Genomic DNA, 144179 nt, shown 5'->3' with positions numbered 1-144179 from the left:
AGGAACTGAGCAAGGGACAAAGGGAATGTCCCACCCTCGAGGGTCTGAGGCAACAGGCTAAAGCCCAGGCAGCAGGTAACGAGTCTGGGAACTATCGTGTTTACTGGGAGGATGGTCTCCTCTACAGTGAACCCAGGGCGCCAGTGCACGGATTGTCACGGGCCCTGGTAGTCCCACAGTGTTACCAAGCCTTCCTATTAGAGTTGGCTCATGAGATTCCCTTGGCAGGACACTTGGGTCAGGACAAGACCTTTGCCCGGCTTGTCCCCCACTTTTATTGGCCTCAAATGAGGGTGGCGTCCGACACATACTGTCGGTCGTGCGTGTCATGCCAAGCCAGTGGGAAAACAGGGACGAAGCTGAAGGCTCCCCTGGAACCACTTCCCGTCGTTGGCACCCCCTGTGAAAGGGTGGGCATCGACATTGCTGGGCCCCTAGATCCACCTACATCATCCGGTCACAGGTTTATCCTGGTCCTGGTGGATCACGCCACAAGGTATCCAGAGGCAATTCCTCTGAGAACCATTACTGCACCAGTAGTGGCCAAGGCCCTGATGGGGATCTTTACCCGAGTCGGATTCCCCAAGGAAGTTGTGTCTGACAGGGGGACCAACTTCCTGTCAGCATATATGCGGGCCATGTGGAAGGAGTGTGGAGTGACTTACAGGTTCACCACTCCTTATCACCCACAGACCAATGGTCTTGTGGAAAGGTTCAACCAAACCTTGAAGGGTATGATCAGAAGTCTACCCGAAAGCCTGCGGAGGAAATGGGACGTCCTCCTACCCTGTTTGCTCTTTTCCTACAGGAAAGTGCCGCAAAAGGGAGTGGGCTTCAGCCCCTTCGAGCTTTTGTACGGGCACCCTGTACGTGGACCTCTCAGCCTGGTGAGGGACTCCTGGGAAAAGTCTCACCGGAAAGTTCCCCAGGATGTGGTGAGCTACATGCTGGCCTTCCGAAGCCAAATGGCTAAGTTGTGGAAGCAAGCTTCTGACAACTTGGAAGCCAGTCAGGCAGTTATGAAAGCGTGGTATGACCACAACGCTCACCCAGTGGAGTTGGAGCCTGGCCAGAAGGTGTGGGTGATGGAGCCTGGAGAGCTGATTGCCCTCCAGGATCGTTGGACAGGCCCCTACGAGGTATTGGAGAAGAAGGGCAAGTCTACCTATCTGGGGGACGTAAAGACCCCTCGGCATCCGCATTGGGTGTTACATGCCAATCGCCTCAAGCCCCACTACGAGAGGCCCGAAGTCATGTTGGTTATGGTGACTGACGGATCGGAGGAAGAGGAAACGGAGCCTCTCCCCGACCTTTTTGCGTCTCAAGAAAAAGATGGGTCAGTGGACGGAGTGAAACTCTCGCCAACCCTGACTCCTGAGCAGCAGGAGGAATGTCGCCAGGTCTTGGGGTCATTCGCTCCTCTGTTCTCCCTTGTCCCAGGTAAGACCCACTTGTGTACCCATGACGTGGACACAGGGGACAGCCCACCTGTGAAGTCAAAGTCTTACCGGCTGTCTGACAAGGTGAAGGCCAGTATCCAAAGCGAAGTAGCTAAGATGCTGGAGCTAGGAGTCATCAAACCTTCAAGTAGCCCTTGGTCTAGCCCAGTGGTGTTAGTTCCTAAAGCTGCCCCACCTGGCACCACACCAGAATTGAGATTCTGTGTGGACTACCGAGGACTAAATTCGGTAACCAAAACGGATGCTCATCCGATACCTCGGGCGGATGAATTGATTGACCGGTTGGGAGCTGCCCAATATCTCAGTACCATTGACCTCACTGCAGGGTACTGGCAGATTCCCATGTCTAATGGAGCCAAGGAAAGGTCAGCCTTCTCCACACCTGATGGACACTACCAGTTTTGCGTCATGCCCTTTGGGCTCAAGAACGCTCCTGCCACTTTTCAGCGGCTGGTGAACACGATCCTCACCGGGATGGAGTCATTCTCTGCTGCTTACTTGGATGACATAGCTGTCTTCAGTAGCAGCTGGAAGGATCACTTGCAGCACTTGCAAGCCGTTCTCCAGACCCTGGAACGGGCTGGCTTGACGATCAAGGCCAGCAAATGTCAGATTGGACAGGGGTCGGTAGTGTACTTAGGACACTTGGTGGGCCGGGGAACGGTGCAGCCCCTTCAGGCGAAGATTGAGGCAATCATGGCCTGGAAACCCCCCAAGACCCAGACTGAGGTCCGAGCCTTCCTGGGCCTCACAGGTTACTACAGACGATTCGTGAAGGGGTATGGCACTATCGTGGCACCCCTTACAGAACTCACGGCCAAAAAGCAACCCAGGAGAGTCATTTGGACGGAGGCTTGCCAGCGAGCCTTCGACACTCTGAAACAAGCATTGTGTAAAGCTCCAGTCCTGAAGGCTCCAGATTTTTCAAAAGAGTTCATTGTCCAGACAGATGCATCCGACATTGGCATTGGAGCGGTGCTATCGCAACTCAATGAAGAGGGTCTGGATCAGCCCGTGGTCTTTCTGTCATGAAGACTGCTTCCCCGGGAACAGAGGTGGAGTACCATCGAGCGGGAAGCCTTTGCGGTGGTCTGGGCACTGAAGAAGCTGCAACCATATTTGTTTGGTTCACACTTCCTTGTTCAGACAGACCACCGACCCCTTCGTTGGCTCATGCAAATGAAGGGGGAAAATCCCAAACTGTTGAGGTGGTCTATCTCCCTACAGGGAATGGACTTTCGGGTGGAACACCGGCCCGGAGTTGACCACGCCAATGCAGACGGTCTCTCCAGGTATTTCCGCCTTAGTGTTGAGGACTCCCAAGGGGTTGGGTAGCTCTCCCCACTTTCAGCTGGGGGGGGACGCGTGTTAGACCCGTCTGCTTCTGAGAGTCCCCTCACCACTATGATTTCTTTTGTTCCCCTGTACCTCCAAAAATTTGTCGCTTTTTATTTGTCTACCAGGACTTTTTATGTGTTGTCTCATGGGGTTAGATGTTCCTTGACGCCCAGTTGCTCACAAGGTTTGTGGCACCTATTTACAAGGCGCCTGGCCCAAACCTGTGGCATTACAAACTGGGGTTGTCAACCTGTATAAATGAACTTAAAATGGTGGACACCCTTTTTCCTCATGTGAAGTGACTCCCCTTGGAGCCTTCATGAACCCTGGCCTTTTGAGGTTTTGGCGCCCTTTGTTTGGCGCGCATTTCTGACATGAATTCCTTTATTTTCCTCAGGTACACAAAATGGCTGCTCTAGAACCCCAGTACGGTGGCTGTGAGTGTCCTAAATACCCCTCAAGAGAGCCATGTCATTGTCACAGCCAGAGAAGGTTCTAGAACCTTCTGGCTCGTGCCAGTACCCAAGGGCACTGGCTATATAAGGCCCAGTCCCTGGCGGCCATTTTAGATTAGACTAGAGAAGAGGAGATTAAGAGATTCCAGACTTGACACCAGATTGACACCTGGCCTGTTGACCCCTGAGGTGGCTGGTAGCGCAGGCAGTAGAGCAGCAAAGGGTTGCTGGCGTTGTGTCTGACTGGCGTTCCAGTCAGCTACGTGAGAAGTGATCTAGCGCCTACAGCGCCTGCCCAGCGAGTGCCTCATTGACCCCAAAGACTGTGGCCAGATTCGTGTGCCTCTCCGTCCCCCCCCGGTGGTGAACTGTGGTCGATTTATCGAGTCGCAAGGCGATAGCAAGTTCGCCGCGACCGGGATCGTCAGCTGTGCCCCCTTCGCGACAGGTGCCTCTAGAGGGGAGCTCGGATGTCTCCGAGCCCCACCAGCGTAGAGCGCTTCCTGCGCAGATTGAAGGTGAGGTGGTGCGCCGGGGCGGGGAAAGGCCGGCCTTCCTTGGGCGGGACTAGCGTCTTTGCCACTCCCCAGTGACCCGGGAGCTGTAGCTGTGGGCGGGAACCACCCTGAATGCGGAAGTCGGAGGGAGGTCCGTGGAGCCCCTGAGAGCCCTGTCGCTAATGAGAGGAGTGCTGTGCCCGACTGAATCGTGTCTTGATTGCAGCCGATGTGAGGTGGGCCCGTTTCCTCATAGTGAATGCAGCGTTGTGAAGGAACTGTGAACCGGCATTTACTTGACTGTGCGCGAAGGTTGTGTGACCTCTCCGGCAGCCCGTTCGTCAGCCTAATGACTTTGAACTAGTGCCGCCTGTGCTCAAGTGGTGCTAAAGCCCGTAGGCGCGCATAGACTTCATCGGCCAAGCAGAGATCCTATCCCGGTGACCGCCGAGTGCAAATGATGTATTCACTGTGTTTCCTTGCCTTCTAGATATACGCGCATACGCCTTGAGTGATTATTAAAGAGTCCCAAACCTTATTTTGTGCTCAGAGAAGCCGTATACCTGGTCATTGAAAACAGCATAAACTGTAAGAGTTATCCTTCCCATTTGAAACGTATTGCAGATGTAATGATTCTAAAGTATTTAATTGGTGGCAGCGATACCAGAAGAAACTTGTGGTTGTTTATTTAAATGAACCAATATTTATTCTGATATTTATTCTGATATTTATTCTGATATTTAATGTGATATTTATTGTGATACTCATTCCTGAAGTTATTCTATTTATTAATACTATTTATTACCAGAACTGTATGACCAAAAGAAATGTATATGTGCTTTCCCAGTCAACCCTATTTACAACAAAGAACTTTTATATAAAGGAATCGTATTTTTCTACAGCAGTGGTGTGGTGTCCTTCTTCTTGGTGTGGATGTACAAGGAGTTATTATTGGGTCAGAGCCGGCTTAACACTACAGCCTTCACTTGCCTTCTCACTTGAGCCAAGCTACCCCCCTTGTGCTGGGCTTGCCCATCGCAGGTCCAACAGGGAGGCTATCCAAAAATAAATCAAAACCATGTTACAAGCAGGCGTTGTAAAACCATCCCTGATTAATTGGTCCTTTCCCATCATACTCGTCCCTAAAACAAATGGGTCGCTTAGATTCTGTATTGGACTTGAGGGCTGTAAATGCAGATTTGAAGTTTGATGCATACCCTTTACTCTGAATAGATAAGCTGATTGAAAAACTCGAGGAAGCCATCAGCAAGGGATACTGGCAAGTGCCCCTTCCGAAAGAGGACAAGGAAAAACAGCAGTATCAAATCCTGGTGGACTGTATGAGTTTACAGTCTTACCATTCGGGCTTCATGGAGCCCTACACACAATTCAAAGATTGATGAATAGGGTATCACAAAAACATCAAAAATATTCATCAGCTACCTTGATGACATAGTCATCTTTAGCACCACCTGGGAAGAACATCTAACCCATTTTCACACCATTTTACAAGAATTGAAGGAAGCTAACTTACATATCAACACCAAGAAGTCCAAGGTATGATACAACCAAGCCCGGTATCTGGGATATGTCCTAGGGAATGGGATGATAGAACCCCATGAAGATAAAGTAAGAGCCATACTAGATACTCCCTTACCAAGAACCAAAAGATTGGTACAATGTTCTTGGGCATTCTGGGGTACTACAGAGGCTTCATTCCTCAATATTCTGAGATAGCAGGACCTCTAACAGACCCACTAAAAAAAGGGAATAAGTAAGAAAGACATAGAGAACCTCACACCCCGAGTTAATGAGGCATTTCAGCTCCTTAGGACAGTGCTTACAACAAACTCAATATTAGCCTCGACAGATTTCTGTGAAACCCTCCATATTACAAATGGATGCCTCTGATATAAGCATAGGGGCCGTTCTCTCCCAGATCAAATAAAGGGTTAGAAGTTCCCACCCTGTTTATTGTTCCCATGCTTCTTTCTCACAAACAGAAGTATCCTGTGCTTGAGAAGTAATGTCTTGCCATTAAAGGCATTGGAAGAACTGAGATACTATCTGGAAGGAAACGCCTTTATTTTTTATACTGACCACACACCATTGACATGGATGAGTCGCAATAAGGGTAACAATCACAGGGTCTTGCGTTGGTTCCAGTCATTGAAGCCTTTTAGTTTTGAGGTAGGACATAACAAGGGAGTCGACGACTGCAATGCGAAATCCTGTCTTGGTTTCCTCTTTTCTTCAAAGCGGAAAAATCATACGGGAGTAATGTGCCAGACATACGAGTCTGAAAATCAAGGGGGGAGGAGGACTCCAATGTTGTTCCCTGGTGTTCGAAGGCGGAGAACACTGAACCCAGTCTTCTACTTTTGCAGCCACTCACCGGAAGACAGGCAAGAGGAGACAGGACGGATAACCTGCTTATGCATCCTGAGTATGTAAGCCGGATGTACGATGTTACAACGCGATCAAAATGATCGTGGTACATAACAACGCATCTTTTACAACGCAAGTCATTACCACGACTTGCGCTGTAGGGTGCTGTACTTAGGAATAGTAAGATTTACTATTCCAACTCCAGCCTACGTACAGTAGGGAAGGTGTTGGAATAGTAAATCTACAATTCCTTAGTCTAGAGCGCCCTCCAGCGCAAGTCGTGGTAACAACTTGCGTTGTAAAAGACGCGTCGTAATGGTACCGCGGTGTTTTGACCGCGGTGTAAAGGTTGTAGACCCATGTAAGCCTATTGGGAGGAACTGTCTCAAACTACATGGAGGAGCCCAGCCCAGTGAAATCAACCTGCCTGATGTCCAAAGGGTCTTCAAACCCGGGAAGGAGGAAGGAGAGAGAGAGCGAGGTGAGAGACAAGCGAGGAGAAGTCACAACAAGGAGCGGACACAATACCGAGTTGGATCCTTACAGTACAGGAGAAGTCCTGATCACATGTAGAAGAATACGAGAGAAAGCCAGCAGGCCATCATCCCCATGAGCCCCTCCGCCACGTTTCTGGAGGAACGTGGCAAGCCCAGGTACATACTCGTTGGCTGGGGAGGCAGGAGGCTGGTGGATGCGAGGACGCTGGGGTTGTGGACATAGAGGGCCCCCAGGTGTTAAATGCAGATACTAGCTAGGAGCTATCACTATAGATTATATTATAAAAACGACATTTGAGTAATTCCCAAATGCTGACCTACTTTTTATACATTTCTATCTCTTGGCACTCCTCACAGACCCTGACTAGACCCCTGACCTAGTGCTGCTATCTAGGAAGGAACTTGAAGGCTTTTGAAGAGTCATGGGTATACCTGGTAGTGGACTAATTGGGTATCTTCCCTAACGACCCCTTTCCCCATCCATATTATTGAATCAATAAATGTGGACACTTATCTGTGGTTTTTCATCTTCATCCAAGGGACATACTTCCCCGATGGTCCCGGCTTTCCAGACCCTGATAAAGATATCACCACCTACGTTTTTCTGACCAAATAATATAAATAAACAACCTATCAGTATAAAGACAACAGTCTCAAGTGTATTATCTCCCGCAAAATATTACAGTTTGCTTGGCACTATGTGCCAATTGTACCCAAAATGCATCTGTATTAGACTTCCTGTCCTCCCAAAGTTGTTTTTTGTACTGTTTTCTTAATGTTTTTAGCCTTTCCCATGGAAAAGATTGACACTTTGTCTTCCTGAGGAGTCTGATGGTCTTTCTTAACTCAATTTTTAAGGCTTTACATTTGAAGAAAAGTCTTGCTTGCCTTTTTTGTGCTGACTGTATACTGCTTTTAACTGGGTAGGCAAGTGTTAACATGTTTGTGGGAAAATTCCTCCATGCTGCAATTTGATTGCATTGCTTGCTTGTGTTAATGCTCATCTTCAGTTGTTCTTTAGCTAAAAGAGTAAGACTAGTTATTGTGCTATTGCTCAATCTCAGACGATTTAGGTTGGTTGTGTTCATTGAGGCAATATCTGCCGGAGCTGGTATATGCATTAGAGGGCTTATTCTGATTGTTAGGATCTGAGAGGAACGATCACTGTGTGTAGTGTATTTAATCATGAATTTGCTGTAGAAATGGAATTAGTGATAATTAAGTCTATGATGGATCAGGCGTTTTGTTCGACCTGACATCATTGGCACTGATCTCCCAGATCTAACATTGATGGTCAGCGGTGAGGATTTGGACTTTGCATTTGTGTTTCACATACAGTGATTGGTGTACACTACTAGTGAGTGCAGACCAAACGCGACCACATATTTTTTAATTTAGAATCCTTTTTCCTTGGACTGTTAGTTTTTCCTGAAGACTCTCAATTTTTACTACCATGAGTAAACGAGCATCTTTTGCATCTATGGATCTTGATTTTGAGGAAGAGAGGTTGGAAACCTACACTGTGAAACAGCTCAAGTATCTCTGCAGGAAATTGAAAGTTGCTACACCAGGCATTTATAAAACGGAAGACTACCAAAAGGCGCTGAGGGCCTGGGTAGAAGCAAGAAATGCCCCTGATCTTGTGGTGGAGCCTGTTGGGAATGCAAATGGGCAAATTGATGGGCAAGAATTTCTAGCCAGGGGAGGCGTGCCGTCCCCACCTGGCAGCAGCATCTCTTCCAAAGACCTGTCCCAAGGCAGCTGGAAGACAGGGAGGGAAATAGGGCACTCAAGCTGGAGTTGGCTAAGCTTAAGATGGAGGGTCAGAGAGAAACAGAGAATAACAGGTTATCTTTGGAAAGAGAGAGAATGAGAATGGAGCATGAGAGAATGTTGCGGGAGTTAGAGATCAAGGCCAGGGCTTAGAAATCAATCCCTCCGGTGGAAGCACACCATCTGTGCCTTCAGAAGGCAGGGTACATATCCCCAAGGATGTCATCAAAGATTTTCACAAAGGTGAATATATTGGGCAGTGGTTTGCAGCCTATGGGAAAGCAATGTTGGCCCACTGGGACCCTGAGAAGGATTGGGTAGCCGGGTTGTGGGGCCGCTTTTTAACTGAGGGTAGGGATACTTTGTTAGACTTGCCCAGTTCTCATAGAATGTCTTTTGCCCACATGAAGGAAGCACTGATGACAAGGTATGGGTTTACTCCAGAGCTCTAGACAGAGGTTCAGAAATTCTAATTAACTGGAGGGAACCACTTGGGTAGAATATGTGTCTTTCTTTTGCAGAGCTATGGATGTTTGGGTGAGGGGTAGCAATGTGATAATTTTCAAGCGCTCTATGATTTGTTTGCTAGGGAGCACTTGTCTGCTAATTGTTTTCCAGAGCTATGCCAGCACCTTATTGATTGCAAGTTGACTAATCCTAGAAAGCTTGCCGAAGAGGCGGACCACTGGGTCAGTACCAGGGTCCACAAGGGTCTTGTGGGAGACTCCGCCAAAGGTGGGCAGGGTCCCCAGCAGAAGAGTGGGAGGGACAAGGGTAAACAGTGGGAGTTCCAAAAAGGTCCCCAAAGTAATTCCCAAGGGAACCAAGGTAAGGGTTCCCAGCCTCCCCCTGAAAAGAAGTCAGGACCCCCGACAGGTAAAACTGTTCATAGGGGGCCTGTTACCTGCTTTCAGTGTAAGCAGGTGGGACACCCTTGGTATGCTTCCCAGTGTCCTCAGAAAGGACAGTATGTGCCACCCGTGCACCACCCCGTCAGATGGCCAGTGTAGCCCTTGGTGGGGTGGAGATGGGTGCCCAAGGTGGGTGGGGTCCCACAGAAATGTCCCTTGTCTCATTAGGAGACTTTGAGATGGTCCCTAAAACTCAGCTGCCTGAGAACACTAACAAATACAGGCAGAGGGTGACCATCAATGGCCATAGAGTGGAGGCTCTCAGAGACACAGGAGCAAGTGTGACAGCTGTCAAGTGTCACTTGGTCTCTGAAGAGCAGGTAGTCCCCAATGCATTCTTCCCAGTTGTCGCCGCTGACAACACAGAGAGCCATTGCAAGGTGGCTCAAGTTCCCTTTGAGTGGGGGGTCTCTGGTACTCTTCAAGTGGCTGGGAGGCCACCCATGCCTGTTGATTGTCTGTTAGGCAATGATTTAGAAAACTCCCCTTTGATGAAGGTGGAGTGGAAGGTGCATTTAGAGATGTTGGATCTGCCTGAGTGGGCATGTGTTACCACTCAGTCTATGGCATCTAAGGGTGTTCAAGAGACCCTGGAGCCTGAAACAATGGCCCAGAGACATGCCTTAAAGAGAAGAGGTAAGGGGCGTGAGAAACCAGCCTCTATTGTTCCCACGGTCCAGGAGGAGGCGGACCCTGAGGGGGAGGCCCTGGAACCCACTGGTGAGCAAGTTTCTGAACTGGGGAACATACCTGAGCTGACCATTGGCAGCAAGATGGGGGTCCCTCCAGGCCACAAACCAGGCAGCAGGTGATCAGTCTGGATCACATTGGATCTACTGGGAGAATGGTCTCCTGTATAGCGAGCCTAAGGTTGCTGAGCCTGGGTCAGCCTGTGTGCTGGTGGTACCACAGCGCTTCAGAGCCTTCCTACTGGGTTTAGCTCATGTTGTTCCTTTAGCTGGTCATCTAGGGCAGAACAAGACCTTTGAAAGGCTTGTCTCCCACTTTTATTGGCCCTAGATGCGGAAGAGTTCAGATACTCGTTGTAGGACTTGTCAAACTTGCCAGGCAAGTGGGGAAAGTGGAAGGAGGCACAAGGCCCCTCTCCAACCTTTCCCTGTAGTCAGTACCCTTTTTGAACGGGTGGGCATTGACATTGTGGGGCCACTGGACCCCAAGACAGTCATGGGCAACAGGTTTATCCTGGTCTTGGTGGACCATGCTACCCGGTACCCGGAAGCCATTCCACTCAGGACAGTGACGGCCCCCGTGGTGGGACGTGCACTGATGGGGATCTTTTCTGTGTGGGGTTCCCCAGAGAGGTTGTGTCTTCATTTCTAATTATATGCAGTCTCCGTGGAAGGAGTGTGGTGTTACCTACAAGTTCACCACTCCTTACCACCCACAAGGTAATGGGCTGGTTGAAAGATTTAACCGGACCCTTAAGGGCATGATCATGGGTCTTGAAGAACCAATGAGGCGTAAGTGGGACGTCCACTTGCCATGCCTTCTGTTTGCCTACCGAGAGGTGCCACAAAATTCTCTAGGATTCAGCCCCTTTGAGCTTTTGTATGGTCACCCGGTGAGAGGACCTTTAAGTCTGGTCAAGGAAGGCTCGGAGCAATCTCCCAGGAAACCTCCCCAGGATGTATATAGCTACATGCTGGCCTTCAGGAACCAGATCCGGCGTTTCAGGGATCTCGCTCAGGCGAATCTGGAAGCCAGCCAGGAGGAAATGAAGCGGTGGTACGATCAGAATGCCACTCTGATTGAGCTTCAGCCTGGACTGAAAGTTTGGGTCATGGCCCACGAGGAGCCTTGTGCACTCCAGGACAGGTTGACCAGTCCATACGAGGTGGTGGAGCGCAAGAGTGATGTCACCTATCTGGTGAACTTGCGGTCTCCAAGGAACCCTTTGAGGGTCCTTCTTGTTAACCGCCTGAATCCCCACTTGGAAAGGTCCGAAGTGGGCATGCTCCTCACAACAGATGATGGAATGAAGGAGGAAACCGAGCCTCTTCCTGATCTCCTGTCTGCAGCAGAGCAAGAAGGGTCAGTGGATGGTGTCAGCCTCTCTGCCACCCTAACCCCTGATCAGCAGCAAGATTGTCGCTAACTGTTGGGGCAGTTCTCTGATCTATTTTCCTTGGTTCCTGGTGTCACAGCGTGGTGCGTTCATGATGTGGACACTGGTGATAGTCCTCCTGTGAAGCACAAGGCTTACAGAGTGACTGACAAGGTTAGGGCTTACATTAAGGAGTAAATCTCCAAGATGTTTTCTTTAGGGGTCATAGAGTCCTTGGGCCAGTGGTCTTGGTCCCAAAGGCTGCCTCGCCGGGTACCACACCTGAACTCCGGTTCTTTGTGGACTACAGAGGGCTCAATTCAGTCTCCAGAACTGATGCACACCCCATCTCCAGAGATGATGAGCTCATTCATCGGTTAGGGGCTGCACTGTACCTCAGCACGTTTGATTAGACGTCTGGGTACTGGCAGATCGCCTTGACTGATGGGGCTAAGGAGAGGTCAGCATTCTCCACACCAGATGGGCACTACCAATTCTGGGTTATGCCCTTTGGGATGAAGAATGCACCTGACACCTTTCAGAGGTTGCTCAACCAGGTGTTGGCTTGGCTGGAGGATTTCAGTGCCGCCTACCTGGATGACATTGCAGTGTTCAGCGCCAGTTGGGAAGAGCATTGGCAGCACCTCTGGGAAGTGTTGCGCAAGGCAGGCCTGACGATCAAGGCAAGTAAGTGTCAGATCGGGCAGGGCTCCGTTGTGTACTTGGGTCACCAGGTAGGAAGCGGCCAGGTGGTGCCACTACAACCCAAGATTGATACCATCCTGGCATGGGAACCCCCAAAGACTCAGACAAAGGTGAGAGCCTTTTTAGGACTCACGGGGTACTACAGGAGGTTTGTCAACGGGTATGGCAACATTGTTGCACCCTTGACTGGGCTGACTTCCAGGAAGCAGCCCAAGAAAGTGAACTGGACTGACACCTGTCAGAAGGCTTTTGATGCCCTGAAGACTGCCATGTGCACAGCACCCGTGCTTTCAGGCGCCCAACTTCTCAAAAGAATTCATTGTACAGACAGACGCTTCAGAGCATGGTGTGGGGTCTGTTCTATCACAGATTACTGAAGAGGGCTTTGACCAACCTGTAGCCTTGATCAGTAGGAGATTACTTCCACGGGAACAGAGGTGGAGTGCAATTGAGCGTGAGGCATTTGCTGTGGTCTGGGCACTGAGGAAGTTGAGACCATACTTGTTTGGGACTCACTTCCGGGTTCAGACCGACCACAGACCCCTCAGATGGCTGATGCAGATGAGGGGTGAGAACCCAAAGTTGTTGAGGTGGTCCATCTCCCTACAGGGTATGGACTTTACAGTGGAACACCGCCCTGGTACAGAACACGCCAACACTGATGGTCTGTCCAGATTTCTCCGCCTTAGTGAAGAGAACTCCCAAGGGGAAGGGTAGTTCTCCCCACATTTCAGCTGGAGGGGACACGTGTTAGACCTGACATCATTGGTGTGAGTCTCCCTTCCATTTTTGACGGATTGCCTCCTCTGTTTTGATTTGTTTTTGCTGGATTTATGCTTTGGGCACTGTGTCACTGCTAATCAGTGCCACAGTGCAAGTGCTCCCTATGTTAAATTGATGTACTGATTGGTTATTCCACAATTGGGTTATTTGATTTACTATCAGCCCCTAGTAAAGTGCACCATGTGTGCCAAGGGCTTGCAGCACTGGTTGTGCCACCCACAGAAGCAGCCTGTAAAGTGTGTCTCAGGCCTGCCATTGGAAGGCCTGTGTGCAGTCTAGCACTGCCATGTCGACTCGGCCAAGTACACCCACTTGCCAGTCCCTAAACCTTCCCTTTGCTTCATATTAGACACCCCTATGGTAGGCCCAAGGGCAGGGTGCATTGTAAGTATAAGGTAGGACATGCTCTGATGTATGTAGCATGTTCTAATAGTGAATTACAGCCATTTTCATTTTTCATTATTGAAGGCTACCTGTTCTTATAGGCCAGAATGGGCAGTGAAGATTATTACATTCTTATAATCCTAACTGACTCAGGGAACATGGTAGAAATTCGAATTTAGTATGCCTGAACTCAGAATAATAAAATACATCTTTTAGTAAAGTTTATTTTAATATTCTTTGTTTGCAAACACCACTTTTAGAAAGTAGGTATTTGCTTGCCTAATAATTTGAGCCCACCTCTGCTGAGTTGGGTATTCCTTGTCTGGGTTTGTGTGTGACAGGGCTCGGGAAATTCCAGGAGACAGTCTGGGACAGCCCAGTAGTGAATAGGGAGATTTACATCCAGACGGGAGGGGGAGAGTGCACCTGGGACCTGAATAGGGCTGGGCCTTCCCTCTACAATGCTGGCTCCACCCCCTGTGGCTTGTCTGATGTCTCTGCCCTGTACAGTGAAAGGAGAAGAGGAATCCTGTCAACAGAGTGCTCCAGAGCTGTATCTTCCCTCCCCTGTGCTGGCCTCACCTCCTGTGGGGCGGCTGATGTCTCTGCCCTGCACAGTGAAAGGAAGAGGAGAGTCATGTCAACAAAGTGCTCAGGAACTGGTTTGAACTAGGCAGAGGCCTCTCTGCCATCAGAGAACAAAGGATTTTGGGGTATAAATATTGGGACCCAGTCCCACAGACTTTAGATCACTTCTGGAACAAGAAACCTTTCTGCCAAGGAGAAGAAGCAAGGAAGCTGCAGGAGTTTGGACTGCCCCTCTGCCAGTGTGCTGTTTGCTGGGTTGGCCTGCAGTGGTTGCTTTATTGCCAAGGGAAAGGAGAAGGAACTTTGTAAGGACTTTCAACTACAGAATATTCTCCAAGGGCTTGAACTGTGCTTGCCTCCTGCTGAAGTCTCAGGGCCAAAAGACTTCACCCCCAGCTCCCTCCTGAATTTCCTTGCTGGGAATTCTGACTCCAGTCACTTGCGTGCCGCTGAAAGCATCAAGGGTGCCATCTTCTCGCATCGCAACTGGATCATCGCATCGTCATCACATCGCATCAAGGTGCCATCTTGCGCACCGCAACAGGCCGAGGATCTACGCATCACCTCCGCACCGGTAAGGCTCACAACGAGTCCCCTACTCTGCGCAAGCATTGAGGAAGGACGCAACCGTTCCCCCGGGTCACGGAACCGACGCATCTCCCCTTCTGCGAGTCCTTTTGTTTACTTTGCTTTACGCATCCAGATCCTTTGTTGAGAACTTTGTCGCATCTAACATCAACTTGAACTAAGAAACTTTAATCATCTTTTAAGTAACCTTAAGTGTAGTATTGTGGATTTTTGTCGTTTGTGGTCTTGTGTTTAAGTCTATATAAAGAATACTTATTTTTATAAAACCTGGGTTGTGTCCATCTGTAGTGTTATCACTGTATTACTGTGTATATTCACAAATGCTTAACACACTGCCTCAGATATAAGCCTGTCTGCTCATGCCAAGCTATCAAGGGGGTGAGCAGGGGTTATTAAGGAGTGTAATCCCCTTATCCTGACTTAGAAGTAAGGGTCCCTATTTGGAGAAAGATGAATACCATTGCCAACTAGAGACCCCCAGATCCAACACGCTTGAACCATGGTTGGGATGTTTCAATGGATTATCATCTAAAAATCTTCCATTTAACACCCTCATACCAAGGAATCCCAGGGCAATCATGAGCTTTTCTCCTTTAATGTCGCAACGTTTTACTGTTGAATATGATTGCGATTGTACATTCTGATGTACATTCTCAGCTGCCAGCAAGTTGTCTTCTTCTGGGATATGAATCCAGTTTGTGTTAAAATCCCTTCTCAAGATTATATCACAAAGTGGGACTGTTTGTATAAAATCAGTTATTTTGAGAGATTATAATTTCATAAAGCGCTTATTTTTTTAACGGATTCAGATGCGCATAAACAACTATTGTGCGTGTTCCTTTTACTGAATTTAACTACCTGTAGATCGGGATCCACAGATGGTCGTTGCTCAGAGATGATATCTTGGGTATGCAAAACGTAAATTGTGAGCCCCCCTTTCGGTCTCCTATAACGCTGTATAACGCTGTGTTTTTGTGGCCATCACTTGGTATGAGACCTTTAAGAAAGATCTGTTGATCATGTCACTTCTCTGTGTAATGCATTGTTTTAGGTCACTCTTTTGTATAACGTACTGTTTTAGATTACTTTTATGGTTTTATGCAAAAAAATTGAATAAAGTGAAATTGATTGATTGATTGATTGACTTGGTAGGGCGTGTAGCCTTCCAATGACAGAGATGCCATTGACCAAATTTTTTCCAGTTCTTTGGTGGGGTTCCGTCTTGCAACATTGTTTTAGCACCTGCAATGTTCCATGAGGGGAGGTATAGTGCCGCGTCCTGGGACTCAGCTGTTTGCAAATGAGAAATTCACGTTTTGGTAGGTCAGTTTAATGCATATGCAAACCAGTTCCATCGATGCAGCCTGGAATTGTTGATGGGCTTTGGTTTGAATAGCACTGTATGCCCGCTGGGCAAGTCTCAACGAGGACACCACAAGATAGAATAGACTGGTGCTTTTTATGGGGCAGCTTTATATCTTGTTTTCCATAGCAAGGGGAAAGAATACTGAGGCGCTCTGTCTTTCATAAGTGTTACACCCCGCTTTTTAAATGTGCTAGCATATTTCACGATCGATGTTGTAATGTCCTCTGTGCTCCATGTCATCAAGGTTTGTTCAGGCTGTCTAGGACCATCATTTGAAATAAAATTGAACGGGTAATTGATCCGATGTAGTTATTTGCTTCAGGCCACGAATCTCTGCTTGAAGGTACATGATGTTTCCTCTATTGTGGATATGCTGTGGTCCTTGTGTGGCGTATTCTAGTTTTAAAAGAAGTTGATAGTGTTCTCTCTCGTGATGCATGGGAGCATTCCTATTAGGATGGGGATTTGAGGGGCTATCTTTACAAGAAGCCGTAGGTAAACTTAATGCCCAATCTACACCTGTTGATTGGGGAGAGGTCCTGTGTCCGTTAATATTTACTGGTATTTTTTCTAGATTCATGTGGTCTTCAGAAGATACTGCCTGCTTGCCCCTGGATGGAACTATTGTTAACCTTCGAGCTTGGTTACTGCCTACTAACTTGACCTTCCGATCATAGTCGATGTTAGAAGATATAGTTTGAAATTCTGTTTTTTTCTGGGAACTTTGTTCTCATGTCCGTTTTGTTGATTGTGAAACTTGGATGTAATGGTCATTTACTTTATTCGAGTTTTGAGTGGGGGCCCTTGTTCAGTACTAATTTCGCAACTCGGAGTTGTACTTTTTGCATTTTGTTGCTTTACCATGCCCAGCTGGGTAATTGAGCACTTTCGTGAGGCGCACTCATCCTTTGTTTTGGGCTTCTGTTGGTGGACTCTGACAGTATGCGTTGGTTGTTTTTTTTCCTCAATACTTACAGCATTATTTATGAGGTCTTTAGGAGTTAATGTTGTGTCCACTAAGTCGTCAGTTGTTTGGTCCTTGTATGATCCGTTGTTCTTATCAGTCTCTATTGAAGTGTTCATAATGCTGTAATCATCTCTACCTTGTTTTGAACCAAATATCAGGTACATTCTAATATTCTTGCCAAGTTTGGAGTGGTGGAGTTTATTTCTGGCATCCTTCCCTTGCCTTTTTGGTTGCTTAGGGGCTACAGCCCTGTGTGTACTTTTATTACTCGATTATGACAATTGCAAGGCCTGCCATTTTACTTCCATTAGTTATTGATAACTTGAAGTTATTGTGATGTCATTGTAAGGCATATTTATCTGTGCTATAATAGGTAGTTCAACTATTGGCTTTTGTTCCTGCTTATTTGCCTTGCTTGGCTCTTTTCTTTGAGGGTAATAGGGTAGGGAAAGTTCGCCAAGACATATAAATAACAGGGGAGACACAGCATCTTGAAAAGTGCAATAAGCCCCATGGGATTAAAGGGTAAGTCCATCCATCAGCACAGAAGTTTTGTTGTATAGGGATATCTGGACACCAGCATCACCTCCCAAAAGTCCCACACACCTCCACCAAGATGGCTTGGAGGAAGAAGGCCTCTCGCTAGAGGTGGATAATCTCCAGGCATTGAGGTCTCGAGGCCCAGGGATCACTAAAGAACAGGAGAGGGCATATTATCAAGAATGGACTTAAAATTATCGCCGGTTTAGTGGCAGAAAACTGCCGCTAAAGCGGCGATAATGGGCTTGATAATATGCCCTGGAGAATTCCAATCGAAGCCCATGTTCACACCTGAAAATGGACTTCTATTGGAATTCTCTAGGGCATATTATCAAGCGCCCATTATCGCCGCTTTAGCAGCAGTTTTCTGCCGCTAAACCGACGATAATTGTTAACGGCATTCTTGATAATATGCCCCAGGAGTATGTTATCTATGCCTAGGTTTGCTGAATTTTAGGTAGTTTTTCAAGGAGGCACGTCTCATATGGCAGGAACCACCCTGGTGGATATATCACGGGTCACCAGCCAGTATAGCATTTTCCGGACTGATTACCCGATTCGTAAACCCACTAGTAGATGCCGTACAGCATGTTTGGCCTCTTCCAGGGAGACCTGTCCCAGCTCAGTGGCGTGCTATAGTCAGGAGGCGATGAGTCTCCTCTGTATCGGAGTGTCAAGAGCCGGTTCCCAATTGGAGTATCTGGCTTTATAGGGCTGTCACATTTGTCTGCCAGTGAGATTCACAGCAACGCACAAAGCCTTTCAAAACGCCCCTCAGAAAGTGCTTGCCTGATTTCCAGAATGTCGCTACGGAGGGTACCGAGCCCTGATTGAGTCATAAAAAAGGCTAGCAGCTCCTCTTCATGAACAAGGTGCATGATCCCTCAAGTTCCATGCACTGAATTACCAGATGGGGCGTAGGGGCTGGGGACAATCACCTGTTTCGTTCAATAAGGGAGTGTGATCAGAGACGCCCCATGGAAAGACTCAAATGGACTGCAGCGAGAGGAGGTCTGCAGCTGGTAACCATATCAGGTCAATCAGCGATTCTGGTCAGGAACCGCTTTAAAGCTTCCACCCACCACAGTAGATCATAAAAGGGTTTCAATGCTTTTGCATTTGACTCATGAGGGACATCTAGTAACGACTAGTGGAACGGCAGCTTGATGTAAGAATAATTTCAATGCTTTTGCATTTGACTCATGAGGGACATCTAGTAACGACTAGTTCAACTGCAGTTCTTTGTAGACTTATTTTGATATTGAATACTATAATATTCACTTCCGACTGCTAATCTCGTCGCATAATGCTTTGCAGGGCCTTTGGTTGGGATTGCTTTTTTGCCAATAACTGTGCTTGGGGTGGTCCTAAGAGGATGAGACCACCACCGAATCGTTCAACAAGATGTGCTTTTTGTTTATGATCTTTGTGTTCAAGGCATCTGCTTGGTCCTCCCCCTAGGTTAGGGGGGAACCCCAAAATCATTACCTCTCTCATTGCCTAAAATGTTCGCTCAAAAAGTTCACTTTTGTGAATTGGTTCTATGCTTTTTAGCATGTAAAATTGCTTTATCAAAGCATCTGTGGATGTTGTTGATTTAGCTGCTATGCTACGCAATTAAGCACAGTTTTTGTACTGTGCTACGTGCAATTTACGGAGTGCAAATTAGTACAAACTACGTATGCTCCGTTAGCGTAGTATAGTACCATGCCCAGGGTTAATCCATTATTGGCCTTTTTCTCGTAATGTCAGATGACATAGGAACCCTTAGACTCCTGTGTCCCACAATTGGGTTTCCCGACCCAAGGTTAAGTAGAGCAGCCCCTGCACATTCATGTGTTTTAGTCCCTCTGTGTGGCCTCTCCCATCAGTATTTATCACACTATTTATTGGTGAATCGACAACCTTACTTCCTTTGTGAGTGTTTTGACCAATACCTTAAACTGTTTTCAGCCTTCAGATCAGTTATTATTCTAACTAAGTCATTGATTGCTATGGTGACTGTGTTAGTGCATCTTTCTCTTTTCACATGCCCATTCTCGCTTAGCTCAGCACATGATTTATTAAGAGCTAACATGGAAAACATATTGCTACACAATACGCTTGGTACTAAAGGTCATAGGGGCTTGTGATGCAGGATTATGTCCATCATTTGCACCACCCCCCCGCTGGTGAACTGTTTATCATTGATGGTACAAGGCAGTGAGTTTTAACGTTAGTTGCTGCTTTTTTAAAAATAATATTCAGGTTTTAAGGTCTTGCAAACAGGTTTTGTGGTAGAAGTTTTCTCCGATCCAAAATACATTTCTACCTCCTAAATCAAAATGCCTATTTCTCCCAAGCTGCAGTTATCTCATCACTGTTTGGTGGTGTTTTTTAGTCTAGCTGTGCCATGAGAGATATCAACTGCCTTCCTACTACCCATTCTTTCTGACTTTTGAAACTAAATTCGAGGGAGGGATCCCTGGGGCTTTGCCCAATCGGAACATCCCACCACTTCAATGCTTAGCTGGCACACCCAACAAAGCAATTATATGCTCAGCCTAAAAAGTGATTTGTTCTATAACATATATGCCCAAGAATCTTGTAAGGTAGCAAAAATCGCACCAATTCCAAAATAAGGCTGCAAACAATGGTGCTGTGGAGGGGGGGGCAGTCTCCTCCAGGCTCTAACAGGTGCTGACAGCCTAAACAATGGGACCCTTGATGGCACTTTATAGCACTAGCTGGGCCCACCTCCTGCCCTCGCAGTGTGTGGTCATAGCGCGACAGATAGAGGGACCTGTAGTCCTTAGCCACAGTCCAGTGTATCCGGAGCAGCAGGACTCTTATTCGGGATGTATTGCACTTGTTGGAGCCCACCTCCTCCTCCTCCCCCCTGCAGAGTGTCGTCCTAGCGTTAAGGTAGTGGCACTTGCAGTTCACAGCCACAACCCAGTGTACTTCCAGTGTATTCTTTCATTTCTTAATGTGTGCCTAGTTGCACAGCATGAACATTGTTGGTTTTTGTGTGTCTATTTGATAGCATAAAGATAGACATTAATATCATGTCTTTGTTTCAACTGATTAGCCTTGAGGTATGGCTACATGTCTGTGAGACTGGGTGGTAAAGATTACACATTAGAGTTATCACATCATGAATATTCCAGATAAAGAGGCCTATTCAAAAACTGTACTTTTAGTACATAAAGTACTACTGCAGGAGTACTACTCACATACTACAAAATGCTATTCATAAATCTACAGCAGAAGATCTCCGCCTCACCTATCTTTTGTGTGCTGAGGTCTCCACCACGATGTGCTGGAGTCTCTGCCACAATGCCGGAGACCTCATAACATGTAGGTATACCATTTAGTAGTAAATGTTAGAAGGACAATGGGAAGTGTCTAGAAAAAATAGGGAACATTAATTACTAAATAGTAGGAATTCTGGGAAAGTTAAGGAAGGGTTTTGGTAAGGACATGCTAATACAAACGTACACCCTCTAATAAGTAAGATCCTCCCTATTCAGAAGCTACACCTCTAAATTTACTACAGCCCTAGAGATGACAAAGCAGGCCCAGATTGATCTGGTATTTAAAAAATCTTAAACAATGATTAGACCTGTAAGAAGTTTATTTGATAATGACTTCTAGAATGTGGCTGTCATGCACCATTTTGTTTAATCAAATGTACTCCAGCCCAGCCTTGGAGTAAAAGAAGCAATACACATGGCCTTCCATTAGTAATACAAGACAGTCACTTGGAACACAGTGGAGGGAGCAGGGAAATATAAAATAACAACTGTTAGACCTGGCATCATTGGTGTGGGTTTCCCTGTATTTGTTGCCTTTGCCTCCTATGTTTTTGCTGTGTGTTGGACTTTGTTTTGCTGGTCTAGATGCTTTGGACACTTTTCCACTGCTGTTCAGTGCCAAAGTGCAAGTTCTCCCTTTGTAATTTGTTGTTATGGAGTGGTGTTTCTATAATTGGCTTATTTGATTTACTAGTCAGTCCCTAGTACAGTGCACTGAGTGTGCCCAGGGCCTGTCAACCAAATGCTGCGAGTGGGACTGCAGCACTGGTTGTGCCACCACATAAGCAGCCTGTAAATGTAACTAAGGCATGCCCTTGCAGTGCCTGTGTACAGTCTAGTACTGTCATATCGACTTGGCAAGTGCACCTACTTGCCAGGCCCTAACCTTCCCTTTTCTTACAAGTTAGTCACCCCTAAGGGAGCCCCAAGTTACCCCTTTTGACAGGGTGCAGTGTATGTGAAAGGTAGGACATGCCCTGATGCGTGTGGCATGCTCTGATAGTGAATTACTGCCAATTTCGTGTTTTCACTATTGCAAGGCTATCTTTTCCCTTGGGATAGAATGGGGAGTTTGCTTATAACATCTTATAAGCAATAACTACCCCTAGGAACAAAATGCATCTTTTAGCGTGGGTGAGTTTTACATTCTGTGTTTGAAAATATCACTTTTAGAAAGTAGGTATTTTCTTGCTTTGCCATCCAGTGTGCCTCTGCTAGGATGGTAATTGACTGTCTGGCTTTGAAGTGGCAGGGGCTGGGGAGGTGCAGTGGCTCCAAAGAGTCTGAATGAGTCAGGGATGGGCTGAATAGACCTGAGCTGCATTAAGAGTAGGGGACGAGATTTACTTGAACCTGGATGGGCCTGGGCTGCCTTCCACAATGCTGTCTCCACCTTCTGCCAGGAAGCAGCACCAGAGAGGACAAAATTAGTTTTGACTGAGCACAGGGCTTCTCTGCCACCAGAGAACAACATATTTTGCTGTATAAAAAGAGGTGCCCAGACCCCAGACTTTTAGATCACTTCTAGGAATCAAGGGGAACCTTTACCAAGGAGAAGAGCCAGAGAAGCTGAGGAGGAATACTGCTCTGTGCGGTTTGCTGTCTGGGGTTGGCCTGCAGAGGCTACTAGCTGCATAGAAAAGGAGAAAGGACTTTTGCTGCTTGCTGTGTTCCCTGATTGAGGAAGATCCCCAAGGGCTTGAATTGAGCTTGCTTCCTGTTCTGAAGTCTCTGGGACAGAAAGACTTAACCCCCAGCCCCCGTGAGCTCCTCTGATGTGAGTTCTGACCCGCTGAGAGGTGCCTGCCAGTGTTCTCGGCCTCTAGAGGTTGTTTTGGGACTGGAAACCGCAAGAACTGTGAGAATTGAGGCATCACCTGTTTCCAATGGATCACAGCAGTGCGAGAGAACATTTCTGCTGCATCACCACCGCCGAAGAATCGAAGCAGCGCCTGTTTGCAGCTGAAGTCCCGCTGTGGGATGAATCCTGTGCACTGATCTCCAATGTCCAAGATCACTGCACCAATCCTGATGCAGGCACAGTTGGAGAAGAACCAACGTATCGCACCAGATCATCACACATCGCATCGAAGTGCCAAGTCTGCGGCATCGTGGGGGGATGCAGTAAGAAACCGATGCATCACCTCCCCACGCAGTAAGAAACTGATGCATCACCTCCTCTCCGGTAAGGAACCAACGCATAACTCCCCTGCACAGCAGTAAGGAACCATTGCATCACCTCCCCCAGAGCAAGGAACTGACGCATCACCTTCCCTGAGTGTAAGGAACCAATGCATTACCTTCCCTGTGACCCTTTTTACTTTCATTTTTCAATGCATCCAAGGTACTTTGCTGTAGATAAAGATGACTTATTTTTCTAAACGGTGCGGTGTCCATTTGTGGTGTTTTCACTGTATTACCGTATGTGTTCACAAATGCTTTACACACTGCCTCTGAGATAAGCCTATTATCTGCTCATGCCAAGCTACCAAGGGGGTGAGCAGGGTATCCTACAGGCCCACTAGAAGCATTTGATTTACAGACCCTGGGCACACACAGTGCACTGTACTAGGCACTGACTAGTCAATCAAATAAGCAAATTATGGACAAGCCAATCCATAACAACAATTTACAAAGGGAGCACTTGCACTTTGGTACTGAACAGCAGTGGCAAAGTCCCCAAAGCATCTAGACCAGCAAAACAAAGTCCAACACACAGCAAGAACACAGGAGGCAAAGGCAACAAATACAGGGGAAACCCATGCCAATGATGCCAGGTCTAACATATGTCTCCTCCAGGTGAAATGTGGGGAGAACTACCCACCCTCTTGGCACTTCTCTTCACTAAGGCGGAAATCCACCCCCTGTAGGGAAATGGATCACCTCAACAGCTTTGGATTCTCACCCCTCATCTGCATCAACAATCTGTAGGGCCTGTGGTCGGTCTGAACACAGAAGCAAGTCCCAAACAAGCACGGCCTCACCTTCTTCAGTGCCCAGACCGCAGCAAAAGCCTCATGCTCAAACGCACTCCACCTCTATTCCCGTGGAAGTAACCTCCTACTAATGAAGGCTACAGGTTGGTCTCCTCATTTAGCTGTGAGAGCACAGCCCCCACACCATGCTCTGAAGCATCTGTCACAATGTCACTCACAGGGATCTTTTCCGGTTGTTTCCTTCTTGGTGCAGAGCTTTCCAAACTCCTCTCAGAATCAATCAAACCAACAAGATAGTGAAAAAATCCTGTTAATCTAAATGACTCCCGGGGGAAAGGGGAAGTGGAATGAGAAAAACAAGACAAAACACTGGACTCTCTATTTTTTGAGGAAGTCGTGTAGTGATTTCATCAGCTGGAAGTGACTCTGAGCTCTCTTTCTAATGATTTACAAAACAGGAACAGATTTAAGATATCAAAAAGACAGTGTTTGTTATTAATTTGCTATAGATCCAAACCAATAATACTAATGGCTGCCTATCTATTTGTAGACACTTCAAAGATAATATCTTAACATCCTCATGAGATAAACTCTAGGTGCATAGAGAGAATAATGAGAACAACATCAGTATATCCACTTCTGACCTCTCCAAGTGGGGCTTAAAGCGGTTCACATGCAGGACCCGCAGAGGGTTCCTTGGAGACTGCAAGTCCAACAGGTAAGTGACTTTACTCTTTCACTCCACCACCTCAAATGGCCCAGTCCACTTAACTTGGAGCACGCAAGGCTCCACTGGGGGCATGACCTATACTTTCTGGCAAGGGTGAAACTCAATCAGAGTGGCATTCTGATCATACAGCCGTTTTATTTCCTCCTGGCTGGCTTCCAGATTCACCTGAGTGAGTTGCCTGAAGCACTTAGTCGTGTTCCTGAAGGCCAACATTTATCTATATACATCCTGGCCAGGTTTACTAGGAGCTTTCTCCCAGCCTTCTTTGACCAGACTTAGAGGTCCTCTTACAGGATGCCCATATATGAGCTCCAGGGGACTGAACCCTAAGGACTTCTGCGGTATCTCCTTGTAAGCAAACAAAAGGCATGGTAATAGGACGTCCCACTTATGCCTCATGGGCTCACCAAGACCCATAATCATGCCCTTCAGGTGTAGTGTAGTTCCTATATTCCAAATAGGCTCTGCGCATTGGAATAATATATCCTATAGAATTGACGTAGGACTTATGTAGACGAGGTCTCTATTGAATATATTAGACTTAATTGTGAGTGCCAGCTAGCTCAGAGGTCACTAGAAAATTTCTCGAATAAACAAGAAGGCATTAGTTTCTAACAACCGCATAAACATAACAACTTTGTTTCCTCAAGATAAAACTGATCTTCAAAGTCGTGGAAACAATAGATAGGTATTTTACTCAGTCAATCGTGCGTGCTTCGTTTAATCAGAGGTGCAGAGAAATAGAGAGACGGGCGTTTTCAATAAAAGTATTTAATGAACAGTCTTCTTTCTCATGCAAAAGAAATGAACTGCTACAATCATAATACTGTCTGTAAAGTATAATGCGTACAGCAAGAAGAGTATTATAAAATAATACTGTAAAAGCATGGTACGGTTTCTAAGCCATAAAATACATACATAAATAACAAAGACTAAAAGTACTCAACTAGTGCTTCTAAAATACACCTACCCAAATATACCTAACCTAAGTCTAGTACGAGGGAAGAAGTAAGTGAGGTGTAGTAAAGGTTTAGTATTCTTTGCCAAGAATCTATCCAAGATTTATCTTAGGGTCTAATCAGCTCCGTACCTTGGTTTAGACTGAAGGAGGTCTGGTATCTCTGTCTCGGGACTCGATTTCCCAACACCCCGCAACAGGTGCTTGGAAACACTGGAGCTGGATTCTCAGCGAGAGAAAGGCAGCCTCTCTGTCAGTGCGTCTGCTGGAGGGTCGGCTTCCTTCGGCACTTGCTGTAGCGAGCTGCGTCAGGCAAGTAGATAGTTGAACTGCTCCAAACCACTGTGTATTTGCTAGGGCAAGTGCAGGCATATTTATACCTTGAAGGTGCCTGGATTGCCATACGGTCGGACATAATAACGTCACTAAAGAACGGAAGTTCTTTGAAAACGCCATGATTTCTAGGATAAATCAATATTCAAGAAAGGCGATGTCCCTGACTGCTGAAGCTGAGTTTTCCAAGAAATCGTTGGGGTTTTTTGGAACTAGTGGAAGTAGTCATGCCTGTATTTGGACTGGATGGGTTATGTCTAAATATGGTTATGATTTCTATGCCTATATAAGGGTAATGTGAATTGAACCTATGTAAGGGCATGAATCGGGAAAATTACACTAGGGTCCTAAAACGCTATACAACACCCACTCTACTTTATTATGTTTGACATTACTAAATACTAAGAAAAAACATATCTAAAGCATGTGTTTACAATCCCACCCAAAAATACATAAAATGCATTTGAAATGGTTGTACAAGAAAATGAATATTTGTGCTGCACGTATTTAAAGAACATTATTTTCATTCAAAGCATGTAGTGTGACATTGGAAAAATGCTTATCAGAATGAGTCATGAAACAACATTTATGAAATGGCTCTTAACTGTATGCGCGCTAGCGGTTTTTTCGCTGCGCGCTGCGTTTTTTAAAAATTGCAAAAAACACAGTTGATGGACAGAATGTAGAACAATGTCATACATTCACCCCAGTACAAGGATCTGGGCCTAAATCCATCGTTTTTTTGCACTCCACACCACCCTGGGTTAGACACTGGCTATATGCAAATCAGCTCTGACCCTGTGCCTCATGGGAACAGTCCAGTCCAAACTACCAAGCCATGTCTTTCCCAGACCGGAATCAAGCATCCAAGGACCGGTTTCTGGCTATCAGCCTTCATCAGCCTGGATAGCTTGACTCCAGTGGTGTGGAGAGCCTGGGATTCACGTCTGAGCATCCCCAGCCCACTCTGGGTGAAATTGCAAAAAACACAGTTGATGGACAGAATGTAGAACAATGTCATACATTCACCCCAGTACAAGGATCTGGGCCTAAATCCATCGGTTTTTTGCACTCCACACCACCCTGGGTTAGACACTGGCTATATGCAAATCAGCTCTGACCCTGTGCCTCATGGGAACCGTCCAGTACGAACTACCAAGCCATGTCTTTCCCAGACCGGAATCAAGCATCCAAGGACCGGTTTCTGGCTATCAGCCTTCATCAGCCTGGATAGCTTGACTCCAGTGGTGTGGAGAGCCTGGGACTCACGTCTGAGCATCCCCAGCCCACTCGGGGTGAAATTGCAAAAAACACCGTTGATGGACAGAATGCAGAACAATGTCATACATTCACCCCAGTACAAGGATCTGGGCCTTAAATCCATCGTTTTTTTGCACTCCACACCACCCTGGGTTAGACACTGGCTTGGTAGTTCGGACTGGACTGTTCCCATGAGGCACAGGTTCAGAGCTGATTTGCATATAGCCAGTGTCTAACCCAGGGTGGTGTGGAGTGCAAAAAAACTATGGATTTAGGCCCAGATCCTTGTACTGGGGTGAATGTATGACATTGTTCTACATTCTGTCCATCAACTGTGTTTTTTGCAATTTTCACCCCGAGTGGGCTGGGTATGCTCAGACGTGAGTCCCAGGCTCTCCACACCACTGGAGTCAAGCTATCCAGGCTGATGAAGGCTGATAGCCAGAAACCGGTCCTTGGATGCTTGATTCCGGTCTGGGAAAGACATGGCTTGGTAGTTCGGACTGGACTGTTCGCATGAGGCACAGGGTCAGAGCTGATTTGCATATAGCCAGTGTCTAACCCAGGGTGGTGTGGAGTGCAAAAAAACGATGGATTTAGGCCCAGATCCTTGTACTGGGGTGAATGTATGACATTGTTCTACATTCTGTCTATCAACTGTGTTTTTTGCAATTTTCACCCCGAGTGGGCTGGGTATGCTCAGACGTGAGTCCCAGGCTCTCCACACCACTGGAGTCAAGCTATCCAGGCTGATGAAGGCTGATAGCCAGAAACCGGTCCTTGGATGCTTGATTCCGGTCTGGGAAAGACATGGCTTGGTAGTTCGGACTGGACTGTTCCCATGAGGCACAGGGTCAGAGCTGATTTGCATATAGCCAGTGTCTAACCCAGGGTGGTGTGGAGTGCAAAAAAACAATGGATTTAGGCCCAGATCCTTGTACTGGGGTGAATGTATGACATTGTTCTACATTCTGTCCATCAACTGTGTTTTTTGCAATTTTCACCCCGAGTGGGCTGAGTATGCTCAGACGTGAGTCCCAGGCTCTCCACACCACTGGAGTCAAGCTATCCAGGCTGATGAAGGCTGATAGCCAGAAACCGGTCCTTGGATGCTTGATTCCGGTCTCGGAAAGACATGGCTTGGTAGTTCAGACTGGACTGTTCCCATGAGGCACAGGGTCAGAGCTGATTTGCATATAGCCAGTGTCTAACCCAGGGTGGTGTGGAGTGCAAAAAAACGATGGATTTAGGCCCAGATCCTTGTACTGGGGTGAATGTATGACATTGTTCTACATTCTGTCCATCAACTGTGTTTTTTGCAATTTTCACCCCGAGTGGGCTGGGTATGCTCAGACGTGAGTCCCAGGCTCTCCACACCACTGGAGTCAAGCTATCCAGGCTGATGAAGGCTGATAGCCAGAAACCGGTCCTTGGATGCTTGATTCCGGTCTGGGAAAGACATGGCTTGGTAGTTCGGACTGGACTGTTCCCATGAGGCACAGGGTCAGAGCTGATTTGCATATAGCCAGTGTCTAACCCAGGGTGGTGTGGAGTGCAAAAAAACGATGGATTTAGGCCCAGATCCTTGTACTGGAGTGAATGTATGACATTGTTCTACATTCTGCCCATCAACTGTGTTTTTTGCAATTTTCACCCCGAGTGGGCTGGTTATGCTCAGACGTGTGTCCCAGGCTCTCCACACCACTGGAGTCAAGCTATCCAGGCTGATGAAGGCTGATAGCCAGAAACCGGTCCTTGGATGCTTGATTCCGGTCTGGGAAAGACATGGCTTGGTAGTTCGGACTGGACTGTTCCCATGAGGCACAGGGTCACAGCTGATTTGCATATAGCCATTGTCTAACCCAGGGTGGTGTTGAGTGCAAAAAACAATGGATTTAGGCCCAGATCCTTGTACTGAGGTGAATGTATGACATTGTTCTACATTCTGTCCATCAACTGTGTTTTTTGAAATTTTTACCCCGAATGGGCTGGGTATGCTCAGACGTGAGTGCTAGGCTCTCCACACCACTGGAGTCAAGCTATCCAGGCTGATGAAGGCTGATAGCCAGAAACCGGTCCTTGGATGCTTGATTCCGGTCTTGGAAAGACATGGCTTGGTAGTTCGGACTGGACTGTTCCCATGAGGCACAGGGTCAGAGCTGATTTGCATATAGCCAGTGTCTAACCCAGGGTGGTGTGGAGTGCAAAAAACGATGGATTTAGGCCCAGATCCTTGTACTGGGGTGAATGTATGACATTGTTCTACATTCTGTCCATCAACTGTGTTTTTTGCAAGTTTCACCCCGAGTGGGCTGCGTATGCTCAGACGTGAGTCCCAGGCTCTCCACACCACTGGAGTCAAGCTATCCAGGCTGATGAAGGCTGATAGCCAGAAACCGGTCCTTGGATGCTTGATTCCGGTCTGGGAAAGACATGGCTTGGTAGTTCGGACTGGACTGTTCCCATGAGGCACAGGGTCAGAGCTGATTTGCATATAGCCAGTGTCTAACCCAGGGTGGTGTGGAGTGCAAAAAAACTATGGATTTAGGCCCAGATCCTTGTACTGGGGTGAATGTATGACATTGTTCTACATTCTGTCCATCAACTGTGTTTTTTGCGTTTTTTAAAAAGCCGCGTTACATGACGAGCTGAGCTCGTCATGAGCGTGCGAGCGGCACAACTTATGACAAGCTGAGCTCGTCATGAGCGCGGAAGGGGTTAAATACAGAAGAAAGGTCCAGACCATTTCATGACAGAATATACAAACTGTTTTGGTTGTGGACAAGATCAATGATGGTCTCTTGGGAATATTCAAAGAATTCTTGTTCTCTAAGACTAGTTCTACTTTAAGCAGATTACGTTGTGCCAAAAAAAAAAAATATTACATTTTGGAAAAAGTCAAATCAAAGAAAAATAGAGTTCTACAGTTAGAAGCTTTGTTTTGAAAAGTGAAGGACGAATTCAGAGTTCATCAGAACGCTGTGTGCTAACTTCAAAAGTCATTCTCCCTGTTAGGAGAAAACATTAAATCTTCTAAGTTTGAAAAGAATTTGCCTACTACTGAAGGTGAAAGTTGGACTACCTCGTTAAGCAGATCAATTGTACACAGATGAGAAGCATCGCCGTCAGCGTCAGTCGCATTAGCAATGTTTGCAGTCGATGGTAACTGTGTGCCTGTTAGTCCACGTATCTCACCGTCAGCTGGTTGTGGTGGTGAAACCTCCATTAATGCCGTCATCAGGATTGGTAGCCGTTGGGGACAACACAATGCATGAGCCGTTACCGAACCAGGTAAAGCATCAATATCCGTTGGCAGTGCTGATGGGAGTGTTAGACAGATGTGTAGCACACATTCTTCTCCACATAGCAGGCATCGCAGAACAGGTAAGATGCAACCTTGCCAGATTGGTCTGAATGATAGAAACCATGTGGTATTCAGATCTCTTAAACGAGCCAAGCCCAAAATTTGAATTATGCGCTCACGACACTTCATTGCCAGGAGAGTGTTCTCGGTGGTAATCTGGGCGTCGTTGGTCGATTGGCTTGCCATATTGAAGCAGAAGTAGCAAAAATAAAATTCCTGCTGCGAGTCCCAAAATGAGAGGAAGTCCGCCAAACACCGAGGGCACGAAGTTTGGAAATAAGCTCAGGACTGCTTCAAAGGGTGCTAACAGTCCCGAAAAAAATGTCCTAAATGCATGTACAATATCACTGGTATCAAAAATGTTTAAGATACGACCTAACATTTCTGCGAAATGTATGGGACACTTTGTTGATAAAAGGCATGAATCTCCGCAGAGGACCTTGCAACTTGTAAATCATACGTCTCTTTAAATGAGGTTAGTGGCACAGCTTTTTGTAAAAGAATGGCTTTCATTCTGCTCAAAGTATCAATTCGAATAGAAGAGATGTTCAGTGAAGGCCATAGTGGCGACTCCCCGTCTGTTTTGCTTTTAGGAAACAATACTTGCATACAAGAAGTGACCCTGGCTGACACTCTTACGAGATAGGCAATTCCTGCCATCATTCCACAACAGCTGTGATCATTCAACATTATGTAGCTCCCATTGGAAAGCTGCATAAAATTGGATCTATCACTGCTGCCAGAGAACCTTGCAGGTGGCAGGATAAGTTGGTCGAAGAACTATCACAGGCTCCTTGTAAATGAATACCCTGACATAAAAATGTACCGCTTAGTACGCTGTTATATTGTGTGCCACTAAGAATTACTTCTTTTCCCCCACTCCAACATTTGTGTGTATGGTAAATCCCATTTACCATTGACTTAATGTATTCCTTTTCGATCCCCCCGGATTCCTCTGTCCCTACCCCCTCTTATTTTTTCTCCCAGTTCCCCGCTATCACCTTGACCCATCTGAACTCTCTGCTGGACAAGCTTAAGTCCGGATCACCTCTGGACCCATGCCCCCTAAAGGTCCTCAAAGACTGTAGACACACTATCCTTCCCCCTTTGATGGAGGTGATGAACATGGCCATTTCAGAGGGGATTTATCCCCTCTCCTGGAAACTGGCCACCGTCAAGCCCCTACTTAAAAAACCTACACTGGACCCCGGGACATTAAAGAACTTTCGTCCCATCTCCCTTCTCCCTGCCCCTGCTAAACTTTTGGAGTCTCATCTCAACCTCTATTTGAGTGCGTTCCTTGACAGTACCAACTCTCTTGATCCCTCACAGAATGGCTTCCGGAGGACCCACAGCACTGAGTCGGCACTTACAGTGGTAGTCGATAGTATCCGCTCTAAGGTCGACACCGGTCATACCACCTTACTGGTGTTACTTGACCTTACGGTGGCTTTCGACACCCTGTCCCCCTCCATTCTTGTTAGCCGACTCAGTGAGCTGGGAGTCAAGGGTTCTGCACTCAATCTTCTTGCTTCGTTTCTTGATCAACGGAAGCAAAGGGTCAAGCTAGGCGAGTACATGTCATCTGTAAAGGCCGTGAAGTGTGGGGTCCCTCAGGGCTCCTCACTGAGCCTGACGCTTTTTAACATTTACGTCGCTCCTCTCGCCAGGCTTATAAGATCTTTTGGGCTGGAAGTTCTCTCCTATGCCGACGACACGCAGATTATGGCTTCCATCTCCCAATCTGTGAGCTCTACTGCGTATAATTTTAAAAACTGCATGGAGGCGGTCGCCGGATGGATGGTCAAGAACTTCCTTAAATTGAATGGCGAGAAAATGGAGGTCCTTATTTTTGGGGGCAAAAGTGAGATCTGATCTATGGATTGGTGGCCGTCTGTTCTTGGGGCCTGTCCTGTGCCGACGTTTTCTGCCCGCAACCTTGGGATCATATTGGACACCTCCCTTTCTCTGGATAAGCAGGTCAGTAGGACTGTGTCCACCTGTTGCAATGCCCTGAGGATTCTGAGAAAGATCACTCATTATCTCTCCCCTGAGGCACGCAAACAGGTGGCAATAGCAGTCATTGCCTCCAGACTTGACTACTGCAATGCCCTTTATCTCGGCATTAGCAGTGGTCTTATCCAGCGCCTCCAGACCGTTCAGAATGCGGCTGCCCGGTTTGTTGTAGGTGCTCCTAAACGTTCCTCGGGCACTTCCATCAGAAAAGACCTGCACTGGCTTCCCATGCAGGCAAGGATCAATTTTAAGGCTTTATGCCTTACTCATCGTGCCCTAAATCAATCTGGACCGGAGGCTACTCGTGCCCTGGTGGCCCATTATGTCCCCGGGAGAACACTCTGCTCATCCAGCAAATACTTGCTCACTGTCCCCCGTATTGCCAAGGTCAGATAGGGTGGAAGGTCTTTTCGCTTCCTTGCGCCCAGACTCTGGAATACGCTCCCTAATGTACTCAAGGTTATTTCCTCCCACATACAGTTCCACAAGGCACTCAAGACTTGGCTATTCCAAGAAGCCTATCTCTAATTCCCCCCTGGCTGATATTTGAGCTCTCTGTTTACCATCTCCAGCGCCTTGATGCCTCCGGGTTTAGTTGCGCTCTCTGTATACAAATTTCCATTAATAATAATAATAATAATTCTTTACCCAACATTTCATACAGGCCTGCTGGTATGTGTTTAAAGCAATACTGAAATTGGAAAATCGTCACTGGCAACGTAATGGTGCCATGTATTATCCATTCTATGGCTGGTTTCTCAGAAACAGTTAATGGTACTCTTTCCAGTTTTTCTATGCTAAGCACCGTATAGTCTGCTCCCCTTTGGGCCAAAGAGATTTGTTTATCTGTAAGGTTAAATCCAGTAAACAATGACGTGGTGTTTATTAGACGCCAAGGCACTGAACGAAGATTTTGTATCGTCCAGCCTAGCAGCATTATAGAACACAATTGAGACTGTCCATGTTGTAACATGAGCAAGTCCTGTTCCATTATGTCAATGGCAGAGGATACAATGCTGTCCAAAGAGTAAATTATGGATGATAGAGTTGTTAACCCATTGTCCACTACAGAGAGAGCTTTCTCTAAATTAATACGATCAATTTCTCGTATTCGTTCTGCAGTTTCCATTTGCGTGATTTTCCAAGCTTCATTATATGCAGCATAAATTCCGGCGTATATGAAACTTTTACGACGTGGTTTACGAGGCCCTAGTAAGAAGTCTCTCAAATCAACGCCATCTTTAAGTAAAGTTAAGTGTTATTTTACATCTGTTTTACATCTGTAAGTGTAGATTTTTGTAGCCACTCGAGGCACAGTTTCCCTACACTGTAAGCTGTTACTATCCCTGGATGTTGTCTCTGGACATATCTTGGATCTGGCCTACTTATTGTAAACCCTTGTGTCTTGTTCAGGAATCTATCTTGACAGTTATTCGTGTCTGTGGGCCAGATTAACCATTTTTTCTAATCAGGGTCAGTTCTGTTTTTAAGCAAAAGTGATTTTACTTCAACCCCTTCTCTGAAGTGTTCTTACTATCAGCTGTAGGTACAGGTATGGACGGTTTGTTTACATCTTTTAACTTGGCTAGGCTAAGACAGGATATTTGTTGAACAGTGTCATTCAAAAACATTATTTGTTCAGGGATAATACAGTCTTGAAATAAAGCTTCTATTCCGTGTACTTGCCAGTCTTTTGAACCCCAGACAGTTTTTGTTTCTATGTTGACACTTCAGAAGTCTAAACCTAACAAGGACAGCTGGGCATAAAAAGCTGCTGAATAAATTTGCTTTGTATTTGTTAACATACTTTTCATTCCTGTCTTATTAATATTTTTAAAATAAAATGTTTCCGGATGTGTGGCATTGAAACCCGAGAAGTATGGACATTTTTCATAAAATGTTTTTGAGCTACCCTTTTTGGTGGCATTGGACAATGTTCCCATTGATTATAAGTATAAACATTTCTAGGGTGTGCAGATTTATGCAAGTAGTGATTATAACAGTACATTTGTAAAGTCGCCGAACGCGCATGGAGAGCCCAATATGACACTGAGGCAAAACGGACCTACAAATCCATGATGAAAACCTATCATGCTTTAATTGTACAGGTAAAGAAGTGCTACTTTGCTAAAAAAATTGAGGAAGCAGCCAACTCCTGTAAGGAAATCTTTTCGATTGTACGTGAATTTAATACCCCGCGTTCGATCTCAGATCAGGAGGTTCCGGATGAGAACTGGGCTGACACTATTGCTAATATTTTTACAACCAAAATTAGACAGATTCAGGACTCCTTTTCTCCGAGACCGACAGTTGATCCTTTGATCCTGTCGAATGAGATAGCTCACCAGCCTATCTCTGGTCCGGCTCTTTTGGACTCCCCGCCTCTTACAATTGCCTCATCTTTATCTTTGATGAGGAACCTTAAATCTGGCTCACCATGTGATCCCTGCCCGGCAAAATTTTTAGCTAGAATGGCAGATGTTGTTAACCCCTTAGCCAATCCTATTCTCAACCTTTCCTTGAGTCAGGGAGTTTTGCCACATTCCTGGAAACAGGCTATGGTGATTCCTCTCCTCAAAAAGCCCAACCTTGCCCCAGAAGTCCCGTCCAATTATCGACCAATTTCGCTCCTTCCAGCACTGACTAAAATCCTGGAGAAGCACGTCCACAGCGTGCTTTCCAACTTCCTGGAGTCGAATGAGCTTCTCCACGCGTCTCAATCGGGCTTTCGATCCAACTTAAGTACCGAGACGGCGCTTTTGGAAGTCTCAGAGATTGTAAAGGAGGTGCTGGATGACGGAGGCAGGGTGATGTTAGTCATGTTAGACCTGTCGGCGGCTTTTGACACCGTCCCCCATGAGGATCTCCTCATAAGACTTCATGACATCGGTCTAGGGGGGACGGTGCTCAACTGGTTTTGTTCCTTCTTAGCCAACCGCCGACAAACGGTCTGGGCCTCTCCTGGATCTGCCGAAATGCCGCCATTGGGAGTCGGAGTTCCTCAGGGCTCAGTATTGAGCCCTACTCTATTTAACATCCTCATGACCCCTCTGGCGATTTTGGTGGAGTCCTACGGGGCCCAGATCGTCTCATGCGCTGACGACACCCAGCTTCTCTTCACCTGCTGTAAGAGCGATGAATTCGATGGGGAAAGTATCCGTGAGTGCCTTGGGGCTGTTTTTAATTGGTTCCATCTGAACAGCCTCAAGTGCAACTCGGATAAATCAGAGATACTTTTCTTTGGATGTCCTGTGGAACCGGACTGGCATGGGTGGTGGCCTGCCGACAAGTTCCCTCCTGCTCAGGCTTCTAAATGGGCTAAGAACCTGGGAATCAAAATCGACAATGGGCTTACGCTCAAATCCCAGGTGGCAACCCTTACAGGGACTTGCTTCGGCATCCTTCGGATGCTTCGAAAGTTTTTCCCTTTGTTGTCTTAGGAACACCGGAGAATAATTGTACAGGCCCTCATTGGATCCAGATTGGATTATGCCAACATTCTGTATCTGGGTCTCCCAGAGTACCTTTTACAGCGTATGCAGGTGACCCAGAATGCTGCAGCACGACCTATTTTCGGCCTGCATCGTCGAGCCAGTGCCTCAAACCTGCTGCAATCCCTCCATTGGCTTCCCATACGGAAGAGGATAATGTTCAAGGCCTTGACATTAGCCCACAAAGCATTGCACGCCACGGGTGCAAAATACCTACAGAAGAGGCTGGATTTTTACCGGCCGACGCGATCCTTAAGATCGGAGTCCCTAGCACTTGCCGTAGTTCCACGTATTAAGAAGGCACGTCTGGGAGGTCGGTCCTTCAGCTTCCTGGCCCCTCAGTTGTGGAATTCCTTACCCTTGTCCTTACGGTCCACATCCAATCTGCTTGCCTTTAGGAAGGGTCTTAAGACTTGGTTATTCTCTGATTAGAGCTCTGCTATCCTTATCCTCTGTTTTAGCTGCCTTTGTTGTTATGTTTTTCAGTCTCTTTTCTGGGTCTGGAGCACAAAGCGCCGGGACACTCCTTTGGAGTAGCTGTTGCGCTATACAAGACCCATAAATAACATAACATAACATAACATAACATAACATAACATTTGTTCATAACCTGATGAACCCTCTAAGTATTCATGGTTTGTAAATTTTGCTGACTTTTCTAAGTCTGCCATCATATTATTAACCGTCTCAAAGTCCCAATCATCAGAAAATGTGCTGGGTGAAACAAAGTCACTCAAGGAAACCTTAAATTGATGTAGAATCTTCAACAGCTCCGCAGGACCATAAATGTAATAATCAGTTCTATCCCATGCTATACCACCGGGTATAGGAACGGCTGTGATGTTTACTGATGATAGGTCTCTTTGTTCACGATGAGATGATTTGTGAGGCTTCAGGAGCAAGTTGATGTTCTTACTTGCCGTGTCCATTTTACTATATTTTCCATCTATCAGCTTTCCCAAACTTAATACAAGAATGAGCCAAAGTAGGAGAAAAAGTACACCTAACACAATCCAAAATTCAACTCATGGTGAAACCAGATGAGTCTTTTCAATTTGTTGAAAAAGTTCTGTTACTTTGGTCTTAAAAGTTATATTTGCTGGCACTGTTTCGGGCTCACTGGGATCCTCAGAAAACATATCAAAGTTGATGAAATAGCCAGAGGCAGTTATGTCAATTGTTGGTATTGCATCCGGATTACTTGAAATCTCTTGAGCTGCTTGGTCCCTTGTCATATTTGTATAGTCAGAGGCTATATCATTGTAGACAGGAGTGTCTTGACGAACTGTTATTTGGGTCTCAAGAGGAACAAGTTCCATGGCTTTGTTGCATAGTCCTTCTTTTCTTACTGTAGATTCTTTAAAGGTGATGAGTCTCTCAGTTTGAACCTCTTGGATAGTAGCAAGATGTGTCCTTCTGCTATATATTTGGAGTCCACTGGGACTACTACTAATGATTGGCCACATGATGTGGTTTTACCAGGTCGATTGATATGAACCGGTTTTCCTTTCTTCCAGCAAGGGGCGGCAGTAACACTGTTCTTGATCCGTGGATTGCTAGCACAGGTTCTGGTTTTCTGTATGAAGGCCCAAATTCCTTCTTATCTGCTATTTTTTCTCTAGACTAGATCCCCAATATTTGGAATCCAGACAGGCCTTGCTGGGACAGGTGGTTTTTCTTCAGTGGTTGTTGGCTTCTGTAATGTGTTGCTTAGACTTCTTGTTTCATTTAAGTCCTGCAAAACAGCCAAACGGTCTTTGATATCAAAGGGTTTTTGTTCAACCACTGAAGTATGACAATCGAGGTCTTCGACAATCATTCTAGTACCAAAAAGGATTTCATATGGAGTGATTCCACCAAATAATTTCTTGGCAGATTATTTAAACTACGTTGGACACTTATTAGATGTTTGACCCACCCGTCACCCGAACCTAATACCCTAGCTGTTAGAGATTGCTTTGTGTCCCGTTTTTTTCTTTCCACTACCGAATTTCCCTCAGGATGGAATGGGCTTGAGTACCGCAATGCAATGCCCAAGCTGGCCATGGCCTCCTTGTGAGCTCGAGAGCTAAACCCCGGACCCTGGTCAGAATGTAGCGTGCCGATTGCATATGTGCCATTATAACAGTTCGGGCGTCAGCCGAGCGCTGAGGCCACATCCAAATGAATCTGTCCTAATAGTTGTGGGACTGCATTCGTCCAGAACGACGTCTGCGTGTAGATAGTCTAATGCTGTCTAACAATTGTGTCTGTACTGGGCTGACTACAATGTAGTCAGGTATGTGGTGGCTTTCTCTGCTGCGAACTCTGTTGCAGTTAGGGCAATTAATTGCAAATTTGTGAATGTGGACATTCATTCTTGGCCACCAGTATGTCTCTTTTAATTCTAGTATAGATTTAGAGATCCCTTGATGTATCAGACCCTCTCCCATATGTGCTTCTTGAATCAAAGCACCTCTCCGCCTCCTGTTTGTAATTACCCTATCCCCCACTCCAGGGATTCGAACAAAAGGAACGGAGTTCGCATCAATTATGCATGAATATTGAGTGTATAGTTTAGAAGTAACGCTGCACCGCTGCCTTTGCTTGTGCCATTGACAGCTAGCTTTGTTTTGCCGTCTATTTCTGTTTTAGAACGAGTGATTGCAGCTACAGAAGCCATTTGCACAGCTGCCTTCGCTGCTTCATCAGCCAATGAATTCCCTTCAACGTGAACACCATCACGCTGATGACTCACTGTATGGATCACATGAGTCTTTTGTAGTTCTTTCTGTAATTGAACTACTTGTTCACAAAGCTACTTATGCTCGATTGTGCTACCTTTTGCTTCTTTGAATCCGTTTTGAACCCAGTTCTGCAAGTATTCATTGTAGGATTGAACGCAGTAATACGAATCGTACACTATGAGTGTGGGGAATTCGCAATCGGTATTTTCCAGTGCCATCTTAAATGTCTGTAGTTCAGCTCGCTGAGCTCTACAATCTCCTAAGGATTGAGTTTTTGTGACCATGGGTCTGAATTTACCATCGCGCCAGCGACCTTTAACAATCGCGCACGCAGCACTATAAGCTTGTTTACCCCCAATTGTGGGCTGTGCTGATCTGTCCGTATAGATTATACATTTGTACTGTTCCAGAGGGAGAATTTCAGTCGGCAGAGGACATTCTTGTTCATATTGTAAAAATTCTTGAGTTTTCAAGTTGGGGTCAAAGACGTATTCAACGTCTGTTGCAGCAAGAGAGTTAACCCATTGTATCCATCTGGGATGTAAAGCATTTGCATTCGGAATACTTGTGTTTGTCACTGTCTCCAAGGCAGGTATAGGAGTAACAACTTTTATGCGTTTACTCTGTGCGAGAGATCTCTCTTTTGTTACAGCAGTTTGAACCGCTGTCAGAATTTTTTCTTTTGAAGTGAATTTCATTTCAGCTTGCGTGTATATGAGTGATTTACAAGCAATTGGTACTTTTTCACCTTCATTAAAGGTTAAGTACGTGAATCCACATCTTCCTGGGATGATTCGGATTACAAGGTTACGTATGTTTACGCTTGTCTGTAAATGTGTTGTTGCTAATATGTCTGTTTGCACTGAACGCAAAATTTCTGTGTGTTTTTGAGTCCAATTAGTAGTTTTGAAATCAGGTTCGATTAATTCGTAGAGAGGTTTAACCCTTTCTGCGTAGTTTAGAATGTAAGTTCTTCCCAAGTTCAGGAAACCAAGAATTGACTGTAAGTTTTTCAGCGTTTTTGGAGGTTGGAGCAGCGCACATTTCTCTAAAAAGTTTGCAGCCAGGCTTTTGCCTTCACTTGAAAATTTGTATCCAAAGAATAGGATGTTGAGATGGGCAATTCTTGATTTTTTAAAGTTGAATTTATACCCTTTAGATGCGAAGCCAAGTATTATGATATTCACTCTGTTCAAGTGCCTGTCCAAGTCATCATCCATTAGATAGATGTCATCGACATAAGATAATGCCTCAACATCATACGTTTGTAGTAACTCTGCTACTCTGGCTAAAAATAACCCTGGACTATTCTTGAATCCCTGGGGGAGACGACAGAAGTGAAAGTGTCTCCCCATAATTGAGAAAGCGGTCAAATACCTGCTTTCTGGTGCAATATTTTGACAGAAGAAACCGTTTGAAATATCTAGTGTGGTTTTATGTTACATACAATGTTATTCATTAGTGCTGCACTGTGTGCATTTTGTACTGCAAATGTTTTGCAACATGAGTTTAAATGTCTGTAGTCCAAAACTAGACTATATGTATTGTCTGGTTTGGAGACAGGAAACAAAGGATTGTTCATGAACGAGGTGCATGTTTCAATCACCCCTTGGTATTCAAGTTGATCTAAGATCTCCCTGACCTGTATTTAGCTTACTGCTTAACTGGATACTGTCTCTGAGCTGTTGGTTGATTTTCTAAATGGTTTTTATGGTGAGGAGAATCCTTATCCCATCCTACATGATTTTTATATAATGCTGGAGCCTGGGCTACAGCCCATTTTCTGGCATATGTATATTTTTTATGAATCCGAATAAGATTGGAGAAAGCTGGCATAATGATCTCTTCGCCATGTCGGCACTCCCTGACAAATGTTGGTGGCAAGTCTCTTTCAGCTAGAAGAATGTAATAACCCTTAGAGAGCTTCTCCCAAAGAGTGCTCTTATTTTCCTAGTTATGTCCCCCTCCATCCGGAGTGTTGCTTCATATAACTTATGTGGTATGCTAACCCTGGTATCGGCAGTTTCAACTTGAATGTACAAGTCCACTGTCTCCAGATGATCCTTCAGGATCCTGCGAGCTATGGTAACTTCTGCTGCGCTGTCCAGCATTGTCTGGGCCCACTCCCCGTTCTTGAGTTGTGTCCTCAAGATCCTCGGCATGTCTGATTTTTAGACCTGCTACCTTCTTCTTGGTGAATTGGGTTTTCTTATTTTTTGAAACGTGTTGATCGTCTTTGGACTTCACGCATTCTTCCTTGTGTTCTGACCATCCTCTTCTTTCCAATTTCTGTGAGGAAGTCTGAAAGGTACGAGAGGAACGTGTATCAGTATCTTGAAATCTATCAGATTTTCTCAAATTATCCCTATTCCTGAGGTTATACCTCTTCTCAGAGGGCTCCCTTTGAGGAGACCTACCTCTGGATTGAGAATGCTTCTCTTTCGGAAGTGTCTGTTTAGTGTTTTCCCACTTCTTTTTAGGAGTAGTGAGAGTATTTTTAATAAAAACCTTTTCAGGTTTTTCTGTTAGGTGGGGCTTTACTGGTTTCCCACCCAAACTATCTTCACCTAGTTCTTCATAGGATTTTTCAATTATTCTTGCTAGTTCATATGGTTGCTCAGTTGCATCAAGTTCTTTTAATTTTTGGCGGATCGCCACAGATGCTGCTTCACCTTTAATATTAGCTAATATTATAGCTGAGACCTGTTTGAAATCTTTATGTAATTTCATACCTAGATTCAAAGCAGGCTCTGGCCCGTATTCATTTTGAATCTGTTTCAGGACGTCTGGTAATATCACCATAGACGGAACACCATGTGTTTTTGTGTATATTGCAGCAAAGACTGTACCCCAAGTGTCGCATTCCTCCATATGTGGTGCGATCCCCATTGGTAAACAGATTGTTAAAATCCTGTGTTTCTCATGAGGTGTACTATCTGGAAAAACTGCCTCGATTTGAGTAATTTTTTTCAGCTAACCAGAAGGAAATTTGTTCCCGTTTTGCGGGCAGTTTACCAATGACTGATTGTATAGTCTGTGGTGTAATTTTATTTGTGTTCCCTTGATGAGGGAGTTGCTGTGGGATCCTGATAGCAGGTTGGACTGTTAGAGTCTGCATGACATATTGAACCAATTGTCTATGTATTTTGAATAATTATTTTAGTTGAACTAATAGTTCTGGACCTCTCATTCGTTCAATGGCAGGATGTGGTGTATAGCCGGCTAGTACCGGCCATGTTGCTCCTGGTCTACCTAGTGGACCGAGCCTGGTAATGTGATTTTGATGTTTATGTTTATGAGATTTGTATTGCGCAACAAATACCCTAAGGTGTCTCGGCGCATTATTGTATTATTGCAGATGTTGTAGGGTACCTTTATACCAGAGCTCATGCTCTTGGTATGTTAATGGAATCTCAATATCCTCGAAAGGAACGTATTCCGCCGGAGGTTCCTTTACTTTGTAGAAGTGGAAGGCAAGTGTTGTTGAATTTACATCTGGGAAGATACTCCATGAATAGAATACCTCTGTCTGCCGATATTCACTTGCCTCTATGACAAATATCATCCTACCACCTCTCGATGGTAGGCCATTTGTTATAAGCTTTATAGTGATGGTTTTCCTTAAATTTTCCGGGATGATTGTAGCAGCCGCGTCGTCTTCCTTAAACCCTGTAATGTCAAACCCCGGTTGGGTTGCAGTTACTGCATCTCCACCCTTCTCGGTGTCGCTATTCGACATTTTGTTGACTGAAAGTTTGCAGAGCAAGTTTCAAGGAAACAAAGATAAGATGCACAATATTTTGGAACACTGTATCCTTCAACTTTCAACAAACCAAAAACTAATACATAGAATTGTCGTCCTAGTCAGTTATGGCGGATATTTTATCCTTTAACCCACTCCCGACGACTATTGGAGTATTTTTACTTGAAAAAGGGGTCTCTGTGAAAAGCACGACTGAGTTACTCTAATATCTAGCGTTAAATTAGTGCCTTACCAAACGTTGGGCGCCATGTAGTGTAGTTCCTATATTCCCAATAAGCTCTGCGCATTGGAATAATATATCCTATAGAATTGACGTAGGACTTATGTTGACTAGATCCCTATCGAATATATTAAACTTAATTGTGAGTGCCAGTTAGCTCAGAGGTCACTAGAAACTTTCTCGAATAAACAAGAAGGGATTCGTTTCTGACAACCGCATAAACATGGCAACTTTGTTTCCCCAAGATAAAACTGATCTTCAGAGTCGTGGAAACAATAGATAGATATTTTACTCAGTCAATCGTGCATGCTTCGTTTTGTTAGAGGGGCAGAGAAATAGAGAGACGGGCATTTTCAATAAAAGTATTTATTGAACAGTCTTCTTTCTCATGCAAAAGAAATTAACTTCTACACTCGTAATACTGGCTGTAAAGTATAATACGTACAGCAAGAAGAGTATTATAAAATAATACTGTAAAAGCATGGTATGGTTTCTAAGCCATAAAATACATACATAAATAACAAAGACTAAAGTTCTCAACTGTTGCTTCTAAAATACGCCTACCCCAATGTACCTAACCTAAGTCTAGTAGGAGGGAAGAAGTAAGTGAGGTGTAGTAAAGGTTTAGTATTCTTTGCCAAGAATCTATCCAAGAATTCTCTTAGGGTCTAATCAGCTTGGTACCTTAGTTTAGAATGAAGGAGGTCTGGTATCTCTGTTTCGGGACTCGATTTCCCAACACCCCACAAGGGGAGCTTGGAAACACTGAAGCTGGATTCTCAGCGAGAGAAAGGCAGCCTCTCTGTCATTGCGTCTGCTGGAGGGTCGGCTTCCTTCGGCACTGGCTGTACCGAACTGTGTCGGGCAAGTAGATAGTTGAACTGCTCCAAACCACTGTGTATTTGCAAGAGAACGGTAGTTCTTTGAAAACGCCATGATTTCTAGGATAAATCAATATTCAAGAAAGGGGATGTCCCTGACTGCTGAAGCCGAGTTTTCCAAGAAATCGTTGTGGTTTTTTGGAACTAGTGGAAGTAGTCATGCCTGTATTTGGACTGGATGGGTATGTCTAAATATGCTTATGATTTCAATGCCTATATAAGGCTAATGTGAATTAAACCTATATAAGGGCATAAATCGGGAAAATCACACCAGGGTCCTAAAACGCTATACAACACAGGGACCAGATGAATCTCTCAAATAGCCCATTACCATGGGGGTGGTAAAGAGTGGTGAACTCGTAGTTAACACTGCACTCCTGCCACAGGGACTTAATATACTTAGATATGAAGTTGGTACCACAGTTGGACATCACCTCTCTTGGGTACCACATATGGGAGAAAATCCCCATCAACGCACGTCCCACCACGGGAGCCATAACAGTCCAGAGAGGGATATTTTCCAGACACCGGCTGGCATGGTCCACCAAGATCATAACTAACCTGTTGCCCATGGCTGTCTTATGATCCAGAGGCCCCACAATGTCAATACCCACCCTCTCAATGGGTATGCTAACAACAGGGAAGTGTTGGAGTAGAGCCTTGCACTTCTTCCCACTCTTACCACGTGCCTGGCAAGTCTGGTAAGACCTACAATGATTTTCAGAGTTCTTACGCATTTGGGGCCGTTAAAAGTGGGTGACAAACCTTTCAAAGGTCTTGTCTTGCCCCAAATGGCCTGCCAATGGTACCTCATGAGCCAGACCCAGAAGAAAGGCTCTGAAGCACTGGGATACCACCAGCACACGTGTGGCCCAGGCTCAGCAACCTTAAGCTCACTATACCAGAGACCATTCTCCCAGTAACTCCAGTGTGATCCCGTTTGTTGCTGCAAACCAACAAGAGAAGGGCATTTCTGCTGCCCCTGGAAGAATTCCTCCCTGGGGGGCCCCCTTCCTACAGCAAATGGGCAGGCTCAGGCAGCTCCCTCAGTTCGGCCACTTGCTTCCCTGTAGGCTCCAGGGCAACCCCCTCAAGGTTTGCCTCCTCCTGGATCGTGGGGACTTTGGATCCTGGATTCCTGCGCCCCCTGCCTCTTCTCTATCTGGCAGGCACCTGGGCCACTGTTTCAGGTTCCAGCTCCTCTTTATTGCCCTTACCGGCTGTCATAGACTGAGTGGTCACACATGCCTACTCAGGCAGACACAGCATCTCCAAGTGAGTGACTGCACTCACCTGCAAGGGGATGTCCATGGGATCCCCTACCCTCCTGACAATGCTCCAATGTTTTGGTGGTGCACGCACTGACAGTGTGCCACATATTAAGTGCAGCACTGTCAGTGTGTCTCCTGACTGCTTCTTTGCCTCTGCGCCCGCATCTATAATATTGTGCAGGCGCAGAGGCAAAGGGATTCCCACGCCCCCATGCTATAGGTATTACAGAAGGAGTCACAGAAGTGCCAGCAGACGCTTCTGTAATAACAAAAAGTGCCCCATGGGCGCGCAATGTGGGCGCAAACACCTGTTGCGCCCCCGGGGCACTTTCATATTATGGCCTCAGGTTGCCAATTTTAACTGAATCCTATCAACAGCTGATTTATTAAAGTACATAATGACAAATTACCACCAAAATGGAACACAGTAGATAGAAGATAGATTTAATAGATATGAAAACCTCTCACTCTATTGGGAATGCACAGTACGTATGTATCCTCAGTACCAAAATATATTTTCAAAAGTTGAATCTGACAATAGTTCAAAACATTTTAAACTAAAAACCATGGAAGTTGTTCACAGACTCACAGCAGAATTCTTGGATAATTTCACAACCTACAAGAATTTGGACGTAAAAACGTTTTTACATGAAGATTCAACTGAAATGTGAAAATTAATTTTCATGAAAATTACGGTAGGATTCCTTTATATCATATGTTTTTTAATCAAAGAACAAAGGGCCAGATGTAGGGAGGCCATTACCGGTCGGTAACGGCCAAAATCGGATGTTACCGGCCGGTAATAAGCTCTTCCTATGTAGGTGGCAAATGTACCGATTCGGTAAATACCGAATCGGTATTTACCGATTCGGTATTTACCGAATCATCATTTACCGATTTGGTATTTACCAAATCGGTAAATTAAATGTAGGAAGCACTGTGAAGAGTGCTTCAGTGCATACAGGATTCGTTATTTACCACCAACTATTAGTTGGTGGTAAATAACGAATACCTCTGTAAATGCAAATCTGTGCATTTACACCTGTGCCATGTGACAGACACATGTACACACAAGCACTATTCAGGGGTGCAACAGGGTGTCAAAATGAAACCCTGATACCCTGCCACCCTTGACTCTTTCCCTATTTTACCGAATCGGTAATTACCGATTCGGTAATTGACATTCATTCCAATGGGCCCATAGGAATGAATGGCAATTACCGAATCACTAATTACCGATTCGGTAATTACCGCATCTTAACGATTCCGTAATTTTTACCGATTTATTATCTACATAGCATTTACCGATTCGAAAATATCGAATCGGTAAAATTCAGTATTTTCGAATCTGTAATTTAAATTACCTACATCTAGCCCTATATACTTTCCTGATCTTTCCATGGAATATAGATGGAGTTCACGACAATTCTGCATTCTAGAAATATTCATAACATGAACTTCTTCGGAAATGTATCTCAACATGTCAGTGGTACTTTGCATAGTAATTTCCATTGAACTTTCTAAAGAAACTTGGAAGCTGGAAATATAGTGGTGAGCCAGATTCCCAAATGTTCCACATAGAGAGTAGGATATTTAACCTCACCTTATATCTTCAATTTGTATATATAAAATTCACAATAAATTCCTGTGACTATTGGGGATTCCCTGCAGTACTTACATATGCAAAGTGTTCTGCATATGTAAATGAAGGTCTACAGTTCTGCATAGGTGAATTAAAAGAAGTTTCAAAGTTAAGTGCAATTGCAATTTCAAAGTTTTTCAATTATTGAGTTTTAGAACTGGCACCTTGGCGTGAGTCTCCCTTCCACTTTTTGCTGCTGTGCCTCATATGTTTTTCTGGTGTTAGCTGCTCAGGGCACTGTGCCACTGCCAATCAGTGCCACAGTGCAAGTGCTACCTGTATAAAGTATACATGTGATTGGTTTCCATGATTGGCTTATTTGGTTTACTGTCAGTCCTCAGTAAAGTGCACCAGGAGTGCCTGGGCTTGTAAATCCAAATGCTGCTTCTGGGCCTGCAGCACTGGTTGTGCCACCCACAGAAGCAGCCTTGTAAAATGTGTCTAAGGTCTGCCATTGCAGAAACTGCGTGCAGTCTGGTACTGTCATGCTGGCTGGGCAAGTGCACACGCTTGACAGCCCCTAAACCTTCCCTTTACTTCATGTAAGTCACCCCTATGGTAGGCCCAAGGGCAGGGTGCATTGTAAGCATAAGGTAGGACAAACCCTGATGTGTGTGGCATGTCCTAATAGTGAATTACAGCCATTTTCGTTTTTCACTATTGTAAGGCTACCTGTTCTCATAGGCCAGAATGGGCTGCTGGAATTATTACACTCTATAATCCTAGCAGGCTCAGGGAACATGGTAGAAATTCGAGTTTGGTATGCCTGAACTCAGAATAATAAAATACATCTTTTAGCAAAGGTTATTTCAATGTTCTGTGTTTGCAAATACCACTTTTAGAAAGTTGGCATTTGCTTGCCTGACCTTTTTAACCCGCCTCTGCTCTGATGCGTATCTGCTGTCTGGTTTGTGTGAGTGACAGGGCTGTGGAATTCCAGGAGACAGTCTTGGTAGCCAGGCAGGTGGTGAATAGAAAGATTACACCAGGCTGGGTGGGAAGAATGCCCCTTGACTCTGAATAGGGCTGTGCTCTGCCACCACAATGCTGGCTCCACCTCCTGTGGAGGGTCTGATGTCTCTGCCCTGTACACTGAAAAGACAAGCCAGAGTCACCACAACAAAGTCCTCAAGAACTGGACTGAACAAGGCAAAGGCCCCCTGGCCTCAAAGAACAAAGGCAATGCAGTATAAATGTAGGAGCCCTGCTCCTAAGAAATCAGATCCTGCTTGACCCAAGAAGAACCTTTGCCCGACGAGAAGGACCTGGAAGCTACAAGGAGGAGTACTGTCTCTGACCTGGGAGACTGGCCTGTGGTGGGTGCCTTGCTGCAAGAGGAGAGGAAAAAGATTGAAGGAACTTTTATCTACTTGTGCCTTTTCAAACAATCTCCAAGGGCTTGTGGGTGAGCTTGCCCCCTGAACGAAGTCCCAGGATTATTGGACTCCTCCTGCCTTCGCTAACCCATCTGCTGAACTTTGCCCTTCCTCAACGCTGGAGCCGTGATCCCCGTGCGCCTCATCACCTTCCTTGCCTGGCCGCCCCTGCACCGTGTGAGCCGCTCTGCTACGAGCAAACCTTTGCACCGTCCCGTCAGGGCCTCCCGCACTCTGCCTCACTCTTCCTCCCTGTTTGTGCTGCACAGCTCGTCTCGCCACCCCCACCGCTGGAAGCCGACCGGAGTGCCTCACAAGCCAAGGACGACCCGTACGCACAAAGCGTACCAGCCGCCTCGCATCGCACTCTTGGTCACCCGGGCCACGCCGCACTGAGAGAGCCCGGCGGTACGCCTCGTACTGGCTGCCTCGTGCCGCGCTGCCCGCATTGACTCAGCAGCAACGTCCCGAAGGTATGGCTGGAACGCCGTGACCACCAAAGGCAACCCGCATCGTCCGCCCTGCTCCTCGAGGCCCCCCTGCTCTACGCCTCGCACCGAGACGCCTACCCGAGCCGGGGCCCGCCTCGCAGAGGAGCAGCCAGCATCTTTTTGTTGCCTACACGTCCCGGACGCCGCATTCGAGCCGGACTCCTCATCGCAAACAGGTACTGTCACTCAACGTGTACCTCAGTGTGTACGCCACGGACATTGTTTTTCAACGGTGAGAGTCGGACAAGAGTGCGCAAGTGCGCAGGAACTAAGAACTACGCATTTTTAACAGAATTCTTATTTTATTGCTAAATAGTATTGTGGCCTCATTTTACAAACGTTACTTGAGTCTTGTGCTAAGCCTTATATAAAAATACTTATTTTTGATACAAAACTAGACTGGTGTCCATTTGTGGTGTATCACTGAATTACTGTATGTGATCATAAATGCTTAACCTATATCTCTCTGAGATTAGCCTTGTCTGCTCGCGCCACACTGCCTAGAGGGTGAGCAGGGGTTATTTTAAAGAGTAAGTCCCTTGCCCTGACTAGAGGAGAGGGTCCCTGCTTGTCACAAGTACTCACCTATGCCAACCAGAGACCCCCAATTCTAACATTGAGTTTGTGGGTGTTCCTTTCAGCAGATTCACTCAGACAGAAGCTTTTGCCATGTTGGTAGAATTTCAAGTGTTAGTTAATCTGTTTAGGAGAACAATGTCCTCTTTTGGGAATCATGTGAATTTGACATTGTAAATTATAGTAGTTTCACATCTAAAAAGTATCACTTAAATGTGCAAATAGGTCTGTGAATCCGGCAGCTTGTTAGCTAAGTATTTATTTTAGCTAAGAAAGCAGCACAATAGTGAGCTGGTTAAGAATATAAAATGTTTCCACCCCTAGAAGTTGTAGACTAAATTCTCAGATGTGTGAAGTCAATTTTATTTTCTGGGAAGAGAGCCAGGTCGATGTTCAGATGCATGGACAAAATTAAGAAACTGGTCATGAAGTGCATGAAAAATAATATTGCTTTGAAATGTTGTACAATAGCATTTTGTTTAACTATGTATTACTATTAGTATTAATGTTAATATTAGTATTCAGAATAATAATAACTCCTGTAGCTCTTTTATCAGATTTCTGCCATTCTTAGCACTGTCAATCAGTTATTACCAATACCTCATATAATAGTGCTCAATCTACTTCCCTCGAAGGGAAATTAGGCAAAGTTGTCTTTTACAGAATGTATTACCCATCCGCAACAGGAGATGTCAGAAGTGTGTGTTTATCCTACTGAGCCATCTTGCTGGTAATATCACGAGGACAATCCCAATTATCTATTTGTACAGAACTCACAAGCATCTCTACATTAACTAAGCTTATTACCTAAAGTCTTTGGGGCAGATTTATGTTAACTGGCGCATCCCCAGGGATTTACAATGCGGCGCACCATGGTGCAAGGCAGTGAAGATGCGTGACGCAACTCTCGGCGCACGGGCGGCGCATTGCAGGAGTCATGTCGCAAGTGCGACATGACTCCTGCAATGCACAGGGGCCACCTCTTCAATGTATGGTGCGTCACCCTTACGCCTGCTTCAAGCAGGCGTAAGGAATTGACGTAGAAAGTGACTGAGTGAAATCTCATAGATTTCACTCAGCCACTTTTAGGAGGCGTTCCTGCGCAGGAACGCCCCCCCTGCGCAGGAACGCCTCCTTATGGCGCAGGGGTTTCCAACGTGATGCATCTCCTAGATGCGTCACGTTGTAAATAGGGCGCATTGTTTGCGCCGCCGTTGCATCACATTACGTGGCGCAAGGAGGCGCAAGAGCCTCATAAATCTGCCCCTTTAAACCTAAATTGGAATGTAAGTAATTTTTTTCTAGTCTCCAGCCTGCTTAGTGAAAATCTACACCCAGTTTAGGCTTGTTTCGGTTTTGCCTTTTGTTGAGATCTTAGATCTGGCTGCAGTCCATTCCAGATTTGTGCATCTAATGCTCAGCTAGTCTGCCTCTGTGTTACTGGTGGATGAATCTAACTTAAGTGATCAGGTTTCTCTTAGCAAGTCAGAGATTAACTCGTATATTTGTTAAGAAGTGAGTGCCAATATTATGGGCGATGACTCTTCTCTTTAAAAATAGTACATAGAAGGTTGAACTTCTGTCTATGAGTCACTGTGAAGGGGTTTGAGAGCTGGGCCATTGTGCTTTAGTTTCTTCTTAAGGATGAACAAGGGTCTAGTTGCATTTTTTTATACTCTTCAATTTCACTAATGTCTCTCTTTGGAGTTCCGGCTTAGATAATGTTGAACTAATTGATTCTTGACATTACCCAGGCTCTGATCAGGTCACTGAGATGTGGTAACTTGAGCAGTAGGAAGAGCATCCCCAAAACCTGGGATACATTTTGGTATTTCAACCACAGATGTCATTTAAAGGGCCAAAGGTTAAATTTGTGTCAGACAGTACTTCTAGATGGGCCTGGATTGGTTTGAAATCCTTCCATCCAGTTGATTGTCACGCTTTTGTCTGAGGTGTGTCACACTCGGATCCACATATCTGGAACCGTAGGTTGCATTAAGAGATTACGGGAGCCAGAAGTCTCATGAAAATATTGAAGAGGAGTGGCAACAATATGTGAGACAGACTTCATTTGGCAGAATTGGCACCGATTTTAATTTGCTGAAAGGAGACTGATAGGAATTACGGACAATTCGATGAGCCCATTCCCTTTTCCAAGTGGTCTAGCAGTGTTTTATGATCCAGTGTGAGATATGGAGTGGACAAGGCATGAACAAATAAGATTTCAGTCTGTCCCTTGTTTTTTTTTTTTTACTTTGTTTATTGAATGAAATTACAGTAGCATATTATATGATTGAACGACATTTTGCATAGTACCATCAACAAATTACAAATCAACATCAGTCAAGAATATTCAAGACACATCTCCCATCAGTCTACCCTGTCTGCGCATTTCCATTTCGATCGTGGGCGACACACATATGTCTCCTCTATGTTTGTTCCAATGTGACCACTTCTTATCCCATTTCTTAGGGCACCCCCTTGCCTTATAGACCTCTGTCTCCGTCAGCATATACAGATCCATTTCTTTTCCCCACAAAGTGACACAAGATGGGTTTCTGGCCCCCCAACTCCTAGCCACCTCTCTCTTCACCAGTGTGTAACCCAATGTTGTAAACTGTTGTTCAATTTCCGTTAAATCAGTGGCTTCCCAGATGTTCGGTAGTCTGTGTTGTGGGGTTAGAGATATTGCTTTTCCTACTGCAGTGGACATATGTGTTGTGGCTCACTCCCAGAGGGGGCGTCCCTTGGGGCAAGTCCACAAGGTGTGGTAAAATGTGGTTTGCTGGCCACACCCCCTTCCACATCTATTGTCGGGTTTAGCCCCTATTTTTGCCAAAACTGTCCCCGTTATGTATGAGCGGTGAAGTATTCTAAGTTGGATCAAGCGGAATTTTTGAGTGATTGCCGCCTCACTTGGGGACATCAGTGCTGACTGCCAGTCTTCTTCCTCCATAGGGCCCATATCACATTGCCAGCGCTACCTGAGCTTCGGAAAGGTATCTGGAAGGTTGTTACTCAATTTCTTATAGGTTAAGGAAATCGCCTTTGACCTGAGAGGTCCATCAAGCAGGCGATCTTCCAGAGGGGAAGATTCCGGTATATCCGTAAAGATGGAAAGGCTGCCTGTAACGCGTGTCTGATTTGTAAGTATCGTTAAATATTTCCCCCAATTGATATTTGTCTTGGAGCTCACTAAAGGTCAATATTGCCCCCTTTTTGACCAAATCTCCCTCTGTGGACAGTCCGATGAGGTCCCATTTATCAAACCCGGGCTGATACCCTAGCCATCCCAGTTTCTGAGCGAACCAAAGTGGTGTGGCCAACGATAGTGTGTCTATCCAGCCCAGTCGAGACGTGACTATGCGCCAAATATCAAGCGTGTGTTTGGTCGGTCCAAAGAACTTCCCTTTATTTTTCTTGTCAGTGGTATATAGAGCCCCCAAATAACCCGAGCGGTCAGTCTGGTATCTATCCAGGGCATACGCTGGGTCATGCGGAGGTTAATACAGCCAATGGTTAACAGTCACCGGGTGTGCCACCCAGTAATAGCGCTGCAGGTCTGGGAGGGTTATGCCCCCATCATACCAACTTTTTGTCAGTTTCTGTCTAGCAATCCTAGGGGCCTTCCCGTCCCAGAGCAGCGTGGTGATCTCACCCTCAACAGCTCTGAAATATGAATCTGGGACTTTGTAGGGGCAGTTATAGAGAACATAGAGGAAGCGAGGAAGGGCCAGCATCTTGAAAAGCGCTGCCCTCCCCACTAGTGTCAAGGGCAGGGTCCTCCAATGTTTAACATCTGCACACAATCGAGCTAAAGGCGGGGCCAAATTTGAGTGGTAAAAACAGGCTGGGTCCGAGGTAACAAAGATCCCCAAGTATCGAAAGCCTTCAGTGGCTACCGTTATCACACATTGTTCTGGGAGACGCGGCACCTCTCCTTTCAGCATGAACAGAACTGATTTGCACCAGTTTATGGCAAACCCCGAGTATTTACCAAAGTTTGTGAATATGTCTAAGACAACACTGATCGATCTATATGGGGATGCCAAGTATAGAAGGATATCATTCGCGTATGCAGTCTTCCACATCATTCACCCAGCGCATGCCACGCACCATCACGTCTCTTCAGATCCAGGCCACGAGTGGCTCCAGTACGAGGGAAAAGATCAGAGAGTCTGTCCCTTGTTGAGGCAAGTGAGTAAATCTTACCAAAAATTATCGATGCCTTGCTTATGTAGAATATTTGTTGATTCTTCATAATATTGCAGCTGGTGCATTACATCAACCTCTATGACTTTGCAAATATATGGTAAGTTAGAATTATGTCTATAAACAGAGGGTTTTTGTCTGTCTGATGTCAGTGTATTTAGCAGTCAAGAAATGATTGCTTGGTTTAGGGTGTTTAGCACAGATGGTTTTTGGAAAGAAGATTTTATAATCTTTGTTATACACTGTATGAACGTATGGAAGTAGTCTTTAATTGTACTTTGAGCAAAGCTCATCTAGAAGGTTTTAGACCTTTAGCTCACTGGTTCTTTTGCACACTTGCACATGTTTTATTATTGAAAATGATGAGAAACTTTTTTAGAGGCTGGAGGGCTTGACTGATACACATGTTGGGGTTTCCAGCTTTTCTGAATTCTCAGATACATTTTTTTTATCTCCTTCTCAAAGAAGTTCATCAGATTTTTACAGTGCTGGCTTGGGATGACAGAAACATTTTTAAATCAACAGGATTTGTAATTTATTTAAATAATAAATATTTTAAACAGCTCCCTATGAGGGCTTGAGGCCTATATGACTAGCATATGGTATTCTCGTCAGTGAGACATTTGCTGAGATGGGTAAACTGTCAGAGGTGGTTCCTACTGTGTGCAATGGGGTTGGTAATTTTCTCTTTTGAAGATTGTGTTGGCCTGGCATATATCCTCATATACCGCTTCCCATCCCACAACACAGTCTGCCACCTTCTGCTTAATCAGGATCTCTTACAGACAAATCAAATTCTCAAACATCCTCATCACTTCATCCATCTGGCATACCCTAATCACCATATTTGGTGACCTCAACTTCCCAGACAACTAAAGCATGAATACAAAACAACTCACTCTCTCCTCATTGACTATCTAAGCTCAAACTCATCTTTTACCCTGCCACCACCAAACCTAATGCCCTCACCATTCTTAATTACTTCAGTGCATTTCTGGAAAAACAAGTGATTACACATTCTCCAAATAAAATATGCAAGTGCAAACCTAAACCTTCATCACCCTGGTACTCCAAAGACATTGCTGACAACAAATGTTCCATTTGCAGTCAGGAAGAAATTCAAGGAAAAACAGAGCCCTCAACAACCTCACGCCTCCATACAACATGTAAACAACTCATCACATCAGCCAATAGCAAGTTCGATAAAACACCCATTAAGGAAGCTGAAAGCAGAAGCAGAATGCCTTTAAGACATTCAAGCACTGCATTAACCCCAAATGACCCTCCAATCCCATACTCCACCAAAAAGTGCAATGCCACTGACCTCTTCTGAAGTGGAAAAATATACACTAAGCAACAACACATCAACAACAACAAGCATACTTCTATATTGACACCTACCCTTCAGTGCTGCATGTCACAAAGGCCATCCTTTAAACTTCTGTCGCTCGTAGACCTTGCTTCCATCATACACTCTTTGAAAACATCGACATTCTATAAAGAAGATTTTTAAACGTATCCTTCATCAATGCTCCGTCCAGAGAAGCTTTATGACCCCACTCACCATCGTCAGCTCCTCCCTCACTCACATCTTTCCAGAAACTCTCATGATGAACCAGATCCTCTTACTCCTAAAGAAAATCATACCCTGAGGACCTCATCATCTACGGGCCCATTACTCACCTACCCTTCATTGGTAATATCACAAAAAATCAATTTATAAACAACTCCAAGAATACTTCAATACCAACCATCTCCTGAATGGCAAAGAATTCAGCTTCAGATCACAGTGTAATATGGTGATAGCAGCTTTATAATTTATAGCCATTACTCTCCAGAACACAGACAAAGAAAAGTTCTGCCTCCTGATATTGCTAGAACCCACATCTGCCTATGTTACAATTGATCATACCACACCATTCAGATCATGAAGTCTCAAATAAGATTTACTCCAACATCTTGAATGGTTATCCTCCAGCTTACCTTACTAAAAAAAGGACATTCACATGGGCACACCCAAAATATTCTAATCACTTGTGAGGTCCTCCAGGATTCCATCTTGACTTCCATCATCTCCAACTTCTAAATGCAGCCCCTTTTTACTCTACTATCAATAACAGCATCAACATTCACTGATATGCCGAACCACACAACACTAATTGAAAATCTTCTCCACTCCAGAATCCCAATGCCTGAAACAAGGCCAATGCCTCATCCAGACTTGGTTGTCCAGCACCTACATGAAAAACAACTTCACTAAGACAGGACAGACTCCCAACTATTCTCAAAGATCAACAAGCAACACGTAGTCCAAACCTAGCTAAAGGACATGACCATTGATACATTTAAATTCTAACTTTCACCCAATGCCAAGTCACTCAAATTCACTCTAGTCATCAATGTCCTGTTCAAGGAACACATCACAAAGCAAAGTAAAGTTGCCTGGTACCAGTTCTTTGTACAGAATTAAGTGAAACAGCTCCTGCCAGAAGAAGATTCAGGCAAGCCGTTGTATTCTTGCATCTAGATTATAGCAACTACTGGCTCCGTAGCCTTCCAGACATAACCCTGACCTCTTTAAATGCATCCTTCCTTCCACAGCATGCCTCATTAAGGCCAGAACCTCTCCCACCCTGCTTGGAACTTCTCTGGCTCCCCTTGCTATTGTTTACCATCATCAAAGTCAAAGCTGCCATCCTGTTTATCTCGCTACAAGTTCACTATCTTTTGTGGCTATTGGCACCCCTACAACCAGGCATCATCTGTCTGGATACAGAGAAATGCAAAAAAAGAAGGCAGCCTATCTTGTCCATATATGCACCCATGATTTGAAATGACTTCTGTTTATCTATCAGGACCTAACCAACCCAGCTCTATCTTAGAAAGAGGAAAAGACAAATCATTTAGACAGCATTAGTTAATGAAAAAGTAATAGTCCACCTCCATTTTTAGAATTTAGCTTCCTCTCCTATTACTAATTGATTTAATCTTTGTCCTTGACCCTGTACAGTGCTAAGCTACTTTTTGGTTAGGTATGTGTAATACAAATCCCACATACATACAACTCCACATGCTCTAATGTAAATAGTGTAATTAGTGCATGAGCCATGTATGATTTTGAGTTGATACTTATGTTTGAGGAATCGATGCTGTCTGAAAAGACCATGCCTTGCATGTGTCCTGCTGAGTGAGAGAGAGAGGTAATGGATTGGAATAAGCCTAGGGGCTCTATATTCTCCACCCTCTCAATTATTTATCTGGATGAAAGACTGTCTTTGCTGGTTTGTTAGGACTTGATTAGACTGAGCCATGATACTTTGATTAAAGAAAGATTGTGTCCTGCTTCACAGCAAATGAATGTGATGATTAACCCTGGGCGTAGGACTACGCTACGCTTGCGGAGCGCGCGTAGTTTGCGCAACTATGCACTACGTGAATTGCATGTAGCACAGTGCAAAAACACATAGCGTTGCGTAGTGGGCATTTTTTGCTTGCTCACGGTCCTCAACGTCAAGTTGGCGACCGCGAGCGAGCAAAATCTACGTCCCAGCGAGACTTTTTCCTCGTTGGCGATCAGCAACATCAAGTTGCCGATCGCGTGCGTGGAAAATAAACCTCCCAGCGAGATTTTCAACGCGGGGATGTCACGTTTCTCATTGCGAGTGGTCGCACAAGCTCGCGACCGCTCGTGATGAGAAACTACCAGTCTGCTTTGAGAAAACTGCCGCTGGAGTACAAATCTACTCGAGCAGCAGAAAACAACCGCTTGCACTGTGTAAGATGCGGTTTGCAATGATTGCACAGTGCGGGCAAGCATCCGGCACTGGGCAATCAGTGCGAACAGCATTTTCCCAACCGCACTACAAAGTTTGCGTAGCTACGCGTAGCTCGCATAGTGCGAAGTGCACTTCGCGTAGCTACGCGTAGCGCTATTACACAAACTACGCCCAGGGTTAGTGATGATGCATGAGGAATGAGTAAGGCGGTAATGTTCAACATGATATGTTTGCATGAATTGTAGACAGAGATTGCTCTTGGAAGCATACTTTCAATTTGTGTTGTCCGATTGCTAATCCTTCTTCTCTGTTACTTAGGTTTTTTTAAAAGGATTTCAAAATTTGGTGAAAAAAGTATGCCATGGAGGGTGGCTTTATACTCAAAAAACCAGGTCTCTGATAACCATTACACTGTACATTCTTCCTCTTCAAACGGGTAATGGATTACTCTTCAGTGTTTGCCTTACTATTCATCTACGTCAAGTTGTTACAAATAATTACATGTACCACCATTATGTATTATCCTGTGCTAGTAGCAAAAGCTTCAGAAATGTGTGGTTGGTCCTAGCAGTATTTGACTTACTGGTGCGTACTCGAAGTCCCGGTCTACTAGATTTGATGTTTATTGTAGGACTGAAGGTTATGGAAGTCTATAGTCTTTCGGAAAAGGTTCAGTTAGAAGGGGCCTTTTCTGTGTATTTTAACTTCCCCCTAAAATGAATGGTTATCCTGTGTAGTAGTCCTTTTAGAATCCTCTGCCTGTGTGAGATTGTGAAAAGCTCTGTGATGGTGCAGCAGCTCTTTATTTTCCTTTTCTGGTCTGAAAGGAGTTTGCAACTACCCAGCATTTATGGTGTCCAGGCAAGATGGCTACCTTGAATCAGAATTTAGCATTGTTTGAAAATGTTTTGGATTGGTAGATCTGGGATCATCTCGTCTCTCTGGAGTGTATTTAGATGATGCCTTAAACCTATGATTCTGCCAAAGTAATCATGTCATCAAACTTCCTCTAACCTGCCTTGGTCTCACACTTAGATGGTAAGGTCAACAGCAGTCACATTTATGCCTTCCTAAAGGGTCCCACCTTTCCCTCAGAAAACATACTGCCCATTGGTTCATGTTCATGGATTCTGGAAAGTAAAAGAGCTGGAATGAACAGGGTTTTTAAAAAATGATCCTCTATCTTTTTCTTCTTGGAATGACCATTCTGCCTCTGCGTTGATAAACATTTGGGAATCATTAGCTTTAAATACCTTTGGAGCAATGTCTTTTTGTATTTTGTGATTTAGGCCTATATTTCAACTTTTACTTTTCCAACTTCTTAGTGAGTGTGGCATGATAAATACAAATATCAGCCCTTTCAGTAAACTACAGGAAAGGCGTTACCCACCTCCTTAATATTCATATCTGAATTAGAAACCACAAAACAAACATACCTAGTTCCTCACTGTTTGGGCATGTAGGGGGAAGACTCAGTCCTCCTTTAGTATGGATATCCAGCACCTACCTGAAGCTCAAACCAACCAAGACAGCATTCCTGAATTCCTGATACCAGCTATTGTCTAAAGAAGGTCATCCTGTTTCTTTCAGGAAAGGTGGACTCAGGCCTGCTTTTCAAGCTCTTTTACTCTCACATCAGGATGGAGTTAGTGCTCTACTTCATGGCATCCCATACCCACATTAGGGGAATTGTAGATGTTGCGTAAAGTCTCATCTAAGCCTTATAGAAATATGATCACATCACCCAAATCCTGATGGAGTTCCATTGGCTCTCCTTGCCAGCCCATACCATCTTTGAAACCAGCTGCATCAGGTACAAAACTATCACAAGCAACATCTGCTTATTTGCAGACAACCTCACCATCTATTGTGGATCTCAGCACACATTTACAACATATGACAACACCAGACTGCAGATTAAGAAGTGCACAAAAAACCAGCCAGCAGGCCTTTTCCATTTCTGCATCCAGGATTCAGAACAACATCCCCGTATTCATCAGAACTTTAGCTGTTTGTTATTGAAAACTTATTTTCTATTATATAACAAAACATAGAGTGGGCTTTGGATCAGGCCATTGCTCATGATTGGATAGCTTAATTAAATATCTAAATTTGATGTTCCTGTTTCTTTGCCCTTCCTATTCTTGCTTTTCAAGATCCACTGCATAACACTGGATACACTCAAGGGTCCCATGTTACCTGTAGGAAAGACTGCCCACCACAGGGAGACAGAAAATAACAAGAGAGAAGCAAGACTGACACTGGAGGTACAAAACCAAAGACAACTAATACTCCCATCCAGGGTTTTCCTGCCTTGCTCCCAGGCGATGGAGCTTGAACTCAGAATGCATAGGAACAATTAAAAACCTCCTTCATTTAAAAAAAACGTAAAACACAAATATATTTGTAGGCTCTTTCTACTGAAGTATTCTTCTCTCTTGTAGCTTGGCCCCAGTTAACATGACTACCCCAAAATGCAGTTAGAAATTGAGCACCCGATTCACAAAGGTAAAGTTAGACCAAAAGTCGAACTTAGACCAAAAGTTTAACTTTACTACTCTTTAGAATTCACAAAGATAAGTCACTATTAGTACCTTTTGCCATAATGTTTTTGAAAATATGGGGGGTGGATCTGGTGTCCAGGGATGATGGCGGCTCCGCTGTAAAGCTCTGCTGAAACCGGCATCCGAAGGAGGCCTCAGCGAGTCAGGCAGCAATGGACACTATCAATGCCCGTGATTCTTGCCCAGAACAGCACCTAGAAAGGGCAATTATGAATATATGTGAGATTCGATGCATACCCGCACTCAGATACCCAACAATGAGTGGTCTTGTACGAGCTTAAGGGAATTGCTGTATACTTTTACCGAACAGACATGGTGACTCAGTTTACACCTTCCTCTTTCCCTCAAGGGTCCACCAGTGACAGACCGCCTGCACTCCTCTTTGTATTGTCCAAGGGGAGAGTGAGCTGCACCTCCCAAGGCTACCAGTCACTGTGAAAAGGGGTCAGTGAGTCTTCCCAGGCAGAGAACCTCCATGGCCAGAATAAACTAACCACTATTTCCATCCTTCCTTTCTACTCCTCAAGTGTGCAGCTGCAGGGTCCTCGTTGAAGTTGGACTGAGATCGGATCCCCCGCTGGATAAGCACAACATCACTGACACTGCTGAAGTGGGCCACCAGGTGACTGGTAGTATTCCTAGTCCCGGAGTAGTTCCTTGACCCATTCCTGAACTTCTCTTCATTCAGACCCTCACCCACTGGGATCCTAAGCTGACCCCCCCTGGCTGAAACAAGACCACAGAGCACCCCCCAGATTTGGGAGAGCCACCATGTACCTCTGGCTCACAGTGGCAGGGGCAGCTGGATTTCTCTACAACACAAGGATGCCTGAACATTGCTACAGTGTGTAGCTGCCCCACCATACTGGACTGTTTGTGGGCCTGCAAAAGGGTTCATATTTGGTACTCACTTTGCCTGCTGGTTGACCGAATGAGAACCCCATGCACTGACTCACTCTTTCTTCCAGGCGCCCTCTTAGACCTCATGGACTCAAGGCACCTAATCATCGTCTACTGTGTGAAACAAATCTAAATCTGCTTGATTCTCTTTTCGCCATGTCTAAACATTTGTGTCAATTGCTATTTACGGAGGTTGTGGCCGGAAAACGACACAAGATACAAAACGGCCAACCCACACCACCTGCAGACTACCCTGGAGGACATGCCAAAATAACTTTTCACCCTCCAATTCTCAAAGACAACAGGGGAAGAGAACACAATAAAAACCTCCATAGATATCCTCTACGTATGCCTCCTTCAACACTTGTTTGTAAAAACATAGAACAGACGTTAACTGGTGTAGCAGAAGATCGCATCATCTGTAGACTGGGATCAGGACCATTAGTTTCTACAATGTAAAGTTACAGAACTGGAAGACCGGAGCCACCGAGAAAATCTTCGGTTCTCTGGAATAAAAGAAAAAATGGAAGGCACAGAAATGATGGCATTCCTGGCCTCTTTTTTGTCGGAGCTCACTGCCCTGAAATTCATACCCCATTAGAATTGAAGAGGATGTGCAGACTAAGAATCAGAAGACCACTTACCTGGGAAGGGCCACTCCAAGTTATCATGTTCTACATTTTTAATCAACAAGCACGACAAATCATCCTGGAGGCGAAGAAGCACAGCCCCTACCTATACCTAGCAATCTATGTTATGATCTCTCAGGACTTCTCGCACAACATGGTACAACACAGGATGAGGTTTTTGGCCCTCCGTCTGTGGCTTAAAACACCTGGACATCTGTGGGTTAAAAAAACTGGACATACAGTATGGCCTTTAACATCCAACCATCAGTGTGATTACGCATAACAACAGAACCTCAGAATATGATGACCCAGGCCAGTTGGAGGGTTTTCTGTACACCTTGGAGGATGCGAACATGAAAACAACCACCACTTTGACACAACAATAGCAGTCATCTCTGACACAAAGCATGCAGGAAGGAGAAACTGATAGTCCTGTCAGACTGATAGAGATATATTATAAGATGTCACCCACCAACGGTTTGAGGGGCCAAAACCGAAACACCAGGGTTGATAGCTGTTGCCACAGGACCAGTCCAGATCCCTTCTGAAACTGCAGCAGTAAAGAGACTACTCCGTAGCCTTTGGTTGTCAATTTCAGTGGTGTATATTTTTCCAATCTACTTGTCTGTGGTGGCTTTGCTGTAACCGGACAAACTATCATTGTGTAATGATACACCTCTAGCATAATGTATGATGTATTCTTTTTCTCACACCTTTTCCCGGTCAGGCCTCCTTTGCGGAGTCGTTCAACCCTTGCAACTAGACATCAGACACAGGGCGTGGGTTCCAACACAACATACATAGGTGTTACTTCTCTTTTTGCAGTGTGCATCATTCTTACATCTTCACTGCAGTCCAAGGGGGCCATGTACTAAGTCATGATACTGGGACGACTCTCACACCTCCATGCCATTTCATACTTTTACGACCTATGCCTACTAAGAGATGCCCTGATGGCCCCAGGCACCAGCCGCTTCCAGAAAGATCTAGCCTTCACCAGATTAAGGTGTAGTAGGCCCACAGACGCCATACCGGTGGTGTGATAGCTACTCAGTGACACAACCACATCACACTTAACCCATTTCAGGTGACTCTTTTCCCACTCTCTTTCCCTTCAGGTTAAGACACCCTTAGCCTAGAATGTAAGGTATCACCTTCCCACACACTCTTAATGTAGGATCACTCAACCTTAGTGGCCTGTCTCATTTAATTAAAATGAAGAAAATACTATCCTACCTGTAAACCCTATGACAAAAAAATAGTGTTAATACAGGGAACGTTCTTATCAGATGTGGAAATTTCGAAGCTGCTCCACAATTCAGTATGGAGGGAATACATCCTCACAAACGCCACACTCCCACTTCGACACAGTCTCACGCCAAAATACACAAAAATGGAAATTCTAGTGCAACAGGGCCTACCAATCAAAACTCATAAAATTTGGCATGAACCTCTTGGTTATTATGTACTCATCAAACTGACAATACAACACCAAACACTGATAGTGGGCTCCATCTATGCCCCTGTCACAGATAATGGGTCCACTTCAGGGCATCTCCAGGGCTCTGCTCCAATGCCCCCACACTCGGGGTGACTAGAACATAGCCCCAGACCTATACATGGACAAATCTCAACATTTCCATACCAGCAATGAAACAGACAAAGGACTCTATGGGACATCTTTTGGCACTTGTTTAGCCCCAATAAATGCGACAATAGCGTAATCTACTGTGTGCATGGCACATGCACTCGCATAAAATATTTCCTGACATCAGCTCACCTTCTAAACAGAATAATTGACATGGCCATTCAACCCAATGGGGTATCAGTCCATGCTATGATTCAAGTTAAGCTGAACCTGGGGCTGGTGAAACCACCAAGGGCAAAGTGGCAGCTCAATATGTCCTTTTATCAAATGCCTACTGGCAAACAAAAACTGATCCCCATGCTGACCACTTTCCTAGATGTGAACGAATACTCAGTACCCTCTACATCGGTAATGTGGGTGGCACTCAAGGTGGGAGTCAGAGGGGAACTTATAAGAGACTCAGCCATACCTAGAAGAAGAGCACAATAACAAACAACAGCACTAGAAGAACGAGCAGCGACACTCAAACACATACAAAACAACACAGTCCCTTCTGACCTTCATGCCCTACAACAGGCAAAGGGTGAACTAAACACACTTACCACATCCCATGCTGAAAAAGCACTGTTTCGCTTGGAACAAATGAGTTATGAGAAAGGGGAAAAACGAAAAGGCCAGTAGGCTACTATCCCTACAACTTAAACAACAGGAGTCTATCACTCCATCCCAGCCATATGGCATGGCACTCACCCACCCCACTGCCATACCCTTCACCTTTAAGGATTTTTATGATGAGTTATACACCTCTGAATGCCCCAACGCAAGCCATATGGCAGAAGAGTTTCTCCACCATATCACCTGGCCCACAATCGCATTGGCATAATTGGGTTGTTGAATCAAGCTTTCACTGAAGCAGAAATTTTGCAAGCATTGATGAACTGCCATTTCATGAAGTACCAGGCCTGCATGGTTATCCGGCAGAATATTATAAGCTTAACAAGCTCAACATTGTCCCCCTACTGTGCAAAGTATTCAATGGTATATCTGGAGCCTTTTGTGCCACTCCCAGAAGTGAACAGGGTTAAATCATCTTGCTCCTGAAACCTGGCAAGGACCCCTTTGGGTGCACTAGTTATCAACTGATCTCCATACTTAACGCAGACACAGAAATATTGGCAAAGATCCTTGCAAACAATCTTAAACTGATCGCCCCCCTCGTAATCTATCGAAACCATGTGGGGTTCCTTCCACACCTCTCTTGTCCCACATCTGAGCACTGGCACACATCCTGTGGTGGGTGAAGAATGATGAAGATGAGAAGTTAACACATTCTCTGAAGGCAGAGGAAGTGTTGAGGGTATAGTGGCATTATCTCTTTTTCCTCTCACCATGATCGCCCAAGGACACAAATTGATATGATGATATATACATGGCAAAAGGGATCCACCCTTCTACTCAAGAGCTACAATTTCTACAAGGGGGCTCTGTTGTTGGGAAACAATGCCATCCATATAGGTGGGAAGGAGTCGATCTAGACAAGCCTCACTGTCAAAGCTATCCTAGTCATTGATCACCTTGTCACCTCGGACCAATTGAAAATGTTAGCGGAGGTGCTAGGCAAAATTCCAAATAAGGCAGATGTGCTTCTGTGGCTTTTAGTGACTGAACCTTTGCCACTGTAAATATTTGGATTCAAAAGGGGTATTGTCAGGATTATATAAAATACTGGTAGACACCTTGCAACCGGACCTTGCGACCGGATCACAGGTGTTCCACTGGGCCTGGAGACATAGCTAAAGTGCTAATACCCCCCGGCGGCAGTCCAGGGAGTTTTGTCCTCTGTAGACAGGAGTACAAACTGAGAGGAAATACCTCTTACATATATCAGCACCTTAGCGCATGCTTCACATACAGGGCACTGATAATCACATAGATCTATGTAACACCCCCACACATAGGTCCTGAAGAAAGCCAGTTTAATAAAAAGGCCTGGCTGAAACTAGTCGACCACACTGGACGTGGGAGACCATAAGTCAACCCCTATACGTGCCAAGCCTTTGTTTGTAACCTCTGCCTGGGGCTCACCAATAAAGTAACCATTAGAGACCCCAAGGACAGAATTTTTAAATCTCATGCAACACACCTGCACAGAACACTCACCTTCCAAAAAACCCGCTCCGCAGTAATCTGGCGTCGCAGCACACCTGCGGTGCTCTCGGTGTCTCGGGTGGGGCCCGATGATGAAGCATGCCACCAACTAGGTTGGTGGGTGAGTGCCTTCATACTAAACCAAATGATTTCACATGCAGACACATAGCATACAGACATAGCTAGTTCTCTTTGATTAACCACCATTATTCAATGTGTTACATTGTGTTTTATGTTAAGCATGGTACATTGGAATCATAAACAGCACAGGGGAAGTAGACAGGTACTGGTTCTCTGTCATCAAAAAGAAATATTGCTATTACTTAATATTTACACGGTAAATAAATTGCCCTGGGATAAGGTGTCCCCTACTTATGTTAATTGGGTTGATTCTCCAACCGCTTCAACAGGAATATGTGATGCTGTATATGTTTATACTGTGTAAGTCTATTTGACAGTTTACATGTTACTGGAAAAAGAAATATAGAAACAAACATATTCTAAGATTTAAAAACACCCTGACATCATGGAAATATACTAATTACAGTTTTGTAGACTTGCGCCCCTGTCAGGTACTGACTGTGGAGTCACAGTGGCACATGGCAGTGCTTGTGGCCACATCTATGCCTCCAAAGGCAAGTCCATGTCCTCTCAAGTATTCTTGAGCACTACTAGTTTGGCAACAGTTGCATAGACAATCTGATATTGACTCTCTTGGATTCCAAAAGCACATAAGTGGTGCAATTTCATGCTCTACAATTCAAAGCATTTTTTAATGTCCCTCATCACTACATTTGCTCAGTGAGAGGTCTCTGCGCAGTGATGCTAGAGTCTCTGGGAGTTTAGAAGAATGTTGCTATTTTCATTACGATTTATGTTCTCTTGTGGTAGCAGAAGGGTTAAACTCTTGACAGTCTACCACATAAAAGAGGCGTATAATGACACATAGATCATCCTGCAATTTAACAGAAGCGGCTCGTAGTGGGAGTGTTGTGGGGCGGTGGGGCGGGGGAGGGGCATGGTGGGGGGTTGTAACTTCGGCATACAGCCGACCGGAGGTAAGTAAATACTTACGCAAATGGCATTGCAGCGCGCGCAATGTAATTTGTTTTATTTCTTTTTTTATGTACCTACCTCCGGTCGGCCAGATGCCGGAGTTTACTACCCCCCCACCCTATCCCTCCGCCGCCCCACCCCACCGCCCATAACACTCCCACTAAGAGCTGCTACTGCTTGAAAATGTTTCCCTAGAAGCTTTTTGTCCATGCATGCTTACTTTGTTTTATCTACCTGAATTTATATTTCAAAACCTCAGATTTCAAAGAAATGTTTTCTGGAGGTTTCCTAAGTCTGCATTTCTTTAACTTCTTTGACAACTGTCACCTGTAGCTAAAAATAAGATTAGATTTGTGATTTCCTTTAGCCTGTTTTCCAATTCTCCGCATTAAATCTAAGCTCATCTTTAGATGGCTTGCCCCAAAAAAATAAAATAAAATACATAAAAGGTCAAGAGCTGCTAACACCACAAAATACAATTTGTAATTTATTCATAACAGGCTGTCTTACTCTAATTGCATCTAATAAAAAGATAAGAAACAATAGCAATCAATTCTGGTCTTTCATTTCTTTATTTGGTACATTTGTTATTTTAATCTGATTGAATACAACACAGTTGAAAAACGTCCAGAACATAAATTGATGCAATTTTAAATACTGAGTTTCCTTTTCTTATCTCAAACATACTTTAGCTTGGCTATATTCTATACAACTTCAAATACCAATTTAAAACGCTGGATTTGCCTTTAGCCATTTCTGAAAAAGAAGTGACTCCAAGTTTCAAGGAAGATAAAGCGACATCCTTTCACCGATGTTGGAATGCAATATACTATAATAACAAACTGGATAAACAACATGTAAAATCCTCATATGGGATGATCAAATAAGACTTTCTGTGTACTCCCATGATCCCATTTTCATACAGCATCTAATGGGGATTGAGTAAATACAATGCAGATTTAAGTTTTTTCTTGTTGGCTGCATATTATTCGCATTGCGCTGGCTCTGAGACGCTTCTAGCGCTTTTAAATTCCCCGTTTTTGTCATTTTATTTTGGTATTACTTTTAGCACAGTATCCCTTGCTTTTAGTCACTGTCCGCAATCCTGCACTTTAAACTGTGTCCTCGCCGCTATTCAGGCGGCCCTGACCCTCGCTTCCTACAATTGGTGGGCGCCATCTTGGGTGGGTGTGGGGAAGCGCTGCACTATTGGGCGCTCTAGTAGGCAGGCAGAGTAGCTAGAGCCCTATTTAAACCGGACCTATGACGCCCAGCGTGTGCGCGCAGCGTGTAAGCCGTCCTTAGCGCGGAGTCACGCCAGAGTCCAGCCCGTCTGCGCCCGTCCGCGCTAAGGACGGGCTGGACGGCTGGTCGGCTGGCCAAAATGAAGCTGGCTCATTGACTGGTAGGTACTCGCTACAGGAGATGCTAAGGCTTAAGCCTACAAGACGTTCGTGCTATCATAGAAGCTCTCCTGATGATCTTCTTTCTTCTCCACGCTGTGGCTGCTTTCTGGCATGCCCCAGTGGCTCTGGTTTATCCCCCTCCACTCACCTATCATACTCCCCGGGGGATACTGGAGTTAAAACGCGGCACGAACACTATTCTTGTCAATGCTCGCTCTCTTGTTAAGAACAACATCATGTTTAAGGAGCTCATACTTGACAGGAAGCCCTCGTTGGCTTTCGTCACGAAGACATGGGCAAAGGACTCCTCTGGTCCTGACCTTATTGAAGCAGTCCCACATGGGTACTGCCTGGTACGGCATGACAGAGTGGGCCGTGTGGGAGGTGGGCTAGCCATTCTCTATAAAGAGTGCTTCCAATGCCTTATTACACCTGTCAAGGTTCCTAGGGATGCCTTTGAGGCTCTATATTTTTCTTTGACAGGCCCTTATAAATTCACATTTAACAGATTACTAGTTTATCGTCCTCCAGGCCCTAGAACCGATTTCGGACTGCAACTGCTTCACATCCAAGAACCTTATTTTGGCTGCGAAAACTTGACGGTTCTGGGAGATTTTAATTTCCATCTTGAGCTGTCAGAGGCTCATGATACCATCTCCCTGGTGGATGTTATGCTAGCTTGTGGACTTTTCCAACTGGTGAAAGTGGCCACCCATCGAGCAGGACACACGCTCGATGGAATGTTTTCCAACGATCGGAGGTTGACAGTAAATGATTCCTTTTTTCTGTCATGGTCAGATCACTTGGCCGTACCATTCACTATGTCCTGTCCGATCCTGGATGGCTTCAGAAATATTACGAGCAAGACGGAATTACGTAGGAATCTGAATAATATCACAGAAGGTTCCTTTACACCCTGGATCACCAGTTTGTCTACTTCCTTGGGGGACAATGTCCAGTCGGCTGTCTCACAATATGACAAGACCATTACAGAGGCTCTGGACTCTCTGGCCCCTATACGGCCATGCTATTCTGCTAGGAAAAGACCTTCAGCCCCATGGTTCACGGAGCATCTAAGACTACTCCGACAGGAAGCCAGGAGACAGGAGCATCTATGGCATACCAGCTGGGATCTAAGGGAAAAGGAAATCCATAAGATCTTGATAAGAAAGTATAAATCGGAAGTTATTAGGGTAAAACAAGAATGCTTTACTGCCCTAACTTCCTCACTTTCATCTCCTAAAGAGCTCTTTAGGATAGCAGATTCCCTTACTACCCTTCAGACCCCTGATCCGGTGATTGCGTCACAGGAGTTCTGCAACAATATTGCGATGTTCTTCCAGACTAAGATCCTGGACATTTATACCGCTCTAGAGTTGCTGAAACCTGTTACCACTAAGCCTGTTGCCCCAGCTGTCCTGGACTCTGGCCTTTCGGAGAAATCTCCGGTATGGTGCCTGGAATCCTTCCCTCCTCTCTCCCTACAGGATGCAGAGATACTTCTCAGTAAAATTAAATCTGGCTCTCCTCTAGATGTCTGCCCGCTTAAGATCCTAAAGCAGTGCGGAGATTCTCTTTTGCCCCCTCTTGTAGACATCATGAACAGGGCCATGAGGGAGGGCATTTTTCCCCAGCAGTGGAAGAATGCAGTAGTAAGACCTTTACTCAAGAAACCCTCTCTCGACCCTGGGGTACTAAAGAATTTCCGTCCCATCTCACTGCTCCCAGCCCCCGCGAAGATGTTAGAAATCCATCTGAATAAACATCTTGCTGCCTTCGTGGAAAAATCTGGCTGTTTGGATCCTTCCCAGCATGGTTTCAGGAGGGAACATAGTACAGAGTCTGCCCTCACCATAGTACTGGATAATATCCGTATGTGTGTGGATGGGGGACAGACCTCCCTCCTGATCCTTTTAGACCTCACCGCAGCCTTCGATACCCTTTCTCCCTCAGTGCTAACATCTCGCCTGAGGGAGATTGGGGTTCAGGGGGAGGCATTGGCTCTACTCACCTCTCTCCTCGACAAGCGAGAGCAAAGAGTGAAGCTGGGTAGGTTTCTATCTCCATCCCTGTCTGTGCAATGTGGGGTCCCTCAGGGGTCGGCGCTTAGTCCGACCCTTTTTAACATCTATGTGACCCCCCTTGCCAGACTAATTAGATCTTTTGGGATGGAGGTAGTTTCCTATGCGGATGACACCCAGATCCTCGTCTCTCTCTCCCAGTCAGTTACTCCGACTGCCTCCAATTTCAGATCTTGCATGGAGGCGGTCGGACAGTGGATGATTCACAATTCGCTGAAACTGAATGGGGAGAAGACTGAGGTGATGGTGTTTGGAGGCAAGGAGGAGGTATGGTCAGCTGAATGGTGGCCGGACTCACTTGGAGCATGTCCTGTCCCTGCGGCATCTGCTAAAAATCTTGGGGTGGTGATCGATCCCTCCCTCAGTATGTGTCAACAGGTAAACAGGACTATTGCTACCTGCTGGGGCGTTCTACGCATACTGAGGAGGATTAAGCACTACCTTTCGCAGCAGGCTAGGAAACAACTGGCAGTGGCTCTAGTGGGTTCTCGTCTGGATTACTGTAATGCGCTGTATGCGGGACTGAATAAAAGCCTGCTGCAGCGCTTGCAGGTGGTCCAGAACGCAGCGGCTAGGTTCGCTCTGGATTTACCTCGGGGCACCTCAGCCACACTGGCTAGGAAACGGCTTCATTGGCTCCCCATGGAGGATCGTATTCTGTTTAAAACACTGTGTTTAATCTATAGGGCCCTAGCAAGAAATAGCCTTATAGGAATCGGATCCATCCTGTCCTGTTATAGTCCTGGCAGGAATTTACGTTCCTCTAACAAGGCTCTTCTATCAGTCCCGCGTAGCCGAAAAGCCAGATGGGGAGGTAAAGCCTTTTCCAATCTGGCACCCAAGTGGTGGAATGTTCTTCCCATGGAATTGAGGTCCCTCCCCACTCTGCAGCTTTTTAGAAAGGCCCTGAAGACCCGTCTCTTTGCGCTCGCATATGCGTAGTTTGATTTGCCATCTTTTTGATTTATTTTTTAGGCGCCCTGACACCTTAGGGTTTTGGTTGCGCGATATAAATTATTTTCAAATCAAATCAAATCAAATCAAGTTTTTATTGTTCTGTGAGCAATATGGGGTCATATTACTGAATTATTTTGATATCACTTTCATGTATTATATATTCACTGAAAAAAACATAGGTTAAGGGGACGTTATAGTTAGCTGAAAATGTCAGTTAAAACACACCATTTTGAATGACAAAGAGAAATTAAGAAGTTTTCATTATTTCAAGTGACTGGAGCCCTAACGTTGATATACCTCACGCCTGCCATGCATAGTTTTGTCATCATTGATGTAATTTCAAATGTTGCACTCATTATCAATGATGTCATAGAATATATCACAAGTGATGCAATATGGGAGGTAATCAGCAGTGCATGGCGAGGGCGCAAGGGGTGTGCATGTGGGGTTGGCCGCATCGTGATCGATGGGCATTAGGGAGGCAGCGAGGGCCTGGGTATTTATTGAAGTAAGGCAAACCTACTGACTTTGTCAAAGAATCAGAACACCAAAATATAAAATGTGGTCCAATTGGCTTCAGGAAGAGATCAGGATATCAACATATATAAAGCACATGTATTGTCAAAAAAGTGCCAAGAATTACAATCAAAAGTACATTTTAATAATTCTCACAATGATATTTCAGTATTTAATAAAGGTTGTTTATTTAAAAAAATAATAAAGTGTAGTTCAACTAAAAGCATCAACATTTCTTAGAGTCTTTTTAAACATTATTCAGCTAGAAAATGCAGCCAAAGAACACACTACAAGAGTTACCGGTACTCCAACTGAAAAGTATTGAGCTCCAGCTACGAGTGCTTAAGAAATATGGTAAGTTGTCCTGGGGCTTTGCAGTTAATGACCCAGGAGACTCCTTGCAGGCCCCACAAAATTAAAGTATTTGTTTTATTACCGGGATTCTGCTCAGGATCCATAGAATATCGGCATGTAGGGACTGTGCCAACATACCACCTCAGTACCTATGAGCCCACGTCCGGCTAGCTATAGTGCCTCACTTGCCCTCCTATCATTCCAGAGAAACAAGTGAATCGGCAACCCAAAACACAACAATCTCAACCCTCTCAGAGATCGCTGTAACAAGACACACCCTTTCACTCTCTCACTCATACTTATCCACGGTTGTATGACATCACAACGCATGCTTTTACCACGCATGCCATTACAACGCAGTTTTCACAACGCAAGTCGTTACAACGACTTGCGTTGTGGAGCGCTGGATAGTGGAATAGTTTAATTTTCTATTCCAACTCCAGTCCCCGTGGATAGTAGAGAAGGTGTTGGATAGAAAATTAAGCTATTCCCTATCCTACAGTGCCCTCCAGCGCAAGTCGTTGTAATGACTTGCGTTGTAATGGTTGCTTTGTAATGGTAGTGCGGGGTAAAAGTTGCGTTGTAAAAGATGTTCCCCCTTATCCACAATAACATCAATAAAAGACAGAAAGGAAGTTGAGAATATTTATTATAACTATTGTGTCCTAAAATGCAGTATTCATGCGACAATTAGAAAACAAATACATATCAGAAACACTAAAATATAGAGAAACTGCAGCTGACTATACGTTTGGCACCTCAATCATAGTGTCCACAATACATTAGAGTCCTGTGCCGATAGCCTTCGAGACCTCCTTCAGTTGGGTCTCACTGGAAATCCAGAAACACAAAATTAAGGGAAAATGGAGGCAGCACCAGGGATGAAGTCACATTAGCCAATATGTTCTAATCAGATTGTCCTGAACAGCTGTTGTCCTTGTCCTTGAAAAGCTGTTGTCCTGTTGTTTTAACCTAAAGAAGAATAAAGAATTCTGATTACAACATATTGGCTAATGTGACTTTATCCCTGGTGCTGCCTCCATTTTCCTTCATATCAGAAACACTGTTAGCATGGCTATTGTACCATATACTATAAAAAGCCCTGTCGTAATATAAGTCAGAGTAACCTACCCCCTTCCTACTGAAGCTAAATGATTATATATCAAAGATCTCCAGGTTTAGTGGCGGACCCCGTACCTTAGCATACACAGATTGATGTTCTACAACTCAGCTGATGGTGTGATTTTGTCTCTGAACTCTCCCTCCATGTGTGTTTTCTTACTATCTTGTACTCAATTATATGAAAAGACATATGTGGTGTTATGTCTAGGTGCTAGTGCCTGACCAGAGAGAATAACAAAGGACATTGTTGTTTGACCTTGTCTATGATATTCAGACCAAATCCCAGAAAAAGTACAGAACATGAAAACATATTCACGTTCTTTGTGAAAGTACAGTGCGGCATAAAGCGACTATGTTTATATAGTAACATGTGCAAATAAAAATGCGGCCTTCAATGTGCACAATTAGGCTAACGTAGGGGAAACTACAAGGGGCAATGCAGGAACCACATAACAGTTTGGTTGTGCCCCGCCCCTTCTAGTAACATCACCAAGCTAAAACGTCTAAACAGCCCTCGCATCACAATATGGAACGCCCCTTCAATGACCACTAATTATTGAATGAGGCTCCAGATGCTCATCCATTATTCATTTTTATTTTCACTTGACTTTTTTTGTTTTTGAAATATATTTTTTGGGTGTCCCAATGTCACAGTCTAGCAGCCCAGCTGGCTCTCTGTAAGGAACCTGCCCACCCGACGCACCCAACACCACCAATTCCAGGTGCATTGGGATCAGGCATTGCTCTCAACCACAGGAGCAGTTATTCTTTGATCCTACCAGTTGGGAGCACTTCTGTGTTCTTCCCTGCCCACAAGAGAGCGTGCAGAGAAAATCATTTGTGCTCCCAGCCAGCAGTAGCAGCTTTCTGCTCCCACTGGGTGGGTGCTCATACAAGTGTCCCAAGGGTGGGCTCTGTAACTGAGCCGGCCCTGGGGGATAAGGTCCCAAGGGCCATAGTATGACTCAGTGAGGGGGACCCAATATGTGATTATCAGCCTGTGGATGGGGTCCCTGGGGCCCTCTCCCCTTAAATTAATGTATCAGGCCCAGGGGGATGGGGTCCTTGTGGCCTTAGAGAGGCTCAGGGAAGAGGGACGCACTTCTCTCTCCCTTTAAGGAATGTTTCAGCACCGGATAATGGGGTACCTAGAGCCTCGTGTAGGCTTGGCTAGGGTGCTGCATCCCCCATCCCCAATCAAATTGATTCGCCTCTTATCAGTGGGTTATTTTTTAAGCCTCAGGAACCCATGCTTTTTAAAAATAAATTACCATGGATTTGAAGATCTACCAAGAATTTTCAGTAAAAGTAAAAAAAAAATGTATGTTTTAGTCCACCAGCATTGGGGGACACCCCTATTTGCACCTTATGTATTTTTTTTATACATTTTGAGGGCTCGGACAGAGTTCAGAAGCCCTAAGATGCCTTCCACCACATCATTGTTGATGTGGTGGCAGCCAATCACATCTCACCTTAAGATCTGCTGGCTTCGTAGATCCTCTGCGGCTTGCAATATTTACATTTTTAGAGCCTTAATTTCTCCAAAACTGCTCAACAGATTGATAACAAATCACAAAAAGGATGCTTTCTGAGCCAATATATAACTTTCTGCAAAATTTGGTGTAAATCCATTTAGCTGTTTTGACTGTAACTGTGTTTAATTTTCCTATGAAAAAACGATTTGGGAAAATGCGTTTGGGACCCCCGGCCCTTTTTTCAACCCTCCTTGACGGATCACCCCAAATGTTTCTTGTTTGAAGCTAAGGTGAAATATTTTTTATAAAGTTTTGTGAAGATTCATCAAAGATATTGAGAAAACAAAAAAGGTAAACACAATCGTAACTATAACTACCTAGTGACGACTGTCACTACTGGGTAAAAATTAAAGCAGCTGTTTAAAGCAAGAATTGCTTTTCTTTCTCCTACTCTATTTTGATTGCTTACAATGACAAGCATAGCGAACATGATGATGTATGCACTTTGTATGTAGAGAAAAGCCAGAATCTTTCTGTATGAATCTACATGTTCAAAGCAACTCCATCTTTTTATTTAAAAATGACTTGTATTGAACTGTTTCTAATATCTATTTGTAACAAATATCTAACAGGTTTGTGATATGTGTTTAATTTTACACTAGAACTTTTATTTCTATTCTTCATGTTTGCAAACCTGCCCGCTGTTTCATATGAAAGAGCTAGACACCAAGGTTATAAGTGGTGCGTGGGAAGGTGATGGTGACCATGTATTATATGTGATAAAGTCCCCCTGCTGTACATCATGGGGATATTTTAAGTCACCTCAGAGCTCCATAACCTTTTAAATGAACTAGACCTTCAACCTCATTCCTTTACATGGATATGGAACTCCTCTGTGACTTGCAATATCCTTATAGAGCATGGCAGGGGGTCCTTCGAACCTCATATTTTTTTAACAGTATAAATAAAATCATTGTTTGGTTTACCCCTACTTTACAGGTCTCTACCTTTTTTCCCCTCCACTGCTATATCAGATTATTTATCTCGCGAATATTATGGTACCTCTAACACTGAATTCATTGTATGGTCTATCCCAAGATCAATGTCATTATTATGCCAAGATAAATGTCATGATTATGCCTTTTGGTTTCATTATCTTTCTATATATTGTTGGCTGGAACTGGAATACATCCTGTGCACAAATGTTTGCATATTGGTAACTGGTGCAGAGTAGTGTTTAACCACAGCATGGAAATCCATCTTCTGGCCTGCGAGGTTGGGTCTTCCCCCCAGTCCAGTCGACTCAGCAAAAAGTCTGGGGTTTATCATCAGCAATGATCTTACGATGAAGCCCCATATCAATGCTGTAGTCTCTTCCAGTTTTTTCCAGCTGCGGAAAGTCCGCAAGATTGCCCGCTTTCTGACCATTGAGGCCCTTACTCTAGTTTTGTTAGCCTTAGTCATCTCGAGGATAGACTATGCCAATTCCCTTTATGCTGGCATCCCGGCCTACCTACTGAAGAGGATCATCCGCTGCCACTGCTGCTGCGATTCACAAGGTGCACAAATACAGCCATTGGGCTGCCATCGATTCGAGTGACTGCGCTCTTTCCCAGCCTGCACGGACAGATGTCCTTTCTGCCAGTATAACTTCGTTATGATACAACACTCAACCCTTGAGACGCCGCATGCAAATAATTGCCCGTGAAGAAACCATACACTAATGTGACTAAAGGCATAGTGTAATTAATGCCTAAGACAACATTTGTTATTTTTTGTCCTGATGATGATGCCCTATATTCAAATAACGTTTGTGTATAATGAGGAAATGCACACCATGTTTTAAACGCATCTTTTTTCAAAAACTCCACATTTATCCATCCTTATATTCAAATAAGGCATCGAAACGTCGTCGACCTTAAAACCCCAAATGCAATATATGATTGAAATTTTGACAATTGCAGTGGTGTGATGTAAATAATTCAAGTCTGTAACACTGACTAAAAGTATACAGACGCAATTTTGCTTTGCCCTTTTGGCCACCAGTTTATATTGTCTTGTATTGTATTTTAAGGGTCATGGCTGTGCCCGCTTGACACTGAATGGTTCTCCCATTTCGAAAATATCTCAATTAAAAAATAAATTTCTTGTCCGGCTGGACAAAAGACATTTCACTTATCAGGTGTATGATTAATGTTTTTTTCATATCATTGTTTCCAATAATAGGGACCACTGTCTTACATAATACGATACTGACCAAGGTCCCTATGGCATACCTTTTGGGTTCCCTTGTGTTTGTGTAAAACTAATTACATTACATTACAGCATTCAAAAATTGCCTTTGTGTTTTTGATACTATAGGTTTGTCAGTGATAAATCCATAAAAGAGAGTTGCTTTCTGTCAAGGCAGTTGTAAACAGCCTCTGTTTTGGAAACTGCATACTTAAAGAGTCAGGCTTGAGCTCCATATGCAAATTCTAAGAAGTTTTCGGTAAATCAACATAAGCTACTAGTATTTAGATTTATATACCTTGTACAGTGGCATAAAAACGGATTAAAAACCAAAGCAGGCCAATAACAGCTATTCACATTTGGATACAGCATGCAACACAGGCACAGGTCACCTGATATTAGAAACCGAACGCCTTGGCTTGTGTAAACAACCTAATGCATTCTAGGAGTTGTAGTCTTGGATATATTCAACTGAACTAACTGGACAGCCTGAGCTGCAAACAAGGATGTCTAAAAGAAAACCCCAGGACTAGAACATGGTGTCCCATTCTTCATGGAATTAGCTGTTGATCTTACTACAGGAGTTGGTCATATCAATCAGTTGGCATCATCGTATCTAGCTCACAGTTTGTTAGGTCTGGCTTTTGAGATTGTGTGACAGATTATTGTATACCAAAAAAATCATACTTACTGTACATATATTAAAGCACCTTTGACACTAGGTCTATGCCTCTATCAATTTATCCTTTAGCTTCAATCTGTCTTGTCCCTAAACCTTTCTACTAATATGATATCCAAAAGAACCCTTTCTAAACTCCTCCCTCCTCTATACCCCCTGGCTCACCCCAAACATTAGACTACTACTAGGATCTCCCTCACAACCCTACTAAAATCTCCTTTATGTACCCTCTCAGTGGGAAAGTAGCATCTGCTTTTATAGTTACCCCCACTTTTTGCCTGATGCTAAGCTGTTACAGACTAGTCTGACTGGGATCCTGCTAATCAGGACCCCAGTCTGCTTTCTTTCTTAAATTGGTTTGTTCAGTATTTATGAACATCCCAGATTGGATACTGGGGTACTCTTATAAGTCCCTAATATTTGATTCTAAGCTACCCAGGGCATAGGTACACAGGAGGCCCCTCATGGGCTGATGCATGCATAATGCCACCGATGGGAGAGCATTCAAAATTGAACTATAGGCCTGTTATTGTAGCCTGTGTAAGTTGGTGCTATCTCCGCTTATTAAAGATATAGGTTTTCTATATTTAGGGTCACTGCACTTAAAACCTATATTTCACCTCTTTAATAGGCCTTTACAATCCTGAAGACAGGGTGCATAGTTCTAAGTGAGATGGTGTCCCTGCATGAGCAGGGCATCCCTTCAACCTAAGGAGTCCTGTGCACCTCATTAACTTGCAGTTTCAAAGGTGTGTTGGCTTCCTTCCAAGAAGATCTTTGGGCTCCAAGTAGCCCCAACCTCGAGCACCTCCAGTGACCAGAACCTTCGGCCACACCGCATATTCTGCATTGTGGCCTGCATCTTTTGGTGAGCTGCTTGAGGTCCTCTCCCAACTCCAGTGCCTCCAGCCTGTGGGTCCATTTGAGGGTCACCTTCGCTTCTTTTGGGCTCCTTCGATTGCTCAGGGCCTGTCCTGACTCCCCCCCTGCTTTTGGTGAGTCCCATGAACCTTGCTGGTCCCGACGTTGCACCTTCTTCAATTCCTGCATTGGTTGCATCTGCCAAGGCACCCGCCAGAAACCGACTTGATATCCTCCTGTCACAGCTTGTGCATGGCTCCTGTTCTTCCTCGGCATTGCCTGGTCCTCACAGCTGCAGAGTCAAGGCCATCATCATCCATCTTGCACCAATCGAAATCGGAGAGCATTCGACTTCCAAGTCTTCTGGTCACTCCTGAATGACATAGACTCTGTCCCCTCTGCCTGCAGGTATCTCTCATCTAGAATGCACCTTTGGATACCACCGGACACTTTCTTCTTCTTCAACAGCGGCACTGTCCTGAAGTCCTCCACTAGGTTCGACAGCGGTTTCCGACACCACTTCACACGTATACATCTGGCTTCTCTGGTGTAGGTAACATGGGTACTAGGGTATCCATGGGTGGGGTGGCTCTCCTACCTTCTGTCTTCCACTGGGTTTCTTCAGGGTCCACTAGGAAGGGTCCTTAAACTTTAAAATTCCAACTGCGACTTAACCGTAGAGTTGTACGGATCACGCAGTCGTGTTCTCACACTGCACAAGCTCGCTGTAGGGTCCCTATCTACTCATCTTGGGTGGTTCCGTGGGTCCCTAACACTTCTACATCCTCTCGACATTGTCTTGACCCGAGTTGTGGTTCTTATACCACTTTCTTATTATATGGTTTGGTCCCCCCTGGGGTCCACTGTGTGTTACGTGTTATTTACTGTGTTTCTTTGGTAAAGTATTGTGTGCATTGTGCATATCTCTGGGTAGGAGATATTTCTATGTGTTAGAGAGTATTATATAATAAATACATATTTTTATAAATACCATGTATGTAGGCCTGGGCAGTAAATTCCGTTTCGCTTGTGGAATTTGGGTAATTTCGCATTCAACGGAGAACGCGGAATTGCCAAAATTTCTGCGCTTCACAGAGATTTGAACTTGTTCGCGCTTTCAAAATGCTTGTTCGCAAGAGATTTCTCCCCGGGCACGCAAACACCGTTTGCGAACAGGACAAAAAGCATTCCAAAAGGGCGGAACAAGCAATTCCGCGTGTTCGCAGAACTTTTGCGTGCTTGCGGAGATTTTTTACAGTTTTGCAGAGCTTTGCGTAGCTCGACTATGCAAATTCCGCCCACCCCTACATGTGTGGTTCTTTTTCACTTAATCTATACTATACGATTGTATTCTGGTTAAACAAGCTCTTTTAAACTCTTTCTGGACTAAGCCCGAAGGCTGCTTTCCACAGCTACCACTTAGAAAGCTTTCTAAGGTTGTCTAAGTCCTCTTAAATCACCATAAGGGTTGTCTGGACTGGTGCAAGGTGCCCACTTACCTTAGTCATAATCATAATCCACATTTGTAAAGCGCACAATCACCCGTAAGGGTCTCTAGGCGCCGGGGGCCGTCGGGAAGATTAAGCAAGCTATTGCCCAGTGTCACATGGTGCTGGGCTAACCTGCCGCCGGAGCCGGGGATCGAACCCTGATCCCCAGATTCCAGCGTCAGTCGCCCTGGCCGCGGCGCCACACCTCTCCCAGTTAGTGGACATCATATACCAGGCTAGCTTCTCACATTGGTGGCAGCAGTGAGATTCAAGCCTGCATTGTTTTACCAGATACATCTTTGCATTGATTAATTGAAAAACCATCACTAATACTAGGCATATATAATACAAGCTTAGATTAAGAAAGTTTTTTTTTTTTTTTTTAAAGACAATACAAGTCGTGGTAAGCAATATTTACACAAATACATACATCAAGCAACAGAAGCGGAAAGCAACAGTGGCGAGAAGAACAGATTCATAGGTGGGAAAATGCAAAAAGATACAAAATAAAATAAAGGAAAAGACAAAAAAGGAAAAACATGAAGAGGTACATGGAACTGTAGAGACCGATTTGACACCATAAAGAAGATAAATCAATCAATGTAAGGCAGCAGTGTAAAATCATAGCCACTAGAATGGAAAACAAGTTGATCATACATTTGTACTTTTATGTACTTTTATGACTCGACTATGATTAACTAATCACTGCTTTAACCATTCCTCAAACGAAGCCCAGATCTTACAGGCCAGCTCCCGCCTCCGCCTACCCCTTAATGAAAATACTGAGAACTCCAGATTCTATATAGCGAGCAGCCTAGCTCTCCAAGTGACAAACGAGGGTGCCTATGAGCTTAACCATTGCGAGGTGATACATAGCCGGATCATTGACATAGCTATGAACAAAAATGCGGACACATGCCACATATTTTGGGGCACTGCGACACCTTCAGACCCCATTATCACCATCTCCGGCGAGATGGTGAACGGAATGTTAAGCGCAAAGTTTATGAAGTGCTCCACATCAGACAGAAATTTGCGGATATTCGGGCAGGAATAGAACATGTGTGCATCGGCTGCATGTAGCCCACACCTCGCACAGCTGTTGCCCTTTCTGCCCCCCGCCCCATTTAGCTATTTTGGCAGGCGTATAATAAAGATCGAACATTGCCATATAGGTTTGAGTCCATAGGCCAACGGAAACTAAAGCATAGCTGGCTAATAGAATAAGTAAGTTCTACTGAACTTAGTGTTGGGTAGTTATGGGTATAGCACACCCTTTCTTCAATCTCAGAGAGCTTGGTTCCTACTAGGTTAGGTAGGTGCAACACCACACCACACTTAGTATGTCTTCCAAAGGAGATGCCAGTGGCTCTCTGACTTCTAGATACAGTGAACTTTTGTTCTAAGAACTGAAAGCACTGTGTGCCTCTAGAAAATTGAATACGCAGGAAACCAGTGGGTTAGATGAACAGGAAGGAGTAGGTGGGGTAGGGAATGAAGATAGGCCAGGAGGGGAGCCTCTCTTTGACCTAGAATCTAACCCTGACCAGGTGGAGCCGGATGACTCCCACCTGGACAATTCAGACCTCCCAGAGTAGAACATAGGTGGACAAGAGGATACCCCTTTGATCCTCCTGGGAAGGTGCAGAGTAGACCAAGGAGGTCTAGATCCTCCTCTGCAGAATCCAATGTGCCAGGGCATTCATTAGGGACCTCTATTTCTAGTAAGAGTGGGAACTCTTTGGATAGGGAGTGCCAACTCCTTGAGCTTGAGAAAGTTAGGCTTAGGCTCAGTGAAGAGCAGTCAGTCCTAGACAGAGAGTCTCTAGAGGTCCAGAGAGCTAGGAAGAAATTGGGACTAGAGTTCCATGGTGGCAGCAACAGTGTCCCTAGAAAGAAAGAACATTCTTTTGAACATAGGAACCTGAACAAGATTGTCCCTTCCTACCATATTGGGGGGGGACATCCACAAATGGATAACTGCTTTAGAAAAGGCCTGTAAATTTCAGAGGGTCCCTCAAAAGCAGTGGGCAGCTATCTTGTGGCTCGCTCTCCTTTACTGACAAGGGTAGCTCCTTACTGTTAGAGAAGAGGATGCTGATAAATACTCAGTTTTGAAGACGACTCTCATTGATGGGTTTGGCTTAACCACTGAGCAATACAGGTGTAAGATCAGAGACACCCAGAAAGCACAACCAATAACTGAGTAGAACTTGTGGATAGTGCTATTAAGGCTCAGGAAGGTTGGTTAATTAACAGCAAAGTGCATGACTATCAAGGATTGTACAATTTGATTATGAGGGATCAGATCCTTAATAATTGTCAGAACCAGCTTTTGAATCAGTACCTGGTGGACTCAGATCTGACTTCTCCCCAAGAATTGGGAAAGAAGGCAGATAAGTGGGTCAGAACCAGGGTTAAGTAGAAAAAGCAGAGAAATTGTGGTGACCAGAAGAAACAAGATTCTTCTAAAACTCAAGATAAGGGTGGGGACAAGGGCAAAGATAAAAAAAGAGTCTTACCAAGGGCCCCAAAAACCTGCATCTGGGGCGGAGTCACAAACATCCAAGAAAGGCAAGAAGACACCTTGGTGTTACTTTTCTAAGGTAAAAACCCATTGGACATAGGATGCTGATTGTCCAAAAGCAAACAAGAATACTCCTAATACCACTGCCCTTAAGGCAACTGTGCCCCCTAGCAGGTATGTGTGGTAGTACAGTAAACAAGGGATTAGTGGGGTTAACCTTGGGTTCTGAGGTGAGTTCTAACTTAGTCATAATTCCAGCTCAGGGTGTTCTGGTCTGTGATGGTGGCATAGATCTTGCCACCTTACTAGTAAGGCCTAACAATTTGGGCAAGTACAGGCAGCAGCCTATGATAAATTGAAAAGAGGACATGGCCTACAGGGACACAGGTGCCAGTGTCACTATGGTGAAAGAGAATCTTGTGTCTCCTGACAAGATCATACTTGGACAAATATACCAAGTAACCAATGCTAGCAATGTCAGGACTGACCATTCATTGACAGTTGTGAATCTCACCTGGGGAAGGGTAACTGGACCTAATAAGGTTGTGGTCCTTGTGGTATCTTCTGACCTACCTGTAGATTGTTTGTTGGGCAATGATTTGGAAAACTCAGCCTGGGCTGAAGTGGAGTTAAGGACTCATGCAGAAATATTGGGCATCTCTGTAAGTGTGTTTGCTGTGATGAGGTCACAAGCAAAACAGCTTTCAACTGAACAGGACCTAGATCATGCAACAATGGGCCAGGTGCCTTCCAAGAGAAAGAGCGGGAAGGGTAAGGCTGTGCCTTTATCCCAGACTCAGAGTGAGGCTCAGTCTCTTGAGGGAGATGATCTTAGCCTCCGTGGAGGTACTGCCCCAGATGAGCTTGAAGCGGATCAGTTTGAGTTATTGGGAGGAGGGGGCCCTTCAAGAGCAGATTTGAGTTTGGAGCAGCAAACCTGCCCCTCACTTGCAAGCTGCTGCTGAGGCCTCAAGGAATATCAGTTGATCCTGTTGGATTTAATGGGATGAAGGGATTCTTTATTCAGAGGGAAGAGACCCCGAGGCTGGTGCAACTAAGAGGTTGGTTATACCTCAGAAATTTAGAGGTTTCTTACTCACACTAGCCCATGATATTCCTCGGCAGGACACTTAGGGCAAAGCAAGACTTGGAACAGACTTGTCCCTCACTTCCACTGGCCCCATATGTCTGGGACACAAAGGAGTTGTGTCGCTACTGTGTCACCTGCCAAAACAGTGGCAAGTCAGGTGGCATCACAAGGCCCCCCTTAATTCCACTTCCAGTGGTTGGGGCTCCCTTTGAGAGGGTTGGAATTGATATTATTGGTCCCATAAACTCTCTAACAGCATCTGGGCACAGTTATATTCTAGTGTTGCTGGACCATGGCACCTGATACCCAGAGGCTATTCCCCTTAGGACCACTTAAGCTCCTGTGGTGGCAAGGGCCCTCTTAACTGGAGGTCTTAACTGACAGAGGTGCAAATTTCATGTCAAGATATATAACTTCAACGTGGAAAGAGTGTGGAGTGAATTTCAAATTCACCACAACATACCATTCAATGCAATGGGTTGATTGAAAGATTCAACAAAGCTCTAAAGGGTATGAACATGGGCCTCCCGAAAAATCTCAGGCGAAAATGGGATGTCCTACTACCTTTCCTACTCTTTGTCTACAGAGAGGTCCCTTAGAAGGGGGTTGGCTACAGCCCTTTCGAACTTCTGTTTGGGTATCCAGTTTGGGGTCCCTTGTGTCTGGTAAAGGAGGGATTAGAGTTACCTCTCAAACCACAAAAGTAAGACATAGTTACTGTTCTCTAACTGTGCTTTGGCATGGCTAAGTATATAAAGAAGGCATGCAAAAACCTGGAGGTCAGCCAAGAATTGCCAAAAGCTTGTCATGACCAAAAGGCTGTCCTGACTTCCACCAGCCAGGTCAGAAGGTGTGGGTGTTTTGGATTCTGTAGCCCCAGCAGCCCTCCAGGACAAATGGAGTGGACCCCATACCATACTTGAACAAAAGGGTGAGGTCATCTACCTATGGGGACTTCTGGGAGTGCCAAGGTCAGCCAATGATCTTGGCACTCCCAGAAGTCCCTATAGGGTATGTCATGTGAACAGGCTAAACCCTTTTGTTGACAAGACTGACTCAATGCAGTCACTAGGACTGATGCTTACCCAATTCCTAGAGCAGATGAGCTTATTGACACTTTGGCCTCAGCCAAGTTCTTAAGTACATTTGACCTTACTCCTGGCTATTTGCAAATCAGATTAGCTAAGGATGCCAAACCAAAAACAGCATTTTCAAACCCTAGTGGGCGGTATCAATTTATTGTAATGCCCTTTGGCTTGAAGAAGGCACCTGCCGCATTCCAAAGGTTGGTGAATACATTTCTCACAGGTCTTGAAGCCTATAGTGTAGCATATCTAGATGATATAGCTGTCTGTAGCTCCACCTGGGAGGATCACCTGGTCCACCTGAAGAATGTTTTGGAGGCTCTGAAGTAAGCAGGCCTCACTATCAAGGCTACTAATTGCCAGATAGGGCAGAGCAAGGATGTGTACTTGGGCCACCTGGTAAGTGGAGGCCAGGTTCACCCACTACAGAGCAAAATCCAGACCATAATGGAATAGGTTGCTCCAACTACACAGACTCGGGTCAGAGCTTTCTTGGGCCTGACTGGGTACAACAGAAGATTTGTGAAGGGGTATGGGTCCACAGTGACTCCCTTGAATGATCTTACATCAAAGAAAAGGCCCAAGTAAGTTTAATGGACAATTAGCTGTCAGAAGGCATTTGATGACCTTAAGCAGGCCATGTGCACTGCTCCCATTCTGCAAAGTCCTTACTACTCTAAAACATTCATTGTCCAAACAGATGCATCTGAGTTGGGGGTAAGGGCTGTGTTGTCACAACTTAATGCAGAAGGCCAGGATAATCGTGTAGCTTTTATCAGCTGAAGGTTGACCCCTAGAGAGAAAATATGTGCACTGCATCAGCTTGCAGTTGCAAAGGGTTGTTAGCTTCCTTCCAAGAAGATCTTCAGGCTCAACGTAGCCCCAACCACGAGCACCTCCAGTGACTAGAGTCTTCAGGCACACCGCATTGTGTGCATCGTGGCCTGCATCTTTTGGTGAGCTGCTTGAGGTCCTCTCATGACTCCAGTGCATCCAGCCTTGGGGTCCATTTGAGGGTCACCTTTGGTTCTCTTGGGCGCCCCTAATTGCTCGGGCCTGCCCTGACTACCCTGCTTTTGGTGAGTCCCCTGGACCTACTGGTCCCAACGTTGCTCCTTCTTCATTTCTTGCATTGGTTGCATTTGTCAAGGCTTGTTGGTGCTCCACCGGACACCGAATCCACACCACTTGACGTCCTTTGTGGGACAGCTCGTGCACAGCTCCTGGTCTTCATCAGCATTGCATGGTCCTCAAGGTCATCGTCATCCATCCTGCCACACCTGACATTGGTGGGCATTTGTCTTCCAAGTCTCCTGGTCACTCCTGAATGACATAGACTCTGTCCCCACTGCTTCCAAGTACCTCCTGTCTAGTATCCACCTTCGGATACCACCGGACACTTTCCCCTTCTTCAACAGTAGCACTTTCCTGAAGTCCTCCATTGCAGTCGTTGGCAGTTTCCAACACCAGTTCACACATATTATTCTGGCTTCCCTGGTGTAGATAACATGGGTACTAGGGTATCCACGGGTGGGGTTGCTCTCCAACCTCTGTTTTTCACTAGGTTTCTTCAAGGTCCACTGCGAAGGGTCCTTAAACTTAAAAATTTCAACCACGACTTACCCGTAGAGTTGTACGGGAACACGCTCTCTGTGGGATCCCTATCTACTCATCTTGGGTGGCTCCTTGGGTCCCCAGCACTTCTACGTCCTCTCGACATGGTCTTGACCCGAGTCATGGATCTTATACTACTTTCTTAGTATATAGTTTGGTCCCAACCTGGGGTGCACTGTTTATTACATGTTATTTACTGTGTTTCTTTGCTAAAGTATTGTGTGCATTGTGCACATTTCCGGGTAGGAGATATTTCTATGTGTTAGAGAGTATAATGTAATAAATACATATTTTTATAAATACCTTGTGTGGTTTTTTTTCACTTAATCAATACTATAAGATTGTATTCTGGTAAAACAAGCTGCTTTACACTCCTTCTGGACTAAGCCTGAAGGCTGCTCTCCACAGCTACCACTTAGAGCGCTTTCTAAGGTTGTCTAAGACTGCTTAAATCGCCATAAGGGTTTTCTGGACTGGTGCAAGATGCTCACTTACCTTAGTGGACATCATATACTAAGCCAGCTTCTCACACTCTCCTTTGACTCATCCCAAACATTATTTTTCTACTCTGGTTCTCTTTCTCCTTAATCCCTTTCTACAGACTCTTCCCTCCTCCATCTCTCCTTTACTCATCCCAGACCTCAAATTACTACTATGATCTCCCAATTAACACTTTTGGTCTTCTTTCCTCTTCTAGCCCTCCATTACTCAATTCAATCCAACTAACATACTCACATGTCCCCAGCTCATATTAACTTGTGCCTCCCTATACTTAAACAATACTCATATGTCCCTATACTAATCCACCACTAATCCTTTTGGGTGCTGGAGTAGTGTGCTACTTACCGAAAAGCAATTCAATGCCTCGTCAGAGGTAGTATTCGCTACATTAATACAATTACAATTGTATTTGGAATTTTGGGACGTTAGCCCAAAAAAATATTACTAGAGAAAGCTGTTCATATGCCTGCACTTCGGTACTAAACTTTAGAACACCCTTCCTGACCACCATCAGTTAGAACCAACTGAGTGTGCATTATGATTCCTCCTGCAAGCTCGAGTCTTTGGGGTTCATCCAGTTTGTAGATGAGTCCATCCCTCACAGCCAGGGCAATTAATAGTCTAGTGGCTAGAGACAGTTTCGCATTATTGCAAAATAGGTGCTAGAGCTTACTCCGGGCAGGACTGGGAACCGAAACCAGCCCTAGAAAAGTGCTAGGTTGCCCCCCGGGGATGTTGGGGGTGCGGCCGAGCTGTTTGCCAGGGCAGGTTTCAGCCGATTTTCGTTACAGAAGCCGATATTGCAGCTATGCTGCAATTGCGATCCTGTGCCAAAAACGCCCCCCCAGAGTCCCAAAACCGGCCCCCATCCTGGCAGCCCACCGGGGAAATGTCCGGTACCCACAACAGCCTATCTGGCCCTGGGTTCACCCCATATGAGATGGAAAAATGGTGTCCTCTAGATGTGACAATAAACATGCAATTTTCAGATCTGCCAACTTCAAAACATATGTGTAAGAGATAATTAGGAGGTGTGGGACCATTGCTAGGAGGCAGGACATTATTCCAGCACTGGCCAAGACTCCATTCTAACCTCTACCAAACCACAAAGAAAAGATTCTGAGGCCGCTGCGGTAAATGCAAGTTTGCTGAGGACCGACTATGCTCTTCAGGCACAGTGTATCACAGTGATACATGTTTCGATATTATTGGCCTCTGGGTATTATGGCAGCGAGACGTACTATCATGCACAGTTCAGTTGTGATCAACTACGTTCTTCCATTCCAGTGTATAACAGTGATACAGACACTGTTCAAATATTGTTGCATTCTGTCTATTAAGGCAAGAAAATGTTCATATGGGGATCGGAAAACATTCTGTTCTTTGATGGCAGAAAATGTCACAGTGTATCATGCACTATGAATTCTGGTAAAGTTAGATTTTGGCGTCATCATTTTTTGTTATCTGCTATTCATTACAGTGATGCACACACCTATGTTTCACGTTTTGTGAACAAGCAGGACTTCTGATAGTGCTTGTGAAGAAAAGTTATTGTGTATTTGATATTGTTTTAACACTTTCGAAACTATATAACCAGTAAGTTCACCACTTCATTTCCATCAGACACCAGGTGTTCCTCTTATTCAATGAAAGAAAATGGTTTGACACATTTGAAACACATTTAGGAGCAATAGGTGCCTTACATTTTAGACCTGAGAGGAAGAAAAATCCTTTACATCATTTGTTAGGTTTTGAAGGGAGAAAGATTACGATGCATCTTCCAAACGTGGTGATAGGAGATAAATAAGAACGGGGTGTATGCCAAGAGACTGCCAAAAACTTGAAAATACATTTGGTGTTCAAACAGCCCTGGTTGTTTTGAAACAAACATTTATTAGGAGGACTCAGCAGTCTGGTAAAACAGTGGATTTATGTATTTCATGTCTCAGACAATTAATAGCTAACTGTCAATTTGGTAACCTGCTGATCAATTAGTGAGGGACCAGTTAAATAGTTATGGTAATGACAAAAGTAAACATCAAAAGTTGTTGTTAATGGGAATTCTATCTTTAGAAGACATTATTAGGACAGCGAAAAGTATAGAACTATCTCTGATTTCAGAAAAGGAGTTAGACGATAAGTCTATTGAGCAAGTAGGAGAAGTTAAGGAGTTTCATGATAAACAACTCAAATGATCAATTAAATCTAAACCATTTTTTCTCAAAATAATTTTTGTTTCAAATGTGGAAACACTACTTACAGTAAAAGTCGGAACATTTATCCCTCAAGGAATGCCACATGCAGGGCATGTAGCAAATGGGGATATTTCACAAAGGTGTGTCAATGTTTCAAAGGAAACTTTTCAACAAAACTCACAAGTGTGGTTGATGACACTACTTATACTAGAAATGAGAAATTGGAGCAAGATTTATGTGACATTGTTATGATGGTCAGTTGTCAAGGGGAAATTAAAGGAAACTCAAGGGAGTGTCTGGATCCATATGTTGATTTTCAAGCATTCAAAAAATGATTGGTTGATTCTGATGCACACATTATAATGATCGCTCAAGAGTTATAGGAACAGAAATTGGATGCAAGTCATTTACATCCTCCTGATCATTCGCCATTTTCATATGAAGGAAGAAAAATTAAATTGTTAGGATCTATTGAAGAAATATTAGGATTAAAGGGCGGGAATATTTTGGCAACATCTTTATGGTTACGAAAGGTTAACACATATTAAGATTGTTTCACCAAGGGTTGTTTGAGATGATTCTAAAACCTGACACAAAAGAACAAGTGTTGGTAGTGAGGTGTGATGAAGGTGTTGAGAATATCATGAATACATTTCCACATGTATTTCTTGTGAGTTAAGCAAGATTAAACATTTCATTCATAAAATGAAAGTGAAGGTGAGCTCAACCGGTCAAACATAAAATGAGAGGAGTATCCTTCAGCATACGTAAAGATTTGGAGAATGAATGCAATTCACTATGGGGCATATCAACAGGCCATAAACGTATCACCGCCTTATCGGCAGGAAACTGCCGCTAAAGCGGCAATAATGGGCTTGATAATATGCCCTTGTGAATTCCCATAGCAGCCCAGGTTAACACCAGAACCGCATATAAAGCGACAATAATTTTATCGCCTGTTGTTGATAATGTGCCCCTATGTTCTAAAGCAGTGGTTCCCAAACTTTTGACTCCTGAGGACCCCCATTGAGTGACCACTGGAAGCCGGGGACCCCCAAGCAATTTGTATGAGTTAAATTTCAAATATTAAAACAGTAATAAAAAAAAAATACACGTGTTCACACAAAACAAATACTCAAAGTACTAAGTATTTTGGGGCCAGATGTACGACCATTTCATTTAGCGCCTCGCAATTGGCGACACTATGCAAGTGGCAAATTGTGAGTCGCTAAATGAAATGTACAACAGTATGTTTAACACTGTTTGTGATTCCCAATGGGGTTGCAAATTGCGGGGCTCATTAATATTAATGAGCCTCTCGCAATTTGCGAGCCCACTGGGCTCTACAGGCCACCATGTCTCGGACTGCTTTTAAATAAAGCAGTTTTTTAAAAAATGCAGCCCATTTACCATGCATTAAAAAAAAAAGAAAATGAAACGTTTTAGTTTCATTTTTTAAGGACAGGCAGAGGTCCCTGGGACCTCTGCCTGCCCTTAAAAAATAATTTTGCATGCATTTGCAAAGGGGAAGGGTCCTATTTGCGAATGCATTACCATTTTGCGACTGAAAAACATTTGTACATGGTTTTGAGACTCGCTATTTGGAAGGGAATGCCCTTCCAAATAGAAAGTTGCAAAACCTATTTAGCGAGTCGCAAACAAATTGCGACTCGCGAAATAGGCTATGTACATGGCCCAATAGGTTTTTGCATGCGCAAATGGGTTCACGAACCCATTTGCGCATATAAAAACGGATCGTACATCTGGCCCTTAGTATTTTATATTGAAGGAACAGCCCCTCTGTCACATGTATGTCATTTGTTTTATAGCATCTCTCATACCATTGTAGGAAGTCAGAGCACTTTACATCACACACATATAGAGACATTGAATCATACATGTAAATCAGTGTGTATATAAAATGTTACATAAGGTAAAGGGGACTACAAGGTTCACATGTCATTCATACTGGTAGACATTTTTAAAGAGTGCTTGGTCTTTTTAGCAGCATCAGGATAATGAATAACTGGGAAAAAACATATACTAACTGGTACCATGCAGTTTGCAAGCAGCTCTTTGACAGTTTATAGTTCCCTCTGCTCGATTTCGATTGCCACTTATGAAGTGTATAGTAACAAAATAATCTCTGACAAAAGCAGTAACCACAAACCTATGCACATAAAATACTGCTTTTCTAAAATGCATATTACAAGTTCTTTGCAGTAGGCACATTAACCCTCTGTGCTACATTAGTTTAGCCAAAGCTGCCACTGAACAAAACTCGCCTCGCTCTCCAGCAGGTACATTAATCACTGCCATTATCTTGACACTTTTATTGTTGCTGGAAAGCTGCTAATTACACAATAAACGTTTCTGTTCTTTTAAAACTGCTGCCCACGGACCCCCTGGGAATGTGTCACGGACCCCTGGGGGTCCGCGGACCACAGTTTGGGAAACACTGTTCTAAAGGAATTAATATTTTTTTTAAATCTCTTTATTCAAATTTAACACAACATAATGAACAAAGAAAACACCACATTAGTGACACTGTAATACAGCCAAATAGTATTTGACTCACTTGCATAGCCCTGCATCATTTAGTCAAGACCCTCCCACCCGAGATGTCTGGGTCGGAGACGAAACAGAGGGAAGGGAGTTGAGGCCAGCTAGTAAACATAGTGGGGGTACACATGCCCCAGCGATAGTCGTTCCATTTGACCCAGACTTTTACCCAATTTTTGAGACTTCCCCTATTGGGGGAAAATTGTTTTTTCAGCTACCATTTTCATGTTCATATCTTTTTTCCAATCACTCAGGCTTGGTGTTACCTGTGCTCCCCAGCACGGGCTATATTGCATTTTGCTACAGTCAGGCCCAGGATCATCCAGGTCCATCCCATTAGATTGATGTCCGATTCCTCTCATATGTTAAGGAGGCACCACTTAGGCATAGAAGGGATTGTCGTGTCCCATATAGCATTCATTCAATTAACTATTGTCTCCCAATAAGACTGTATGGAGGGACATTTCAATATAATGTGGAAGAAAGTGCCCTTCTGGGCATAGTTTCTACGACATGTATCATTCAGCACCCTATTCATTTTCACCATTGTTGTACAGGTGAAGTAGTTCGGTGTAGTACCTTAAGCTGCACCATTTGGAATCCCGCCTTAATTGCTATTTCTCTAGGCAAGGCCAGCGCCTCAGGCCATTCACCATTCATCATCCTCTAGACCCCTAAATCCAGGGCCCACCTCTCACACAGGCAGAGAAGTGTGTCAGGTGTGTTGTTAATTATTTTCCGGCATGTGAGTAAAGTTACTTTATGTGGTATGTGCTCATCTAGCAAACTGTCTTCCAGGGGAGAGGAGTCAGAAAAGCTCTTCCCCTTGGATATGGCCATCTAACCTGCAGGTAGCTAAATATCTCATTATCTCCCAGGTTATATTGCCTTCTGAGGTCAGCAAAAGGGAGTATTCAACCCCTCATTCATAGGGCTCCTATTTTAGACAGGCCTATTAAGTGGCCTATTAAGTCCCATTTGCCAAACACTGGGTACACCCCATGTGTGCCCAAGGAAGAGTCCCACAATGGCATGGACGGAGTCAGTATACCTTTCCATTCCAACCCATCATGGGCTGCATGCCAGAGACAGATGGTCACAGCTGTTGGGCCCTGCTGTCATGGGTGTGATGGTGTAGAGTACAAGGCCAGTATGCGCCCACTGGGGCACATCACCAAGGGATCTATCCGGATCGACTGCTCATTGTCCAGTAGGTGCAACCATTGGATAACTGTAGTCAGCTGTGCCGCCCAATAGTACTTCTGTACATCCGGCAGGGCGATACAGCCATTCTACCAACCTCGTGTTAGCTTATGAAATGCGATTCTTGCCGTTCCCTCATTCTATAGGAGTGTTCGCAGTGTGGAATTTATTGTTTTAAAATATTGCAAGGGGGCAGGGAATGGTGCGTTGTGTAGAGCATATAAAGGTGGTGCTATCATCCTGATGAGTGAAGCTCTTCTGAGGAGTGACACTGTCAGTGACCTCCAGTGCTGAATGTCAGTCTTCAGCCTTTCCAATTGGGTAAGGAGGTTCTTCTCATAGGAGAGAGTAGGATGTATGTCTGTGACTATATACTGTGTGGGACATGTATAGGTGATTTGGCCCAGTTTATCGTGATTCTGGAGAAATGACCAAAGTTGTCAATTATGTTTATCACTCTAGCTAAGGAGCGCTTGGGGTCAGCTATATATAGGAGGATGTCATTAGCATATAGCAATATTTTGTCCTCCCAATGATCTGACTAGCGGAGAATCTGGAGGAAAGGGTCCATAGCGATCCATGCTGCTAGCGGCTCCAGCACAATAGCGAAAAGGAGAGGGGAGAGGTGGCATCCCTGGCTGGTGCCACACCATAAAGGGAAACTCTGGGGCATCTCCCCGTTAACCACTACTCGGGCCAACGGCTCTGAATAGAGAAGTCAGACCCAGCACAGGAATTTCGTCCCAAAGCCAAATTTCACTAGCACCTCAAAAAGGTAGGACCACTTAATGGTATCAAAAGCCATGCAGGCGTCCAGTGACAGGATGAACGCATCCTCTGGTATGTACCTCATTGTACTCAGTACTCCATGCAGCCTTCTCAGGCTGAGTTCAGTACTTCTCCCCGGCATGAATCCAGATTGGTCCAGATGCACTAGTTTGGTAATTACCTGCAGCAACCGGGAGGCTAATAACTTGGCTAGTATTTTAATTACAGCGTTTAGGAGGGAGATAGGCCTAAAGGAGGCACAGTTATCTGGTGGTTTCCTCTCTTAGTGTATGGTGACGATTGCTGCAAATCTTTGGTACCTAGGAAGTATCCCTTGCTCCTGGCACTTCTCAAACATCTTCAATAAATGTGGGGCAATTTTCGACACATTGAGTTTGTATAGTTCTATGGTTAGCCCGTTGGGGCCCAGTGCTTTGCATACTTTTAAATTCCGAATAGCCCGTTATCTCCGCTTGTGTTAAGTTTCCTTCGAGGATGGTTCTATCATCAGCAGTGAGAGTGGGGAGCAGTGTGCTTGATAGGGATTCGCCACAGTCCTCTGCAGTCACAGAGCTAGAGGGGGAGTAGAGTTGTGATTAGTAGGAAGCAAACATTTCTGCGATGTCGGGTTTGTCCACTCTCCCTCCTCAGTGTGCAGTCCGTACTCCATCTATTAGCCCTCTTCCTTTTTCTAGCCAGGCCAGGAGGTTACTGGCCTTTTTCCCAACCTGATAGATGTGGTGTAAGGTAGCCCTGTGTCTAGTGTTGGCTTCTTCAGTCACCAGCCCACGATTCTCCTGCTGTTTGAGCGCCACGTATGGGAGATGGTGGCTCTATCCTGGTGAATCAGCTGCGCCTCAGGCTGTGGTATGTCCTTCTCTATAGCTTCCACATTTGCCCTTTTATCCTTCCTATGACCCACTACCAGGGAGAGGCTCTGTCATCTAATGACTGTCTTGTATGCCTCTCACAATATCGTGGTCGGGTTCACTGAGACCTCATTCTCTGTGAAATATTGCTTAGTGGCCAGCGTAAGTCCTTCATGTACACTAGGAACTATTAGGTACCAGGGGTTAAGCTTCATGGATCGGTGGACCCCAGGGACCATCCAACCATACACTGCCCATATAGGCGAGTGGTCATATATATCTCTGGGCAGGTCGAGGACTTCCCGCAACTGGGGTAAGTGATAAGCCAAAATCAGAAAATAATCGATTCTAGAGGGGGAGCGCTGTGCCCCATAATGGAAAGTGAATTGGTGCATCTCTGGGTTGCAGCATCTTCACACATCTGTCAGGCCCATGGCATTTAAAAATTCTGCCAGTGGGGTATGGCCAACGGGTGTTTGTCTAGGGGGCCGGCCGTCAGAGGAGTCATCGAGGAAAAGGTTGAAGTCCCCACCCATAAACATCTCTCCATCCGGGAGGTTGAGTAGTAGGGTACTCAGGTCAGCCAGTGTGGAATCATGGAGTCTTGGTGGGCTATAAAGACAGACTATATTGATGGGTGACCCTTCCCAGGTGCCCGTAACTGCCACATATCAACCGTCTTTCTTCACCCAGGAGTTATGTCTGTAATGCTAATATCTTTTTGATCAATATACCCACTCCTCTAGACCCAGACGTATAGCTCACATGTGCCAGCATTTAATAGCCCCACCTATCCAATACCTTACTCCTGGTGCTAGTCTAATGTGCCTCTTGGAGGAGGACGACACTGGGCATGTGTCTTTTAATATATTGACTGTGAGATGAGGCGAGTTTCCGCCTCAAACCAGATGCACAGCATTATGACGCCGACTTGGCTCCAAATTCAACTTTTTGACCATCAATTCATCCGTCTTTTCAAGTTTTCTCCATATTTTAACTCATGTTTTCTGTTGTGCTATTTCGCTGTTCCACTTGTAGGGTACATTCAGCAGTTTCCCAAGTTTCTCATGCAAAACTGTGCCCGTCCGAGCATCTAGTTAAAACACGACCGATGCCAAGGTTCGTTCCGGACAGTGTTTATTTAAACCCAATGCATTTCGGGCGGGGTACGCCCTTAGTCAGGGAACACTATAAAGTAACAAGAAACATCATAATATTACATAGTTGAATGTTGATATAGCGTTTATAAGCTGTCATGTGAGACCTAAATTAACAATACATATAATATTCTCTCATAATTATCCTATGTTTTTAGTGCCAACCAATAACTAGATGATTTCGAAAGACAAAATATTGCATTCACTAAGTACACAATAGTACTACTAGCCAGTCGTCCTACATGACAGTAAACGTAATCACTGCTGAATTTAATATATTGGAGCACATTACCTCTTTTGATCTTATTGCCCAGGCCATGGATGTTCTACGACATGAGGCGCTGCTGGCCTTTATCTGTAAGCTGTGTGATGGTCTATTCCTGAGCTTATGTCTACTGGCACTTCTTTTCTCTCACCCAGGGAATTCTGAGTAGCTACCCCCATCTATCTGTGTCACCAGTGAAAGACAGGAGGCATCAAGGCCGGAAGCCCATTCTGTGGTGCACCTAGTGGTGTAAATCAAACCAAAACTTGTTCCCAACTTTTGCCCCCTCCCTGCCTCCCTGCTAAACAGGCCCTAAACTGCCCACCTCCCCTCGAATGCAGAGCGCTTCTCATCCCAATTAACATTTCAGACAAATTCTATAGAGGAAATTGGCCACCGGCCCCCTACAGTCCATCCCCTTAATACAAGTTTCACAGGATTGACAAACAAAAAAAGTTCACCAAGCTAGTACTCAGGACTCATCGTGGAGGGGAAGTTACTCTGGCTGCCCTGGCCATCTGCGTGGTGCCATTGATCTCGGGCAACACCTTAGTATCTCTGCCATTACTTGCAATTCCGGGATTTGGATTCCGGTGCTGTCCTCCAGCCCTCCAGCCAGTGCCAGGCATCCTCCGGCAAGGAGAAGAACCACTTTCTGTCCTCTGTTGTGAATTTTAGGCAGGCAGGAAACATCATGGAGTATTTAATGTTCTTGTCTTGCAGGGCTTTTTTATTATTCAGGAAGTTACGGCGCATCCTTTGCACCTTGAGAGTGAAGTTGGGAAACAATGCGATGATAGCATTATTGTACTTAAAAGGTGGGGTGTTTCGAGCCACCTGCAGGACCACATCACAGTCCTGGTAATTGAACAACTGTGTTATGATGGGGTGTGGGATTACTCCGGGATGTGGGTGGGTTCCCGGGCCGGCACCCTGTGTGCCCTCTCAACCAAAAAGAACTTGAACAGACCACGGGGCTGCAGATGTTTCAGTATTAGGTCTCCACAGAAAGATCTGTGGTTGGGCCCTCTGCCCCCTCAGGAATCCCCAGTATTCAAATGTTTTTTCACCTCAAGCGGCCCTCCGATTTCAACTCGGCCTCCAGGTCAGCCATGATTTTTCTCAAGTCGGTTACTTGGGTCTTAAGGGAGGTCATTTTGGCTTCTGAAGCCACAGTTGTAGCTTCCATCTCTTAAATTCTGGCCTCCACATTCCTTAAGTTCGGTCTGACCAGTATGAGCTCTGAGTTCATAGTGTCTATTTTGCTTTCGAGTGATGTGCGCATACCCTGGATGACAGCCATTATGTTTCGAAGCGTGAGCGCCTCGTCATTGTTGAGTTCACTCACATCCTGAGTTGACAGCTCTGTAATGTCACCCAGTGCTGCTGCTTACCTTGAAACAGTATATTTGTCCAGCTTAGTCTGGGGGCCACCACTGGGCCCTTTCCCTCCTGTCATTGTGATTTCTGGTCATGGTTTTCAGCCCTCGGCTCACACATCTGGCTGAGTGCAGTCTCCTATAGGGTGACTCGAGGCAAATGTGTGAGGCTGGGGGTGTAGGGACTACACCGTACTCATCACCACCTGCCAGGGTGTTGCCAGAGCACCCTGCGACCTGTTGGTATTCCAGCATTCCCCTCCTCCCCCACTGATGAAAACAGCATCTGAGTCCAGCAAGGCTCTGCAGGCCCAGAAACCAAAACCCACCTCCCGAGTCAGCAGCTGAGTTCACCTCAGTTTGTAGCCCGAGGGTTATTCCTCCCTCAATGCAGTCTTCAAGGGAAGAAGCGGAGTCACCACTCTTTCGAGTTTACAGTGTTGTCAGGAGTGGTTGGTCAGTAAACTCCCCGAGTTGATCCCTTTACTAGTATTGCTGTCTATGTGGGCTGGCAACACGGGACAACTAACTGTAGCCGGGAGAGGGGTGCCCCGCCCCGCCTCCACCACCACCAGCTGACCAACTCGCTCTCTATTGCCTGGTGTGTTGTGCCGGGCGTGGGAGTGTTGTTCCATATCCACACTGGTCGTTGTTCATCTCCCGGTACCTGGAGGGGGCCCGTCTACAGTGTACGGCCCATAGGGTGGGCCTAGCCAGTCCTGTATAGGCTCCTCCGCCTCTTCTGTACCGGCCCACTCGGTTCCTCCGTAATTGGGGTGAGGAGGGCCCACACCTCCCTTGCCGCACCCTCTCTCCTTAAGCAGCTCCCTACTTCCGCACCATCAGAGATCGCGTCTTTCCAGCAGGGAACGATGTGCAGACTGGTCCTCCAGTCACTCGCGGATCCAGCCTGAGCCGAGCCATCAGTGTGCTTGATAGTAGTAGTAGCAAAGTTACAAAGCAGTGTAAGAAACAACAGACATAAGGAGGATGTTTGTAGATTTCAAGTAGAGGATGTTGTTCATGTAGAGAAATCACGAAGTGTTTGAAAGGGAGAATCGAAGTTTGGAGACCCAAATAGGGTAGAAAAATATATATGAAAGATTTTGAAGAGTGAATTAGAGAGAGGAAGAGGAGAAAGCATGTGTAGAAGGAGGCTCATTTTCAGTATTGCATGAACATGTAATATCATCAAATCTGTTAGATTTAGGTATAACTTATTACAACTTGAAGTTGAGAAGGATTTTTTGTACTGTTATTGTAACAATTTATTTGGGTAAAGCTTATTAGATAGAGATGTTTTATTGCAACTGTTTTTTTAGTTGTTTTAATTTTAAATGTTTTGTAGGAAAATGTGTTTATGATGGCCAAATAATATAGAAAATTTAATAAAAAATGTTTTGCATTTATTATTTGTAAAAAAAGTAATAAAATGTAACACATTGCTACTTTGTATGATGGTTAGAGGTATAATATGTTTTTTTAAATTTAATTGAAACTGGAATTATATGTGACATTCTGTGTAAGCATCAATGCTCATATTTGAGTATTCGATACGTCTAGAGAATGTTGGAGATACAATATGGAGTGTCAACTGTGAAGAACGGTAGTTGGTGTGAGGAGGCTGATAGCTGTGGTGGTTTAGCAGCTCATTCTTAGGTTTATTTAATAAACACATTTCGAAGTTATACACTTATCATAATATACATTTTTGCTTGATACCTTAATTCTGTTTGTTTTACTCATTGATTGATAAATTAATGCATGTTGGATAAATACGAGAAAGTTTCACTTTTGATTGTTACTGTCTTTTTAGTTACATTTATAATGCATGAAAGGATAATGCAACTTCGGTATAAGGAACAAAAAATGACTTTCTGTGTGTTGCATACAGATGTCCTTGAATGCAATTACCTGCTAAAAGGCCAAGTGATGTGCAAATAGTCCTATTGTGAGCAACTTTACATAACAAAAGAGAAGCTTCTCTTGACAGAAAAGGGATGTCCTTATCTGTAAATAGTTCAGTAGTTTGAGGAACTGGTTTGACATTCTCCTTGGCAACAAGAGGAAAGGGTTCAATTGTTTGTCTATGCGTTCCTCACAGCTTGTCAGTAGGAAGGGATGGGAGCTGGAGAGAAAAAAAGGTTTGTGTGGGCGGGTGGGACATACACACCTTGTTGGTATCGATTCCTATTTGCATATTCCCTAAACATCTGCCTTATTTTTCAATTCGTAAGTCCTCCTTTGTCTTTTTTTGGCATTCCCCTTAATGATTTCTATAATCATGTCCACAATGTTATATTTTTAGCAGGATAAATGATTCCAACTGCTGTTTATTTTTTCCTGAGAATGATGTTGTAGCTGCGTGGTTTCTTTTGTGACTTACGGCCCGAATAACCTACGTGGATAGTGGCAGTTAAACATTTTGTGCACAACGTCCCAGGGGTGTGTGCAAAGTTTGCACAATTTCCTTTTTGAGTAATTGTGTGGAATTTAGGAAAAATATGCAAAATTACGGGAAATGCAAATCTGGCACTTTGCTCTGCAAAAAGTGTGAAATTTACCCTTGTACCCATTTTGAATGCGAGGACTGCACTGTGCGCCAAACAAATAGGGCAAAAATACAGAAATGCAAAGAATGAATCATACCTTTTGAATTCTTGATGCTTTGTGTTTTTTTTGTTATTCTAATTTCACCATGCTATAACTTATACACGGGTTTCACATTGCATGAATTGGCAGGTGTGCATCCTGTGTTATGTGTTTTGGTTTATTACTTCTAGGGTTTCTGAGGGTTAGACATACAGATTATGTGAAAAACAATTAGATTCAATCTTACCAGAGGATAGAATTGTACACCAGGTAACATGGTGGGAATGGGCTGTATTTTTGGAGTTTATCTAGATGCACCAAAATAGGTCTGTGGATTAAACAGTTCACACACTCTTGTCATTGTAGCCACAATTTAGAAACCTTATCCTGAGGACATATGTTTGGATTATAGCATGTATGGTTTTAAAATATTGCCTGACCACGTCTGACTTGTGAAACTGTATGAGGTCATGCTCTTGAATAGTTGATGTAACAAGTTTAAGGAAGTTGCGTTTCAGTTGTGTCATCAAGGATTTGAAGTACTCTTGTCTTTCGTGTTCCGATTGCTACAGCACATTTTGGGAAGACGGTGTAATTGCCAAACATGAATCAGCTGTTGGTTGATATACATTGTTTACATTTAGTCACTATCTGAGTGTTCAAATATTTCTTTTTCAAGGATATTTCATGCAGTGATCCAATTTCACCATTACATGGGATATTGATGTAAAGAGAATCATACCCACATTTGCTTGCCTTCTGGAATTGTAAGGAATTCAGTGGTATGCTGAATGTAGGTGGGTGGTTATTTGGCAAGAGTTAAGATGTTTCTTTTCCAGTCAGAGAAGTTTTAATTCAGAGTTCCAGCGCCTCAGAATCTGTGTTATCTGGATATTTCCTCTTCATTTTGGGTAGTTTGCAAATGGTTTCAAGTAATGAATGTCTGGGGATCATATTCGAGATTTATTTCATTTAGAAATCAGTATGTTGTTTGACGATTTCCTTAATTTTTTTGTGCATTTGTTTGTTGGCTCTTCCTGTTGTTTTGTGGTCATTATTAAATGTGAGTGGCCCCATCAAATTTGATTGTTAGATCGGATAGCCTTCCAAATAATCAATGGTCATCCTTTCAAGTGAAGCCAGGTTATACCTCTGTTTTTGCTTTTAGTACAATTTACCCAGTGTTGCTTTATTATTATGTTCCATACTTTCTCCACTTTTAGAATGGGTTGACTTGTGGTTATCACCCATCGTCTCTCATTGTTATTGGTGCTTTCATTTACTGATCTGTTAAAGAATATGTATGTGTGCCTCAGTTTAATTTTTTTTTTCTAAATCATTGCTTTGTTTTGTTTTGTTTTGAACATTGGCTTTGTAAGGTATGGTGTGCCTATTCGTGATATGACAGAGAGCTCGGCTTCACTGGCTACATTGTTCAAAAGCACAAATGATCAAAAGCAATCAAACATAATGTGCATTCTTTAAATGAATGTGTTGGCTCCTTGGATTAATATTGCAGAATTTCTCATGAGATTTCCTTTTGTTAGTTTGTGGAGCTTTTATTGTTGGTGATTAAAACTAGTAGATGTGTTGTGTATAATGGCTGACATCCCGTTCATAAATCTTCCATCTTTATGCCATGTTGTGTGTTCATTGGGGTAGTGATATCTTCATGATTTTGTCTTTGGCGGTTCTCGATAAATCCATTTTTATGATTATACATTGATTCCAAAGTCTCAAGATACTGTTGCAATGTAAGCATGCTCTCCTGGGTATAGATTCTTTGTAATCCTTGAAAAAATGTGTTTTCATGAGTTTACTGACTAAAACATGGCACATCATTTTTAGCCTGCTTCTTCATAAAGGTAATTTTAAGTTGCAGTATATATGTTTTGGTATAATCGTTCATGTTTCAAAAGGAGCCATCGAGACTTTTCCTTTCCCAGGGAAAGAGGGCTAGATTGCCCCTAAATCTTGATGAATGCCACGTCATCAACTCTGTTAAACTGACACATTTCCATTTAACTTGCTGAAAGACATGTGGGCAGGATTCGCCAGCTAGACACTAAAATTGAGAGCGCAGAGCGAATTACCACCCATTTGAGAGAGCCTATTGAATAAGTAACGTTCTGCTCTGCAAAGGCTTACCCCCTCGCCAAGAAAAATGGTACTAGTCTCCTCAGTGAACTTAAAGATAGAACACAAATGAATGTTTGGAGAGATCATACAGAGAGGTGCAGGGCTATTTCTGCTAAATGACTCACGGAAGAAAAAAATATGTTATTTCCCTTGATGTCGCTCAGTTTGGCATTGGAAGAGAAATACATTTGAAACACTCGTTATATGGGCTGAAGATAACGAATCTTAAGGTTTTCAGTTGGTTAAATCAGTGAAAGCTTTCAACCTATGCTCTAGGAATTTTCAATTGAAGTCATATCTTCTGTGTGAATTGCCACACTGTGGATACTCATCGTTAAGGCTGCTCATAAGCTAGAAACTGACCATGGCCTAATGCTAGTGTAAATAATTTAGGAGAGGAAAAACAGCTCAGATATGCCAGAAGCCACACAATAGCTACAGATTATGCAGAAGAAATACAAATTTCCCTTGAAAGAAAATGTATCCAAACAAACCTGGCTTTAAAGAGAAAAGGAAACCACAGTATTTCAAATTAACATATTTTTGACAATGGGGGAGCAGATAGAAAATAAGGCATTTTACAGATGTTAATAATTAAGAATAAATGTCACTAACAGGTTTAAGGAAAATAAAGGTGGGGGCTAAAATGTGTGGCGATAAAGACGGCTTTGATTTTTCAGTAACTGGTGTGCAGGTACCATATTTGTTGCCCTGAAGGACTGTTTGTCTCTTTTGTGGGAATAAACCATTTTCACAACAACCTATCTACACCTGCAGTTCATCCTAGTTCACGATTCATTAGATTCATTAACTATAAAATCACTCAAGGCTTATCGAAGCTTTCATGATTTTTTCAATGCTGATACTATTTTTAGGTCTCGCGACCTATCGATGCGCGCATGCGCATCGAGCGGAGCGAGAATTCAAGCGGCGAAAACATCATGAAACCACCAGCTTTTTGCTGGCGTTTTCATGCAGTTCATGTGAACCACGTGTTCAAACATGAACGCGCATCAGCCTCCCTCCATTTGCCGCACAGCACATCAAAGGGCTTCGCCCAGCGTGCGCTCTGCGGCTTCTCCTCCCCTAATTAGTCATTTTCGCCGCTCCCCTGCCCGCCGTGTCGCATTTCTTTTCCCCCCTCCCCTTCTCTGCCTTCTGCCTTTCTTTCCCGGCGCACGCATTTTTTTTTTTTTACAAGCATTTCTCCTCCCCCCTCCCCCTGTACAAGACATGCACGCCACAGAGAAACACGTGCATGCACAAGAGCACACTTTTAGCTCATTGGCAACATTTCCGAAGCATTTTAGTAAGTAAAATTCAAGAACCCCATATGTGGAATATGTCAGTCTTGTAATCCAATTATTCCTGACATTTCGTTTTGTTATTGGTGACGCATTAAAAAAAAACACGCAGAACCAGCTGCTTGTTGACAGAGTACAGGACATGTTCGCCTGAGGAGCGCGGTCAGGGTCCCCTCCAAGAGCTTTTCTTCTGCCTTCCTTTCCCGGCGCACGCATTTTTTTTTTTTACAAACATTTCTCCTCGCCCCTCCCCCTCTACAAGACATGCACGTCACAGAGAAAAACGTGCATGCACAAGAGCACACTTTTAGCTCATTGGCAACATTTCCGAAGCATTTTAGTAAGTAAAATTCAAGAACCCCATATGTGGAATATGTCAGTTTTGTAATCCAATTATTCCTGACATTTCGTTTTGTTATTGGTGACGCATTAAAAAAAACACGCAGAACCGGCTGCTTGTTGACAGAGTACAGGACATGTTCGCCTGAGGAGCACGGTCAGGGTCCCTTCCAAGAGCTTTTCTCATAAAAAAAAGTGCCAGCAGATTGTGCTCTTAGAGCAAAAGATGAAACAGGCAGGGGGGAAAAAAATGAGAACGCGAAGGCTGAGTGCAGTGTAGTATACATCAAAGAAGCTTAATTCTACGGTGACTGCTCTTGTACCAGCGCAAAGTATTCTCAGCAGAACCATTGCAAATTGTCGGCATTGTACTCTCCCGTTGCCAAATATGCTGTAATGGCTCCGGCTCCTCAGGCGAGGCGTCACCAGGCAGGCTTTGACAACAAGGTAGACCAGAGCGCGGGGGAGCTTAGCCTGTAAGGGTATGAACGCCATGTTCCCTGTAATTAAGAAGCAGCCTATTCAACACTTAAGAGAGTAATGTCATCCCATCTGCCAAGGCCTGCGCTGGCTGGCAGCGCGCCCCTGCGCCTGCTGCTGCTTCTGTTACCCACCTGATCCTCGGAGACCCGCTTTGATGGAGCGTTTGCAAACACAAGTTTCTTCGCCGGGCTGGCGGCGCGCGCAGGAGATAACAAGCATTGGCATTGCCAATAGGTCTCGCTTGTGGGACCTTATAAGTATTTAGTTTTGCAGCACAATATCCTTGTTGCATAATCGGATATTGTGCTGCAAAACTAAATACTTATAAGGTCCCCAAGGGAGACCTATTGGCAATGCCAATGCTTGTTCTTTCATCTAGTGGTAAGGTGCTGAGGTCGGTTTCAAAGGGCATTGCTAAAAAAAATATACTTCCCTAACACTGTGCATGTGGAATACACCACATGAAGGCCCTACCCCCATGTCCTTTTTGGGGGAGATACTATGTCCTGCCTGAGGGAGATATTGTTAATGTGTCACAGAGATTGGAGCCATGTGGTAGGGAGCTTACCCTACTACTTTGCAGAGCTGGCTGCTTCCTACTCAGATGGAAATATATTCGATTTCATCACAGAATATTGATGCCGTTCTGCCCTTTAAGCAGAGAGTGCGCTCAAAGTGCAAAGACTTCTATTTCATGCCAACGTTTTTGTAGAATATGTTTGAATTAATTCCATTGTTGACATGTAATGGCAAATTAAATCACAGAGATTAATTTGATCAAAATTAGCCAGGAAAATCACTCCATCAAATTATATCAGAGTGTTGTAGAATTTAATTTCATATACAGGGATATAGAAAGCAGTGGCGACCGGTAAGTTTTTGAGGGAGGGGGGCAGACGTGACACACAAACACATAACACTCACAGCCATGCATTCACATGTACTCACCCACACACAAACACATTGATTCACAACACTCTTTACCAAACATTTATACATACACGGAAGTACACACCAAGGGGTAGATGTATCAAGAAAGCCTTTTGCGATTTCCTATTTGCGATCTTTTGTGATTCGCAAATACAGATTCGCAAAACGCGATGTATGCAGTTTTCTGCGAATAATCTGCAATTTCTTAAAAATCGCAGAATATTCTGATAATAATCTGCGATTTCTTAATTTGCGAAATTCGCAAATTAAGAAATTGCAAAAAACGGAAATCTGCCAATGCAGGAACAGGCTGATGACATCACAGTCAGGAAGTTTTGGTGATTACCTGCACCTGTTTGCCTGAGCCACACCCAGTGGCAGTTGGAAGTCTGTTTGGAAGCTGTGCAGACCTGCTTCACTGCATCATGGAGCCTGAAAATTCACAGGAAGGTTCTTCTGGAGAGAAGAGGGAGAGGAAGCAGACATTTTCTGAGAAAGAACAGGAGACATTAATTGAAGAAATGGCATGCAACCATGAGTTGCTTTTTGGCAAACAAGCACTGAAAGTGCCAGAGGCTCGCAAGAGGAAAATATGGCTAGAAATCCAGCAGAAAGTAAATTCTGTAGGAGTCACACCACGTACCATCGAGGAGTTGCGCAAAAGGTGGTATGACATGCGCCTCCGGTCCAAGGAAATACTTGCTGCAAGAATTAAGGAGTCCAGCAAGACAGGAGGGGGAACATCCACTGCTGAGCAGCCTACTCCTCACAAGGAGCTTGTTGAGGCCACTCTCTTGCCTGAGAGTGTGAGTGAGGTGACGCAGATTGACAGCTCTGAGCCTTCACAAAGAGCAGAAGGTAAGAAGCAAGTATGTATGTATGTGAAGTTGTGGGTCATGCATGTGCCTGAAGTTAGAACAAGAACACAGTCTGAATATCTGCAAGCCAGGTACCTTGAGTCACAGTCAGAGGTAATGCATTGTGGGAGTTGTAGTTACATTGCAAATTCCTTTTTTTTAAATTATTTAGAAAGAAAATGAATTTATTTTGTAGAATGAGATTGAAAAACACAATGATAAAATTATTTTAAAAGTAGTGAAATTTTAATAAACTCATACAGTAATCTACACAACAAACTCACATGTCCCTATCTACATCCACAGCACATGCTGGACAATCCATGGAGGAAATTGGCGGCAATCAGGCAATTTTCCAAGATGTCTCTGCAGCTGAAGAAAGTGCAAATGATGATGTTGACACCACTCCAATTGTCAGGCAAAAACGGAGACATGTGGCCCCTCTACCACCATTTGAAGATGAGGACATGGAACCTGAAGGTTCAAGAGAGAGTGTACAGGAAGCAGCTGTTACTCCAAGACATGTTGAGCAATCTCAGGCACATAGAAGAAGAGCTTATACAATTGATAGGCCAAGGAGTAATAGAAGTGGGCAAGAGGACAGTCCTGGTGTGTTTGCTGGATTGGAACAGGACATGTTGCATGTGCAGCAGCAACAGCACAAGGCCCTTCGCACAATTAACAGGCAGCTGTGTAAATTAAATCAGCACAATGCAGACATGGGGGATGGGATGCGTAAAATGGCTTCATCTATGGATAGACTCTGCTTGGCCATTGAACAGTCAGAGGATTCACGAAACAGGACAGCACGCCGTGCCCATGCAAGGATGCTTGGCTACTCCAAAGCCATCAACAGACTGTGCAGTGTAACATCAAATTTTAGTAGGCGTAGTATTACTATGCAGCGAGTGGTGAGTGAGTGCACAAGGTCTGTTGCAAAAGGTTTAGATAAGGTTACCTCAGCAGTAGAATTGCTACAAACAGCAACATCAGGTGCAAGTGCACTGTTGGAAGCTGCTGACACTGAGGAGACATCAAGTAGGAGCAGCAGTAATCCTACACCTACATCTGAAATTGTGCAGCGCAGGAGTGAAAGGAATGCCAGCCATGCTACATCCACTAGAAGCATGGAATCAGTGCAGCACTCTACTATTAGGCAGCGCAGAAAATAATTTTTTTTTAAAAGCCTGATTTGGTTACTAAGATTGACCCTTGATTTTCTTTTGAAAAACTTGTTGAATTTCCTGTGCATTAATAGGTCAAGTATCACAAAATCAGTATGCATAATGTTTGAAAATTAAAAAAATATTAATCTGAAACTTTAAACATGTTTTCTATTCTGATTCTTACCTAAAAGTAATTGCGTGTAATCTCAGTGCGTCTTTGCCGTCCTGCAGCAGCTCCTACACCTGTTGCAGCTCTTCTAGGTGGTGGTATTTCTTCATCATCAGATGTATCTGAGTCACTCATTTCTATTTCAGTCCCTTTTCTCATGGCCATGTTATGTAGCATTTGTGTATAATGAGGAAATGCACACCCTATTTTAAACGCATCTTTTTTCCCATGGGATCATGTTTGAAGGTAAATGAACGTAGCAGAGCACATGTATAAAAACCAACGGACTTGATGATGATAAGGAAGGGATTTTCTCAATGTAACATTTGTAGCGTCATGAGCATCGAAGGGTAAGAGCTGGAGGGGTGGGAGTAGCATTAGGATCAACTCACGTAATTAACAGCGTGTTAGGTACTTAGATTACACCCTGCACATGAAGGCACGGAACGGGACACTGAAATAACTGAGAGGGAGATCCAGTGATATAATGTAGTTTGTGGTAATGTCTGCTCATAAAGTGAAGGGAATGGAATTGTGATAAAATGTTTTAATGTTGTTTATGCAGTGCAAAATTGTTATTAATTCATTCACGTTATGATTTATTTGTAGTGACCCCCGACGAAGGGCACATGGCAGCCCGAAATGCATTGGGTATTTTTACATGAAACATTAAAGACTGCTTGCGATGGACTTTTTGCATTAATAGTATTCATTCTAAAAGGCCTGGATGGGCGCAGTTTGAATATAAGAAACCTGTAAATTGGCATTATACCACGAGTGTGGGACCTCTGGATGAAATGGAGATAACATAAGTTGGAAATAAAAGAGTTTAAACATGGTGAAATTTGGAATAATGCAGATTCAAAAGTCAAAAGTTGTTCAATTAAAAGGTGCACGCTAAAAGCGGCACTATGCTGTGCATTTGGTTTTGGGGCTACACAGTCCCTCACCTCTTAAAGTTTTCGTAACTAGTGGCAACAGGGCATGCCTTCAACCAATCTGCACGCAATCATGCCTAAGGATGGATAAATGTGGAGTTTTTGAAAAAAGATGTGTTTAAAATAGGGTGTGCATTTCCTCATTATACACAAACGTTATAACCATAGCCCTACCCAGGGATTGCACCCGTTAGAAGAATGGACTAATTTATGAAAAGAAAGAAGAGTGCTTTGAGATTCCAGAACATTCGGAGAAAACATCGAAGTGCATCGCATGGGGTTTGAATTAATTATATGTACTGTTAGCAACTGAACTTAAGGACATGAAAGAGTCCATGGCATTTACTCACTCGAATCTTTGATGGCTTGTATATTGTTTTCACTACAGATATGTATTCTGGGAAATGTAGTTCTTGGTTTTGTGTGTAAGGCAGGAAGGAACAGGAAGTTTTATGCTCCGGGCCAATGGGAGGGGAGAATGACGGGGTGTAAGGACTCAAAAGAATGGGCGTGACATTTTCTAAAAACAGCTGGGAGCAATGATGTCGAGGGAGGGAGACGATGTTTTATCAGTCAAGCAGGTACGTTGTAAGGTGGGATATCTAGACTGCAGGGATTTTTTAGGTTGCACTGAAGGATCGTAAGCTGGAAATGGGATCATGTTTGAAGGTAAATGAACGTAGCAGAGCACATGTATAAAAACGAACGGACTTGATGATGATGAGGAAGGGATTTTCTCAATGTAACACTTGTAGCGTCATGAGCATCGAAGGATAAGAACTGGAGGGGTGGGAGTAGCATTAGGATTAACTCACGTAATTAACAGTGTGTTAGGTACTTAGATTACACCCTGCACATGAAGGCACGGAACGGGACACTGAAATAACTGAGAGGGAGATCCAGTGAGATAATGTAGTTTGTGGTAATGTCTGCTCATAAAGTGAAGGGAATGGAATTGTGATAAAATGTTTTAATGTTGTTTATGCAGTGAAAAATTGTTATTAACTCATTCACGTTATGATTTATTTGTAGAGACCCCCGACGAAGGGCACATGGCAGCCCGAAATGCATTGGGTATTTTTACATGAAACATTAAAGACTGCTTGCGATGGACTTTTTGCATTAATCGTATTCATTCTAAAAGTCCTGGATGGGCGCAGTTTGAATATAAGAAACCTGTAAATTGGCATTATACCCCGAGTGTGGGACCTCTGGATGAAATGGAGATAACATAAGTTGGAAATAAAAGAGTTTAAACATGGTGAAATTTGGAATAATGCAGTTTCAAAAGTCAAAAGTTGTTCAATTAAAAGGTGCACGCTAAAAGCGGCACTATGCTGTGCATTTGGTTTTGGGGCTACACAGTCCCTCACCTCTTAAAGTTTTCATGTTATGTAGCATGGCACAGCTAGTCACAATTTTACAGCACGTGGCAGGATTATATTGCAAAGCACCACCACTTTTGTGAATGCAACGAAAACGGCTTTTTAAAATTCCAAAAGTCCTTTCTATTACACCACGGGTTGAATGGTGAGCCTTATTATATCTCCTCTCATGTACATTTGTTGGATTCAGATATGGTGTCATGATGAAATCACGCACAGCATAAGCACTGTCACCTGCATGATGGTGAGAATTAATGAATGAGTGTTACTGTCACATTTTAATTTAATTTTACCCACTAACAATATATTAATGAAAGTATATTTACCTAGTAGAAAACCCTCTCCAAACTGGCCAGAACTCAAACGTGTATGAAGTCCACTATGCCGAAAGATATAGTAGTCATGAGTACTCCCTGGGTACTGAGCCACAATATCAGTGATAATGTACTTTGCATTGCACACCATTTGAATGTTGATGGAATGGTAACATTTTCTATTTCTATACACATATTCTGTGGCAGCTGGTGGAGTGATGGCAATATGAGTGCCATCTATGCATCCAATCACATGTGGAAAACGTGCAATTTGATAAAAATCCAATTTAGTTTCTTGTAATTCTTGTTGGTTGTTGGAGAGGTAGATGTGATGTTGAAGCCTACTCATCATTGCATCCAGGAAATTTTTAAAGAAGCGTGACAGGGCACTCTGAGACACCCTTCCACCTCTGCAATGACCCTTTGAAAAGAACCAGAAGCCAAAAGGTGCAGTGAGCACAATGCCTGCACATGCGTAGGAATTGATTGTGTCCTGGCTGTTGCATGTTCCAGAAAGTGCTTCAATTGATCAATGAGGTCCAAAATGGTGTGTGGGTTCAGTCTGTATTTCTCAAATATTTCCTATTCTGTTTGCTGGAAGAGTGTAATACGCAGTCTGAAGATTCTCTCCTGCCTCTGTCTCCTCTGTGCAAGGGCTTGGATACGCAACCTCCTCGCTATCAGGTAAAGTCCAGCCATTGTGACAGTTGAAATTGCATTGTGGGCTCTTTTATATATTCTCAAATAGGTTACCACCTGCATGTACTTAGTGTTATTTGCGATTTCTTAATTTGCGAATTTCATGTTTTCGCAATTAGCGAATTTTTGATACATCTGTTTGTGATTTCTTATTATGCGATTACTTGTTTGCGAAATTCGCACATGTAAACCCGTGCTAATTAAGAAATCGCAAAATTCGCAGAATTAATATTATCGCAAAATAAGTAATCGGTAAAAATGCGATTCCTTATTTTGCGATGCTATTTCTTACATACATCTCGGATTCCTATTTTTTTGTCGCAAACGCTGTTTTTTTGCTTTTTGCGTTTCGCAGCGTTTGCGACAAAAAAATAGCTTGATACATCTAACCCTAAATATTAATTTAAAAGAAAACACATTAGCTGTGGAGGTCCATTGGGGCTGAGGAGCCAGGCCCCTCCACCTTTTGCCCCTCACGAACAGTGTCTGTCAGGCTGAAGAAAGGTCAGCCTGACAGACACTGTTCATTTTCAGGTCAGGAAGCCAGGAGGCAGACATGTGCTAAATGTGCAGGCTCCTGTCTGCCTGTGCTGAACTTTCTATTGAAAGCCCAGGGCCCCTCCTTGTGCCTCTTTGACTTTCCCCAGCTCCGCAGCGTTAATTGCTGCAGGCACGGGGAGGCTTCAAGAGAGAGAGAGAGAGGGGGAGGGAGGGATGTGGGAAGGTAGAGGGAAACAATCAGAGAGTGAGACAGAGAGAAGAGAGGGGGAAGAGAAAGAATGAATTAATGAAAAGAACGAGATTGAACAAGGAGATTAAGGAAGGGAGACTGGTTTAAGCATTTTTGCCAGGACTGATTTTGGTTCCTCGGACCTGTGAACCTCTGGATAAATGTCATAACACTGCACTGTGCATGTGCTACCATGTGCTGTACTCCTTGCCATGCAGTGAAACAAAAGGCTGGCATGGATTCATTCTGAATGTTAGAGCACGCAAATGAAAGCACATTTCTTTGTATATAGAAACAAAGCAATTAAAATAATCCATTTCTCGCACAATCACAGGTCAGGTTCCTCCAACATTATGGAGCATCTACAGCTATATCACCGCACCCGACACCTAAAGTGTGAAATCAAAAGAAATTGGAAGATGTGAATGTGATACCTGTGTTCAGTAAAGGCGGCATACATCAAACTCATCTTAGGCTGAGGTGAAGCTTCATTTTACAGCAAGGAAAGAAGGTCCTGGCAGGTGCTCCAACCAAGATACAGGCCTATGCATGAGTTAATGAGTCAACCCCACAAGAGTGAGTGAAGAGAATATTTGGAATAGTTGGGCTCACTAGAAAGGGAAGGACTTTGGTAAAATTAATTCATGGCAAAATGTCTCAAGGAGAAATAGCAATGAGGATATTTTATTTAGTTATTAAAGGAGTATGGTCCATATTATCAAAGAACAGTGTTAAATAGCGCTGAGCGGGCTTAGCGAGGATTTGCCTAACGCTGGCTATCGCCGGATCAGATCGCCGAGATATCGCGTAATTTACAACGCTTATCTCCACGGCGATGTGAAATCCGGCGATGGCCGTGAAATGCAGGATTATAGCTGGGAATACAGCGATAATCCTTCAGCGATAGGGGAATACTTGATAATAGGGAGATGTGGATTTAGCCACTCAATCCACCTCCCATCTATAATATATGTTAGTCAGGAAAAAAGCAGACGTACAATAACGGCGATAACCGTTGTTAGCGCGTCTTTAAATATCGCTTGTCCAGGGCCGTATTGTATATACAGCGAAGGACAGTTAGCGATAATTTCCCATCTGTTTTCCCAGGGAACGCCTACTTTGCATCTCATTAGAGATGCAAAGTGAGGCGTTCACAAAACGGGAGAAGAGTCAAGGAAACAGGCGCTAGCGTGCCCTTATAAATAATGCGATAATATTATTGCCGCTTTTCACCTGAATTCGGATGGGAAAGCAGCGATAATATCATCGCTGCACTTTGACGATATGCCCCTATATTTGGGCATTGGTACGTAACCTCTGGAGGTCTGCGAGGCCTACTCTGGTGGTCCGCGACTGTTTTATTAAAAATTAAATAATACTAGAATTAATACTAAGTATAAAAAATAAATAAGAAAATTTGAAAATCTTTTCTATCTTTGATTGTGAATTAGACAAAGTATTCCAATATTTGAGCATTTGTTTAGGGTATACTTTTTGTGTTTTTGTGTTTTGGTTTGAGGTTTAAATCACGGAAATAGCTTAGCCCGGTAGTCCCTGGCTTCCAATAATGACTTAGTGCTAATCCACAGCGTAAACCTATACAACAATGGTAGTGGAGAGCTTTATTATGAAAAAAGAATTCACTCAAAAAACATATTCCCCAAACATTTCAGATACATGAGAAACAAACACCTATGTTATAACAGAGCACGGTTAAGCACAAACTAGACAGAAAGATGCTACGGGTTTGAAATGTTCTAGATGGTTTGGCCTGGCGATAAAAGGTAGCAAAGCTTTTTGTGCTTTCCCAAAGTCTGGCAAGTCTGGTATTAAGCACACTTTCTTTGGTAGGTAGTTCATAATGTAGAAAACATATGAAAGCTTGTAAAGATTTATTTTTATTTTTTGTTTGTGATATGTATGATTAAGTATGCCTGCTTATTGTATCCGGAGTAATACTAATGGTGACATATCTTTCCCCAGCTGATTTGCCAATACTATGGCATACATTTTCCAATCGTAATTTATTCAAGAAATCGCCCTATATCATCAGGAAGCACAGACGATTTGCCTTTTTTCTTAAAAACAATTATGCCTGTTGTTTCCCATGATGGTGGGATTGATCCCATCTGAGCCTGCAAGAAAGTCAGAAGCATATCCTGTCAGAGTTTATCAAAAAAAGCTTTAAAGAATTCCAGCAGAAGATTATCAGGCCATGTGTCTTTCCCAGTGACAAGCGAATTTATTACCTCACAGTTCTCATCCAATGTTATTCGGGCATCTAAGATCCCTTGGTCTTCCTCACATAACCTAACCCTGCCCAGACCCATAAAAAAGTCCTTGTACCCATCAGTTGGTGTTTCAAGTTCTTCCATATATATATAGGGCTTGATAGAAGTCCCTGAAGACGCTAACAATATCAGATAGGAATTCGAAGGTCATCCCCTCCCGATCTGTGATAGCAGGTATCCCATTCTCCACTTCTTTCTGCCTAATCCGTTTTGCTAACAATCTTCCGGTGGTTTCCCCGTATTGATAACATTCTGCTTGATAATGATAAAATTTGGCGGCCACTTCCCTGTTAAAATGTTGGTTGATCTTCAATTTTAAAGTTGCTATTTCTTGACGGGCCTCTTTAAGGTCCATCCCCTCAGTCAACCTCCAAGTCAATTTCTCCTCTGTTAGGGATAGCTCATTATACAGCCCCCGTATTTTGGTCTGCTTTAACTTCTGTTGATACAAACTAAAGCTAAGGGTTTCCCCCTAATTCCTGCATTTAATGTGTCCCACACCAGGCCAGTCCCTCTATTGTTTTTCAGAAAATGCTTTATCCATTCACACATATGATCCACATATACTGCATCTGACAATAGCTTCCTGTTGAAGGTTCAGGAGCCCCCAAGGTTTTATAATACCCATCACTGGGATTTCAAAGACCAGTGGGCTATGGTCTGAAAGAGCCATGGGAAACATCTCTATCTTCGTCTGGCTGGCCAGCATGGCAGATACACAAAAATAATCAAGCCATGCCAGCTTATTAAACAGAAAGGAAGAAAACGTAACTCCTGGGTCCGTGGCCTTGCACTTATCCCACACGTCTGTAAGGCCATAGTCCTTCACCAGATGTTGCAAAGCCTTGTATACCCAAGGCTTCCTCCCTGCGTACAGTTGATTCCTATTTTGAACACACTTGACCTAAAGGTGGATATTTAGATCTCCACATAAAATGAGAGGGAGTGGCCATGAAGCCAATTCTACATTCAGCCAGTCAAAGATATCAGCCTCATCCATGTTAGAGCCATACACTTAGCATATCGTGAACTGACCCTTACCTATGACACAGTCTACAATAACCCATCAGCCAATCAAATTCACAGCTTTACTCCCAGCTGAGCAGATGGCTTGTTGGCAAGGACCATCACCCCCCTAGATGCTAAGCTCTGCTGCATGCAAGCCAAAAGTGAGAAGCTCAGATCCTTAAAAAAACCCTGCTTGTTCCAAGGAATGTGGATCTCTTGAAATCAAATCTGGTTTTTATGGCACTTAATCCCAATGCAAACCCCCCTCTCCTAGGCTTATCATTGAGACAAAAACATGGCTCAACCAAGATATAACTTTGAACCATGCAATCTTGGCTGATGTGATGTCACTGGACAATGCAAAAAAAGTACCCTGGCTCGCTTATTTGAGAGATGCCTTTACCCAGCTGGGCCGCCCTGAGCTCTTTTTAAGTCCAATTATCATTAAGAGGGAGGACATTAGCAGGATCAAGAAGCACTCTATGGACAGACTAAGAATGTCTCGTGAGGAGCGGGACCTACTGAAACCCACAGTTAGATCACATTTTATGTTACAAATTTCCCCCTCACTAGAGCCTTATCTGATCACAGTAACTAAACCTCCTTTTCATATAGTGCTATTAATTACATTTAGATTTAATTTGATACATCACTACTTGGGCAGTACCCAATCATGGATCAAACCAGAATGCGGGCCGCCCTGCAACTGTGACAACCTTTCACAACAAGATACTATGCATTTTATCATGTTTTGTGGATTTTATAAAGATATAAGGAAATAATATTTAGTCCCAATCCTGAAAGAGGCTGGGAGTCCCCAAAAAAGGCCCGACCTTTTATATCTTCAGTTGTTGAGAACTACTCGTATCATTTTCAGCGTGTCTAGTTTCCTAGTGGCAGCAATGAGAATCAAACAGAAGAAAAGTGGCTCCACATGACATATTAATATGATTGACCCCAATGCTGTTTTAAACCGATTTAATTGTCCCATGTGAATGTATGTAATATTTTATGCCTTTTATGATTTTAACGAATCGAATAAAGTGTATTTGACTGACTGAGACAATATGTAGGATTCCTTGAGCAGCACTGCCCTCTCCCGAGTCAACTCCTTACAAACTGGGCAGAACAGAATAACCCCAGAGCAAATATTTTACTTGTGCCTTGGCCCTTCCCTGTTGTTTTGTCCCCCCTCTTCCTTACTGTATCAGTCAGGTCAGAACAGGTTGCATTTGAGGGGGACCCAAACTCTTCTCCAGACTGCCTCACATCTCTTAACACACTGGCCAATGAGGACCCCTGGTGTGCCCTTTACCCACCTCTACATCCTCCTCGTCTGACCAGTCTAAGTGGTCCAAGAGTGAGAAAAATTATCCCGGGATCCGCATCTATACATGCCCTTGTATGTGTGACGACAGACATTTGACTGAGGTGTGGAACACCCTCAATACAATTGCTATCGGGATCCTTCTTGGTTGTAGACGTCTGACGTGTACCCTCTGCTGGGCTAGTCTTCTCAACCAATCCCCCCAGTAGGATATCATACATGTTTGTCCCCAATACATAAGCTGTTGCAGCTACTGCAGCCAAACCTGCTTCCATGTTAAGATCAGCCTTGCCAGCTGGTTGTCTCGTGCAGTGACTTTCCCCATTCCTTATCTCTCCTTCTGGAGGTGCCTGAGTTTTCCCTGCAGCAGAGGGTAGCATCATGCTGCCAGCCAGGAACGCTCGAGAAATTTAATGGACTCCAAAGATCAGAAGAGAAGCCTCCTGGCACAGAGCTGAGTCTGGGGCGTCACACATCAAGGCTGCATCAGTGTCAGGGAGCTAGGTAGGCTTCTTAAAATTATCCGCTACTGACCTTGTAGATAGTGCCAATTTTGCAGGTCCACTGGTCCCTACCACAGGGCTTTGTCTGTCAGCGGTTTTATTCACTGAGGGCTGGTCAGAACGCTGTCTCAGCTCAAACCGCTGGTGTTCCACCACCACCATGGGTTTTCAAGCCTCTTGCATTCTTCTGAGATATTGCTGCTGCACGTCAAGCAAAGTAGTGTTCCAGACTTACAGATGCCCAGTGGACCACGCAGGAGACCAGTAATCTTAGCTCGCGGCAAGCATGGCCTACTCCTTTGCTATAAGTAGCCAAACAGCTAGCAGAATGCTAGCTGAACATATCGCCACGTTCATTCCAAGCAAAGGCTACACAGGGCGCAAGGAAAACAATCCATAAAGGCCCGGTTGGATAGGAGGGCAAAAACAACCGTCCTCACACGGTCGCCATCTTGCTCCCAACAGAGGACAGCTTTTGTGATTGGCAAACAATTTCATGAAGATTATAGGAAGAAACCTGACATGATTATTTAGGCCAAGATCCCACTTCAGTTTGCAGTTTAATCAGGTATAAGAGTATTCACTGAGCTACTTTAGCAGTATGTAATGACTACACCTTCACTGATTAAATTAGTCAAAAGTGAAATATGATGCTGAATTTAAACTAATCAGGGGTGACCCTGCTACCCTAGTGTTTTTCTGAAGTGCGTATCAGAAAACCTTTGGGCTAAAAGACATTGTTTTGATTCATCTTTCTGAAATGTTCTTGAAGAATGATTTCCTCCAACTTTGCATCTCTTTACGGCTTCTTCTGAAATACATAGCTCATAGTGAATAATATTGTCACAACAGCAATTTTTAAAAACCACCAATACATGCATTTTGTTTTAGTCAATAGGGTCAACAAGAACTTATGCTGTAATAATTCAAGGGATACCCCACTATAGTTTTGTGTTTTTAGGTCTCACCTACGGACAACATTAGCTGTATGTTGGTAAGACCTATTTTTTCCAGTATATAGATGCATTTGCCAATGGGTCAGCCCTTAGTAATGCTGGATGATCACATGCTGAATATGATTTACTGTGATGTAAAACCCCTCCTCGCTAACCACATTGCCTAGATACATAACTTCTTTTTTGCAAACTTATATTTGATGTACTCTTCAGTTAGGCCCTTCTTTTTCAGAATTCCTTATACCTGTGAAAGTTTAGCATCACAATCCGACTTTGTCTTACCCATTACCAGGTTATTATCCTGAAAATATATTTCATTTTTGATACCCTTGAATACTTCATACATTGCTATTTGGAACGTAGGAGCTGCGGATGCAAGTCCAAAAGGTGCTTTAATAAACTGGAAACATCCAAGTGGAGTAATGCAAGCAGTACCTTTTCAACTATATGGGTGGAGTTTAACTTGGTGATAGGCTGCAGTAAATCACATTCACATGAACCATGTTACACCTTTGGTTAGGGGCAGAATTTAGTTTATCTTTGATAAAGGAAATTGATCAACCAGGATATTTTTATTTAAGTCTCTTAAGTTGACACATAGCCTCATTTTATCATTAGCATGCCACGCTACAACTAATGGAGCAACCAAGTCAGACGATTCCACTGGTTCAATAATGCCAGCAGACTGCAATTTGTCTTGCTCCCTATAAATGTCACCCCCAAAGGTCATGGGAATTTTCCTTGTTTTATGGATGCAAGGTACTGTGTCATCTTACAATATTATTCTATGCTGGGATCCTTTGAGTGTCCGTCTATTTCCCAAAAAACCCTTGGGGTATGATCTACAAATCTGTGAATCCACTACATTTTCAGGTAAAACAATCAAAATTGTTTCATTAATGTTTGGGTCGAAGATCATGCCTAAGTCATCCAGATATCCTCACCCTAAAACTAATGGTCCATCTTTGAATCATACAATTTGCATTCAGCTTCCCTGTTTTCAAAATGGCAGGATTTTTAGTTAACTCTCTAAAACCAATAATGTCAATCACCTCACCTGTGAAAGTCTTTAGCAAAATGTCTGGTGGCTCTAAGTAATCTCCTAATGTTGTTGTAAATTTATTTGACCCAACCGTCCATATTGACATAAGTATAAGAAGTCAATTAACATTTCCACACCACCAACAGTCATCTCACACATGGGCTTCTTTTTGGGATTTTGCACATCCAACACATCTGTATTTTTATCCATACTCAAAACACAAATGTTGGTACCATCTTCTTCAGTTTCTTTACGTTCAGAGTCACTCTATTCAGTGAGTAGTTTGATGACACTATCTTTTTTTTCCAGCAAATTTTGTAAAAATGGCCTAAAATACTACAACCAGAACATGTTGGATTCCACGCGGGAAACTTTTTGTCATTAGCATAATGGCCTGTGTTGCCGCACTTAAAGCATTTTCCTGAGGTTCTACTTTAGCAGATCTTCTTTCTGTTACCGAATTCAAAACAATTTAATTTCTAAGGATTTTTTTCATAAAATCATGTTGAACAACTCTTTTTCCAGGCTTAAACCTTTTCTTCAGAAAGTACAACTTAGGCACATCTCCTTGTCAGTTCTGCATTTTGTCAATGACTTCTTGCAGCAGAGATTCACCCTCTGCCTAAAGGCTGTCTTGAATCCTATCATTCGAAGTATGCATCACAGTTTGGTAGCATATGAATTCATTGTGTAGGTCCCCAAAAGTTGCATGTTGATACAAGGTTTTTATTGAAGATACACCTGCTTCAATGGACTCATCCTTAACCTAATTTTATGATAAAATGTGTATCTGTCAATACCTATGCCAACAATAGATGCAAAATATAAGTCTAAATCATCTAAGGCATGGGGAAAACATTACCTTGACCCATCGGTCTTGGTTTCATTTCAATAGGATTATAAACCTTTAATCTACCAGGACCTAAACAAGGTCAAAGATTTTCATTTTTTTGTGGAGTATGATCCTCCTCATCATCAAAAGTAGATATGCAATTTAAAAAACATTTGCACCACTCTTCCCATTTCAAAGAGGTTTTATCTGAAGATGATATGCATGCTTGAGGTGGAGTAAAGTTCCAAGTCTTACGGAAGTTGTATATTATACAGGTTAATCTGAAGATAAGCTAGGGCAACCAAAAACAAATAAGTGCTGAGCTGTTAAGTGAGCAAATAAAAACTCATCATTACTGTGTGATTGCTCATAGTGGAGACTCGTTGCACTCTGATATAGTAAGAAAGTCTAATCATGGACGAACGGAATTGAAGTTGTAGAATTGGTAAATTGCAAATACAAAATGCAACATACAAAAGAGACTTTCTTAAAAGTGGCAGCATGCTATGTCACCTTGTGTGACCTTGCATGCAATTTGACCTTGCAGAATGCGTAAGTATCCTGTTTTAAGATGGTGGCACATCATCTTACTTTGCATGAGCGTGTATGCAAGCATCAGAAATAGGTCACACAGGCATGCGCGTTGAGTTGGCTAGTCTCATGAAGTGTGCAATTAAGTTGTTGGATTCAAATACAAAGGCTGTTTTGAATTACATGTTGGGATGAGAACGTTTAAGAGGAGAATGCTGCAAACAGAAATATGTGATCACAAATGTGCAAGTAGTAGTTCACAGCATAAATGGCTCATATTAATAGTGTCAATGATAAATCTCTGTGGTAGCAGAGTAAATATTGCTAGTATGGTCAGGTTCCAGTTGAATGTGCTGCAAGATAAGAAGTAGTGGGTTCTTCTGCCAGGGTTGTTCGACCCGTCACCAAAATTGTAAAGGCCACTTCGAAGACAGTATGCTGAATATGATTTATTTTTAAGTAAAACCTTGGTACAGCACACAGTAGAGACACCTAATCTCATCAGCTCCAGTCTTCAACTGTTCTTGCAGAATTCTACATGCAGTATTCTATATGACCCCCCACCAACAGAATTCTAAATATGTACGGTGCCCTATAATAAACAAACTAGCAAATGTTAAACATAGAATTTACAATATGACACTGATTCAATGGCTTTCCTTCTATTCTTGTGTTTGTACTAACCAGGTGCCTTTCAGTCTTACATAGTTTTGATTAGACGAGTTGTACTGTTTCACTGCAAACCTGAAGAGAACAGTTTTCTTTTCTATAAAGCATTTGATGAGACTGCATACAATTCCTTTCTCTTTTTCTTCATCACCCTATTCCCCTTGCATGTATTTTCTTTTCCCACTGCTCCCCCAATCCCCAATGCTCTCACCCCGCTTTCTGTTTGGTCTTCTAATTGTTTGGAAGAGGGGCGTGTTCCTGCTACTGCGTTCTCTGGGCTTGGCTTTTTAGTTGTGGACAGAACAGGAGGACAAAGGCAGGGAATTGTCTGGATTTTACAGTAAATTATTAGGCCATACGTCAATGGTTATTATGGTTAGGGATAGGGTATCAACGAACTCTTCTGCACTTGGAGAGTGAGTTTCAAAATAATAAGTGAATAAGGTGGAGTAAATAATGCCAATCTAACATTAGTTGAATCCGTCAGGATGCCCCTATTGTCCTCATGATGAGAATTCACTCTTGCATTATGCTCTGAGCTGGTACTGGAAGCAGAGCCAATACTTCAGGCAATGACATGATAAGGGGCCGGTAGAGAAGATACACACTCTAGCTTAGTGTATAAATGATTGTTTATTCTTAACTCTGCAGTAGCTGGGAGGTGGCACCTTCCTCATACAAGCACCTTCTCCCAACCGCCCTCAATAGAACCTTATCTTGTTGCACATTCTATACTACCTCATAGATAAATAAACTCACACATTCTACTGCATGCAAGCAGCAATACCACAGGCCCCCTGTCCCATTCCTGATAGTTCTATATTATTGTGGAGGCTTGACTTGCGATAGTCACTCCTCAGTTTTAATGCTGCTGGGGATATCTCTGGGGCTGTGAAGTAACATCCAAGAACAATTCTTCTTGTTAAAAGGATATTTATTGATAACCTGCCAGCTAACAGGAAACGCTCAGGACAAGTCTACAGCTACACTTAATCTGCTTACTACATTCCAAGCTACTCCAGAAAGCCTAATTAAGTAACACTCTATAGAATACAAATATATTGCATGTTCTGTAATATTAACTTATCTGATACAAACCCGTTACTACACATCCCTTTTCTTCAATAAAAACATACTAACATCCTCCCCTATTTTAAAAAAAAAATGGAAAAAAACCCAATACATTTCTAGTGAAATCAAGTGGAACATACATAATCGTCAAGTTTTTTCGGTTTAACAATGTTTCTTCCAAAACTACTGACTTTAGAATCAATCCTTTCATCTGGAATATTAGGTTGACTAACAACATATGTATTGATGTCTCTGTTGATACATTCAGAGGTTTGAGAAGAAACAACCGGTTCAAAAATTTGACTACAAGTGGTATTTGGGGCAATCCACCAATATCTGTCAGAATTACATTCTAAAATATTGTCATGTACAGTTTCACAAAAATCAAAAAAATTTTGCTAAGATAATTTACTCATATGATAAACAGAACCATCAGATAATTTGACCATATTTTTATATACTTTAACAACTTTCTTAGGAGAACTAAACGTATCCTTCCCTTTAGCAATTTTTTACTAGATTTAACACGCACCCATTGACCTTCATGTAAAGTAACATCCCTAACACCATGTTTTTTATAGTAATATGCAATATTTTTTTGTTGTGAATTCACAATACTTTCGTTAATCTCATTAACTTCCAGTTTATTTTATTACCTTTGTTCATCCAACCTGGATTGACTTTCGAAAAAGGTATTCTGCCTCTCATGACACTAAAAGGGCTATGACCAATTGAGTCATGGACAGTGACTCTGTAGCTCCATACCATTTTCATTAGTTCAACGTCCAAATTCTTCCTATTATGTAAGGCCTGTTGTAAAGTACCTTTTATAACTCTGTTGACCCTTTCTACGACAGCATTTCCTCTAGGATGATAAAGAGCTGAGAATTTCTGCTCAATGCAAGCATGATTTAAAAATGGTTTCATTTCTAGAGATTTAAACTGGACACCATTGTCGGTGAGTAAATATTTAGGAAAGCCTTCTCTAAGATGCTTTCCAGAAATGTTATCATGGAATGTGTGGCAACTTTTGTTACAATTTCCAATTCCAGCCATTTCGAAAACATATCCATTAAAACAATAATGAATTTCTGAGAACCATCACTCCAATATATGGGACCCATAATATCTAATGCTACATCCTCCCAAGGTAAATTAGGACAAGGAAGAGAACTCAAAGGAGGATTCAACGTTTTTTGTGACTTGTCAACTTTTTCACACTCAATACAAGATCTAACAAAACGTTCCATTTCAATATCAATTTTTGGCCTCCAATATAAGGATTTGACCATTCGTTTGGTTCGCGAGATGCCAGGAAGTCCTTCGTGACAAAGAGAAACAATTTTATTTCTTAAATTACATGGAGGAATAATTTTCTCTCCTCTCACTAAAAATGATCTTTCAGTACCTAATTCATTTTGAACTTCACAAAACGCTTTTAACTCACCTGGAAGTTCATTTTTATCAGAAGTAAGCCATCCATTCTCAACTTTACGTTTAACTGTATCTAATACCTCATCATTAGATTGTGCATCCATCCATTCTTTCTCTTGTAATCCTTTGCAGTCTTCACTGATAAAAATCCCTGCAACACAAACATCATTCCAGGGATTTGTGTAAATTTCTGTTAACGGTAACGACATCCTGCTTAAAAAATCTGCAGTGGTGTTCATTCTACCGGGTAAATACTGGACTGTGTAAATAAAATCTTGCAGTCTCATTGACAGTCTTGCAATTCTAGCAGATCCATCAGTAGTAAGGACCTTTTTAAAGGTTTATAGTTGGTTCTTACCACAAACTTTCTTGCCCAAACAAACTTTCTAAAGTGTTCAAGGGCCCAAACACATGCCAGCTTCTCCGTTTCTATGACTGAATATCTTTCTTCAGCAGGAGAAAGTGACCTGGAAGTAAAGGCAATCACATTTTCACCACCATTGATAGCAGCTTGTGAAAGAACTGCGCCTAAACCTTTTCCACTGGCATCAGTGGTAATAAAAGTCTTAGCTGAAGGGACAAATCCTTTCAAAGTAGGAGACTTGGCTATGGTATACTTGATCTCAAGAAATGACGATTGCCATAAATCTGACCAAACAAATTTGTTCTTGTTCTTAAGTAAAGAACGCATTTTGTGTGTTTTCTCTGAAAATGATTCTACAAATTTGGAGTAGTACTCCGCAAGCCCTAAAAAAGAACAAAGTAATCTTTGTTCTGAGGTGATGGTGCCTTGAGAATAGCCTCGATGAATTTATTTTTAGGTGTGATACCATCACGACCAATTTCATGACCAAGATAGGTGACTTTGGATTCAGCAAATTTGCATTTACTGATCTCACCAGTCAATCCCTTCTTTTCAAGAACCTGCAGCCTCATTCTTAAAGTGTCATCATGATGTTTTTTTGTGTTTCCCATGATGAGAATATCATCCTGGAAAAAAAAACACATCACAGATGTCGCCAAACAATTGAGTCATGAGTCTTTGAAAGACTGCAGCCGCCGATGCCAACCCAAACGGCATGCAACGGAATTGGTAACATCCGAATAGTGTGCAGAATGCTGTCAATTGTTTACATTCAGGATCAAGCATAATGTGATAATATGCTGAAGATAAGTTGAGTGTGGAGAACCACTTCGCATCTCTAGTTAAAGACAGCATTTTATCAATACGGGGAAGCGGAAATTGGTCTACTATAATAATGTTGTTTAACCCTCTTAGGTCAACACACAGGCGGACCTTTCCAATGGCACGTCTTGTGACGGCCAAAGGAGAGATCCACTCCGAGGATTCTATAGGTTCTATTATATTAGCTTCAATCAATTTATCTAATTCCATTTTTACTTTATCCCTAACAATAAGTGGAATTTTCCTCGCCTTGTGAATCCTTGGAATAGCATTACTTTTCAGGCTAAACGAATGTAAAAAATCTCTTCATTTTCCAATTTTTCCACTAAAAATATTAGGAAATTCATTTAAAACCCATTTCTTTGTGTCCTCTGCATCACAAGCTACTAAGACTTGCTCTGGACTATTTGGTTTCAGGATTATGTTTAGTTTGCGTTGATCTATCCACCAGAGAACGGATGGTCCTTCCCTGGCAACATATGATTTACATAAAGCATGTCTACCTTTAAATCTAAAAACTAATTCCCGAAATCCAATAACATCAATCTTTTCTCCAGTATAGCTTTCGGGATTAATATCAGGTACTTCTAAATGCCATCCAATGGTGGAGTTAAAATGCTTCACCCAAACGTTTTCTGCAATTATCGTGTAAGGTGAGCCTGAGTCCGCAGCAACCTGCAAATTTGTACCACCAAAGGAAATCCAACATAAAGGTTTGTTATCACCCTCACCTGAAATTTTCAAAACAACTTTCTTTTTATATTGCTTACAATTGTTTTCATAGTCACTATCATCAGATGAATCATCATCAATATCACTTTCCTTAACAGAAGCTACATTGCTCTTTTTCTTGTAATTCTTGCGACTGCATGCTTTTGCAAAATGCCCAATTAACCCACACTCTAAACATTTAGCATTTCTAGCTGGACATCTATCATACCAAGCAGCATGAGAGTAACTGCCACAGGGATAGAAAATGTACTTATTTTGTTGTTTCTTTTTAACATAACAATCTCCTTTCTCTATATCTTTCTTATCATTTTTAGGTTTAGTTATGCGGGAAGACTTGTTCTTCGTATCAGAAATTTTGTTGACTGAATCAGAACAATCTTTCTTTTCAGTAGATGAAGTATCTTTAGCGCAACGCTCAGACAATTCTGCTTTTTTGACAATTGCAATGATGTCTTTTAAGCTTGAGTCCCCTTCACCCCACAATCTATCTTGAATAGCTTTGTTGTTGGCATACATAACAATTTGATCTCCAATTAAATCTTCATGTAAATTACCAAATTTGCAATTAATTGACAATTTCTTCATAGCTGAAACGTTGTCTTCAATGGACTCCTGTTTATCTTGCTTCCTTTGAAAGAAAGCATGACGCATAACACCTACACAGACTGCAGGAGAAAAATGTTCATCTAGATCTAATAATGCAGCTTTAAAAACATCAATATCTCCAGATCTGTCGTGCTTATGTAGTTGACCATACACACGTAGTCCTTCAGGACCTAGACAGTACATTAAAAATATTTTTTTCCTCTCTGGAGATTATTATCCACTACAATCCTCAAGATTGGCAATGTAATTCAAAAAATATTCTTTCCATTCACTCCATTGGAATATAGGTTCTCCAGGCGAAGATAGAAATTCCTTTGGGGTGCTCAAATGAAAAGCAAAATAACCTCTTGGGGGTGCCTCACTACGAGTATTGGCATCAGTAGACATAATGATGACAATAAAGTAGCAAAAGTAGTTAAAATGATGCCAACAATGTACTTACTTCTCTCCTTCTTTATATGAAGAGAGAATATCAGAATGCAGACTCTGTGAAAATCCGGTTTAAAAAACAAATTGCACAGATGTCAGTGTAATACCCAAAATGAACTTACTTCTTTTCTCCGTATAAAGAAAGTAAATCGGAAAGTAAACTCCGTGAAAATCCGATTCCGAAGATCACCAAAAGAGCTGCGAGTGTCCGAGATATTAACTACGAGTGTAACCTTGGTTACTAGGACCCAAAATGGTGCACACAAGGTTACGGCCTCCGTGATGACGTCATCACGCATCTGGCCATCAGGTGACGTAGGCGCGCAACCAAGAGTCGGCGTTTACAAGGTGATGAAGAAACGTCACGAAGAGAGCTCGCGAACGATGTCTCTCGAGCTTTCCAAACGCTCGTCTTGAAAAGATGCAACTCCAAGTAGCCGTTGCAGCAACTGGCAAGTAGTTTCTCTAATATACAACGAAAATGTCTAACTTGCTTACCGGAGCGCGGTAGTTGCTGTATGAATCAATAAATTTCCTCCTGGCTTTTTCCTTTCCTTTTTCCTGTCTTTAAATGCTGGATTCTTGTAAAAAAAATATTCACGTATGAAAAATCGATATAAAACAAAATACTTGGATTCGGAGTGAGGTTACCTCCCGCTCGTCGCCTTATTCTGAAGTAACATCCAAGAACAATTCTTCTTGTTAAAAGGATATTTATTGATAACCTCTACCAGCTAACAGGAAACGCTCAGGACAAGTCTACAGCTACACTTAATCTGCTTACTACATTCCAAGCTACTCCAGAATGCAGAATCAAGTAACATTCTATGGAATACAAACATGTTCCACGTTCTGTAATATTAACTTCTCTAATATAAACCCATTACTACAGGCTGCTGGCACAGACACTGCAGCCAGAGTCGGATGCAGAGAGAGTGCATATTCAGGTGGGTTTGTCTCTTAGTATCTGAGCCTATGTGTTTAGCGTGACATCCCATCAGAATACTCCAGTGCCCCCATTGCGTCACCAGCGAGATGTTATCTTGACTCCCAGGCTAGCTGCACTCATTCTTCTCGGAGGGAGGAAATGCAGCTGTCCCTAGTTGGACTGCATCACACTAGCGGCACCAACCTGGTGAACTTCATAGCCTTTAGTGCATGAGTTGAGATGGGATTAGTATTAGCTTGGTGGACTAGCTTACATTTTTTTGTGACAAATTAAATGTCAAAACTAGAAGCCCATAGCAAAGGTATTGATACAAGTGATGTATTAGCCGCTTACATTCTCCCAGAGCGTGCATTGGAATCTGCTTGCAGGGCATAATTTCCACACTTTACAAAGTTAGCCACACATCTCCCAGGTGTCTTTGCACTCTGACAGGTGTGAACAGAAACACACACGAAAAAGGGACTAATGTGGGATACAAATAGGACTCACTGGTGAGCAGCTGTCACTCAGAATCAAGTGCAGAATGAGTTGGCTGTGCACATGCTCACTCATTGACTCCACTTTTTGAGGTGAAGTGCAGTGATCTGAACTCCTGACCAGCCTCTCGAGTCCTGAGGTGACCCCAGCCCCCACATGCATCAGTCATGCTAGCCTGGCAGATGCTGCCCAGAGGTATCCCTGTGGTGCAGCATGCCACCCTTGGGTGGGTGAGGGAAACTGTCCTGTAAAAGGGATATTCCAGCACTCTTTCCTATATATGCTGCTCACACGAAGGCAGCCATATGGTCTTCTGGGAAAGGCCTGCTTTCTGTGTCTCCTTGGTACATAAACAGCCCAACCCTGGGAGTATAAAAGGTGCTCTCTATGGTCTGGACTGCAAGTGTCGCATCCTGCTCTCTTTTTCAGTCGCACTAAGGCCCCAATTATGAGTCTGGTGGTCCGCGGACCGCCAGACTCATGGGAACGTGGCGGACAAATACGATATGAGCGGTGGAACTGTGATGTATTTCTATAGGTACTGTATCGATTCCCCTATTCCTGACCCTGGTTTGGTTAATAATTAACTAGCAGCCATCCAACGGTGCAAAAACCGTTATCTGATTAAGCCACACCACGGCACAGAAGCGCGTTATCTGATTAGGTCATAACGCATGCCATCTAATTAGGCAAGCGATATTCCTCCAGCCCCTGATAAGGCATACGGAGTTCTCAAAACAAATCAAACCTACAGCGACCTGGGAAATTCCCGTAGCCATTGTTTTGATTTCACCGAGAACTTCAGTAAAAGAATGTGCGAACGAACCCGTTCGTATGACATCCTTATTAACGTATATATGTCCATCCTTACGTCAATCTCGGCACCTTTCAGGTATAAATATTACCGACATTGCCTTAAGCAAACACACGCGGTGGTGACGAGATTGGAGCAGCGAGACTTGCCGAGGAGCCCAGCAGAGAGCGAAGCCCACAGGCGCTGCCCCGCCTTCCTGACGCGCTGAGAACGAGACGCTGCCTTTCTCCTGCCGAGAAATCCAGCTCCGGCGCTTCCAAGCAGCCCTCGCAGGCAGCTGGAATATCGAGACCTGGGATAAGAGATACCAGCCCTCCACCATTCTAGATCTCAGGTACAGAACTGAATAACCCCTTGCAGAGAATTCTTGAGTCAGTCCCTTGGCAAAACAAACTTAACTTAAACTGCTACTTATCTACTCCCACCCACGTATTAGGCTTAGGTCAGGTACACTGGGGTAGGCGTGGTTAGAAGCACCAGTTGAGTACGATTAGTCAAATGTATATATGTATGTATCTATTTTATCCATTTTAAAGTATCATATGGCCATCCGAGTTTGTCAGGGAGTGCCCACATGGCGAAGAAATAATTATGCCTGCCTTCTCAAATCATATTCCAATTCATAAAAAATATACACTTGCAAGAAAGTGGGCAGTAGCTCAAGCCCCTGCTTTATATAAAAATCATGTGGGATGGGATGAGGACTCTCCTCCTCACAAAATCCAGTTAAAATCACAACCTACTGCACAGAGGCAGTACCCGATTAAGCAAGAAGCTAAAAAACAGGTAAAAGAGATCCTAGATCAACTTGAATACCAGGGGGTGATTGAAACTTGCACCTCACAAATGATCAACCCTTTGTTTCCTGTCTCCAAGCCAGACAATTCATATCGTCTTGTTTTGGACTACAGACACCTTAACTCATGTTGCAAAACATTTGCAGTACAAAACTCGCATAGTGCTGCACTAATGAATAACATAGTGCGCAAAAAATACAAAACCACATTAGACATTTCTAATGGATTCTTTTGTCAGAATATAGCACCAGAAAGCAGATATTTGACCGCGTTCTCAATAAATGGCGCGCAAAAAAAATTCTGTTGTTTGCCCCAGGGGTTCAAGAACAGCGCAGGATTATTCTCAGCGAGAGTAACAGAATTACTACAAACATACGATGACGAGGCATTATCTTATGTCGACGACATCTATCTAACAGACGATGACTTGGATACTCACTTGAAGAGAGTAAACACCATAATACTTGGGTTCGCAGCAGAGGGTTACAAATTCAACTTTAAAAAGTCAAGAATTGCCCATCTAACAGTCCTGTTTTTAGGATATGAACTATCAAGTGAAGGCAAAAGCCTGGCTGACAATTTCCTAGAGAAATGTGCTGTAATCCAAGCACCTAGAACACTAAAAAACCTACAATCAATTCTAGGCTTCCTGAATTTCGGAAGAACTTACATTATAAATTACGCAGAAAGGGTCAAACCCCTTTATGATCTAATAAAACCAGATTTTAAAAGAATCAATTGGACTCAAAAACACACAGAAATTTTGAGATCTTTACAAACAGACATGTTAATTAAAACAAAATTACAAACACGTGATAACACACGCAACCTTGTGATTCGAGTCATCCCAGGAAGATGCGGATTCACATACCTGACCTCTAATGAGGGAGAAAAGGTACCAATTGCATACAAATCACACTTGTACACAAAAGCTGAAATTAATTTTAGCCCAACAGAAAAAATTCTGACCGCGGTACAGACTGCTGTAGCAAAGGAGCGGGCCCTAGCACAAGGTAAACGAATAATCATCGTGACACCGATACCAGCCCTGGAGGCGGTAACAAAGGCAAGCATTCCGAATGCTAAAGCACTCCATCCAAGGTGGATACAGTGGGCTAACTCTCTTGCTGCAACAGACGTGGTATACGAATTTGATCCCAACTTAAAAACACAAGAATTTCTCCAATATGAATTTGAATGTCCTCCGCCAACCGAAATTCTGCCTCTAGAACATTACGGCTGTATAATATATACAGACGGATCAGCACAACCCGCAGTGGAGGGTAAACAAGCTTACAGTGCTGCGTGCGCGATTGTTAAAGGTCACTGGCACGAAGGAAAATTTAAACCACTGGTCACAAAAACGCAATCTCTAGGAGATTGTACAGCTCAGCGAGTAGAACTACTGGCATTCAAGATGGCGCTTGAAAATACCGATCGAGAATTCCCCACACTCATAGTGTGCGATTCGTACTATTGCGTTCAGTCTTACAATGAATACTTACAGATCTGGGTTCAGAATGGTTTTAAAGATGCGAAAGGTGGCACAATCAAGCATAAAATGCTTTGGGAACAAGTAGTTCTTTTATAAAAAGAACTACAAAAGACTCACGTGATACATACACTGAGTCATCAACGTGATGGCGTTCACGTTGCAGGGAATTCATTGGCTGATGAGGCCGCGAAGGCAGCTGTGCAAACGGCTTCCGTAGCTGCCATCACCCGGTCAAAAACAAAAATAGACAGCGAAATATTACAGGCTGTCTGCGCTACGGAAAAAGAAGCGATCGAAACACTCCCGAAAGGCTTTCCAGTAAAGTACTCATACCTAACTGATGCAAATAATGTTCCGTTTGCTCGAATCCCTGGAGTGGGGGATAGGGCAATTCCAAACATGGAACATAGGTTAGGACTCATCATAGCGGCACACGAAGGGCTTGCTTCTGTACATGCTGGTGTTTCAGCCACAGTATCATTACTAAAGCAGAGATACTGGTGGCCACAAATGAGAAGACAGACAAGGAACTATGTTCTAGAATGTGAAATATGTCAAAGAATGAAGGTATCAACAGTGAGACGACCAGCACAGACGCCCCTTCTAATCTCAGATAAACTATTAGCCTGTGTTTATCTGGACCACTGTGGTCCCTTACAAAGGTATGGTAACTATAAATATACCTTTGTTGCAGTGGATTCATGTACGAGATTCATATGGATGGCACCAGCGATCGGCTGACGCCAGAACTGTTATAAAAGATTTGCGAGTCTTTATCGGCACATACGCAATTGGCATGCTACATTCTGACCAGGGACCTGCTTTTAGCTCTCGAGCTTATAAGGAGGCCATGACCAGCATGGGCATTGCATTGCGGTACTCTTGTCCATTTCATCCTGAGGGAAACGGAATCGTAGAAAGAAAAAACCGTGACATAAAGCAATCTATAACAGCGAAGGTATTAGGTTCGGGAGCTGGGTGGGTCAAACATCTAATAAGTGTCCAACGTAGTCTAAATAACCTGCCAAGAGATTCTCTGAGGGGATTCAGTCCGTACAAACTATTGTTCGGGACTAGAATGATGAGCCAAGATCTTGATAGTCAGACTTCAGTGGTTAAAGACAAAAGCTTTGATATCAAAGATCGTTTGGCTATTTTGCAGGACTTAAATGAAACAAGAAAAGACCTGAGCAACATAAAATTGAAACAACAGCCAACAACCACTGAAGAGAAACCACCTGTCCCAGCAAGACCTGTCTGGATTCCAAAAGTCGGGGATCTAGTCAGAGAGAAGATCGCGGTAAAGAAGGAATTTGGGCCTTCTTACAGGAAAGCAGTTACTGTCTTGTCTATCAACGGGACAAGATCAGTAGTACTACCGCCCCTTGCTGGTAAAAAGGAGAACAGAGTTGTATCCATCGACCTGGTAAAACCACAATCATGTGGCCGATAACAAACAGTAGGCCAAGTGGACTCCCAAGAAGTAGTAGAACACCGATGTTTGCTACAAATCCAGAGGTTCAAACTAAGAGGCTAATCACATTCGAAATGTCAGAGCCCGTCTGGGCGCCTGCATTACCGCGCTGTGCGGTAGAGAACGACTGTTTACACCTTTCCCTGCAGGAAAGACTACATTTCCCAGAGGCCTCGGCTGAGGCTACTTCAGTCTGGGTGACACGCATCCTGTTGCGTGTTATCCTGTTTCCTGATCTCGAGGCGGAGGAAGGAGGTCGCGTCTTGCTGCTTGCTTGGGGCTCGTCCTGGACGGCTGCTGTGGTTTATTCATTATTTACAACAAGGGGTGGTGATGGACAGAGTCTCTGAATTAAGCAGAGTACTCTCACCCAGTCAAGAGATCAGGGCTAGATCCAACACCGTTTTTTAGCTCATTGCACCATCCCAGTTTCAGAACCTGGCTGTATGCAAATTAGTCTGTCCCTGGCCCAGTGCATCATGGGAACAGGGCAGACCAGACTACAAAAGCCAATTCTTACACTGGGAAGGAAACAAGCTTCCGGGTACCGGTTTCTGCCATTTCAGGCGTCTTCGGCCCGGCTTGCTTGAATCCTGATGGTGCAATGAGCAAGGGACTCACATCTGAGTATACCCTTCCACGCTTAGGGTGGACAAAATTATTTACAACAAGGGGTGGTGATGGACAGAGTCTCTGAATTAAGCAGAGTACTCTCACCCAGTCAAGAGATCAGGGCTAGATCCAACACCGTTTTTTAGCTCATTGCACCATCCCAGTTTCAGAACCTGGCTGTATGCAAATTAGTCTGTCCCTGGCCCAGTGCATCATGGGAACAGGGCAGACCAGACTACAAAAGCCAATTCTTACACTGGGAAGGAAACAAGCTTCCGGGTACCAGTTTCTGCCATTTCAGGCGTCTTCGGCCCGGCTTGCTTGAATCCTGATGGTGCAATGAGCAAGGGACTCACATCTGAGTATACCCTTCCACGCTTAGGGTGGACAAAATTATTTACAACAAGGGGTGGTGATGGACAGAGTCTCTGAATTAAGCAGAGTACTCTCACCCAGTCAAGAGATCAGGGCTAGATCCAACACCGTTTTTTAGCTCATTGCACCATCCCAGTTTCAGAACCTGGCTGTATGCAAATTAGTCTGTCCCTGGCCCAGTGCATCATGGGAACAGGGCAGACCAGACTACAAAAGCCAATTCTTACACTGGGAAGGAAACAAGCTTCCGGGTACCGGTTTCTGCCATTTCAGGCGTCTTCGGCCCGGCTTGCTTGAATCCTGATGGTGCAATGAGCAAGGGACTCACATCTGAGTATACCCTTCCACGCTTAGGGTGGACAAAATTATTTACAACAAGGGGTGGTGATGGACAGAGTCTCTGAATTAAGCAGAGTACTCTCACCCAGTCAAGAGATCAGGGCTAGATCCAACACCGTTTTTTAGCTCATTGCACCATCCCAGTTTCAGAACCTGGCTGTATGCAAATTAGTCTGTCCCTGGCCCAGTGCATCATGGGAACAGGGCAGACCAGACTACAAAAGCCAATTCTTACACTGGGAAGGAAACAAGCTTCCGGGTACCGGTTTCTGCCATTTCAGGCGTCTTCGGCCCGGCTTGCTTGAATCCTGATGGTGCAATGAGCAAGGGACTCACATCTGAGTATACCCTTCCACGCTTAGGGTGGACAAAATTATTTACAACAAGGGGTGGTGATGGACAGAGTCTCTGAATTAAGCAGAGTACTCTCACCCAGTCAAGAGATCAGGGCTAGATCCAACACCGTTTTTTAGCTCATTGCACCATCCCAGTTTCAGAACCTGGCTGTATGCAAATTAGTCTGTCCCTGGCCCAGTGCATCATGGGAACAGGGCAGACCAGACTACAAAAGCCAATTCTTACACTGGGAAGGAAACAAGCTTCCGGGTACCGGTTTCTGCCATTTCAGGCGTCTTCGGCCCGGCTTGCTTGAATCCTGATGGTGCAATGAGCAAGGGACTCACATCTGAGTATACCCTTCCACGCTTAGGGTGGACAAAATTATTTACAACAAGGGGTGGTGATGGACAGAGTCTCTGAATTAAGCAGAGTACTCTCACCCAGTCAAGAGATCAGGGCTAGATCCAACACCGTTTTTTAGCTCATTGCACCATCCCAGTTTCAGAACCTGGCTGTATGCAAATTAGTCTGTCCCTGGCCCAGTGCATCATGGGAACAGGGCAGACCAGACTACAAAAGCCAATTCTTACACTGGGAAGGAAACAAGCTTCCGGGTACCGGTTTCTGCCATTTCAGGCGTCTTCGGCCCGGCTTGCTTGAATCCTGATGGTGCAATGAGCAAGGGACTCACATCTGAGTATACCCTTCCACGCTTAGGGTGGACAAAATTATTTACAACAAGGGGTGGTGATGGACAGAGTCTCTGAATTAAGCAGAGTACTCTCACCCAGTCAAGAGATCAGGGCGAGATCCAACACCGTTTTTTAGCTCATTGCACCATCCCAGTTTCAGAACCTGGCTGTATGCAAATTAGTCTGTCCCTGGCCCAGTGCATCATGGGAACAGGGCAGACCAGACTACAAAAGCCAATTCTTACACTGGGAAGGAAACAAGCTTCCGGGTGCCGGTTTCTGCCATTTCAGGCGTCTTCGGCCCGGCTTGCTTGAATCCTGATGGTGCAATGAGCAAGGGACTCACATCTGAGTATACCCTTCCACGCTTAGGGTGGACAAAATTATTTACAACAAGGGGTGGTGATGGACAGAGTCTCTGAATTAAGCAGAGTACTCTCACCCAGTCAAGAGATCAGGGCTAGATCCAACACCGTTTTTTAGCTCATTGCACCATCCCAGTTTCAGAACCTGGCTGTATGCAAATTAGTCTGTCCCTGGCCCAGTGCATCATGGGAACAGGGCAGACCAGACTACAAAAGCCAATTCTTACACTGGGAAGGAAACAAGCTTCCGGGTACCGGTTTCTGCCATTTCAGGCGTCTTCGGCCCGGCTTGCTTGAATCCTGATGGTGCAATGAGCAAGGGACTCACATCTGAGTATACCCTTCCACGCTTAGGGTGGACAAAATTATTTACAACAAGGGGTGGTGATGGACAGAGTCTCTGAATTAAGCAGAGTACTCTCACCCAGTCAAGAGATCAGGGCTAGATCCAACACCGTTTTTTAGCTCATTGCACCATCCCAGTTTCAGAACCTGGCTGTATGCAAATTAGTCTGTCCCTGGCCCAGTGCATCATGGGAACAGGGCAGACCAGACTACAAAAGCCAATTCTTACACTGGGAAGGAAACAAGCTTCTGGGTACCGGTTTCTGCCATTTCAGGTGGTTTATTCAGCGTTCAGGTAGGAGCGGCCCCTCGCCTCTTGATAACCCGTCATTGAGCGGAGCGCTGTGGGGTTCCACGCGTTGCCGTTTTGTCTTAAGCGCGCAGTGAAGGAACTGCGGCGCTTTGCATTTCGTTTTGGAATTTGTCAGAGGAGCGGAGCGGAGTGGTGGGCGCCACACGCTGCCGTGTCTTCTTCTTCTATTATGTTTGCTTTTGTGGCCATACCTGTTTTTGCTACTAAGGAATGTAGGTGGTGCGTGGTGGCGGTCGCAGCTCCGCGTAGCCAGGACAAGCGCTTGTGATTGTTCTTTGTTTTGGACATTAGTTGCTATGTACTCGTGGAGCGCTGTGGCGGTCGCAGCTACGCGTTGCCAGAAGGAGCATAGGCACGTCTAAGAAGGTTGTGTTATTCAGGCGGTGCCTATATACTTTCTTTTCAACAACCTTCATTTATTATTTACATTGCTCTCTTCCTTTGTTGGTACCTGAGGACTGCCTTGTGTTGTATGGAATACTTTCCCTACGGAGCGGAGTGCAGTGGTTCTTGCTTCCCACGCATTACCGTGTCCTGGAGTTTTGCACTTTTTCAGCTACATGGTTCCCTCTCAATCCTGTTCTTCTTCCATGGTGGTGACTCCCACCCAGAATCCCTTTTGTGCAGGCTTAGGCTGTGATTCAGGTATGAGAGGAGGTATCCTGCCTGGGTCATGTGTGTGTCAGTGATCGATACCCGACAAATGTTAACCTATGTATGTTCTCTATAGGTCTCAAGCTTGTCTATCTAAAGGGGGAACAGAGAAAACCAATAGAAAAGTCCTGCCTTTTACCTCACAGGTATTTAGTCTACTACGTAGTACATTAGTTATCACGGTGTTGCACGATCGGTGGTCTTACCCCTGTATGTTCTGTCGTTTCAGGTACATCCCTTTCCCAGCTGTTCCCTTCCTTCCCTTCCCTGTTTATTATTTTACTTTTCCCCTCGCCTAATGGCTCAAATCCTCTGTTGTTAAATTATCAGAGTGTTTGTGACGTTTGGAGGTGGGCTTTATATTCGTCACCCGGATCCTGTGGAGCGTACCTGACAGAATAACATGCCCACGAATTTAGCTACACCCGATCTGGGTGGAGACTATATGGCGACCTTAGAGGATGTGCTTCAGGCATTGGTATTGGTGCAGCAAGAACTTGCTGCTTCCAAGGCTGAGGCCTCTGCCCTTAAAGAAAAGGTGGATAGATTGAGTAGGAATCCCTTTGATGCCTCTCCCTCACAAATTCAGGTTACGGTTCCTCCTCCTATACCCCTTGCCAGCCCAGAGAGGTATTCAGGGGACCCGGCAAAAACCCAGATCTTTCTGACTCAAATCATGATGCATTTTTCGTGCAAACCGGCCTCCTTCCCGACCAACCATTCCAGAGTAGCTTTCGCCATTTCCTACTTGATTGGGGATGCGGCTAATTGGGCCGTACCACTGGTACGAAATGATGACCCTGTACTGAACAACTGGTCAGCGTTTAGGGCTGAATTCGAGCGAGTATTCGATCGCCGGGCTACTACCTTCAGCGCAGACCGCGAGTTACTGACACTCAGACAGGGAAAGAGAGACCTGATATCTTACATGGCTGATTTTAACAGGCTGATAGCTGAAACTGCTTGGCCAGAGGAAAAAAGAATGTCCCTATTCTATCAAGGGTTGAGGGATGGCCTCAAGGATGTTATAGCCCAAATAGACCCTCAGCCAGCCACCTGCACAGACATGATAAACCTGACCTTGCGTTCGGATGGCAGGATGAGTGACAGAGGGGGTGATCGGAGAAGATGGGATCGGGGGTACCTTGGGTCTGACGTTAGCCCACGAAGAGCGTTAACGGCAACCGAATCAGGTTCTGAACCCATGGAGATAGGGGCAGTCAAAGCCCCATTATCCAAAGAAGAAAAGGAACATAGGCGAGCCTTGGGTCTTTGCCTCTATTGCGGCAAAAAAGGCCACTATGTTAGGGACTGCCCTACCAAACCTAAAACCAGTGGTGTGTGGAACCGCAGCAAACGGTTGGCCATCACGGCAATGGGGGCAGTAGAAAAAGGAGGTAAGGCAGACTCTACCTTCAATGCCAGTTCTCCCCCCTATCAGATTCCTTCGCTAACAGTCATGACACTATTAGAGACTGAAACACACATACTCCTTCCCATGTGTTTGGAGAGTCACTGTCAGATCCATCCAGTGAGGGCCATGATTGATTCCGGGGCCACTGGGAACTTCATCGATAGTGGGTTGGTAACAGCGCTGGCCTTGGAAAGGGTGCCAAGAGACGTTCCGGAGGACGTATTGGCTGTGGACGGAAAGCCACTAAAGTCAGGAAAGATCACTGAACAAACCGACACTCTGGTGTTGTCAGTTGAAATCCCGGGAGGTCATCACAGGGAGGAATTGACGCTGAATATCATTGAGGCACCTCAATATGAGGTCATTTTGGGTATGCCCTGGTTGAGCCACCACAATCCTACTATCGATTGGAGGTCCAAGGAGGTCCGGTTTGCATCCGAGGAATGTAGAGAGCATCTGGTTCCCTCATGTTTGACGCATGCAGCAGTGTCGTATCTACCTTTGGTGGTTGCCACAGCTGCCGAAAAGATGGTGATTTTGCCTCCGCAATATAAGGCCTATGAGGAGGTGTTCAGTGAAAGCATGGCGGAACAACTGCCTCCTCATCGTCCTTATGATTGCAGGATAGATTTAGTGGATGGGGCTACTCTGCCTTCTTGTCAGGTGTATGCCCTCTCGGTTCCTGAGACAGCTCACTTGAAGGAGTATCTTGACCACTATGTGGACATTGGGTTTATCCGTCCCTCTAGATCCCCGGCTGCCTCCCCTATGTTTTTCATTAAAAAAGCCAACGGAGAGTTAAGAGTGTGTGTCGATTACAGGGTGTTAAACAAAAACACCGTCAGGAACAGATACCCCTTACCCCTTATTACTGTTTTACTGGATCAGGTGAAGGATGCTCGGATTTATACTCGGCTTGATTTGAGAGGTGCCTATCATCTGGTCCGAGTAAGAGAAGGCGATGAATGGAAGACTGCATTCAAAACCCGTTATGGCCTTTTTGAGTATACTGTAATGCCGTTTGGGCTGTGCAACGCCCCGGCGGCATTTCAGTATTTCTTAAACGATGTTCTGAAAGACTTTGTGGATGTCTGTGCTGTCGTATATATAGATGACATCCTCATCTATTCGGACAACACTATACAACATCAGGCTCATGTGTCTCATGTTTTGCAGAGATTGGGTGAAAACAAACTGTATGGTAAACTGTCAAAGTGTGAATTCACTGTGACTGAAGTGGAATTCTTGGGGGTGGTGTTGAGTCATGCTGGTTTACAGATGTCAGACAGAAAGGTGAAGGCGGTGCAGGATTGGCCGATTCCAACGAGCATGAAGGAAGTACAAAGCTTTTTAGGGTTCTCAAATTACTACCGCAGATTTATAGCACAATTCCCTCAGGTGGCTGCCCCTTTATCCAAATTGTTAAGAAAGGGGGTCCCTTTTCAATGGACAGAGGACACCGACAGAGCCTTTCAGACCCTGAAAGCCGCATTCACCTCCGCTCCTATATTGGCACACCCTAAACCTGAACATCCTTTCATCGTTGAAGCTGACGCTTTGGATGAAGCTGTAGGGGCCATTTTGTCTCAGAGGAATCACCTCACGGGCCAATTGCACCCAGTGGCCTATCTCTCTAAGAAGCTCAGCCTGGCAGAGAGGAATTACACCATAGCAGAGAAAGAACTGCTTGCTATTAAAAAGGCATTTCAGGAATGGCGCCAGCACCTGTGGGGGGCTGCGTTCCCTGTTACTGTCTATTCCGACCACCGTAATTTACAGTATATGAAAACTGCCCGCAACCTCACTCAGAGACAAATGAGGTGGATGCTTTTTTTTTCAGAATACGGCTTTGTTATCACCTTTCGTCCTGGGGCTGACAACAAAAAGGCTGATACCCTATCTCGACAACAGCAGGGGGGGGTGTCAGCAGAGATCGCCAGGCTGGAACCCATTGTGGAACCTAGAAAGGTGTTGTGTGTGATACAGGCTGACTCGTTCCTGGATCACATTAGTCGAGCAAAGACCCCAGGGGAGTGGGTTGTGTGGGCTACCCAGGGGAATGGCCGCACACTGAAGAAAGGCCTCCCTTTTCAAAACGCGAAGCTGTTCCTCCCAAGCGAAGCGCTAAAAAAGACAGCCTTTGAGTGGTGTCATGTTTCCCACTTGGTGGGACATCAAGGGGTGTGTAAGACTGTGCAGTTGCTACAAAGGTACTTTTGGTGGGACACGATCAAGAAAGATGTCGTTGCTTGGGTGAGATCCTGCAGCGTCTGCGCTATGGCAAAAACCGAAACTGGGAAAAAGAAAGGGTTGTTGTGTCCGCTATCAACTCCCAACAGACCATGGCAAAACATCAGTCTGGACTTTGTAACAGGTTTACCCCCGGATCAGGGTATGACCGCCATCCTAGTGGTGGTGGACAGTCTCTCCAAACTAGGACATTTCATCCCTTGCGTAAATTTGCCTACAGCAGGACAGACAGCCCAACTACTGATGTCCAACATCATCAGGCTACATGGGATACCTGAGGTCATTGTATCCGATCGGGGTCCGCAGTTCATCGCTAGGTTTTGGAGGTTTTGGTGTCAGGCCCTGGGTATCCGTTCCTCTCTTTCTACCAGCTTCCATCCGCAAACGGATGGACAAACGGAGAGGTTGAACCAAACCCTAAAGAAATATCTCCGGTGCTATGCTGCAGATGCTCATGACTCATGGGTCTCGTTATTGTGGATGGCTGAAGTGGCCTATAATAACGCTTGGCACTGTTCCTTGGGGGTGTCTCCATTTTGTGCCACATATGGGTATGATGCTAAAATCCTTCCCCTTACCATTCCTGGTGTTGTAGCAGATCAACCTACGGTTTTGGGCCTGATGCGAAAGATTCAGGCAGTGTACAAGAAAATCAGGGCTCATCTGATAAAGGCTAAGAAGGAATACAAGAAGTACGAAGACAGACACCGAAGACAAGGACCAACGTACGCAGTGGGTGACAAGGTGTGGCTTTCGACCAGGAACATCAGGTTCAAACTCCGCAGCATCTTTCACCCTAAGTACATAGGGCCTTATGTGGTGGTGAAAAAGCTCAGTTCGGTGGCATACAAACTGAAACTGCCTTGTTCGCTTCGTATCCACCCAGTATTCCATTGTAATCTGCTGAAACCTGCGTTCTCGGACAGGTGCAGGGCGCCTCCTCCGGTTCTGTGTGATGGGGGTTTTGAGTATGTGGTGCGAAGCATCCAGGATTCAAAGTTTCGGAGGGGGGTGCTATGGTACCTGGTGTCATGGAAGGGGTATTCCGTAGAGGACGACTCCTGGGAACCGGTGTCCAACATCCATGCTCCGGAGGCTATCCGTACCTACCATAGACGGTTCCCTCTGCGCCCTGGTCCTGATAGGCGCTAGAAGGGAGGGCATACTGTCAGAGCCCGTCTGGGCGCCTGCATTACCGCGCTGTGCGGTAGAGAACGACTGTTTACACCTTTCCCTGCAGGAAAGACTACATTTCCCAGAGGCCTCGGCTGAGGCTACTTCAGTCTGGGTGACACGCATCCTGTTGCGTGTTATCCTGTTTCCTGATCTCGAGGCGGAGGAAGAGGTCGCGTCTTGCTGCTTGCTTGGGGCTCGTCCTGGACGGCTGCTGTGGTTTATTCAGCGTTCAGGTAGGAGCGGCCCCTCGCCTCTTGATAACCCGTCATTGAGCGGAGCGCTGTGGGGTTCCACGTGTTGCCGTTTTGTCTTAAGCGCGCAGTGAAGGAACTGCGGCGCTTTGCATTTCGTTTTGGAATTTGTCAGAGGAGCGGAGCGGAGTGGTGGGCGCCACACGCTGCCGTGTCTTCTTCTTCTATTATGTTTGCTTTTGTGGCCATACCTGTTTTTGCTACTAAGGAATGTAGGTGGTGCGTGGTGGCGGTCGCAGCTCCGCGTAGCCAGGACAAGCGCTTGTGATTGTTCTTTGTTTTGGACATTAGTTGCTATGTACTCGTGGAGCGCTGTGGCGGTCGCAGCTACGCGTTGCCAGAAGGAGCATAGGCACGTCTAAGAAGGTTGTGTTATTCAGGCGGTGCCTATATACTTTCTTTTCAACAACCTTCATTTATTATTTACATTGCTCTCTTCCTTTGTTGGTACCTGAGGACTGCCTTGTGTTGTATGGAATACTTTCCCTACGGAGCGGAGTGCAGTGGTTCTTGCTTCCCACGCATTACCGTGTCCTGGAGTTTTGCACTTTTTCAGCTACATGGTTCCCTCTCAATCCTGTTCTTCTTCCATGGTGGTGACTCCCACCCAGAATCCCTTTTGTGCAGGCTTAGGCTGTGATTCAGGTATGAGAGGAGGTATCCTGCCTGGGTCATGTGTGTGTCAGTGATCGATACCCGACAAATGTTAACCTATGTATGTTCTCTATAGGTCTCAAGCTTGTCTATCTAAAGGGGGAACAGAGAAAACCAATAGAAAAGTCCTGCCTTTTACCTCACAGGTATTTAGTCTACTACGTAGTACATTAGTTATCACGGTGTTGCACGATCGGTGGTCTTACCCCTGTATGTTCTGTCGTTTCAGGTACATCCCTTTCCCAGCTGTTCCCTTCCTTCCCTTCCCTGTTTATTATTTTACTTTTCCCCTCGCCTAATGGCTCAAATCCTCTGTTGTTAAATTATCAGAGTGTTTGTGACGTTTGGAGGTGGGCTTTATATTCGTCACCCGGATCCTGTGGAGCGTACCTGACACGAAATGCCCACAGAACATCAACAAGGAATATGCAACAAAGCAATGGAACTTGAACCTCTAAAAACCCAAATAAAAACATTTAGTCGAGACACACCAACCTACAATGAAGTAACGTATGAGTATGCTGATAAAACAAAGGAAACTTCTAGAACAAAAAGTAATCCAGAAGCAATTGGAACAATTGACAGAACAGCATCCGGCTACTTCATCAACTTCGATGATTCTTTTTTTTTTTTTTTTTTTTTTTGTAAAAGTGGTTTGTTTAATAATGCACATAAAGTGGGACAGTTGACAAATCTAACTTATCATTGAGTGAATCTAAGAAACAGCCATCAACAAAAACTTTTAAAGATAAAGCTAAGGAACTTTTTCAACAGCTGAAAGAAACATATCTGATTTCTCCATGGATTGAATTTTGGGTGGCCTTAGGTGCATTTATCCTCATACTTTGGCTCATCATGGTACTATGCTTGGGACATTTCATTGAAGGAAAATATGCTAAAATGGACACAGCAAGCCAGAAAATCAACTTGGTCCTTAAACCACACACATCTTCACACATCGAGAAAAGAGAACTTTCTTCAGTGAACTTCACAGCCAATCCTATACCAGGCGGTGTAGCATGGGACAAAACTGATTATGAAATCTATGGTCCGGTTGAAATCCTGAAGTATCCACACCAATTCAAGATCTCATTGAGTGACTTTGTAAAACCAAGCACATTTGCTGATGATTGGGACTTTGAAAGTATTAATGATATGATGTCTGATCTTGTGATGTCTGCTAAATTTACAGAACATGATTATTTGCAGGGTAAGTCCAATTATGATCAGATGTTCTGCTACAACCACTATGGTAACCATTATCTACATAAATCTGCACAACTTAGAAATGTTTTAAATTATAACCAATGGGAACATTGTGCTACTCCTCCAAAAGGTAGCCGAAAACATTTTATGATAAATATTCATACTTTTCAGGGTTTAACACAAGTAATGCAGAAACATTTTATTTCAAATTGTCAAATAAGACAGGTATGAAGACCATGCTTACAAACACAAAATTGATATATTCAGATTCATTTTTTGAGCAAATGAATACATTTGGTTTTGATTTCTGGAACAATAATATTGAAGCAAAAACTGTTTGGGGCACAAGAGATTGGCAAGTACAAGGTATAGAATCATTGTTTAGAGCCTGCATGATCCCAGAACAAATTATATTTTTGAATGACACTATTCAACAAACTACCTGTCTTGGCTTAGCCAAAATCAAAGATTTGAACAAACCGTCTATTCCAAAGCCAAAAGTGAACGATAATAGCTCTATAGATGTTGAGATAGACGTAAACCATATACTAAACCAAAACAGAACACATCCTGAATGGAAACAATGGTTGATCTGGCCCACAGATACAAATAACTGTCAAGACAGATTCCTGAACAAAGGGGTTCACATTGACCAGGCCAGACCCTAGATATTCCCAAAGACAACATCCAGGGATAGTAACCACCTACAGCGTGGGCAAGCTCTGCCTTCAATGGCTACAAAACGTCCACACTGGCAGAAATTAAGCAACACCTAACTTTACTTACAGAAGGTGCTGACTTGCGTGATTTCATTATGGGACCACGCAAACAGCGTCAAAAACATTTCATAGCGGCCTCTATATATGCAGCCTACAATGAAGTTTGGAAAGTAACTCAAATTGAGACAGCAGAAAAAATACGGGAAATTGACCGTATTAATTTGCAAAAATCACCTTCTGTGGTGGACAATGGGTTAATGACTCTGTCCTCCAGAATATATTCTCTGGACAGCATTGTGTCTTCAGCAATCGATATAATATCGCAAGACTTACTGATGTTACAACACGGTCAGTCCCAATTGCGTTCTATTGTACAGCTTGGCTGGACGTTACAAAATCTGCGTTCAGGCTATGTGCCTTGGCGTTTAATCAACACAACGTCACTATTTAATATCTTTAACCTTACTGATAAACAAATCAGTTTGGCACAGAAGGGTGCTGACTATACAATTCTGAGCATTGAAAAACTCGAGAGATTACCATTGACAATGTCAGAATGACCTGTCATTGAGTGGATAATACATGGTATAATAAATATTCCGATAACTACTTTCCAGTTTCAATACTGCCAAAAATATATACAGGCAGGCCAGTATGAAAGGTTGGGTAAAGGGTACATTAAGTCAACATGGAACTTGCCCTATACACACGAATGTGTCAGTAATAAAGGCCAGAAAGTGTTTCTTAGTGGCAATAATTGTGCAAGATCACTAAGCGGTACACTTCTGTGTCAGGGTATTAGCTTGCATGGAGCCTGTGAAGGGACTTCAAATAACCTTTCATGTTACCAGCTAGGCACACCTGCAACACAAATAGAACCATTCTTTAGGAGACTCTCGAACGGGAGTTACATTCTAATAGTAGATCGCAGATGTTGTAGTTTGCTGCCCGGAAAACCTTATCTCATAACCGTGACTAGGAAGGTCATGTGCTGTGAACGAGTATTGTTCCCAAACGATTCTCCAGACAGGTAGGCAAGGTTATGGCCCGATTTGAAAATTGCTTCTATTCGAATTGATACTTTAAGCAGAATGAAGACAGTGCTCCTACAGACGCCGACCAGGCTAACATCATCAAAAGAAACGTATGATCTCCAAGTTGCAAGGACAACGGCAGAGATTCATTCATTGTTATCAACTAATTCCCCCATACATTTCACAGAAATACTGAACGAAATCTTAAATATTTCTGATACCAGTGGTGTCTCAAATGTATTTAAGACAGTGTTTTCAGGAGCTTTAACCCCATTCAAAGCCATCCTGGGTATTTTTCCAGACTTTGTCCATTCCGTTTTTGGCCGACTTCCTCTACTTTTGGGACTGGTGGCAGGCATCCTATTTTTGATCCTGTTATTTCGCTATGGCAAACCATGTCACAGACAAAACACCTGCGACAAGGGAAGAAACGATCCTAGCCATTGGCTACCGGGACCGCATAACTAAAGTCCTTGGACTAGCACGGCTTCGGGACTTGAACATGACTTGGTTTCTTTCATTTAGACCGATGTGGCAACGTTGTGTTATGCCTGTGTTAAGGTGCTTGCTATGCGGCGAAGAATGCGTGTTAGACACCTGTTTGACACTACAATCGGATGTGCCATTGGACGCAGAAACCTTGTTGGGTCCGGTAACGGCTCATGCATTGTGCTGCCCCCAGCGGCTACCTATCCTGATGACGGCATTCGTGGAGACTTCACCACTACGATTGAGGGGTAGTGAAGTACAAGATGAAAGCAGCATCGATCAGGTACGACCTTCAGTCAGCTATGCTGATCAAAACATCAATGAAGGCAATCATGCTCATGAATGCATGGTAACAACTTTTTACGAGTTTGTGGAACTTTCGCAAGAA

The sequence above is a fragment of the Lissotriton helveticus genome, chromosome 8 (genome assembly GCF_964261635.1).
Source record: "Lissotriton helveticus chromosome 8, aLisHel1.1, whole genome shotgun sequence".
In the NCBI taxonomy this organism is placed as follows: Eukaryota; Metazoa; Chordata; class Amphibia; order Caudata; family Salamandridae; genus Lissotriton; species Lissotriton helveticus.
This window is presented reverse-complemented; position numbering follows the sequence as displayed.